At 36.2% G+C, this 144179-nt stretch overlaps 2 protein-coding genes across 11 annotated transcripts; one reads left to right on the top strand and one right to left on the bottom strand.

Moving 5' to 3' along the window:
• Positions 1–22739: 22739 nt before the first annotated feature.
• Positions 22740–42245, bottom strand: CSN8 (COP9 signalosome subunit 8). The gene is made up of 4 exons (XM_081745016.1): positions 41987–42245; positions 32997–33067; positions 27145–27320; positions 22740–23515 (listed from the first exon to the last, which is right to left on the bottom strand). Exons 1-4 carry the CDS (start codon positions 42086–42088, stop codon positions 23265–23267), a joined length of 600 nt encoding a protein of 199 aa, XP_081601142.1. The 5' UTR covers positions 42089–42245; the 3' UTR covers positions 22740–23264.
• An 842-nt stretch (positions 42246–43087) lies between these two features.
• Positions 43088–129429, top strand: LOC145674736 (MPN domain-containing protein-like). Of its 10 annotated transcripts, none has more exons than XM_081744949.1 (12): positions 43088–43207; positions 65598–65712; positions 85157–85288; positions 86741–86887; positions 88406–88499; positions 93002–93107; positions 96101–96270; positions 97130–97378; positions 104280–104440; positions 112369–112461; positions 113718–113747; positions 128347–129429. In XM_081744949.1, exons 2-12 carry the CDS (start codon positions 65614–65616, stop codon positions 128896–128898), a joined length of 1833 nt encoding a protein of 610 aa, XP_081601075.1. In that variant the 5' UTR covers positions 43088–43207; positions 65598–65613; the 3' UTR covers positions 128899–129429. The 10 variants fall into 10 exon arrangements, with proteins under 10 accessions (XP_081601075.1, XP_081601117.1, XP_081601134.1 ...); XM_081744965.1 differs by having other exon boundaries at positions 43090–43207; positions 65598–65685; XM_081744958.1 differs by lacking the exon at positions 43088–43207 and adding an exon at positions 43214–43432 and having other exon boundaries at positions 65598–65685.
• The last annotated feature ends 14750 nt before the right edge of the window (positions 129430–144179 follow it).

Here is a 144179-nt window from a genome sequence, read left to right as displayed (position 1 = left end):
GGCGGGTTAACATAAATGACAGGCGTTATAATGGTTTTTATCATATCACTTGAAAGCGAAAAAGTAAAAATTATCTAAGTAACAAAGTTTATTGCGTTCGGGGGTGACCGCAGCGAAGCGGGGCGGGTTAACATAAATGACAGGCGATATAATGTTAACATTTACTGCAATCTTCTATGGTTTTTATCATATCACTTGAAAGCGAAAAAGTAAAAATTATCTAAGTAACAAAGTTTATTGCGTTCCGGGGTGACCGCAGCGAAGCGGGGTGAACGCTGCTAGTTATGCAATATTCTCAAATTTTAAATAAAATGAATTTCACATTTTTATACAATGTTGTGCTTAAGTGTTTATGTGCATAGTTATGAGATATTATTTTTATATTTGCTGTACAGTTAATTTCAATATACATACGGAATCAATAATAGGGTAAAAGCCTTGCGTGCTTTCTATGCTAATTATAACATACATCACTACTTTACTCTAATATTGGCCCATACATACATAGAAATTTCTTGTACTATTCATATTATATAATTTACATTTTGCTACTTTTTATAATTAAACACAGGTATTATCCAACGAGAGTCTAATCAACTTCTCTCGGCCATTAAGCATGCTTCTGTGCCAGAATCAAAATAGGAAGGTAATCAAGTCTAAATATTTATGGGAATTATTTTTGTAAACACCAGCAAAGAACAATTCTAAATAAAATAAAAGTACGGTATCCATTAAACTGTACTTGTTCCATGGCTCAGTGGTAGAGCATTCACCTCCGGTGCTTGGGGTCCCTGGTTCGATCCATCTCGCGCCGTATGGACTTTGTGGTGGACAAACACCGTGCTCGTTGGTTTTCTCGGGGTTCTCCCGTTTCCCCCCACTTTCTTCATTCCACCATTTCATTCATTTCTCATCTTCGCCGTCTCCTTTAGCCTTACCGGCATATCTGTGGGACGTAAAACTTAAAGATTTCATTTCATTTTTTTTGTTCCATCGATATTTACCTGCTGTGAAGATATGTGTAATAATTTGAAGAATTTTATCATTACTGAGAGTTTTATCAATTGAAGAATTTTATTATAAGTTTGAGGTCATTGAATTAGGAAAAAATAATCCATTTTTATTCACCAAGACTCTTTCATTCTGGCAAAATATTAATAATTTAGATGTGTAGTAAAATATTGTGTAATGATCGGAAGTAATCATTTTACTCTGTGGAAGGAGGGACTAAAATAAAACTAGCGACGAATCATGTTCATTGCCTTTCCCATTCTTTCAAAATTCAACTTCTGCCTAGTAAAAGTAATTTGAACTGACATATTAAAACCTTCAAAACATTATATCTAGTTTACTTTAATTTTGAAGAATCTTTCAACCAATTCTTTCAACTTTTGCTACTGTTCAAGATTCACTAATCAACAAGCAGATGAAACAAGTTACTCTATGTCACTGATGAAATAATAGCCTGTTTGCTCATAAGTATTTAGATGTGCTTTGTTGGTGTTTCCCAGAATTTGTGGGGAAAATTTTCAGTTTCCTACTAAAATTGGCAAGCACAAGGAAAGTGCAATTTGATAGGATTATAGGTGATCTGAACAAAGGCGTCCATACTTGGCAGGGTGGGAGGAGTTAATTCTCAAATGGAGGAGACCAGTGTTCAAGGAGTCGGACAACAAGATTGGTAAAAATTGGTTCTTGAGAGACCTAAGAAACAGAAGAAAGTAATGAACACACACATTTCTAATATTTTAGGTCTATATATCAAAGAATTCCCTCGTGAGTAAGCGGTTAGTGCATGTGCTCAGTGGGAGCTCATATTGTTCGAATCCCATGTTAACCAGTTAGTTCAAGTCTCATATAGTTTCGCTGCTGAAAGGGCGCTAAACTCAAATCAAATCAAGATCTATGTCAGAGTCGCAATTGCCCAGCAAAACCTGAGATGGCGTCGCTACCAATTACCCTTGCATTTATATGTATGATATAATATATACTAATGAAAAATGTGAAGCTAGTTGACGGAGAGTCTTTGCTTTCCCCCTGCCCGCAGCAACATCTTAAATGAAGCTATTGTATCTTACAATATATTACAGACGTGCTTTCTTAAAAGATGTGGTCAGTGATGATCTCCCGAAGGCCAGTGGCCCGAGGAGATTTCTCCTCGATCAACATTTTTGCAGTACTTCTTTCATTCTCTGTACGTTGAAATTTCCCCTGCAGAAAATCTGAAATCATTAGTGGTAGTGATGCAATTTAGGTTTTGTGATTCTGTTACTCATTTTGAAAAATAGAAAGAGAGAATAGATAAATATGACTATCTAGGAAGGTTTTTCTTTCTTTCTTTCTTTCTTTTTTTTTTTTTTTTTTTTTTTAAATAGGAGCCTCAGGAATGACGATAGCAACAACAACATCATTTTGCCTATCGCACAAGTGCATAAGTGATGCCGTAAGATAACTTTGCACATCAGGGGTAACTTTGCACAAAATATGAAGAGAGTTGCACAGTCCTCCATCAGTAAAACCATAAACTGTAAAGAGAAAGTTTCAACTGCCACTGTAAGATAGAACATCTAACTGTATTTTGGCTATAATGCTGGCGGTTGACATCAATTCTAATTACCCGGAGGGTTTGTTTTTGTAGAGGTGTGAAAAGCATTTGCTGTAAAGGTCGAAAAAATTTGAAAGATATCACCTACAAGAATTTCCGTCTAAGATAAATCAGTTTCGTAGAATACTACTGTGTATAATGGGACTTTCAAGCAATAATTGAAATTGAAGTGTGAAAGATTTTAAAGTCACAGAAAAAAATAGAACTCAAAGAAAGCGGTTTCAGCCTTTAACCGGGGTTACTTTACACCGGTCCGAACTAACCCCTTAGATAGGAAATTATTACTACTGGTACCTCCTACTTTCTAATTTTAGGTAAATTTCCTTTTGAGGTAGATGCCGATATGAATTTCTAGTTGGAAAATAAATTACGAACAGTGGCGGATCCAGAAAAATAGTTTGAGAGGAATTTCGCTCAGAAAGGCTTATTTTTTTTTTTTTTTTTTTTTTTTTTAAGAAATCACTAGACTCTGAGGGGCTTGAAACTTATACGCATGGGAATGACTAATATTAGAATTTTTGAAAAGAAATCCTGCAATTTTGGTGGGTTTCATCCTGAAAGCCCCAAACTCCGTAAATTTTCCACCACTGATTACGGCTGGGATGATATTCTTGGACATAAAGAGCAATCAAAACAAATCAGTTCAGGGGGATTTTTTTTTTTCTATTCTTGAGTTGGCATTTTTGTGGGATATATGCTAAACTATCAGAATGTGGTTCCTGTGCCGGTACCAGAAAATTCATGATTTTCTTTACAAACATCGATAATTCGTTCCAAGTACTGATATCAGTACCATCATTCTAATATCAATATTTGTAAACTGCATGCAGTTTTGTGTAGGAAGTCAAATATAGAAATATTGGACGGAAAACATTGCACAGAAACAATATGTCCGTATGTTGAACGTACTTTTTTGTATGAGGTGCAAAATATCCTCACCTATGGATACTTTGCACCAAAGTTTATATTTCAATAACCATGGTCATACTGAATATTTACTAATGCACTTGCACGAATGTGTTCCTTATATACCTAGCTATTATATGTTTAAAATACAACGTTCTAAATCATTACGTTTATAAGTTACAGGTGATTTTCTTTAAAATTCTTTACATCTGGTGCAAAATAACCCTATCTTACGGTACTCTAAAAACAGTGCAACTTTCCACGCAGACAACACAACCACAATCAACGTATGTATTAAAGGACTAATTTATAAACTTTTATCTCCACGTACGGTTGTGTCGTGGTAGATGTTAATGTAAAATTATTTGTATCACGATATTACCTATCTTTACCTTATATCTTAAAAAAAAAAAAAAAAAAAAAAAAGTTGCATCCAATAATTATTCTATTATTATCTTCGCACCTCGAATCCCCGAGATTGATCTTCTACGTAAGAGTTCACGTTCGGCCTCCATGTCTCCCCACCCCCTTTCTGGCACGATGCTAATTTTTCTGTCGCCTTTTTTTTCCCTAGAGAAAAGTTTAAGCGCATGATTTCAGGCAGGGATCACAAGCCTTAATGACGTAAAAAAAATCTCTTATTGGCCAAACGTAACAACGTAAGAATAGCTCATGTTATTCTTGTGCCTGCTAACGTATTTGTCATGAGCATAAGGATCGTTCTCACATGTACCATACAACTCTATTTTTACGTTTTAGATTGTTAAGTTGTAAAGAAAGGAAAAGAAAATCAAAAACGAAAGAAAAGAAAATTGAAATGAAACTGCTTGACGCAATTTCCATTCATCAAAAATGTACGTATGACTGATTCCACGTTATGATTTCTCTATTACCGTTATTATTAGCCCCACCTACAATCGTTTTTCTCTCCACATCAGGAGATTTTGATGTTCAAGCCAACACTTTCGTAGACCTCTTCTCTCTCGCTCTCTCTCTTTTAAAAAATAAGCATTCAACACTTTTTTATACATATTGTTGGCTCCTGAGCAAATGGTTTCCTTCTCATTTCCGTAGTGCATATTTTCTTGGTGGACGATTGGTTACGTCAAAACTTGGCAAGAGCTCTTTTCTTTTCGGCAGCTAGGATACAGCCATGTAATTATTATTTATGTGCTGCACTAATGGAATGGGTCACCAACTCATTTGGATTACGACTTTTGTTCGGGTCAGGATCTCGCTTCTCAGATGACACGGACGGACTCGGGGACTCAGACAGAACCGTGACCCCAAACAGACCCGGGGACCCACAAACAGCCGAAATATCATCTCTGTAGCATTGATGCAGAGTTATATACTTGATTAACGATTTTAAGTAGTCGAGCTCGAATATTCATTTCTTTGATTCTCGGCGTGATATTTCTTAATCAAAGAGCATCTTTGTAGCTAAGCGGTTAGCTTACGTGCCTTTGGCGTGGAAGAGCCAGGGTTCGATTCCCGGCGGGAGCAGCAGGTCCACGTCTCATATAGCCTCCCTGCTGAACGGGACGTTAAAATTAACTCAACATTTCTTAATCAAGACACCATGTTTTGAACATTTCATATTTCACAAATATAGTTTCATGTATGCAAAAAAAAAAAAAAAAAAAAAAAGTGTTTGGGTTCAGTGGTATATTATCTTTCATATATACTAAACAAGTTTTACAGGTCGATTAAACGTTGACGTTTTTGCATAGGATAAACGTTTAATTTAGCTTTTCTGTGATACAAACGCTTTTATAGCCTGATAAGCCTTTCAGTTATCTTTCAGATCAATGTCTGTCACGCACAGATGCAAACAGCAACCAAGAAAGAAAATTATATTTAGGGAAAAGTAATAGGAGAGGAGAGAATCATTTCAGTTAGAACTGCATTAGTAGCCTCACACATACTCTCCATGTGTATGACGACGTTTCGTCTCTGGCTCCTACTAATGATTCTCTCTACTAATGCAGTTATGGGTCATGGGTCTGTCGGGTCACTGCGTCTGGTGGGTCTATCTCTAGGTCTTCCGGGTCACAGGTCAGAAGTTTGTGATCCATTTCATCATTGAGTGCTCTATCGCATTAGAATAGCTAACAAAGGTACAATCAATGCTCGTTAGTTTTTCAGTCACAGTGAAGGATTTTTCGGTGTTGTCCCAATATCGTCAGGCAATTCTGATATATATATATATTTTTTTTATCGATTGGTGCGATTCAAATGTCCAGTTTTTATATCCAGTGGGAAATCGACCTCTGTAACGCAGCGAATGAACGATTCAAATCACGCGTAAGACATCACGAACTTTTCCTGAAAACAGGCTGGGGTACACAATCAATCAAGTTTGTTCTTGAACAGAGTCGTGTGATTGTGCACCATGGGAAATAACAAACTAGGTAAAATTAGGACATTCTGCACATCTAGCCGCGAAAGACATCAACATGCATTTGGACCAGAAAAAGTAAATGAACGCCGCTGTTGGTTTGTGAAATTCCATGTCTGTGACACGAGATACAGAAATGAGTCCCGCAGTCACCGACGAACATCAATCTCTAATGAATGCCTCAGGAATACCATAGAACCGGGCACAGGAAAAAATATGTTCATGTAATTGCTGACGACTTAAGTGCCACACGAGTTGACAATGATCAACAAAAATTGCGATCTGGAGGAGTGTAGTTCTCTGAGTTTAATGAATAACCAGGAAGGTTTCTGTGTTAATTTTCAGTTCTGATAGAAAATGAATCGGCTACGACAATCGTAAACGATGAGAATAGCAGTTGGAGGATGATCAACGTCGAAGGCTATTTCTGAAACGATCCCTCCATCCAAAATCACTGAACATGCTTTGGACCCTTTTTAGAAATGTTCTTAGATTATTGTTTAAGATGTTAGAAAGTGTCCTGAAGTGAATCAAAATGTACCCATTTGCAATAAGACTTTGCACATTGTTAGATTAGGTATTAGGCAGATATGCACTAACTTATGTTTTTTAAAGTATTTTTTTTATATTTTCTTAGCGAGAGCTGGGATCGAAACACACAGTGGATATGAGCTGCACAGAGCCACCAAGTTGGTTATAAGTGCTATTATAGGTATATATACACAATGCATTTATTGCAGCATGATAGCAATGGAGATATCTGTTTTAATATTTTAATACTATTTTGATGTTGTACGTAGGATTGCCATGTTTCAAAAATAAAAATCCGGGACGCTACTAAATTACGAGAATCTTTGAAATGCTTAAAATAAAAAGAAGTGTTATATAGTAATTTTCTTTCTTCCATTAGATAGAGTTGTCCAAGTATTACGTAACTAAATTTTTAGTCATTTTATAGACTTTCTCCTCCCTAGTTAAGCAAACGTAAGCAGATGATTTACCCCTTCCTCTGGTAAGCACATTTTTTTTTCTATTTTTAATTTTTCAGGATCTGTTATGTTTCGTGGCTTTCAAAGTCCGTTTTACCTCATTCAATGTATGATGTTTCCTTTCACACGTTTTGTCTGTTCGTCTTGTATCCCCTCCTTTTTTATTTTTTAAAGAACAGATTAAAATATTTTAGAACTAAGATGCAGATTGAAACAGAGTACTAAAGATAGCAATAAGATTGAGCAGTAAAACCTTTTGTCCCTGGCCCAATGAAACGAATGCTTCCTTCAATGTCAAAGTAGTTAAATCGTGAATTAAATAAATCCATGTATTTATGTATTCATGTTTCTATTTTTCAACTTTTGAACTGCCATACTCAGTAATCGAAGACAATAATTATATACCTAATCCCGTGGAAAAGAAAAGCAAACTATAATATTCCTTTCTTTTCTTCGCTGAAGTCCTGGACATTTAAGGTCCCGAGAAATATTTTCGGAACACCGGGGCGCAGATCTCAATTCTGTGACGGTCCCGGATTTTCTGGGACGAATGGCAACCCTAGTTGTATGTAATATATTTACTTGTTTAGTATTTTAATATAAAGAAGACGATGAGAATGGAACGGTACTGATTAAAGTGGCTTACAATCCTTAGGGGCTCGTACTCACTACTCTCACTGAGGTTCACGCTAGCTCATACTAGCCCGAGCTAGAGCTCGCTACTCCCGATATACCACGCATTTACATTATCGTACTCGCGTTTCCCAAGGATTTGGGCTTGCTATCAATGCGGATCGCACTCGCTCATATCCTCATTGGGGCTAACGTTTGCTCCGAGTTCCTTGGCTCGCTATCGACTTATAGCACTGATGCTCCCACACGTGCTCAACCTCGGGCCGATTGAGCCCGAGTTCCTCGCGAATTTGGACATCTTCATATCAGTACATTACCATCTGCAAATTCATTTACATGATCTTATCATTATATAGCTAGAGGCCAAAATGTCACTTCCATACTATCAACTGTGTCTCAGGTATGTCTGGAAAAATTAACATAACTTTATTTTGAAAGTGTTCGACAAGAACACGTGTCATAAATACGTCTTACTGGAATAGTGAGCGCTTTTTGGATAAGTACAGACGACGTTTTGAGCACTGTTTGACCCATTTTCTCCTCAGAATCTGTTGTAAAAGTCTTTATTTACTGTTTTACTTTTTTATTTTTTACAGTGTACCAATCATTGCATTTTGACACCAAGAAATGGGCCAATAACGTAAAAGATGGAACAAAATGCAAAACTTAAAAAAAAAAAAAAAAAAAAGAGAGAGAGAGAGATTCTGACATGAAAAAGTATTACTGCATTAATATTACTGTACATGTGTTGGACATAAGGACGCAAAACTTGGTATATGAGAAGGTTTGTTTTTAAAAGTATAAGAATATGTAATTTAATTGCAAAAGTTCAAGTGTTGTAGGAAGAGGTTAGGGTCTTTTATATATTTATTTATTATTAGTTGCTAAATGTACACCTGCGAAGCTGGTACCGGGTAGATTAGGCTTATTGATAGGGTCTATTATACATAGTAGACAAGGGCGCCCATCAGGGGGGAAAGGAGGGGCGTCGCTCCCCCCTAAGAGAAAATTGTACTTGGGAATATTGAAAACCTAATATAATTTTTACATTAGTTACAGCAAAATTTGAAACTATATTTCAAACGTCGCTTATACTTGCCCCCCTTGGAAACCACAACATGGGTGCCCTTGATAGTAGATGAACAACACATCAACTTGCATGAACTTCAGAAATTTCGCCCGAAGTATGAGGATAGCAAACGATTTCATTGTGGATGTTCTGCAGGAAGAAAATGGAGATTTTTTTTTTTAAATCCCTCGTATTGTGGGTGCCTTTGCGACAAGTAAAGGACGCCCATGAATTCAAACTTGTATCAACAACTTTCCTGTCAATTTTAACAGGAAATTAAGAGTGGTTTAACTGATTGGTCAAGTACAACGTATTTACACCAGTACTTTCTTCACCATTTGTTTCTGGTGGGCTCGAAAGGAATGAGCTACAACGATTATCTTGCGTTGATTATAAATTTTACATTATATATAAGCATAACGAAAGAGAGAATTGTAATTTTTGTTTAAATTTCGGAAAGAAGGAACTCTACAGAGCAAGTGGATCGAAGATAAAGAAACGTATTTACACGGAAACAAAGTGAAACACATATCGGACTATGCTTTCTTAATTTATTTATCAGACGTATTATTTAGAACCGAAAATGTGAGTTTTGGAACCTTCCACTATTTGTCATTACGCAACCTGTGAACTCTGAGTGGTGCACTCTAGGAACAAGGATTGGTTTGTACATAACATTTGAGTATTTTTGTGTATTTAGTATTTAGAAGTACATACACACATTACACAATTAAACACTTTTATATAAAGGAAATACAGTGACACCTCTGAATAACGCACACCGATGGGACGAGAGGCTACACGAACTTAGATTATTCACAGCTTATGCTGTAATTGTATGCACTATAAAGTAAATACAATGGTTATAGTGTCGTTAAAATTCGAATGCTTGGAATCTTCGAATATTTATGATTCAAATATTCGAACAAAATTCGTTATTCGAACAATTGCGCGGATAACGAATAATTATTCGAATAATAGCTCGGATAATGAATAATTATTCGAATAATAGCTCGGATAACAAATAATTATTCGAATAAGAGCTTGGATAACGGATAATTATTCGAACAATTGCTCGGATAACGAATAATTATTCGAACAATTGCTTAAATAACGAATAAAAATTCGAACAATTGCTCGGATAACGAATAATTATTCGAACAATGGCTCGGACAACGAATAATTATTCGAACAATTGCTCGGATAGTGAATCATTATTTGAACAATTGCTCGGATAACGAATAATTATTCGAATTGCTCGAATAACGAATAATAGTTCGATTATTGACAACGGATATTTCGAAATTCGAATAACAGAAGAAAAAGTATTTGAATAATTTTAATAGTACTAATAGTTATAAACGTAAATATATAACATTGTAGTCAGCGTTTGGATTACTAGAGAGGAAAGGGGGGATTTTTGAATCAGGATGAGAGAAGAAATATAATATTCGTCGTTGAAATATTATTGTAAGGATGTAAACAACCAACGTTTGCTCCTTTACCTTTGAAGCTGCTCCTTTGCTCCTTTCCAACTCAAGAGAAAGAGAAGTGAATTTATTAGGGAAGGAAATAAATTTTCCTCGTAGAATTCTTGGTCATACGACTGCTTCTCCCCATTTGATTTTTACTCATTGGAGATGTTACAGCATTCCCACCAGAAAACAATTCTTTGTGAACAGCAGACGTGCATCCAGAAATTTTTGTTGGGATGAGTCCAAGCTTTTGGAACGGGGGACAAATACTATAAGCCATTATTCCTATGTAGTATTGAACAGGTATTATTCTGCACTCGGAAAGACGATAAGTAATTGAAAAATAATTCCAACTATATTTTCATAGAAGAAAATGATAGAACTAGATTGTTTTTATAAGAGAAAGAGTGCGGATAAAGTGTAAGATTCAATTTCCATGCTACATCAATCATTTCCTTGTTAAACAAGTATAGTTTTGAGTTGACTTTGAGTTTTACGTCCCGTTCAGCAGCGAGGCTATATGAGACGTGGGCCTACTGATTAACGTGGAATCCGAACCACATGAGCTCCCGCCGGGAATCGAACCCGGGTCTCCCACGCCAAAGGCGCAAGTATAGTTTTATTGAGAAAATGTATATACAAATGTATGTTGAGTTTGGAAGTTTTTGGGGTTTTCGGCAGGGCCGTAACTTGTGGGGGCAGGGAGCAACTGATCATCCAGGGAAGCTCCCCGCCGTTCGAGGTGGATCCCATTTTAAGACAAAATTTTATTACTCCATACACGATATGAACATAAAATTATGAATGAAGCATCAGATTCACTACATTATATAAACAAAACAGTACACAAAAGGTAAATACAACAAAAATGATTTGTGGGTCCATTTCAGTAAAAAAAAATGTCTACTATTAGGAGCCCTAGAAATAATATTTATTCGTATGGCTTTAGAATTTGTCAATATTGTCCCCCTAATTAATTAGTCATGTATGGAACGGGCCCAGAGACGTAACTACCGGTCCCTCAGACCTTGCCGTGCGGGAGGGCCCACAGGCTCCGGGGTACTCATAAAGAGTAAGAGAAAGGAGGAAAAATGGGGCCCAAGAATTAAAAGACAACTTTTTCTAGGGGGCCGAATGCGCGTATTAATTCTTGTTCCCCCTCCCCCCGAATACGCGTATTAAGGAAAGTTCAGTCTAATACAATAGATTTATGAACAATGCTTAATGGGGCATATAGGCCTACCCATCTAATATTTTTATAGTGCAGCGTATACCGTACTCATCTTAAATTTACGAAAGAATGACAGTAAATTGGGTGGATATATGCTATATATTTTTAAAACGTTCCAGCGTATCCTACAAAAATAACATAAGATTATTGGACTAATGCTGAAGATTTTAACATCATAACTGTATTTTATAGAAATTTTGCCTCGCTACTTGTTTGAAAAGACCAATATGAAAGATATTCATTCACCTGTTTCATGAATTATTCAAATCTGATGAAATAGAACAAATTTAATTTTCTTGAACTTCTTAACAATAGTAGCTCAGCAATAGTTGGTACTAGTAGAATTCCCGAACATTTTGGATGCAATTACAAATCAGTGGTGGATCCAGAAGGTAAACAAGTGGGGGAAGCCAGAAGCCAGACTATGATGAAAAAAAAATGAAATGAAATCTTTAAGTTTTACGTCCCACGGTTATGCCGGTTAGGCTAAAGGAGACGGTGATGATGAGAGATGAGTGAAATGGTGGAATGAAGAAAGTGGGAGGAAACGGGAGAACCCCGAGAAAACCCACGAGTACGGTGTTTATCCACCACAAAGTCCACACGGCGCGAGCTGGGACCGAACCAGGGGCCCCAAGCACCGGAGGTGAACGATCTACCACTGAGCCACTGCGCCCCCTCCAGACTATGATGAGTTTACGCAAATCATTTGAATTTGAAATCCATTTACGCACTTCGTTAACAGGAACATATTCGTTAAAAACTAGGAACATCTAATGTTTCAAAAACTGTCCAATAAAGAACAAAAGGCAACGCTTACTATAAAGTTTCAAAAATATAGGCCATAAATAATACTTCAATTATTTTTGTCAATCAAAAAACTGAGGGAGCTAGGCCCCCAGGCCCGGGCTTAATCCGCCACTGCTACAAATATGTAAGATTATAGAATTGAAATAACAACCAACTGTTTAGAGATTAAATGATGCATATCTCTGAGCAATGAGTTTGAGTGAAGTTTTATTGGTAAAAAAAATAACTTTCACCGTTACAGGCTAAAGGAAAAAAAGTTTTATTCAGTTTCAGAAAAATGTATGCAAGAATTAGTTTTCAGTACATCATATAAGGTTTCTTCCCTTAACTTGTAACGCTGTTTTATTATTATTATTATTATTATTATTATTATTATTATTATTATTATTATTATTATTATTATTATTATTATTATTATTATTATTATTATTATTGATTTCTTATTCTCAAGAACCCTCATTGCTTCGGAGAAGATTACTTTATGCTCAATTACAATCATTTTTGCAATAATTATACGAAGCGAAATAACATGTTCAAGAATACACTGTGTGAGTATTGGTACTCCCACAACCATACACGACAACTCTGCTACCAATTTATTCAATTCGTTTCGGATCACGTAAATTCTTGAGAACCTGAACTCTGTAAGTTCCCACAATTATATCACTTCGTCATTATTAATATTTGTCTAATTATTTCAACTTTGCTATTTATACCTTCTTTCTCTCCCCCCTTTTTTTCACTTCTCCTTGAACTATTTCAGCAGGCTACGACCACCTTTTCTCTCATTCTCCTTCGTTTTTAAAAATAAATTTCACACACTTCACGCTCAACAAAATAAGTGATTTAATAACACAAACACCATAAAAAGAAATGTCACTTTCACATACACATATACATACAAAACACGCGCGTTTTCTCCTCAATATCTAATTCACTTACGAAAGTTGATGAAGAAGAAAATAAAAGAAAAAGGATTCTTCATTTCATAACCACATATAAAGCGCAACTGTTATAGAGTTTTGAAAATAGAACTTGTTTTAAGTTGTTGAAGAAAGTAGAAAAAGGAATTTAGTTAGTACCACATACCACATTCACGATTTCTAGAACAGCACACAAACTGCGATGGTGTTCCACAACAGTACAGAACGAATTGGCGCAATTGGAGGAACCAAGGGTCACGAGAGTCAAGCCCGTGCCAAATCTCTCCTTCCAACGACGTCAATATTGGCGTCACTATAGGAACACACGAGAAATCACGAGACGCCCTCTGACGTCATACAGATGCTAGACAAAGCACATGACTTATCAGCAGCTTCCCTTGCTGGCGTCCAATACTCGGCAATCTTCCAATCGATCCCATGCTGTAGCAGCAATATGGTAGGTTTCCATTGCGTCACGGATTTAATGATGTCACAGTTATAACGTCATTATTATGATGTAATGGATTTATATGAAGTCATAACTTTCTTAGCCAATGAGGTTGCTTTGCTGTATGTTGATCGAAATCCGCATGTAGACAGATTAGTGCTACTGATCTTCCGAGATTAGACATTGATTTCAGTTTTATTCAGTTAGTTTTACTTCAAAGCACGAATGGAAAAAAACTTTTTGGGGATCTTGACCTGGAATAACGATATTACAATTAAATTCTTTGTTTTTATCCTACTAGTAAATTGACCCTATTACAAAACAATTACAAAAATAAAGACTTCTTTCATTTAAACAAAAAATAATAATAATAAACGGCATATACTTCCCGGCTTCAATCTTAGGAAATTCGCTGCTAACAGTTCCAATTCCCAAATATTTTTGGGTTCAGCTAGTCCTAAATTATTTTGATAACTATCGAGTTGTCACTTTCTTGCAGTGGCGGATCTAGAATGTAAAAACTAGGGGGGGGGGTAGCCAGAACCCAGATATGATAGATATATCATAAGATTACTATGAAGATGAACTTTCAAAAATACATAAATGATAGCTTAAATTACTTTTGCCACTCAGAAAACTGGGGGGCTAGGCCCCCGGCCCCAGGCTAGATCCGCTACTGCTTTCATGCTCTCAAAAATGATAGATTCACGCACAGATAGCCATTCCTTCAAGGGTTTAGGTGCTATCTTCCCAATTTATAATTTCCCCATAAAATTTATTATTCTTTAGCTACTTATTTATCTACCATTCACCCCCAGTGACAACACCAGCTTTATTTTTGGGGGGAGGGGAAAGTAGAGAGGCAGAGACATTTTGGGGGGAGCAGCTATTTTTTGTATACCAAAAATAATAGCTTTACATTACTTGATCTGTACAATATGAGAGGGGTGGGGCGGTCAGGAGTGCTGGTGCAGATGATGGCACTGGGAAAACCCGCCCCCTTACCTATCTAGCGTCGCCACTATTCACCTCCAAATTTACCAAACCTCCCGCCCATATTTACTATTCTCTCCTCCCCAATTTACCATTCTAGTTTAATTGTTATAATTTTCAATGAAAAATTGTCCCTCCCCCCAAGTAATGTCGTGAGCCCAGTCTGTGCCCTAAAACCAATTTGTTGGACCCCCGGATTCAAGCTCATTTTATGAAAATCAGTTGTCAAAATCGTTATCTCCTTCTGAAATGAGTTTTCCCGAATTTCGTCCCTAAATAACTTTTAACTACAATCTGATTTGAGACAATCTGATTTTTCGCACCCCACTTTATGGAAATCATTAGCACTCCTACAATTTTGCACCAAATATATGCAACGTTAAATAGCTTCACGTCAGCGACGAGCACTTGGCCCTCCAAATAAAAGGTTTTCGGTTGGTCGTGAAGCCACTTTTGCACCGCATTTTGCACGTCTAAATCTGAGGCAAATCGGCGACCACGTGTGGATGATTTGATGGGCAGAGCCATGAATGGTGTTCAAAGCAGCTGTTACCTCATCGATAGTGATTCGCCTATTCGCCAGAACCATCTCTCGAGCTTGCTGAATGCTGTCATCTGTAGTGGAGGTTGATGACCGTCCTGTTCTCTCTTCATGCGTTACACTTGTTCGACCACTTTTGCACTCCTCGAGCCACAAAAACACAGTTTTACGTGATAGTGCACTTCTCCCATATTGCGATGATAGTCTGCGATGAATATCTGACCCTTTGTCACCCTCCGATCAGAGGAATCGGATCACTGTTCGTTGTTCCTCTTTGGTGCAAACTTCTAGTGGAGCAGCCATGATATCTGCAACAGAAGGAAGAAAAGTGGAGGAATTAAGATCACACTTTCACATCATTACCACAACAGTATAACAATAAAATATGCGAGGACAGAAGACAAAGTGCGCAATGTAAGAAAAGTTATGATAAAAGTGTAGTGTTTGACTCGCCCTCGTAATTAGTATTTGATTGCCAAATAACTTGAGAGTACCTGCTTGACATATTCTTACCATCTCATCGTAATAACTGCAAATCTTTTTATTTTTTTAATTATATCATGATGTGTGTATGTGTAGAATGAACAACAGTCTGTTGCTTTAGAGTAGAATATTTAATAATGACAGTCAAGCTGTTGTCTCGAGTATTATATTCAAACATTTTACAAATCTCTTAAATCGGTGCAAGTTAAATGAAAACACAAAGAACTAGAATTAAAATTTAACTTTGCGGGCTCTTTTGGCTGCAAACGTTTTTACAATGTACTCAAAAGATACCTTTGAAGTTAACATATGCTCTATGGATATGATGCTAAGGTTGGTGTTTTCCTATTAAGTCTCTGGGGAGGGTTTTTTCTTTTTTCATGATCCTTTCCTTGCCTTAAACACAAATATGTGCTTTCTTTACATCCTTATGCTTGCTAAAACTCCTTTCCTTGCCTTATAATAGTAACAAAATGTCCAGTTTTGCGGCCCCACAATTTAGCGCCTGGGGCACAAGCCCCATTTTCCCCACCCTAGTTACGTCACTGCTTCACGCAACCAAAAACAACGTCTCGAATAACCTCGGTGCTGAAAGGGTGCTAAAGAGTAATCCAACCAAACCAATCTATTAATAATAATAATAATGTCAGTTTATTATATTAATCATAGAACCGGTTAAAAATTGATCCGAATGACATATTTGTGCCTATTACCTTAATAGAACCATATTTTAGGGAAGCATTTTTGTTACAAAACATATTCTGATTTCTATAAAACCAGTGTTGAAATATATTTTATTTTCGTAAATAAAAGTTTAGTTGATATTTTGTGTACTCCTCATTCACATAAAAACCAGATACAGATAGAGGTCTCATGAAGGGCATGCTGTACAAATAAGCCCTTACAAGCTCTGTAAAAAGTGACTCTAAATCAAGTAAAGAAATAAATAGTACATCCTTATTCATTTACTCCATAGAACTTCTTACGCCTACGCGTATACCTCATGAGATCTCTTCCTCTACGATTCTTTTTAAGGGCGAAGGGGATGAAACACACAATATCTTCCTTGAATGCTAAAATAAGTCCACGAATGCTTGAATTCAGCACACTAATACAGGTTTTCACGAAGTCAAGAAGTTTTTACGGATTTTAAATAGAGTAAATCGGCCGAATGTATGTTACCAGCCTAATGCTGAATGCTCAAGATTTTTGCAAAGTGCTGCTATCTGTTGCCAACCACTGAATTACGAGTAAGACTGTGTTTTCCAGCCAACCAGAGCTTAATTTTATGAGTTGGAACGTAGTCAAAGAGACTGTTTTTTTTTTCTTTCAGCAGGTTAATAATCCACATATATGATTATTGAATGAAAGAACTACAGCTTACTTGAGTTGATTTTGAGTTTAACGTCCCGTTCAGCAGCGAGGCTATATAAGACGTGGACCTACTAATTAACGTGGAATCTGAACCATATGAGCTCCCGGCGGGAATCGAACCCGGGTCTCCCACGCCAAGGGCGCGTACGCTAACCGTTTAGCCACGAAGGAGCTCCTAGAGCTTACTGAAATTTTATATATATGATAGGGAGAACAGAGACATTCGCGAGATTTTTTCCAAATGGGGAGAAGGACTGAGGCACAACTACAGTCGCGTATACATAATACATTACAGTAAATAAACTATAGGCTAGTACTAGCATTAAGTATCATGTATGAGCAAATTAGTAGGCTGATGCTTTGACACGTATATTCAAGAAACAACATCCTTCGAAAATCCAAGACGAGTAACTGTTTCCTTTGCTCCCTGCTGCGGGCGGCCATGGCTGTCGAGTTATATATAAAGAAGAAAGGCTGAAATATTATTGAACGGTAGTAGTCTATCGCAAAATGAATGTGTTTTGTAAGTATGGTTGGTTATATTCCCTCGTGGTAGCTACCGTTCTAATACCAGATGGTTCAGTGGTGTACGCAACGGGGATTATGAGTTTTTAACCCGTTTCAACACGATATTATAAAAATAAACTCCATTAAAAACAGTGATGATGATCACGTTAGGTTTAAATTTCGTTCGATAGATGTCAACCGCTGGAAGATGTTTGCAGCCATCTTATGGCACGATGTGTAACTTCTAGCACTTTACAACTAAACAACTTTGTTTCAATAGTAGGAAATGGGATATGCATAGTTGCAGTCAAGGGCGTACGCAGGGGCCAGGTCTTGGGGATCAGTATCTCCCAATATCCCGACTTTTCTGTAAAATTAGTCTAATTTTAGGGGTGCTTTTACAAATTATGATTTATCTCCTTATAGAATTTGTATGTCCTGAAAATAGGTTTGGGGCCTCTGAAGAAGATTGCTAGTACTTCACAGAGAACCAAAATAACCATTACAGAGCTTGATAACCTATAAGGCCGTAAGAGTCCTTGACTTGGAGTATGTATCTAATCCTAATTACGCGCCAAAATAATAATAATAATAATAATAATAATAATAATAATAATAATAATAATAATGTGTTCATAAATACTTCCCCGATAAGCACTACCCTTTACGAGCATACTTCTGTGTCGGAGGGAAAGATTACATGCTACAGTGAAATTTGGAAGTATGTTGACGGTGGTTCACTACTAGAAGGGCCACCCCTAGCAAATTGGTCTAAATGAACTAGCCAGACGAAGAGTGTTCTCGGAGAAGGCAATAGTTCTCCAGTAGCCAAGTTGACGAAAATCATAGTGGTTGGTACGGCAACTTGAATTATATTTAGGCATGGTCAGAGTGTCTTTAACGCTAGAAACATCAAAATTCCATCTATACTAGAAGCTCTATTACCAAAGTTTAATTCAGGAGTTTTGCTGTCTAATTATTTATTTATCTATTTCTATTATTTATCGATCAATTATTATTATACTTTTGTTATGTAATTATGGATATAATGTTTTCCAGTTTAGCTTTCAACAGCATGACCGTTCGATTTACAAATTTGTCATTACTCTTAATACCTTCTAAAATTAAAATTTCCACATTAAGTTTTCATCTAATATTTTTTATTATTATTATTATATATATAATGAATTCATATAACAATATTTCATTTCTCAGACACAATAAATACACCTGTAGTGACGATTTTTCTGTAGAAACTATTATAAGCTTTGAACATTACACCTTCATTTCATAAGAGAAAACAATGTCTATTCCTGATATTTTAATGTTAATATTTTTCATTCCTAAGGGATCCTGTGAAATCATCTAAATCTTCAAGCGAAATTGACAAGTTTGGGTCTTCCAAACTCACTAAAATTTGACTTCTAAGTATTCCTTTATATATATATATATCATCAGACATTCGTCTATTGTAAGTATGGAAGCACGATTCGGATAGTGTATAGAATTAGACCCAAAAACTTAATTCTGATGTTTAGCTCTTCCGCAGCCATATGCACACGAATTTCGTTCAACATAAAAACGGTAGAATGTCTTGCAGTCTCCACATTTTCTGTTTATACTTGATCATGGTTTCATTATTACTACAACAGTTAGTACATTCCTCATAACTAAGAAAAGTCTTACTTGTAAAACTAAATTCACCAGTCATTTCCCCTTATTATCTGTACTTCAACCATACATTTTTTGACGTGAATAGTATTTCAGTATCCATGTTTGACCTGAAAGTTACGGCGAAAGCACGATCAAGTAACTTGATACACTGAATTTTGAGAGTATGATGCAATGAGAAGGCACAGAACTAGTTAGGGACTAAAGTACTGCAAATTTCAAAATGTGTGTATAGTGGAAATGAAAATGATTATATTTCCAAGGGGCTAATATGACCCATTTGACACTTCTAGGTAAAATTTATAAAATCTAATTAACGAAAAGTGTTCAAGTCTACGAATAAGTGAAAAGTAACTATTCTTGAAATAAAGAAATGTCATGACATTCAGAGCCAGTAAATTCTAAACTTTCTGAAATATGGAAAATTAATTTTCGAGAGGGGTCAAAATGATCCCTGTGATGCTTCTAGTGTTAACGGCTGGAATACTGCGGGGTAGAAGGCAACGGCAAACCACCACTCTATTTTCCCTACTTTGCTGATTGCAGAAAGAGAACAGCATGGAAGTTTCTCACAGTTGTGGCAAGTGACCTGCCTATAATGGCACGAACACCTACGGTGATCGTCATCATCCATAGGGCCTCATACCTACAGGACTATAAGCACCCATATCAGAACATGACAGGTGCAAGATTAGTCCACCCAACCATCACAGAAACCACAGGAGTACGTATCTGATCCTAGATACATATCGAAAAGTGTAAGATGTTCATCGATACGATCACATACGAACATCTTAGAGAACAAATAGCGCCAAAAACCTTGTAATTTTGAATATTTGGCAATTGTTAACTATCAAAGGAACAACTCACACTCATTCAAGGAGTCATAGGAGTACGTAACTGGTTCTCAATACCGATGAAAGAGAGTAAGGTACTCCCCCACAGGACCATAAGCTCATTCACTGCTTTTCAACACACAAACTCTCCTTCAGACTACACAACATAACATTGTCAGAGGAATCACTCGTCTTAGATTGATTCCTGTATGGTTAATACATATGCGACTACAACCACCAATCAGAGCTATGAGTCATGTGACTGAATACAACGAATCAGAGCGATTTACTCATGTGCGTTCTTTTACCATAAGCACACACACACAAGCATAGGACCAAAAGCCTCCCCCTTCCCCATTTTAGAATGTCACAGAGGTACGTAACTGGTCTTCAATAACCATGAGAGTGAGATATCCATATTAGCTCTACAACAGGGTTCCTACTGATCTGGAGAACTCTATTTCCCTGACTTTTGGCAGCAAATTCCCTGACTTTCATGACAGGTTTCGGATGACGACATACACCCTCCATTCCAAAAGAAACCGAACTTTTTAAAAAAACAAAAAAGCAATGTACGTTTTGGAACAAATCATTTTTATTAATCAATGTATTCCCCTTCTGCATCGATACACATATTTGCACGCTCCAACAAGTTGTCAAACGACTTCTCCATGTCCTTTATTGGAATGGTCTTTAGGATGGCGGTCGTCGCCTTCTCAATGGCATCAATCGATGCGTGCCACTTTCCTTTCATCGCCAAATGCAGTTTCGGGAACAGATAGAAATCGCACGGAGCGAGATCTGGTGAACAGGGCGGATGATGCAACCGAATAATGTGATTTTTGACCAAAAATTCAGTTACAAGTCGCGAACGATGTGATGATGTATTATCGTCCAAAAGAGTCCAACTGCCGATTTCGCGATATTCGGGCCGAATACGACGAATTCTTGCCAGCAAAGACTTCATGACGCCCAAGTAAAAAACTCTAGTGACTGTCTGTGACGATTTTTTGTTATGTTTGATGTATTCACGCACTTTTTCGATGTTTTCTTCCGATAATCCGGTTCTGGGACGGCCTGATCTTTCGTCATCATCCAGCGTCTCTCTACCCGATTTGAATCGCCTGAACCACTCGTAAACTTGCGTACGGGATAGACACTCATCACCATATGCATTTTGTACCATTTGGTGCGTTTCACTAAAAGTTTTACCCAGTTTAATACAAAACTCAATTGCAGCTCGTTGTTTGAAACTGATTTTCCGACCGATGTACACAACACACTGACAGTTGAAACGCAATAACTTTGTTGCCGCGCATCCAAATGTCATGGCATTTATACCAGTTGTCAATGAGGGACTACGCCATCTACCGGTAAAATATTACAACAGATGGCACTAGTGGTACTATTTGTTTTCAAAAGTTCGGTTTCTTTTGGAATGGAGGGTGTATAAGTAGGAACAAATCATGGTGAATATTTACCTAAGTATATATGAGAACATTTATTACATAGAGACAAATAATAATTAACTGCTTATACGTACATTCCACTTGCCACCTATAAAAATCTGAGTAACGTTCCATACTGTGATCATTAATGGTTGGCTAAACTGAAATTGGTGTACAATTAATGTTAGAAAAAATATATTTTATAACATTTCCCTGATTTCCAGTCTTTTCCCCTGAGTTTCCCTGACTTCCCTCACCTGTAGGAACCCTGTATAAGCACCCATAAGTAAGCATAGGACTGTAAACAACCATCTTAAAATATGAGGGGTACAAAGTTGGCCCACTGGCCCACCCCACACTTATTAAAACGAAACACACGGGTACGTATATGATCCTCAATAGCCATGAAAGAGACTAATGTACCCTCTATGGATCCATAAGTACCCAGGTGTAAGCGTAGGACCACAACCACCAATCTTAAAAAGAGCATAACGGGTACAAATTACCCATCAAAGGAAACCACATTGGTAGTATGTGATACTCAATAGTCATGAATGAGAGTGAGGTATACTTTTTAAGACCAAACATACCCATCACACAAGATAAATAACGTTAAAAATTCGGAATTTTATTATATTTTGTTTTCATTTTGTTACCTATCGAAGGAAACGTGATAGGCCCCAAAACTTTCAAAGGTACCGTACATATTTTAGGACCTTCCCAAAATGATCTTGTGACGTCCAACCACAAATTTAGTTCCAAATTATGTATAAATATCGGAAGTCTTAATGACAGTCACTGTTCGTTTGTTTGCCTGTCGATAGATATCAGAGAAAACAATAATACTACGGAATCTGCGACCTAATTACACACACTCTACCTTCGCTCTTGTTCCTCTACCACGTCCAATTTCAACATGTAATACGAGGGAATGTCTATAAGTTCTTACTCTCACCATGATAAAGAGATGAGTTAGGGATCCTGCAATTTGGTCCATGAACGCGTCCACAAAAGAATACGGTGACCGAAGAGATACACGACAAATATAAATCAATCAGCACAGATTTTTTTTTGTTACTTTCCATTCATGAAAGAACATACAATTGATTCAGGACTCGGATTTATATACTCTGAATTTGCTTATGCAATTTTTCACTCCTTTTAATGTTTCATTAATGTAAACCTTTACGATCAAAATTTCTGCTAACATTACACGATAATCAATTTAAAACATATTTTCTTTCTTTAGAATGTATCTGCTCTGGTTTCAGCTACTGTACATGCAATGTCCATTAAACAAAAATTGTTGAAAATAATTCTTCGGGAAAGTCAACAAACTGAGTGAGTTTGTAATTACTGAAAACATATTTATATAAAAATAAATAAATATAATCTGTTTATAAGTATTGGTTTATTTTGTTGATCACAATTTACAGACTGTTGTTTTAAACAAGTACGGGTACATCAAAAAGATCATATTTCATGCTTTACTGAGTTTAACAGAAGTATTTATTAGCGCTAAAAATTACGTTTATCACAGTTGGAAGCAAAGCCATGGGAAGTGGAACTTCATCTTTTTTAGAGTTCGTAAATATCCACAATTCATAGGAAACTGTATGTTTAAAAATTCTACCACTGAATTTTTCTCTTTGTTCCACCTGTTTCTTTCATATGGGGAAAAAAAATATTACTTGCGATGCCATTCGTATGCTTATAATTAAAAGTGGGTGCAAAACTCAAAAACATTGCTTCTCGTCTTCTTTCACTTTTGCAGAAAATACACAGTATCTGAAAAATTTTCCGTTGTTTCCAATATGGAACACAATTCATACTTTCGTTCTTGCTTTTTACGAGATTTTTCATCCACAAGATACTTTTAAAGACTTTTTCGTTTCTGTTAATGCAATACAAACACACCAAATTAATTTTCAAGAAACGAAACGAATTCGGTTAACTTATGAAGTTGATCCTCACTAGATGTCAGCTGGTAGGTGTCCGTTGATGGCCGCTGGGGGTAGATCATTCTTCCTGCTGAATCCACCGACCATCCTTGGTCAAGGGCCGCCTGCACTGCTTGTTCTGGCTGTAGTCCGACAAACAAGGAAAAATCATCCAAACTAATTGATGAGTATGCTCTTGCGACTAAGTTAATAGCTTGTTTACGAACAGATTCTGAAAAATAACAATAAAAATAAATAAAATAAAGTACCATAATAGGCCTCTTTTAATTAGCAGCTCAAAAAACAACTGTGGTTTATGAATTTACTGCCCACTGTCTGTAAAACACTACTATTACTTAAACACAGGAATGCATCTAAATATTTATGAATGCCAATATTTTCAATGGGAACACTCAACTTCTTCAGCAGCTTATTCTAAAAACATAAACAAAATGCTACCATTATATAATGAAAAAATGTCACGTAGTTTCAAATGCACTGATATTTCTGTTCAAAACTATACCTTCAATATTACTGCAACTTCAATTATATTGTGAAATATTTATTAGTACAGTTACACTTACCGGCACGATTCTGAAAAACGTCAATAATAATAATGAAATTACCTCAGTGGATACTCTATAGCAACTACAGAAGCTTTAAATATACGTGTGATTTCTCACTTTCACTGGTAATTCGAAATAATATGTGGACCTCACTTGAAACTTTTAGACCTGAGATGATTTCTTGATGTGGTGTTTGAAAATTTCCGCTAATTAATAAATATTTAGACACATTCCTCAGTTTAAGTTAGAAGTTATAATAATAATAATAATAATAAAAAATGTTTCGTTTATTCAGTAGATTTAGTTTACTACATTTTTCGTGGTTATAAATAATAGAACTCCATAAAAATATATTGTTGGAATACTCTCGCAAAACCTTTTCATTTAATATCCCAAACAAAATGCTTCACCGAATTTTGTTTTTACATTTTTGTCCATTGATATTTTGCCCTAGAAATCTATCGACGTCTCATTCACCAAATTCTATCGAACTATTTATATTCTGCGTGGAAATAAAGGACTTTCATATATTCACACATATTACTTGTTTAATGTGTCTGTGTAACAACAAAGTTGCGAAGTAATTTTCTTGTTTACAAGTGATGTCAGTCACATGGCAAGATTACCAGAGGTACTGGTTTTACTTAAGATTTCCTTCATATTCAGTGTTTTAAAAAAATCAAAAAGGACATACTAAACCGAATCTAATTTAATTAAAGCTGTGATGTATATACTTGAAGTCATTGTGCACTGAATACGTGAGCCATTTAATATGGGATCAAATACTTAACCAAGTAGATGGCTTCTAACTTAATTTTCCAATAGAATTAACGAATAGTACACAGCAGTAGCGGAAACAGGAACGGACTGAAATGACTGCAGCATGGCCGGACAGACTTTCATGTGCTCTTGCGACATCACGTTATGTACATTATTTCAGTACACAAAGGTAAATAGAATTGCAGGGGACATAAAAAACATGCCACATTCTTTTCAGTTATACGAGTTTGAAACAGTTAACAGATAGAAAGAAGTACTGAACTCTCTGCCGCTACAATTCGTGCAGAACTATGGGTATCCAGATGTAGCACGTTCAACTGAGTGATGCGTGATCAGCGCATAAGCTATCAGGTTTTATTATTTCTGACTTTCTGGACCTGTGTTCGCTACTCCTCTCCAACTGCCTCATGATGAAAAAATGAAATTAAATTTTTGATTATAATGATGATATGATAGTGATAATGAACGAAATGGTGGGATGAAGAAAGTAGGAGGAAACGGGAGAAACCGAGAAAGAGAAATAAGGTTAGAAAGGGTACAGTTGAGATTTTGTGCCCCAGTAATACTATATATATAGTTTAGTACGAGCCCCAGTAATAGTTTAGTACGAGGATTTGACTAACTTTGCCAATACATATCTTTGGATCTCGATGGACAGTGGCAATTGAATTCAATCCGCACATCAACATCATAGGTGGGAATCATTTACCCAAGTTTTGATTCAATTGGTGCATTCACATAGTTATAGTGTATTCAATCTGGGCTCCCTGAATTGCGCAGTTTTTTCCAACTTTCAAGAGTTGTATCTACACTGAGATATGCTTAAATGGCTAATTGTTAACATATTCTGAATCAGTGTCAAAAGCTGTTCAAGTGAGTAAAAGACCAGGTCTTTACGTTTACCACAACTTTCAAAAACGTTGAGGAAACTTACCACCTTTGCACGCGGAGCAAAGGCGAGTGGCCTCTCAGGACTATATCAACAAAACCAAAGAAGATATTTAACTGAAATTTGGCACATAATCACCAGGACAATATAGAGCCTTCACATCAAATTTCATCAACTTTGGAAATGGTCGAGCTGGGACTACCTTTGGAATTGGTCCCTTTGACGGAATGATCCACATGCAAAACAAAACAGACAACTAAACGCCATTTGTGGTAAAGAATATGCTTAATAATCTGGTGTAAAAGAAATCATTGGAACAATTTCAACAATCTTTCAAAAGGTAATTTCGTTAAATTTACTTCGTCTTTTTCTAACCAAACCATTACTTACCTAAATGTGAATATCTAACTCCAGAATAACCCCTCGAAACTAACTACGCCATTCCTAGAATATTACTATAACTACGACAGCATTCATAATCTGCATACATTCTCCCAACCTTACTCGTAAAACCAAACCGTGTGCGATTCAACTTCCATTTCTGAACAAGCGTCCATTGCACGAATATCCTAGTCCCCATCTCCCATACATAACGGAAACCGAAAAAATCCTTTCATATGCACCCCCAAGAACGTCTATCACAGACCAGCCAGCTGTCTATCTCAGACCTACCAACCAAATTTACGAGAACAGAATCCATAAAATCTACATTCCCGCCCTGAACCAATGTCAAAAGTATACATGCGAAGTTTTCCTTTTTTGGATTCCAGTTTGACATTTGAACGCCTCAGAATATATATATATATATATAAAAAAAAAATCTGAGTGAGCAAGAGTGAGAGATAGAGAGAGAGAGAAATAAAATAATGAAACAAGATCACTTTGGAAGCTAATATGATATTGGATCTGCAGTCCTGTTAGATTTTTTGTCCTAGTTCTTCTTCCTGTCTGATCAAGCAAAAGCGAAAACACTTGATGACAGTTTATATTTTTGAGTTAGTGACAATGTTTCTATTCGTCTTTTAGTACGTAATTCAAGTCCATATTTATTTATTTTGAACATTTTTTTAAGTGTAAATGTTCTATAATTAAATAGACAAACTACATTTAAGCTAATAGCCCACGATAGAAATTGAAATGATTCAATTGAACGAAGAGGCAACTATAATATTTATTATGATACATGACACAAATATTTCTTTTTAGACAATGATAAGCAAGTTAATAAGGTATCTGAAGCACTAATGTATTTGTATGTGTGCATTACCACTGATGGAGTTTCTTTTGTTATGTTCTAGTTTCAAAAAATTCCTATTATCTTTGAGAAACAATTAAATTCTCAAAACTGCCTTAAATTCCCAAAATACGAACATAAATTAATTGTAAGGAATTAAAATAATTACGTCCTATGACTATGCACTGGATATTAAAAAGAAAAAAGAAAACGAATGAAAAAAAAGATAGACGCGAATTAAAAAAGATGAATACTTGGGCGAAGAATAATTAACAGAAACTTAAGTAAACCCAGAAAACTCACGCCTTTCATTACGAGCTCCATATTAAACGTATAGTATCATGTTCCTAACACCAAATCAAAGGTATTTAAAGAAAAAATATTTAACATACCTAGAAGTGCTTCCATTATATGTGACACATTATCTGACCAATCAACATGTAATGCGCCGTAAGTTCCGGGAAAATCTCGTTGCCACATCTTTTGACCAACCTGCCAAATTTGGTTAAGCTCTCCGTGTGATTTCATATTTTGCGGTATTCTCTTCCACAAGAATTTAGCATTGCATCTGAAATAAAACAAACCGCAGTTAGTTCACTCACTCAACAAAATTTCTTAGGTAGTAGGCAAATTAGAACGTAAAGTACTGTAAACCAGGTGGAGTGATTCAGGAATAGGATGACAGATTTTAGCTAATCAGAAAAAGATGCTAAAACAAAGCTGGCTGTGTTGAAAACTGCAATGAAATAATATCTCTAAATATAATACATTTTGTAAATATCCGAGCAAACACGGAAGCTTTCCATTTGCTCGGAAATAAATTTACTTTTCGCAAGTGTAAAAGTTGTTTCATTATGGTTGATATTCAGTCCACTTACTCTAAAAGTACATAATCCTCTACCAAGGGTTAAACTATTTTGATTTTGATCAAATAAATTATTTCCACTCTGTTCTCTTGGTAGCAGAAATAAAATACACTAAAACGGTAATCCCAGCATAATTACAGAATAAATTATGCTTTATTGATGGAGGATCATTACAGTTCCAACACAATATGCTTCGTTTCCATCCACTTCATGTTTTAGTAGCTATGATTGGTGAAAATCTTTAACTCAGCTCCTAAAGAAATGAATCAGTAGACCAGCACAATGCAAGTGAAACAGACGTTGCAACGCCCATCAAAAATACTTTAATGCCGAACACTACGATCATGATATGACGTACTTCTAACAAGTACAAACAAAGTTAGAAAGGATTGAAAATATGATTATTTTCAAAAGGTTTTATGTCGAAAAAAGTGCTTAGGTAAGTATCACATTCGAATACACAAATGATTTTAAATAAACGAGAAGATCATAATACCCTTTACAGTAATTTGGTATCTTAAACCGATTCGGAGATATGATGATTATTGGTAAAAGTTTGTTATATTGCTTAAAATTACATAGTTGCGGGAAACTGTAAAAATGGTTTTTGATTTCCTCTGATTCTATAACTTTACAGCAATAGTTTTCGGTAGTTGTAATTAAAACAAGTTCTCACAAATACATAATTTTAAGCAGTATTGCAAACTTTACTAATATTTATCGTATCTCTGGAATGGTCTGAGATGTTAAATTGCTATAAAGGACATTATGATCTTTATGTGTATAGTCTTTAGGTAGTATCTTGATATGCTACTTATCTATGCACTTTTTCGAAATAAAAATTTTGAAAAAAAAAAAGTTCAATTTTCCTTGTAACTTTCTTCCTACTTGTTACTATATATCATATTATGATCATAGTATTCGACACTAAGGTAATTTAGAAGTGCATTGTCATGTTTCTTACACTTGCATTCTTACTGTTGAGAAACCTCCAAAACTGGGATGTTTATGGATGTTTGAGACATTGTAACGATAACATGTATTTACTACTTTCTTTTTTATTTAATTTGTTGGACAAAAATGTTATTCTATCTGACAATAGCTACGAGTTAGAAGAAGAAATATTTAAAAATGTCATGAGTAATCTCGATTTTTGTAAATGTTTTATGTTGCTGCCGCTAGAGATCAATGTTTGTTTATACGTCGTATAATCCGGTCGCTATGATAAGTTCTCGTTGTCATGGTTTTGTTTATTAATAAGTTTAATATATAATTCAAAAAGACGCCACATAAGTTAGAAATGTGCTCCTAAGTGATTAAAATAGTGTCTAGTTATTTGAACAACTGTCGTAGTAAATAGTAACAAGTTCTAATAAGTATATACTACGATTAAAATAAGTAAAATAGTTCGAACTGGTGTGTGACGTTATAATATTGTAATGTCCTTAGTTTGCATCACTGAGCAATAACTGTGATGTAAGTTACTATTTTGCATGTAGATTTGAAATATGTAATAATCTGATTAGTGTCATTTGAAACAATACAACTTTATGTTGGGTTGGCAACACTATTAATCTGAGACATTGCAAAGGATGTCAGACAATGCCCTCCTGCCGACATCTGCATCCTACAAAATTTCAGAATTTTCTATTTGTTACCTTAATAAGTAACAAGGAGCGATTCAAGATAAATGGTTCACCCTGTACAGATAGAAGGGAATTATAAAACATGCAAAACTGAATGAATTAGTGTTTATAGACTTCTCGCAACATTTTAAGAGTTGAACTATGAGAGAATTTCATACACTACATCATTATGTAGCACCAGGTTTTCTTAGATGTGGTGAAGAAGAAGTGAGGAATGCCTCAAAACCGTTTTGTTTCTTGGATGTTTCAACGTATGAGAAATTTTATTTGTTACATTTTCAGAAACTGTTAAGGAGATAAGTGAAAACATTTACTTTGTTGATTGTGTTTGTAATACATTACATACTTAATAATCCCTAATTGTAACTTAATATTTGTACAGTCCGCAGCAAAAAACCTGCAACATGAGCATGTAAGTTTATTATGAAACTATGCCTAACAGCGAAGGAATCAACACAACGTCTAAGTGGCACGAATCACGCCAGAAGAAACCTCGGCGTCCTCTCCTGCACACTTATTTTGGAGCAAAAGACTTTGTCGTTATACAATACACTTTAATGCTCATGTTGCAGGTTTTTTGCTGCGGACTGTACACATAACTATTAACTGAATGTATAGAACACATAAATTGAAAACAATACTAACCTTGTATGTTCTAGCCCTGAAAGTAAGTACCATCTACTCTTGATTTGATCAATATTTTAGGCATAAATCTCAAATGCATTTCATCGAGATATTGCACGCTAATTTCTCACGGTGTTGGTTATTCAAATTTTATATATCGTCGTTACAATAACAAAAGACGTATCTCAGTTTTCATTATTTTCATTATCTCAACTTAGGCCTCTTGGTAAGGTATCAAAACCTGCTTTCGCCTTCTTATCAAGTCCATATCTCAGAAATGAAGCCTCTGTCGCCTGTGATACAGTGATCGGTAGCTCTTGTAAATTCATACAAGATATTGACGTTAACTCAAATTCGCAATTTTTGAGACATGCTTATTGGTTACTCCAACTACGATATAGCACTTCAGTGGCATTCATTAATTTCAAATTTAATCTATCTCACGTCTTCAAAGGTAACCAGATGATCTATGGCAATGCAATATATCTATTTCCTATTGTATTAAATTTTGCACGGATGTTTAACCCTTTTAAGATTCTCGCTTTTTGAAGTAAATTTTAGACTTTCACTCAAGCAGATACGGCTTCATTCCTATTTATCGTAGGATCATGGTTCATACCTCATTCTCTTCAGAATAAAGCAACCTTTCAAGGGGTACCACTCGCATGTCCATATCATACACCAGAAATGGAAAATTAGGGAACATCCGGGCAATTTTCCGAAAAAATCCCCTTTCTGAAACCTTTGAGCCCCTCGAGCCCGGGCCCGGGTTGATGTAGAGAACTCAAAAAAATCTAATAAATAGTTAGAGGTGTATACAATACGTATGCAACAATTCAATATCATATGTTGAAAGGTCGGGAAAAATTTCTGAAAATTGCCTCAAGAAAAAATTTGATGTCCGGCCCCACGACCCCATTTGGCGCCACCATCTGGTTCCAAAACGCATCTGGGGTGTTCTTTGGTGCATGTTTGATTTGATCAATAATATAAATAAATAAAAAAATAAAAAATACACTTAAATGCCTTTTATAAAACCTAAATAAGCAGTTGAAGACAACACTGCATTTTGGTACGAAAACGTACCCTGGATCTTATAAGGGTTAACGTTAAGTGTATAAGTTACATCAAGGAAAGAAGCAGCAGCATGTAAGAGACAATTTTAGGTTTCTACAGTCCCCAGGACTCTTACATTGTTAGTGTATACAAAATGAAACGAAACATTTCAGTTTAACATCCCACAATTATGCCCTCAGTTAGTTTATAAATCTGAAGTTCCTTCATAAGAAATGGCTGTAAAGATATTTTTTTTTTTATATAACATAAATAACCAGTTTATCAAGAAGTCTTATTTCAATTTTAGAATCTTTACACCAAATTTCATTTTATAAAGTTATTCGATCTTCATGTGAGTGATTAAACCTAGTTAACAATGCCATAGAATAAGTGAGTTGAAACCGTACAGGAAAATTCTTACAGACGCAATCAACGAACTATGTTTTTCACTTATTTCCTTAACAATTAGATTTAAAAGATAGTATTATTTATATACTATCTTTAACTAAATACATTTTAAATCTTTATATTAGAAGTTATTTTTCTTCATATATATATATATATATATATATATATATATATATATATATACCCGATGGCAGAACTTTCTTTTTGTCTTTCTGCGATTAGCTTTTATAAGTCAACAATTTTCTGCAGGAATTCTTAAAAAAAAAATTCTGCAGAAATTCTTCAAAAGTTTTCTGCAGGAATTCTGCAAAAGAAAAACTTGTGATTGTTAAAAATACGCTTTACGCGACGTAAAAAACAGTTCAAACTATATTTATGCGAGTCGTCCGTGCATTTAAGACATCTACACATAGCAGGCATGTTTTTACACTTTTCTGTTGGTTTTATATATATATATATATATATTCCTCTGGCAATTTTTTTGCACAGGCACGGCAAATTTTCTGCGATCATATCGCAGATCGCGGCATGTTCTGCTATGGGGTATATATATATAACAAAACCGGGTTTGAACTGTAGTTTAAATCTTAGTGATTAAAACCAATCAGCTCAGCAAATAGTACAACTATTTTTAGCAATAAGAGAAATTTTTTGGGCTAGTGCTAGTATGAATCCCTTAAAATTTCTTCTTTTAGCTTGGACTTCTAGGATATCATAACGTAACATTTTAATGTTATTGGAATTGATTTTAAACCATTCGGTATACCCTAATATACAAGTATATAAGATATACAAAGTATAATATTACGCAGAAGAAATATGTTAAGGTTTCTTGTTAATTAATTATTACGAACACTGATACACAAAAAGTGAAAACTGCAAGACTGGACCCAGACTTTGTCTCATTCAATTCACACCTATAGAGAGATTAGTGTGTTAAAAATCGGTTGTTTCCTCCACTCGTTAATATAATGATAATACAACCGTCAGATGTGTTTTGAATGTGGGCAGTGGATTGTCCAAGCACGACAAGAAGTGTTAGTACAAACCATGTGGTCTGAGTGAAAGAACAAACTTCAAGAGCGAGTGCATGTTCAGGGAGTGGACTGGCCAACGTAGTGATTAACGCAACTCATGGTACACTGAAGTCCCGGACTCGAGTCCCCGTCCAGTCATGCAGTTCTTTTTTTTTTTTTTAATCTCTTTGTGCATCATTTAATTCACACTTATAGAGGAATTAGTGTATTAAAAATCGGTTGTTTATTCCATTCGTTAATATATAGAGTACATGTTCACTATCTTCTGCATGACGGAAGTGTTACAATATGTTAAAAGCAGAGCTTTTGTGAGGTGAAATAAGCCTCCTTCAATATAAACAGCTAGCTAATTCTTCCTAAATTTGGGAAAATTACTCTGAAGTAATATGATCTTTTACTGTACATTTTTTTTTTCAAAATTAAAATAATCTGACAAATAAACAAACACGATTAAAAGATTAAAAACTAGAAGTAAATAATGATGCCTAGTTATGTTTCTAATATGTAAATATACAGTATAAATATGACTCTTTTGTTACTTCATCAACACTAATTCAATATTTCGAAAGAACAGTAACGCTACAACATAATAAAAATTAAAACTTACAAATCATTTTGATAGAGGTATACAGCTAATAATTGAGCGTACACTTGATGTGTTGGAATACCACCAGGAGCCTGTAAATATATAATTTAAAAAAAAAATGCTATTAAACAATTACTTTTTCGTTATATTTTTTAGTGAATAAAATTTAAGTTTTGGTTATTATTAAAGCATTCTCCACCAATTACATACAGTATTTCTACCGTCACGAATTATACAACTAGGTTGACATAAATATTTAGGGCGAGGGTTGCCTATCTTTCCAAAAATATGTAAAGACTGTTCGCCTCGAAAGAACAGCACTCAGTAATACAACAATATTAACTATTCAGAATTAACTGTTTATTTCAATAACAATGACTATGAACCCACTTAAAATAATACTATACAACAAACTAAACACAACAATACTCTGTGCAAGGCTATGTGATAAAATATACAAAAACAAATACCTAACAGTTTCAACACACTAACTGTGTCTTCATTAGACTTCCACTCCATGAAGACATAGTATGTTGAAACTGTTAAATGTTTGCGTTTTTATATATTTTTATCACATAGCCTTGCTCATTGTATTGTGTAGTTTGACAATAAGGAAACAAGGCCTGATAGAATACCATAAAACAGTATCAGCGTTAGAAGCTGAGGTATGAACCTGAATGGCCACGAAATGTTTACTCATAGTATTCTCTAGCAAGATTAAAAGTAATATTGAATTCGGTGAATTTATGAAAGAAAATTGTTTAGCACTGAATTAATGTAGATCAACATCAATGTACAGACTGATATCAAAAACAATTAAAACATCTTAACAAACTTAACAATCTTAACAAAATGCAACTTACACGATTAACACGACGTTAGATAGCTTTTAGATTGTAATATAGCTTATACTGGTGGCGGAATTAAAGGAATATAATTCCTGAATCGTTTCTAGACGAATAATGGACATTTTTCATGCAGTACAGCAGCAAGGAAGAAAACAGTCGGTATTGTACTTGCTGCTATAAAACGGACTAAAGTTTTTTTTTTTCTTTCTTTCTTTCTTTCAAATTGGAGGGTTTAGCAGCCAGAGAGGTATAGAAGCTCACCCTGATGTTCCTTAAACCACGTCTGTAACAGGTATGCTGTACGCATTGACCCACTGTCATCCTAAAAATGCGTTCTCGTAAGGAAACATCTATACCACAGAAGAAATCTGGTCATCTAAAACGACCTCATAATCACTTGCAGTATCATCACAAGAGTATTAATAGGGCCTACGGATTACCATGAATCTGTGACCCAAACCAGTACAGAGCCGCGGCCATGCTTAAAGGTAGGAAGCACGCAGTCTGGACCAGACACAAACCCGATCTGTTGTTAGAAACGAGGAGGAAGACTGAGTCATCGAGGACCATATTACTCTCTTCCTATCACTGCTAGTTAATGTTTTATGTTCTCGGTGCCATTTTATTGCGTTCTGAACTCGGAATACTTACGAGTGCATTTTGTTCTTTTGCAGGGGAAAGAGAGAGAGATGTATATGTCTAACTAGTGGAGTCTGACCAGCTCTGAATCGCTTGTGCTCAAGGACCCTAAGAGGCTTGAAATATCGTAGCGAATAATCTTATAAAGAAGACAAGTAAAACTGGGTACAAAGTAGATTTAGGTTTAAATCCTCGTTAATGTCTGGCGATCCCTCTTCACCTAGGCTTACTTTCTGTTCACTATTATTATTATTTTTCTTATGATGTCAATACCGTGCCCTCCCCCCGGGCAAGCTATTCTTCATCCAATTATAGTCAGTGACGACGTGAGAGGAGGCAAGGGGGGCGGGCACCCTTGGTGACTACGTCTGTCCTTCATACTACTGTAACGTAGGAAAAATAACAAAACCGTCTCGGTACCTCTTCGGTACCGGCATCCGGGGCACTATGAATCTGACGGCTTCTTTGAATAAACTTGGTTAATAATTTATATAAAAAAAATATTTGACTGTTTCTTGTGCATGTTTGATGTATTGGTAGACTCAGTAAAACTTTCTCTACTAGAAAAGAACAGCAAACTAGGCCCAGAAAAAAAAAAAAGTCCGAACTTCGTGTCTGCGACTTGATCTGTATGTCCTTTGCACAGATCATACTTCCGGCATCACAAAATTTTAAATTTTATTACACTCTAATTAGCTTGATCATTAATTTCGGAAAATCTTGTTATTGCTTTTCATGTAAAATTTACAGGTCAACGTATCATAATCAGTACGCTAAAACTGAGATATTACATTACAAATTTAGTATGTAGATATCATTTAAAGTCCAATCCAAGCTAATGTTGGACGCTACGTAGGCAATCGATAAATTTTGCCAATTTCTATCAATATATTTAAGCAACCTTGGCTTCTTTATAAAACTTCAGGCATGCAGAAATACATAATTTGGTTTCGTTTCGTATGTTTAGGCTTAACATCCTTACGTAATGCCGAGGTTATCAAGGTAAAAAGGAAATAAAACTAATGCAGATGGTTTGATATGTGGAAACGTCACCATGAAGTTCACACGATTCGCATTTTTCGTTCTTTTTATTTCTTTGGTTTAAACCAGTGAAAAAAAAAAAAAAATGGTGTGAACAAGCCAACCCTAAAAGTAAACACTTTTTTTTTTTAAAAAAAATATGCAAATAACTAGCAAAATTATATGTAGTATTTTTACTTCAAAATATCCCATACCCTCTTTTTGAAACAAAATAAAATTAAAATAAAACATAAGAGAAATACTTATTTATATGATACACTTAAAGGTTGCACATCTAGAACTTTTGGTTCTGTATATTCTTGAAATTCTACAGTGAAGTTTTTTATAACCACCCTCACGGTTTACCCAATCCTCAAGTTTTCTGAATTTTTAACAAGAGGGATTCAACATATCATTACGGACCCCCCCACCACCACCAAAAAAAAAAAAGTCTACGAAATATATTTAAGTTAAGCTAAATACAACTGCACAACAAACATGACTGAGTGGTTAGCTTTTGCGCTTCTATCGGGAAGTCCGGGATTCAACCCAGCATTCGACCATTCTGACAAAGCTTTTCTTCATTCCATCTGTGAATGTAGAAATAGTGCGTGTACTGTGAGTTGGCCGACTTCCTTTCTTATTGTTTTTAAATCGTTAGTATTACTAATTACCAGCAGTGACGGTTTTGCGAAAGTTAAGGGGTCGGTCTTTCCGACTGAAGCCTGTTCCCCAAAGTTGCGGAATGTCTAAAACAAACGAAATATCTATTAGTTATGCCTTTACTCATAAACTTTAAGCTTCAGTCAAATAAAAATTACGAATGTTTAGAAAAACTACACATTAGTAAGAAAAACCCCTCCCAAAATACTTTCCTAAATTCGCCACTGATTCTCAGTATAAAATGATCTTCAAAGTTGTATCAAGAAGATTATTGCTAAACATATAAACGAGACGAAATATTAGTTATGCCTATACTCACAAACTTCAAGCACCTCCCAAATAAAATTAGGAATTTTTAGAAAACGAAACAATCAGAGAAATCCCTCCCAAAGTACTTTTCTAAATCCACTACTGATTATTTGTATAAATTGGTATTCAAGATTGTATCCGGAAAATTACTGCTAAATCATTGCACAACTACAGTATAACAGAAATGTGGAAGTACGGTTTGACGGACATATTGAAAAACGTACGCTTTGACGGATATATAGATAAACATAAGTTTAACTTTTGTGCTAGAAGCTAGAGTACTAAGCTCTTAGAAATGAAACACGTATGACAAATTAAAATGATCTAGAGAATTAAAAAATGTCGATAACTCAAAAGTTAAAATAAAGTTAAATAGCCTATAAAATTGCCCTCAAATACTACATTCTTTATGTTAGCTTTAATTCGTAAAACATGTGCTCCATCCACCTTGATGGTGAATTTCGGAGCAAAATATGGCATTTAGGTCATGGAATTCTTATCTAACTATACAATATACTATAAGAAAGCTATTTAGATAGAAAAATCATGAAAATGAAAAAAGCCAAAATTTCCAAAGTTCCAGTTCTTTTTTTCAAAAAAAGACTGCTTTTTATGTGAAAAAGCCATCAATTCAAAAAAGCCAGCTTTTTTGCATTTCTAATTACATTAGACTTAACATGAGTGAATGCGTATTAAAGACGACTGTTACACGATATTAAGTGTTCGATCTACTTCATTAGTTATATTCTGAGGCGAACTGTTATGAAAGTAGTACAGTGACGTTGGTGTGTTGCCATTTTTTAATTTTTATACATAGTTAAATACTTATTACGGTATAATGATGTTATCGTTTTTTAGTTTGTGTTTAGGGTTGCGAGGACTTGCTTTATATTAAGTCTTGCCTTACCATACATATCATCGATATCTACTGTTTCACTCGCTTTCTCTACTTTTTAGTATGTGTGTTCGATGTTGAGTGAATACACACTTCGAGAGAGTAACATTTTGGTAGTTTATCTTCCATCAACTTGTTCGTGTTTTGGTGTTTATTCACTGATTTATATTGCTCCTTTCACTTCACTGAGAATGCTTTCATCGCACGTTACGACACAACTTCTGTGTTCTGTTGTGGTTGACAGAAAGTTGGCAGTGTTAGCAGTTTCTATGACGATTCATACTTTTTTAAGCATTATGATTGGTTGAGGATGTAACGTTGCTGTTATCCGATGTGTTTATGCTATCTGTGTTTGGTTGTGTGAGCTACTTCGTTACGGATACGGTCAGCACGTGGTTTTTCTTTTACGGTTACAATTCGGAGGGTAGATATTAAAATTTTGTGACTAATTTTTAATGCTTTTATAGATTTATTCGTAACGTGTATTAATTGAAACTGGTGTTTGGATATTGAAATAGTAGTGTTTTAATTACGTAGTATTTTTGGAAGGAGATCGAAAAAATGAAAGCGGGAATGATAACATCATTCTCGTGTTACAACTTTTGATTTGCGCTACTAGTTCGTTTCTTTTTATAATTTCTTTTCTTTCAACTTTTAACTTTTGCAATTTTCTTTTAGAAATGTAATTAAACAATCCTGTTTCACTCCTCAGGTTACCGTTTGAAATTTTATTTTAGCGAGCTACCAACTAACGAACTTTACCCCAAGTGTTTTATGCGCTGACGTGCCTGTTCCTAATGGGTGCATACCCCGCGGGCCTTCCTACCCTGACTCGGTAACATAGCATTCTCGTTTTTAGTGGCCACATTGGTTTCAGGTTTTTGCACTATCTTCGTTTATGTGCATACCCTCTAGGGATGCGCACGAGTCGAGACTTAAGCCTGTCTCGACTCGTCTCGAGAAAATGTCTTGACTCGAATTCGAGTCGAGACAAAATATACGAGTTAAAACATACGCACACATCACAAAGAACATTATAATTACTAACCTAATTGTCAGTATGTCCACCTTTGGCACGGATAGCAACGGCTACACGTCTTGGCATGGACGCAATGATCCTTGGTAGGTCGCTGGAGAGTTGACACCACATGTGCACATACAGGTCACCTAATTACCGTAAATTCCAGGGAGGTGGGCGATGCGCTCTGACGTCTCGTTCAATCACATCCCAGATGTGTTCGATTGGGTTCACATCCAGTTAGTTGGACGGCCAGCACATCGCTTGGAACTCGCCCCTGTGTTCCTCGAACCACTCCATGACACTCCTGAACTTGTGACATGGTGCATTATCTTGTCGAAAAATGCCATTACCGTTGGGAACCATGGTCGTCACGAAGGGGTGTACGTAGTCTGCAAGCAGTGTTCTATACGCCTCGACCGTCATGGTGCCTTGCTCGAGCTCCACTAGACACATGGATGCTCACGTGAATGTTCCCCAAAGCATAATTAAGCCGCCGCCAGTTTGGCTCCGTCCCGCAGTACAAATGTCAAGGAGCTGTTCCCTTAGAACACGACGGATTCGCACCCTCTCATCGTCATTGTGAAGAAGGTATCGGGATTTATCAGACAATGCAACTCTCTGCCAATGCGCCAAAGTCCAGTGGCGATGGTCACGTGTTTATTTCAGTCGTAGTTGTCGACGTCGTGGTGTTAACATTCGCACATGGATGGATCGTCGGCTTCGGAGGCCCATTGTTGGATGTGTTTTCCAGCATTAAAGTCTGATGTTAGTTCCGCCAAAGTTCGCTGCCTGTCCTGTTTTACCAGTCTGCCCAGGCTACGACGTCCGACATCCGTAACGAAGTTGGGGGATCCCAACCCCTCGACATTTAGACGTCGTTTCCCCTTGATTTCGTCACTTGTTGAAGACACCCACCACAGCACTCCTCGAACACCCGACAAGTCCTGCAGTTTCAGAAATTCTCGTTCCGAGTCTCCGGGCCTAGGTCAAACACAGATAGATCGCGCGCCGGCCCCATTCTACACACGGCCAGCACCTCACTAATTGAATTGAGCTGAAAATTAAATCTTGATCTCGAAAGATTAACTATTAAGTTTATGCGTTCTGTAATAAATGCTGGAATTTGTTTAAAGACTGTTTCGGAGTGAATACTTTCTTTAAAATAACATTAACAATTATAGAAAAATTTCAGGCATTCGAGTCGAGTCGAGATTTTTACGGGCAGTCTCGACTCGACTCGAAAATTCGGGTCGAGAAATGTTTGTCTCGACTCGTCTCGAATTTTATAATGTGTCTCGACTAGTGCGCATCTCTAATACCCTCCATCGCTCGAACACAAGTTACCTACGGACACATCCCTTCACCCTAAGGCACGTTACACAGTCAAGCGGAGCTCCGCGCTCCGTCTTCCGCCCTCCGCGTGTGCGCTTACAGTCATCCGGAGCTACGCACTAGGCGTCACGTAATTATATACAGGATTCTTCTCAGTCAGTGTTGCGAGTCAACATGAAAAGTTCGAAACGACAATAGTGGCATCTTAATATTTCTATTCTATCAGGCCTTGTTTCCATTTTGTACTAATACACAATAACAGATGAGCAAGGGTATGTGATAATATGTAAAAAACAGTATCACGTAACAGTTTCAACACAATAACTGTTACGTGATACTGTTTTTTACATATTATCACATACCCTTGCTCATCTGTTATTGTGTATTAATATTTCTGTAAGAAGAGAAAACGAAAAACACAGAAAAATAAATGTCTCAAGATTCATCCCTTAGTTTCTCAAAGAAGTCTGAAGGGAGCTTTTGTGTCTGTGTATATAGATTTGCGAGAAGACGAGAAGTACTTCAATAATTTCCGTACGTCAATTCAGTCGTTCGATGACCTAATTGAAAAAATTCTATCGAAATTATAAAAATGCAGTTTAAATAGGATCCATATGCACGCTCTTAAAATACAGCACTTTTCTTTAAAGAAAAGAAACCGTTTTTTCAAAAAAAAAAAAAAAAAGTATTAAAAAAAGACTTAACAGATACTGTTTTTTAACAAATGAAAATAACGAATGTTTGTACATTTGGTTAGTACTTCACATCCAATCAACTATTTAATAATAGAGATAAAATATTTGCCTCAATCTTTTTTCGTTGTCCATGCCTGTCCACGAATGTCACGCTTTTTGTGTTCCTCACAAGAGGGATCCCATGAACATGGTGTTAATTTAACCTCCGTGATAATTGAAACTGAAACTTGAAATTTGTTGAAAGAAAGTCGAAAAGTAACAATAGTCACGTACTGTTAACAGTGATACATTAGAGGCACCACATGTACAGTTCCAATTGAGCAAAGACATTAATTGGAAGTTCCAATTAAACGAAGACAATATAGCTAAATTAAAAATACCGGTAACACTAAAAAAATATGAAAATAGTATTATAGAACAGTATAAAATATTATTTAGTAACTCACTATGAAAAATAAGAAAAGAAATCTGCATCAATTTTCATTTTGCTTTTGCCACCATGCACGTTCCTTTTTAAGTTTTAAAGAGAAGTGGCTGCTCCGCGCACGGAGTTCCGCTTGACTATGTAAGCATCCATTTGCTCAATGGTCCTATCCGCCTCGCGGAGCGCGGATAGGGCCACGCGGAGGCCTCCGCGTGACTATGTATGCACCCATAAGAACCAATAGAACAACCTTGCCACGCGGGACTCCGCGTGACTGTGTAACGGACCTAACAGTTAAATAGTAGTCTCGATTTTATTAATCGGATCCTAGCACACGCTGGTTGGTGTTTCTTGCACAGTCGTTTTTGTTGAACATGTCCGGATGCACATTTATACCCATAAGGGAAACAACATCAGTTCATGCATTTTTTAACCTGTACGCAATTAACCCAATTGGTAATAGTTAAGAACAGCTACTTCTCATCTCCCGACCACAAGGATACATCTTACTGTTGAACTACCTAAACACCCTAAGTACAAGGGCAAGAACTCAGTCTATTACCTACTTTTTAACATCCTAGATAGTCAATGAATAATTCCTGAAAGTATGGCGTTTCTCGTCCTTCCCTAAATGGGAAGTACGGCTCCTTAACTATAACCAAAGGTTATTTTTTTCTTTTTAGTTATGACAAATTATTTTAAACCTATACACAAAACATTATCTTAAATACCTCTATCATCATACTTTCATTGAAGTGCGTATTCTAAGGTGGAGGAAGAAAAAAAAAGTTGAAATACTTCCATAACTGGCCCTTGTACCACAGAGTAGGTCCAGGATGTACGGCTTATGCTAGCTTACGGTAGGATTACTTTATATCACGTTGGGCTAGTTTCAATAACCCTGGCCCTAATCCGCAGCACATAAACCCATTATTTTCCTCGTGCAAAAAATGGACATTTCTGCTAGTACCCACATAAATCACAGCTCTCCTACACTGTGTAAAGTGACGGGCAAACATTTTACATATCTCGTTTGCCTTTACAATTAACTGTAAAATTACTACTTCTTACATCAGCTCGTAAATCTGTATCTTTACAACATGACACAACTAGAGGGATTACACCTACAACTACCAATAATGCTTTAGATAGTAATTACACTTACATCCAATTCTTGCTTCTCCAATTCTTCCGCAAGCTTATTTACATTCTCAATTGCTTTGAAAGACATTTTCCCACGATTATTAGAAAAAGAATCATATATCATATTAAGAGCCACTTTTTAATTATACGATAGACAGTTTTACCAGACTATTTTTACCAAGATAATTGCCTATTACTTCAAAAAAACAATGTCAACTTCCACTTCGTCTGTTCCATGCAGGCTGCCATTTTTCTTTCTTTCTTCATTTTTTTGTTAGTTTCCTCCCAGATCAAATTGCAAGAAACGATTGGAACTTGTAGATAGCTAGGGTGTTCAGTTCAAGAAAACAATTTTATTTTTCCAACTCCTTGGAAACGAAAGGGCTTGCCGTAGCCTTCTCAAAAATTGAGGAGCGAACGCAACGCAAACTGTAAAAAATTCAATTATTTACTAATTTACCTATAATCACAAATTCAAATGTCAATTTTTTTTAATCGTTTTCATGCAAATCATTGTAAAATGTGGTCCAAAGTAACTTTGGGTCACATTCATAAGCGGTTCACGACAAAGCAACAATAATTATAACTACAAATAATAATTATATTTAATTCGAGTCAGGGCAGAGTACAGATGGTGAACAGCGAGTTCAGACGCGAAATAAGAGAGAGTATATACGTAAAACGATTATTCACAAAAATAAAACAACAAGAACACGTGTTGGGTTATCACAACAATAAGCAGGACGATCGGCATTTGTATTTGTTGCTATATTAAGATACTTTTGCGCTGTTTCAACGTGTATGGCTATGAAAATATTTCCTGTAAACATTACTTAGTGTAAATACTTAGAAGTATCACAGGTACATTATTCTCAATTGTAAGGTTTCAGATCAGAACTCTAATCTTGTAAACATAAAATATAGCTTGTAAATATAAAATATGAAAAGTAATATCTAATACAACCCTCTCTCATATGCATTCAGTATCTTTTGTCGAAAAATTACCATTTTCATGACGAAAAATTGTAAACATGTAGAACATTTTAAAGTTTCTGTCATTCTATACAGGGTATTGGATTTATCTGTATATTTTTTTAAAAATGTATTGTACCTGAAATTGTCCAGCACGGAAATATTTTCGTAAGCTAAACATGGCGTCATCCCTCAAGTAGTGACTTTTCCTATTAAGGTATTTCATGATGGAGGTTAAGCGTTGGGTCTGATGCCGAAGGAAAAAAATTCGGTGAGCAAATTTGATATGACCGGTGCGAGTAGATTGTTTATAAACTAAATATAAACTGGTAATCGTAAGTCGGGTTGTGTAAAATGCAACTATAATATTTTGATTCGCGGAGAGCATATTTATACTATAATATATGTGTTTTTTTCTGTATAAAATAGATTGGAATCAATCAATATTTTTGGGCCTTGTGAGCTGAAAGGTAGCGGGTGTCGCACAGAGCAAAATGTAAGTTTTGTGAACTCTGAAAATTTATTAAGTATTGCTATATTTTGATTTACTTATATTTTTATGTGTAAAGGATTATTTACCACGAGACCTCCAAGTATTTGGTTATAAACAACTACGCGATATTGGTAGTACTGCAAAGGATGTAAGTATGAATTTCTAGTGATACAGTATTACCTCGAAGGATGGATTAATTTAAAATCGCTAAAGGGCTTAAGTTTCGAGTTGCCTCTCCACTTTCCAACCTACAAAAATGCAGTTGAAACATTAAAAATTGTCAGGATAGGTTAGTTTAAGTTAGATTTCTTTAGTTTAGGTTCGCTTAGGTTACCTGGTAAGACTTTAGTTAGACTGGAACAAGTTCTCATGTGAGCTTCAATTATTACTTAAATTCAATAATTTATCGTTTTCATAAAAATTTAATAGGTTTCCTTCATTATTCATATATAATTCTGTAAAACTCAATGCGGAAATATTATATTCAATGCACCGATTCCCCATCCTATACGACCACCATGCTGTTCAGTCATCGAAACTTTCCGCGTCTTGCAAATAGTATCCGCTTTACAAATCTTTTCTCGTATTAAACATTACTTCACTGCCCTACTTTCACACCTAAACATCACATAAGAATTCCAGATCATTATTCCTTACCCCATTTTCCTAATTTTTTAAAAAACGGAGGGGCAACTCTAAACTTAACCCCTCTAAAGTATACATTGTAATAAATTTAGTGAAAAAAAAAAAAGTTTATAAACACATTGCAGTGCAGATTTATTGTACGAATTCATTGCGTATATACTTCTTTTTCAGTAAATCGACTTTCTGAATCATAAAGAATCACTTTTAAGGTTTGGGTTTACATCTGTCTGTACAGATTCGCTTTAAGAGGACTTCATGTACGCATACGATAATTTGTGCAAATTACTAACCAACTTTTGCCGGGTTGCGACTAAAATCACGAATCACATTTAACTGAGTCAAAGGAGGGCTCGTCCGTAGGGAACAAGCGCATTAGCAACGATGCGTATACATGTTAACGAGGATAGTGCAAAATACTATATATGGCGTAAAAACACTTGCCTAACGTATTGGATGATGTATTTGTACGTTATCAATTACGTTACAGGCAATATCTCGATGTTTTCATTGCTTGCATATTTATGTTCCAAAATAACATACATATTAAGAGACTTAAGTAAATTTCACAAATATGAGGATCCTTTAACTAATGGACATTTCTGTGTTTGTGCCGCATCAGTTAGCACAACGACTACTTCACTTAACTTTAGTTTTTGTAGCTTCTGTGGTCAATAGCTGCCTTATGGGCGAATCCGTGCTTAACAGGTTAGACTTTTATTAATGTATTCCTACGTAGATTCGCATTTCACAGGTAAGAACGCAAAATATTTCGATTACTTACACACTCGTCTGTTGAAATAGTACTTGTTCTGTAAATTTTACAAATATGTGGATCCGTACAGCAAATCTGCACCCAAATTGCAATACTTAAAGATGTTAATAAAATGAGGTAAGTGCCACTGAAGTAAGCATTACAAACTTGTACTAATTTCTCGTAAGTGCTGTCGCATTATATGGATCCATAATTACGTTCATGAAATATTAACTTTAGTAGGAAATGCGCTCTTACTGCCTTAGAAAGGGTTTCTTAAAGAAGGAATGCGTTAATGGGTTCAGATTGACGTGAGGGGGTGAACATAAATACAGCATGTGTATATAGGTTATAATAATGACAGTGCTGAAAACATGAATTAAATTCTGCTAGGTGGTCACTAAAATGTGAAAATTCTGAGTCAGAGCAGGAGCGCAGCTGGTGTGCGTCCGTAGCGTGGATTCGCGTCATCGGTGTTGGACATACCCATAACGAAGATAGTGAAAAATCACTTTGTGTGGCATAAATACCGTACCTTGCGTGTGATACAGCTTTGCCGACACTTCTATCATCACTTTGTACCAGGGTTTGAAAAAAACCGGGTAATTTTGAAAAAAAAAACCCACCTGGGCCTATGTGGGTTTTTTGGGTTTAATTGTTTTTTTTCGAAATATTTCAATGTCTTTGGGGTAAAAATGTTAAAATATAACTTACATTTCAAGATTGTCATTGTCACAACTTGCAACAATTTTCTATTCACTGCCGTTTAAAAAAATGGCCGCCATTTTGAAATTTAATATTGGATCGCCGAGAAAATCTATACAGCAAATTTAGTATGTCTTGTGCTTCTACTCTCAAAATTTCAACTTAAAGAGTCCGAAAACTGCACCCTGTAGCATGGATACTTGCTATTTTGAAATATGGCCGCCATTTTGAAATTTATGCCGCCAAAATATATAGAGCTAATTTAGTCTCTCGTGCTTCTACTCCGAAAATTTCAACTTGAAAGACCGAAAATTGCGCTTTGTAGCGTGAATATAAGCTATATTTTTTTTAAAGGCATCATTTTGTAATTTTACACTAGTATGCCGGCATAATCTATACAAGTGTCTCCGGTTTGTGTCCTGAAAATTAGAAGACCGAAAGTTGAACGCTGTGTGGCACAGGCAGACAAACGAACAAATATAGATCGAGTCACATCAGAAGCCTCAGTGACGTTCGACAAATTTGAATACCAAATAGCTATATTAATTTGAAACAAAAACATAATTCATCAAAATGTCTTATATGAATAAATATTTTTCAACGTAAAATAAAATTTGTATTGTTGAAGTTCACTTTCAATGCTTTATGCGTTCAATTATGGGAATTTCGCGGACACTTGTTGCAAGACGGTTCTTTTCCGAAAATTTATTTAAAACAATTAACTAAGATAGGCCTATAATTCATATTTTATAAAGTATATGTTTCAGAATGTCTTAAATGAAATTAAATATCTTCCAGCGTAAAATAAATAGTTTTATTAATGAAGTATTCACTTCCATGCTTTGTGGGTCCAATTGCGGGAATTTCCCGAACAGTTCTTTCACGACAAGTTTTCCCTGAAAATGCAGCTTGCTTTACTGTACATCGAAACTTCCATTAATACTGAAGTGTGAATTCAGCACTTGAAATAGTAAGCGTTACGTAGTGTTCGGACCTCCGAGCATTTAGCTTCTTAATTTTGACAAGAATTTTTACACTATTGCTGGTGTTGATTCTACAGAATGCGTATTTGAAGAGTAGAACAAATGACTTAACTAAACTATTGTTGTTGAAAAACCAAATTTTACTGAATACTTTTGTTACGATCAAAAATAAGAAATAATACTAATAGTTGTACTAATGTATTTACATATTTACTGTTAGTACCGGCACCTATGACCTTAAACCCGCCAACGTATGAAGGATAACATCCCTCGGCGGCGCCGAGTCAGGGAGCACACAATTCACGGAAAGTATTTTCTAAAATATAAAATTGGATGTTTTACTTCAAATAGCTATAAGCATAATCCATACATTAATTTGTTCTATAATTATCTCAAGCTAAGATGAGTTTTTTTTTTTTATTCATTCTCTCAGTGCATTCAGAACTTCATAAAGGTCTTATGTTGAATGTTGTTGTTTACCTTAACGTGAAAGGATCTAATTCGCCCAAAGAAAGTTCAAAATCTGATAAAAATAACTTTCAATGTGATCACCTTAGTTGTACCAATAATATACTAACAAAAAGGTTAAAAAAAAGTTTTAAAGTTTTTTTCAGGTAGGTCCAGCCCGAAAAAAAAAAAACTTTATAAGGTGGGATAACACCGACTCTTATAGCCTATATAGTTAAGAGAAAGACAAAAATGTGTTTGGAGAATGAATGTAGTGAAGTACGTACAGATTAAGAATATAAGACCAGTTCATATATAAAGGTGAAATTAATTTTCGTGGCATAGCCCAGATAAATTCAAAGATGCAAGGAAAAAATCGTACCGGTACCTAGATAGTCTCTGATTTTATTGAATTTAACTGGTGTTAGAATTTTATTACAAAGTAAGAAACCCAAATTTTTTTCATGTAAAAAAAAAAAAAAAAAAAAAAAAAAAAGACAAAATATTAAAAACCTCTAGGCCTATCTCTGGAACAATTGAAAATGTTTTGATTTGAAAGATAATAATTTACTGTTAAAATGATATATCCATTTGGAAATATGTTAAAATTCTCGTGATGTAGCCTTCTATTTTATTAATCAAGAAAAAATAATTATTTTTTTTTATCAGTAATGCGACAAAGTCCTGGAGGTTAAACGTCATATGATATTTTCGTCATCTTTTTTTCCTCTAGCATCACTCCCTGTTGAGCACGAGCGCGAGTTTTAAAACATTCGATGTAGATCTATCTGCAAGATCTGTCCGGAAAGGAATGTCATAAATTTTATTGTGAAGCGACTGTACATTGCAGCGCACTCTATCCGCCGGAATCGATGGTGGTATAAATTAATCACCGAGCGAGTACTCTTGGAGGTGAAGGACGGGCGATTTCGTAAACCTGTTTCGTCTCTTGTACAAGTCACGATGCAGCACTCACGCTCACTGGAACAAAGATACGTGATAAGGTTTTGTTTGAAAATCGGCAAGTCTGCAGCGGAAACTTTTCAACTGGTTCAATAGGCCTTCGGGAATGAGTTTTTATTACAATGACAAGTCTACAGATGGCACAAGGCGTTTTTTTGTAAAGCCGTGAAGGGGTCGACAACGAAACTCGCGCTGGACGCTTGTCAACCTGCTCAGACGGCAAAAATATGACTCGTGTGAAAGAACTTTTGCAAACAGACCGTTAAATGAGTGTTCGTTTAGTGGCTGATATGTTAAATTAAATTAAAAAAAAAAAAAAAAAAAAATGGCCCACAAGATTATGATCAAGGATTTGCACATGATAAAAGTGAGCGTGAAGCTTGTCCCAAGACTTTTAACCGACTCCGAGTGGAAATTTATAATGATCCTCACTTTTTGAACTATGTTATCACGGGTGATAAAACGTGGATATTTCAGTACTACCGCGATATGAAGAGGCAAAGTGCTCAGTGGCACATCTTGGCCTTCCTTCGCGCCAAAAAGTCTCGAATGACCAAATCAAAGATCAAGACAATGCTCATTATGTATTTTGACATCAGGGTATCATACACCGTGAGTATGTACATCCAGGAACGATTGTTAACTCAAAATTTTACGTAGAAGTCCTCAAGAGACTCAGAGCAAGGATCCACGCCAGTCATCAGCGACGACTGGAAAGTTCTTTATAACAACGTATCAGCCCACACTGCCTTCGTCTTGACCAGCTACCTGGCCAGATCTAACGTGGCAACGCTGTCCCAGCCACCCTACAGTTCTGAATTCGTTCCTTCAACTTTTTTTTTTTTTTTTTTTTTTTTTCGTCGTTTGAAATTCACCCTGAAAGCGCATCGTTAAAGGACTTTTGACGACGTGAAAGCATCTTGTGAAATTGCTTTAAACGCATTTCCTGAACAGTCTTGCCAGGATGCCTTCCCAGATTGGAAATCCCGCTGGCAAAGATGCATCGAAGAAGGAGGACAATGTTTTGAAAAACTTTAATATACAGGTATTATTATTATTATTATTATTATTATTATTATTATTATTATTATTATTATGTAAATAAATGTTTTTTTATTCATACTTGTAGACTTTGTAACATTACTTTCCGGATATAACTTGGGGGTATATAATGGAACTCGTCACTTTTCCTGAAAAACCTGATAATAAGTCAATGATGTGCCAACTGAACGACAATCGTTTAATATATAATAATGTGTGTGCTGTTTTACACTATTGAGCGAAACGCATTAAACACGTATGACCCCTAAAAATTTTAATGACCTCTTTATTGCCTCCTAAAAACAATCCTGTCTACGCTACTGTTTGTAAGATTTTTTTGTGCTATATGTAATTGCGAAAATAATTTTAAAAAATGCCAGATGTAATTTAAGTTACTGGTTCGATTATCCCGTTTCGTATGTTTTCACGTGAACTATACACGGTTCACTGTAAGAGTGATCCTAACGTAACAAAGTTCAGTTGAATGCGTCTGCTCTGATCAAACTACTGAAACATCTGTCTCATTTGCATTATTACTGCTCTGGAACCCCTTCAAAATGTGGTTGTTTTTTATGTTTGTCGTACTAGAGCATCCTTAGTTTACAACACTGCGTAACAAGTGTGATATTGTATGTTTTCGTTTTACATCAAGATTTGAATGTGTGATAATCTGACGTAGTGTCGCTTGAAACAATATAACTGTATGTTGGGTTTGGCAGTGTCACAGAGTATATACGTAACAATATCCCCCTGCTAATATTTGCATGGTACAAAATTTCAGCTTTTTTTGTCCATTAGTTTAAAAATTACTAGGGCGTAAATGGTCCACTCTGTATATGTACACACTGCGTATTCATTTCGGGGCGAGAAACGCAGGAGACATGCAGTTAAACATTGAACATACTTAGTACAAGAGCAGGCCTTTAGCTTGGGTAAATTCATTGGCGTATATATTCATGGTAGCGCGGGAATCAAAAGGGTTACCAACAAGAAAGAAAAAAAATCAAATTCAGTATCATCACGTAAAAGCGACTAACACGATTTGCTTTTACCACGTGGTTCTGTTTCCATCTTAGGCACGTCTCATATCGATATATGTATATATATAAAGGCATCGATCACGGTCAGGTAAGTTTGTGGTGGACAACATTGTGTCCGTAGTTTTCTCGGGGTACTCCCGTTTCCTCCCACAGTTCATTCCATCAACTTTTCCATCATTCATTTACTTGCTTTAATCATTCGTCCTCTTTTGCCTAAAGGGCATAATCGTGGGACATTGAACTGAAATATTTCATTTTTTTACAGGAGAGCGTTTTAAAGGAAAGCTGATTCATTTGAACTTTTATCTTGCAATGCAAAATACGTGTATCTTCAAAGTTAAATACTGATATTTTTTTTTTTTTTTTTTGAAGAATCATTGTTCCTAATCTGTTTTAGAGTCCTAAAATGAAACATTCCCCCTGATATGACTGGAGAATAGATGTATGGGAAATATTTAAATTCCCCTCCCCCTTAGGATGCGCATTTCAGTGAAACTGTAATGATAAAAATTCTTAAGATATTCGGCTTTTGGCATAAATTTTGAAACATCCTATCCCATAAAATACCAACGTTAATCGAAGTGGCTTAATACTCATCTTGAAGTAGATAATATCTATATTCTAAAAGTTATTTCAAACGGATCAGCCGTGTTTCTGATCTCAAACTGAATTCGACGCTGTTCTCGTTCATTTTGAATATTTTATTTTTCATCCCTTTTCACCTGCCATACCGAAAGAAGCTGAATGTGGACTTAAATAGCATTGAGAGTGTCAATGATTTCGGACAGTAATATATTTGGTCTAGGAATTAATTCGTGCGGTTGGTACGCACACATTGAAGCTGTAGTACAAACACAAAATACATAAATACCTTAAGAAAAATATTGTCCATCGCTAGCCACCACTTTCGCCCATCTGTCAGGCAATGTACGGATTCCGTGGCGAAAGAAGTCCTCATCCTTGGAAGCGATCCAGTCAGAGACCCATGTTTCGATATCTTCTGAAGAAGTAAACCGCTGTCCAATCAAATCGTTGTTCATGTAATCGAACAAGTAGTAGTCCGAAGGAGCAACGTCTGGTGAATACGGCGGGTGGGGTAAAACTTCCCATCCGACATTTTCTAAATAGGTTTTGACCGGTTTTGCGACATGTGGGCGAGCTTTATCATGTTGAACAATAAGTTTATCATGTCTGTTCTCCCATTCTGGTCGTGTTCTGGCCAGAGCTTGCTTCAAACGCATTAATTGTCGTCGATAACGTTCTCCATTCATAGTTTCACCCGGTTGCAGCAGCTCATAGTACACCACACCTTTCATATCCCACCATATGCACAGCATAACCTTTGCACAGTGAATATCTCGTTTTGGTTGTGATGGACCTGGTTCACCTGGTTTCACCCAGGCCTTTTTTCGTTTAGGATTCTCGTAATGGATCCACTTCTCATCACCCGTAATAATTCGATGCAGAAACCCCTTTCTGCTCTGTCGTTGAAGCAGCAATTCGCAAATGGTTTTTCGTCTTTCAACGTCTCTGTCTTTCAATTCATGTGGAACCCAATGTGACATGTTTTGAATCATTCCCATGGCTTTCAAGCGTTTGGAGACTGTTGTTTGATCAACGCCTAATGCTGCTGCAAGTTGTTCCTGCGTTTGACACGAATCCTGCTCGAGCAATGCTGTCAATTCTTCGTCTTGAAATTTTTTTGGCTGTCCAGCTCGCTCTTGGTCTGCCAAGCCGAAATCACCACTTCTAAACCGTGCAAACCACTTCTGACACGTTCGCTCAGCTAGAGCATGGTCACCATACACTTCCACCAAAATACGATGACTTTCAGTCGCACTTTTCTGCATGTTAAAGTAATGCAGCAGGACACCCCGCAAAAACACTTTATCAGGCACAAATTGCGCCATGTTCACTTAACTACAAACTGGTGTTGTTGACGCTTTAATCCACTGCCCTATACTACGAACGATACGCGATGACAGGGGTTTGCAACACATGTGTGGATACACGGAACTGTGGGACGCTCCGTTCGTTGCGCCATCTCTTGTCCACCCGCACGAATTAATTCCTAGACCAAATAGATCGTTTTTCGACTTTTTTTTTTTTTTTGACTGTAGAGTGGCAAATCCCTTCCCACTCCCACCCTAGGGGTGCTAGGGTGTCTTATCCCTACTGGGGGTTAAACTTGGGGTAGCGTCGGAGCGTCAGTATTCATATATCAGTGACCCAGAAAACTGTGGATTCGATATTAATATTTTGTTATTTTCGATTATTTGTGCAGGTTATCTCTTTCTACCCCAATTACTAGTAGAGTTACCTGTGTCTTACTCCACAACATTTTTTTCCTAGATTGTAAATCATATGTGTACCAAATTTGGTTGAAATTGATCCGGCCATTTCAAAGTTAAGTGGAACATGCCTATTTATGTGTGTCTGTATCTTTATCTATCTATATCTGTATTTATATATCTACAAGTGTGTGTGCACGAGCAATACCTAAATGGAGTAGAATAAATAACGACGAACAGCGTCTTCGGCGTTGCCCCTGTAAATTCCCAAGCCAGCTGACATACCTGTTCTTGCCTAAACTTGGGCTTAAATGTCATCGGGCTTGGCACCTAACAGCCTATGCATTAACGGTACCGACAGTGTGACTATTCTCCCAGCGAATCCAAAAACTTTGAATTCAACAGAAATATTAATCGTTTTCGATTATTTTTATACGTCACCACTTCACACCCTTTATAGGTGCTAAGAGAGGCTGAACGTAGACTTAAACGGCATCTGGAGTGTCATTATTCATCTCAGTGACCTGAAAACTATGGATTCGACACTAACATAGGTAATAATCGATCATTTTTATGCCACTCCTTCCTCTCTGTCACAGAACAATTAAGGTGTATTGCGGTAGCGTTACTTACAGTAGCATGAATCGGAGACATATTTGGGTGATTCACAAGGGGACGAATCGTTGGAAAACTGGAAGAAGGACTAGCGTGATCTAGGAGTTGGATATTGGCCACTGCATTGTTTCATGTGGATGAGGAGCATTCCTAACTACAGGCAATGCTGCGCGAAGGAGAAGCGACGTTCGTCCATGGTTAACTACAGTAAGGGATGACCGCTACATTGTGGAACAGGCAAGAAGGAATCGACGTCAAACATCGGGTGCAATTGGATTGTAAGACGCCCAATCTCTGGTACATCAACTCCATGGATGGGGAGGTGCCTCTTTACTGACGGCCATTACGTTTAATTCTGTTGAAACACATACATCGGCGGCACCGTTTGTGTGGTACCAAGAACATCAGGACTGGACCGTAGAGAAGTGGGGTCACGTTCTCTTCTCCGACGAAAGCAGATTGAGTCTGGGCAGTGATTCTGGACGTACACTCATCTGGCGAGAGTTGGGAACATGCAGTGGACCCAGAAACGTGTCGAACCTGATCATTTTAGTGTTCCGGTGCTATTCTGTGGGGAGGAATAATGTTGCATGAGCATACTGACCTCCCAATTTTTGAATGTGTGTTGTACTCCGTCCCCTCCAACCCTTTTCAGAGGTTGTCTTCCTCGATTTCGTCTATATGGATGATAATATGCGACATCATCGAACAGCACAGGTGGTAGAGCTCTTGGAACGAGAGGATATTCAGTGAATGGATTGACTTGTCTATTCACCCAACTTGAATCTCATCGAGCAGTTGCCAACGGAACTGATGGAGTAATGGAATTCGATATCACAACTCATGTCCACTTTGTGAGCAGTATGGGGCAGGGTTGGCTAGTTTAAACCAGCTGGTTAAAAAAAAAAAAAAAAAAATGTTCGTAAAATCTTGATGAACACATATTTGTGGGTTATCACGTTTCACTCCCATATATTATTCGTATTATATTCAGACCTAAATTCCCCATTCATTACTCAAAGAGATTATACTACAAAAGCATCTTTTTTTTTATAAGTTTGAATGTTTCTTTTGTGATTCTTTTATAGTTTATTATTATTGTTATGCAGTTGCAATCAAAGAAAAAAATTCTAAATGTTGTTTCGTTATTTACTATAAAAAAATACACTCACCGGACAAAAAATTAGTCACCCCTCAAGATTTCGTGAACAGCAGTAATTAATAGCGTGTAACACCATCTCTGGCTTTGATAACCGCCTGGATTCGGTTTGGAAGTGAGTCCACAAGGTTTTGCAGGTATGTCACATATAGTTGAAGCCACTCGTTCAGGATTTGATCGCGCAAATCCGCCAAAATGCGTGGATGCCGATTTTACCCGCTGTTCCAACATGTCCCACAGATTCTCGATGGGGTTTAAGTCTGGTGACTTTGCAGGCCAATGTAGATGGAAGAGGGTTCGGGAGTGTTCATCATACCATGCACAAATTGTTCCAGCCCTATGAACTTTGCTGTTGTCGGCTTAAAATTAGGAGTCTCCACAGCATACTCATCATGAAGATGTTGACTGAAAGGCAACACTTGCTCATCCAGAATGTTCAAATACACATGCTGGTTCATTGTAGTGGTGACATCAATAAGTGTACCCAATTCATGATAAGAAAAACACCCCCAAAATATCACCGACCCGCCTCCGGCTTGAACATGCCCTTGCACACATTCAGGATGAAATGCTTCATGTAGCCTTCGGTGCACACGACGACGTGCGTCATTGGAATACAAGCAAAAACGTGATTCGTCAGAGCACATTACCTTCCACCAGTCGGCTACTGTCCATGTTTGGTGATTTCTGGCCCATTGAAGACACGCAGCTTTATGTGCCTGTGTGAGCAATGACCCCTTGCGAGGTGCCGAACTCCAAATGTTCAATGCATGCAGTTCCCGTCGTAATGTTCTTTCGCTAACAGGTTGGGATGGACCTGCATTCACTGTCTGCAGCAATTCCTGCCGGGTTTGGAACCGATTTTCATTCACAAGCCGAGAAACGCGTCTCCGGTCCCTTTGTCATAATCTTCTTCCGACCACAATTTTGACGCCGTGTTTCGTGGCCACGTGTATGACACCACTGCTTGTACACGCGTTGAACAGTTCGCTGCGAAACACCAACAAATCCAGAAACTTCCCTCACCGTATGGTCATGGGTAGTGTTGTAAATAGAAAAAAAACGGTTCGTATTTTTTCAGAAATTTACGTTTTTTTTAGAAAAAAACATTGCCTCTCGTTTTTTTTCTAAATTTCGTCTTTTTTCAAATAGTCATTTGTAATGCATCTTACGTCAATTTAAGTATGAAATATTTTTATGTAGGTGTAATTACCGTAAAATGCAACATAAATTATACGCTAGATACTGATACGCTACAAATATTTTACAATTTACATGAATATCATACCTATTAACAATTCGGGTTTCAGCAGTTTTCATCACTGTCAACTAAGAAATAAAAGTTGAAATTTTGTTTTTTCGTGAAAGCAGGCCTTTAATAAGTACAAAAATAATGTCACTAACAGTATCCAATAACTTGTCTAAAGGTAAAAACTAATACTAATTTGTCTAATAGTATTTTTTTAAATGTCATATATAAATAATTTGTCGACTAGATATATATGATATGCAGAGCCGATTCTACCATATATGCAACACGTGCATTTGCGTGGAGCGGCAAGCTTGGATGGTCCGGCAAAATCTATCATAAGTATATTGTAATATCCTATGTGATGTGGTAAACAAGCAATTCCACATCAATGTTTACAAACACCTCCACATAGTTCGGCAAGAGGATCTCCCACCAGAGGGACCTATAATCACATACAGACGACGGCTTCTAGCCCCTCCCACGGAGCAGAAGACGACATCGGAGCAGCAGCGCCACCGCCACCCAAAGGACCCTATAAATTGGATGGACGAAGGCAACTCGATACCAGTTTTCTGGAGACCCTCCTTTAGTCTGCTACGGGACTCTTGGAGTAACCTAACCCCAGGCCTCTAGTCTGCTATGGGACTACGCCTATCCCATCTCCTGGCTTAGCCTGCTACGGGGCTCTGTCTGGGAATCCTAACCTCAGCCGCTTAGCCTGCTACGGGGCTCTGTTGACCACTTAACCCGCCTCTGCTTGCTACGGAGCATTGGTTTCTTAAATCCACTCCTCTTAGCCTGCTACGGGGCTCTGTTGGAGATCCTGTCTGCGACCTTACGGTCAAAGACCACCTATAACTCACCTTGATTCTAGAGAGATCAATTTGTATAGTATTTTGTGAAAATACTTTTATAGAGGAAACTTTTTATAATAAAAACTGGTAGTGGAGAGTCGATTCCGGACGCTCTTTTTATTAACTCCTCTACCCAAAGATCCTATATGAGACAAAGTTTTACAATATTATTTAAATTAAATATTTCTTGTTGGAAACAGACTTCATGAGGATGGTAGTTACATTTACTAAGCTAACCTTCTATTTGAATACTACATTCATAAATTAAGTTTAGGTTGCATTAGTTTAAGGCTACATGGACAATGCTAAAGCAAATGGCCGAATAAATCCGAACACAAATTGCTTGATTGTTTCAAATGCAAGAATTCAATTCTCGAATAGTAGTGAATATCTGTTCCATGTAGTACGCTATCACAGTTTTGATATGAAACTAGTCTTGTTTTTGTCAGAAACAAGTTCCTTATCATTGAAGATAGAAACAAGTTATTTTTAAATGTTAGAAGATATAGAAGAAAAATCAAGAAATAAAGATAAAAGGGCTAGTTGCACTGGAATTGCAAACTTATACATTGAGATTGAAGCTCGATAGTGAATTCTATAAAAAGGATTACCATCTTTCCTCTGCAGGTGTGTTTGCTTTATCTTTCACTAACATAATAGATTAATATTTTTAAAAAATAAACAGCCACGACGGGATTGCATTTTTAGTAAGTATTTAAGCCTTTCTGAGTGCGACTGCACTTACCCTCCCCTTCGTTGTTCATGCTGGAGTAGCATACTTAAAATCATGACTTTTAAGATTTGTTCTTTCTGGAGAAAGGGGGAGGCGGTAAATTATGGCATTGCACGAGACGACAAATTGACTAGGACCGACCCTGATGATATGTATATAAAAGACATGAATATAGGATGACTCAATTTGAAGTAATGCAGGGTGTTTCAAAATTAATATTAGGGTTTTGAAACTTTGTAGTATCTATTACAATAACTTACAATTATAAATATTATATCAAATGAAAGAGCAACTCAAACAGTTTTGTACTCACGCATGTACATGCATTGTTTCTTCTGTCTGCCGTTAGAAAGAGCAAGTAGCAAAGACGGAGACTAGAGAGCAGAAAGCTTTTTGTGTTTTAATAAAGACTGAATCTGTAGTTACAGTGCAACCGTTTGTGTGAAGAATATTAAGGAGACGCTTCCAACTACGTCCTTATCGTTTGCAGTTGCTACAGGTCTAAAGTCTACAGACTACGGTTTACGTGCCAATTTCGCAAGTGAAATATTCCTGCATAACAATGAAGATTTTCTGGATCGTGTCGTCTTCAGTGATAAATCGACCTTTCACCTAAGAGCTAATGTGAACACTCATAATGTTTGCGAGCTCCCTCGTGGCTAATCGGTTAGCGTACGCGCCTTCGGCGTGGGAGACCCGGGTTCGATTCCCGGCGGGAGCTCATGTGGTTCGGATTCCACGTTAATCAGTAGGTCCACGTCTCATATAGCCTCGCTGCTGGACGGGACGCTAAACTAAAATCAACTCAACTCATAATGTTTGCATCTGGCCGTCAGCAAATCCTCAGGAGATAGTACAGTTGAAACGAGACTCCCCTAAATTGAATGTGTTTTGTGTCATATGGCAGAAACTTTATGGGCCTTTCTCGCCTATCGACTAGATGTGTGCCGTGTGATGAATGAATCTCACATCGAACACTTGTAGCAAAGACTGTTTGAGGTGCTTTTTTACTTAATGCATTGCTTATAATTGTACATAAAATGTAATAAGTACTACGAAGACTTAATGCCCCAAAATTTATTTTGAAACACCCTGCATTTCTCACCAACAGTGTTGGAACTAAGATGTAAAAAGGAGAGAAAATTTTCCTTAAAGTTATTATTTACAACGATTTTATTATTAGTCGAGACTATAACTACAAAACAACATGAGTTAGTAGTAAAAAAAATGTAATCAAATGTATACTCGGTGGCCCAGGTGGCCAAAGTGGCACACACGGGTGTGTCACTTGTTTAATCCGCTCCTGTGTGGACACTAATTAAGATATTGGGATATTATTCTTGCAAAATATGGCTGGACTATAGTTTATCATATTAATTTCTTTTTCTTCTGGTATCGAATTTCCTTTTCAAATTTCACCCCAGTCAAAAATTCGAGAATTTTCTAATTTCGAATTTCCTTTACTTCTTTTTCCCCTGTAGCTTCCTTAGTTGTAGAAAGACATCCTTAAGACTTGCCAGGGAGATACCTCGGATGGATACCTAACTGTTGACATCAATTGGACGGGCCTGCGCGCAGTGTTGCGAATTAGGGAAATTTAAATTATCCTATATTTGGGCAAAAATTAGAAATTTTTGGTTATAAATCGGTATTTATACGTCCGAGTGCAAGCCAACTTACGCCAATCGAAAATTTGTCTTTACTTAACAAACGCAAGTACAGATCGTTACAATGGGGCAATTAGGGGGCGTACGTAAAATTCGTATTTAGGTTCTAACCCTTGATTTTTCTAGTTTTTGCCTACTTTTCTGTTACCGTAATATATTTTTGGTAATTAGAAACTTTATTCCTCAAATATCGCCATCATACTTGTAGAATATATTAGTGGTGAACCAATGTTTAATTTAAGATAATTTGCGTCTGTCTGGTAGCAGTGTTGCCAGCTACAGAAAATTTTAATTCCAGATTTTAGGGGGAAATTTTGGAAAAATTATATGTTTTGTCTCTATTATTTACCTCTTGTTGGCTATATCGGAACAAACGTACCACTATCTGGAAGTCTCGTCTTTGCTCTACACAACGCACTATAGAAAGTTTCAATAGGATAATTAGGGGAAGTACAGTTGAGGTTTACAGTAGACCTTATTCTCTAATTGGAAAGATAACTGATTTTTTTAAAGATAGAATGAGATATTTTTTATTGACATGCTTACTTTATTAGATATCGTCACAATACTTGATGGATATATTAGAGGAATACCAAAGCTTATTTTAAGATAGTTTGTGTGTGTCTGATGGTAGTGTTGCCAGCTACAGAAAATTTTAATTCCACATTTTAGGGGCAAATTTTGGAAAAAATTCCCTTTTTATTTCTATTATTTCCTTCTTGTTGGCTACATTCGAACAAACGTACAAGTGTATAATAGCCTCATCCTTAGCCTACACAGCGCACCACAAAAAGCTTCACTAGAATAATTAGAGGAAGTACAGTTGAGGTTTATAATAAACCATTTTCTGGAAATGGTAAGAAAATGGTGAATTTGTGAGGTAGAATGAGATTTTTTTTTAATTTCATGCTTACTTTGTTATATATCGCCATGATACTTGTAGGATATATTCTTGGAGTACTACGGTTTATTTTCAGATAGTTTTCCTCTGTCTGATGGCAGTGTTTCCAGCCAAAACATTTAATTCCCACTATTAGGTGAAAAATTCGAAAAACTTCCCTTTTCCCCTCTATTATTACCCTCTTACTGGCTACATTGAAACAAACGTATCACTACCTGAAAGCTTCGTCTTTTCCCTACAGAACGCACCATAAAAAGTTTCAATAGGATAATTAGAGAAGCTGTAGCCTCGGCATATTTGATTTTTGCTTCTGAGGCCTAAAAAGTGTCAAAATTTTATGTGTATGACAGAATTTTTTCCCCTCTTTGAATGGAAGCCAGCGACTTCAGGATTTCACTGTACCTTGTCAACACACCAAAGATTTGTTTAGGTGACTTGAACTCATATAGCAGCAGTGGTGCTAGATACAAAAAATTTTGAAATTCGGTTAGGGAATTTTTTGTAAATTTTCACCCCTACATTTCCCTCAATAATTTCCCACCCGTTGGCAACAATGCAATGCAACTTACACCAAAAAATACCCACTTCTATTTTCTAAAGAACAAGACCTTAACCATATCAATCAAATGAATAGTTTTTGAGCAATAAGTCACTAACTGAAAATGTAGGAAAACGCCGAAAATGACCTGGGGCCGAAAGGAATAATCGCATAATTTTGCTCGTATAGGTACAAAGAAAGAAATGATTTGTAAGTTACGAGGGCTTCGACTCAAGTTCTGTTGATTATTTCAATAATCTGCCACATAAATCAATAAATAATAGTTGCCAGAAAAAAAACAGACTTTTGAAAAAAAACATGAAAAAGAACGATGTTTTTTATTGAAAAAAAACTTCACAGAAAAAAAACCGTTTTTTTACAACACTAGTCATGGGCACGGCCAAACACGATTGCCCCTTTTTGCTACTCTGTTACATCGTTGCTTTTACTCATTTTGACGGACCCTGTCCACTTGCAACACACTTGTCTCACTGACTGAAGCTGCCTTATGGTTCCGTAGAGACAGTGCGCGCACAGTTGTGCACGTGACTCGACTGCTGTGCCATCTGTACAGGCTTTACGATTCATCTCTCCTGCACAAGGGTGAGTAATTTTTTGTTCAGTGGGTGTACATCGAAATGCCGTACTTTTGGGGGGGAAAGGGTCATACAGTGGATGCAAGAGGTTAATCATCAACGGAGACGGTCTGTGAATGTGTGGTGTGGAATCATCGGCGGAAGAATAATTGGACCTCATTTTTTTGAAGCGAGTCTTAAGGGTGCTATTTACCGTATATTTCTGCAAGAACGATTGCCCAGTCTTCTCGAAGACGCCCCCTTACACATCAGGACACACATGTGGCTACAACAAGATGGTTGCCAGCACATTTCGAACTGACAACGAGGAATCAGGTGAATGCAATGTTTCGTGGTCGCTGGGTAGGTAGGGTGGACCTGTCCCTGGCCTCCTAGGTCACCAGACTTAACATGTTTAGATTATTATCTATGGGGACGACTTAAAGAAATCGTTTATCAACATCTCCCCCACAACAAGGGACAACATGATAGAGCGCATAGTTGCTGCATGCAAACAGATTAGTAAGGAGGAAATTATTGCAGCACAGAATAATTTCAGTTACCGCCCTAGAAATGCATTGAGGCACAGGGCAGGCATTTCGAACATCTACTGTAAGTTGGTAAATGTGCATCGAAGTCAGTGTTTTTACCTATTCTTTTCGCTTTCGTTCATCATTCGTTTCTCGTTGTATTTCGTTTTTCTTTTTATTTCACTTAAGACTAATGTACTATCCTTTGTCAAGCAACGTTGTGGCAGTCATTTTCTGTCAAGGACCTTTTCAGTTGGCGAAGCAGCCGTTAAGCACACCAACGAATTCCTTATTGTGAGTGGAAATCGTTGCCAGCCCTAAGCCTGGAGAAAGTGTGAAGGGCGGTCCAAGTTATATTATTTCTTCATGACGAACCAGAAATTCAGGGTTTCGATATTGTTATAGTAGCCATGTTGAAAGTGGTTAGTGGATTCCAAAATTGTGTTCGAATTCTTTTAACATTTGCAGAGACCTTTACAATGAGGTATTACTCTACCCCACTTTCCATTTGAAATTTTCGAGTTCTGACCTTACTTTGGACCCCCTTTTTTGGGCCACGCAGTTTCTTCTTTTTCTAGACCCTGAGTCACCATGTGGCATATCATTGGAAAGCGTGTCTTGCACTTCCCGAAACTGTGACGGTGCTTACATTATCTTAATTAGTAAACTCCGTATACTCTATTTCGCGCACCTTACAACGGTTTATCGTTGTTGTCAATCTGTACCTGTTTCATAAAAAGGATCAGAGGCGTCATAGCGGAGCAGCTATGCGAAAAGGAAGATAAAAAGAAATGTCTTGAGGTTGCTAGGTAATAATAATAATAATAGATGTGTGTGAAAAGAAGTAAGAAGTAGGTATCGATTATTGAATGTAATGTGGTGAGACTTCTTTTGGAAATAAAAAGGTAAAAACCAGTTACCCTCGAAAAGGATTGATTTAATTGTCGGATCATATCTAAGATCTGCTTAGTATTTACTGTTTCAGACATAGATTCTTCTGAATTACCAATTACGGGCATATCTTCACTGTGTATATTAGGCATAGTTGACTGATGTATAATTTTTCTCCCACTACGCAAAAAAGTACATTCAATATTCATACGTCCCTTTTTATAAAAATTAAGACCCTATCTTTACTTTACTTCAAGATGTGTACAGGGTCCCGGGTTCCGGCACCAAAAAGATATAATGACATATACTTATAAACATTATAAGACACATCAATAAGTATGGATAAATAGTAATCTTTTCACACACATCTATTATTATTATTATTACCTAGCAACCTCAAGACATTTCTTTTTATCTTCCTTTTCGCATAGCTGCTCCGCTATGACGCCTCTGATCCTTTTTATGAAACAGGTACAGATTGACAACAACGATAAACCGTTGTAACCTTCATTTTTCTGAAAAAATAATTGGTACACGGAAAACGGTAGATAGTACGGACAAATGTTTCGTAGGGCATTTTTTTTCCCCCACCTTTTCGAATGTGCATTCGAAACATATCGTTCCCATTTGAAAATTGCAAGAACGGGGCATGTGCTCCCCCATTACACCACGAAGGGGGGCTTTCGGGATTTGTAAATAATTTCTACAGATTCGTTGGACCCACATTTGTGATGTAATTTTTTTATTTCAATTTGATAGCATGTACCGTTCTCGAGAGAAAGGTAGTGGAACACCCTATATATATATATATATATATATATATATATATATATATATATATATATATATATCAAAATGCTACAATAGCAATTAAGAGCGACTGAACTCCAACCTATAACTTTAGCTTTCAAACCTTTGATTTACGGTTATTTGTGATTTCACGTTTATAACAAAGACAAATATTTTTAAAAAGATGTACCTTTAAATAAATTACTTAAAGAGATATGTTTTCACAAAGTTTATCCTTTTAAATTATTGTTCAAAGCCTTTGCACTTTCCTAAGCCTTCTTCGAAATAAATGCAAATGCATTGTGCTGCCATCTCTGGAGTTTTTTAAACCATACGTTTGTGGACGTTTATATGTTTGTCCTTTCGACAGTGAGATCTCGGATACTACAGGCTCTAGAAAGATGATGTTTTCACTGATCGATTGCAAATTTTGCGTAGATTGTCCAGTTCTAACTCAGTATTTAAAAAACATGGCCATTATTTATTTATTACATTTTTCCAGGTACACTGGAAGGGTTGAAATTAAAAAAAAAAAAAAAACTAAAGCATCATATCCTACCTATTATAAGTTACATTCCAACACTATATAATTGTATATAGGGGCTGCATATTTCTCAGGTGTTTGTTTCATGGCCAAATTATAATGAAAAACGAAGGATAACTATTTCTCCAGTCTAAGTTGAATCTTTATTGTTTGGAGTGTTTTGCCCAATGAACACCATATATCACTGACATTACAATTGATTGTATGTGTAATGTATTAGCTTATTTTAAAATGTATAAAACGATAATCATGCCTGTTGTTCTGTATGGTTGCGAAATATGGTATCTTACTTGGAACGAAGAACATAGATTGAAAGTATTTGAGAACAAGATCCTGAGACGAATATTCGGACCCAAGAGAAACTGCAATAGGGAATTGCGGAATCTTCATAACGAAGAACTACATAATTTAGGAACACTTTCAAAATCTTAACTAGAAAACCAGCCGGAAAACGACCATTAGGAAGAGTAGGCGCAGATGGGAGAACAATATTAAGATGGATCTCGCAGAGATGGGAATACAAAGTAGAAACTGGATCCAATTGGCTAAGGATAGAAGTCAGTGGAGAGCTTTTGTGAACGCGGCATTGAACCTCCGGGTTCCATAGGCCATAGAGTTATTTAGTTTACGTATTTGCTTATTACTTACTACATGCAAGAAGAAAGAAAACACAGATCATACATGAATTAAAAACTCCAACCGGAAGTAGGCTCAAATCTTGCAAACGGTACGAGATATTGAAAAAGTAATCGAAAAAATCTCCCCTTTACGGTATCTCTTGCCGATTTTTACCAAGACTTCTTTCACTTGTGTCTGCAAAGGGACATGTAGAGATGTGGGGAATAACAAGGAGATTCATGCTCATATATGAATGATGCGCTGTGTAAAGAGCGCAGGTTCAGCTAGTATATATATAAGATGAAACACGTCTATAATTATTTTAAATGAAAAGTCCATATACCAAATTTCATGCCTCTAACATTCAGAGATTCTTAAATACGAACATTTTAAGTTAATATTTGTAACCCCTTCTTTCCCCATACCTTTCAAATTTGCTATATATATATATATATATATATATATATATATATATATATATATATATATATATATATAAAACTTAAGTCGGACCTTACATCATAAATCTTTTGCCTGTCCAAATTTGAAGTTTCTAGCTTAAGCGGTTTGTCCTTGGCATTGATAAGTCAGGGCTTCTTCTTTAACCCTTTAATGGGCAAGAATTGATAGCATTACCATTTAAATATTTAGTTCGTTTTTATGGTTGAACCATGTCTTCCTGATCATAATTTCGTAATTTTTAAAGTATTTTTGTACTTTGGCTACAAAATACAGGGTATTTATTTCAAAGTAGCATTGCCATAAAATAGGCCTTATGTGTAGCTACTGAGCAGCATTGCTCTATTATGGTAAAATATCATAAGAATACTCTCAGTAATTACCTACAGTTTCGTTGAAATATTTTCCTACAGAGCAAGAAACCACAAATAAAAAAAAAAGGAAAGAAAAGAAAAGAAAAGAAAAGAAACTTTTGCGGAACGTAGGAGATAAAGTTTCTACATCACTAAATTTGACTGTCTCCTGTTGACGAAGATTAGAAGTATCTAAAAAGCGACGCGCAAATCATGTATAAGAATATTGTATGAAAGCAATAATGCGAATTAAATGATCATTGAAGTTATAATTCGTGTGGATAACGCAATAGAATGCGATGTTGCTTGAGAGCAACACTGCCCTCTAAAGGGTTAATATATAGAGATTACGTATAAAAATAGAAAAGAAATATATAATCGTGAATTGGAAAGTGTAACGTTTTTGAAATTTAAACTTTTAAGGGGAAGGGGAGCATGGTGTTTTAGTGGTAGAGCGCTCTCTTCTGTTGTGAAGGGTCCCTGGTTCAATGTCAGACCATGCGAGTTTGTGGTGGACAATATCATATACGTTAATTTTGTCGGACTTCTCCCTTTCCTCCCACATTCTCATTCCACTAATATTTACATGGTCATACACTTTCAGTAATCATCCAGCTTTAGCCTAAAGAATATAACCTTGTAACTAGAAATTCCATTTTAAAACATTTTTACTGCCTTATATATTGTTCCGTCTTTCTATATTTTTATAAAATTCTCTTTTTTCTCGTTATTTGTTTTCCATGTCTACTCTTGGTTTCTTTGTTCCAGCCATATAAATTTTGATTTTTTTTCAAAGTTCTTAAAGATTTTGCTTGCTCTCATAGGTGGGGTTGAGCTACGATGCAGCAGGCTGATGATAGCGAAGACAAAGAAGAATTAGATGAAGATTTGGAAGATGAAGAATTTGATGAGGTGCATTCACAACCTTTGGTGCATGGAGTATGTCATCTTAAAACAGTTGCATGTTGCAGAGGGAGTTCTTTTCGGTTGGAATGGCGTATATAGTATTGTATTGTGTAACTGCTGTAGCATTGCTTTCTTGGGGAATGGTTTGTTATGTGATCTGAGTGTATTTCATTGGTTTGAAGAAGCTTTTACTTAACGCTTTCTAGATGAGTATTAATGTAAGGTTGCATTAACATAGTTTTCTTATTAAAATTACAAAATAATGATTTTTCCTTTTTTAACAGTTGTTGATTGCTAGTCGTCTCTTAAACGACTTTCACCGAAATAGGAGTTTTCCTAGAGCGTCTTTTGTATATATATGTATATTTTATAGATATATGTCATACTGCTTGGCATGTAGTAGAGCAAATAATATTCTTCGAAAGTACAAACTGCGTGCTTATCGAATTTTATCACTTTACTTCGCCAGTGTCGTGCTATGAAAACATAGTATAAGACACTTTTTCATAAAAATAAAAGCTCGCACGTATTAGAAACGTTGATTACATTTTCGTTTTGAACTCAGTGTCTCGTGTTAAAAATTATTGTAAGCACTCGTACATTTCACATTCTTAAATAACGTGTATTAGATTGATAAACTTCTGTTGATCTAATGGATATCACTTTTATTATTTCAGATTTATGATGTATACTCACGTTAATTTGTTATTATATTTTACTGTTTTTACGGATGAGTTTAACGATATGTACATATAAATACATGTAGGAGTGATCCGCGAGTATTTAGCAGGCGTAACAGAAAAATTATCTGCATCAGAATATAATTATCGCGTATTTTCCGAGAAATGAAAAGAAGAGATTCCACATTAATAAAATGGAGGAAATAATGCAAACAACCGATTAGTTATAATAGTGTGCTTGAATGAATAGGTTTCTGTCCCAGAAATAGAGGTAGCTCTGAAAAAAATTACATCCAATTCAATAGGGGCTGATGACATCCCACTACAATTCCTTAAGAAGATCACGAGATACATTCTGTTCCCTTTAATGGACATATGCAATTCCTCCCTACTTTCGGGTTGTTTTCCTAGCCAGTGGAAATTTTCTCTCATTCATCCCCTCAAGAAAATTGCACAACCAATAACGGCGAACGATTATAGACCAATAAATGTGACGTCGTGTATTTCGAAAGTTTTGGAGCATATTGTATTAAATCAAATGTCAGATTTTATAACTTCCAATGATCTCTTATGTCCATATCAGTCTGGTTTTAAAAAAGGACACTCCACACATACGGCTCTTATAAAAATTACAGATGACATTAGAGAAAGCATAGACAAGAAACAACTCACAATACTTTTACTTTTAGATTTCACTAAAGCATTCCAGTCGGTCGATCACGAAATTCTTTTAACAAAACTTAAGTCATTCTTTCATTTCACAGATACGTCGGTTAAATGGTTTCGTTCGTACATTCAAAATAGATATCAGCGTGTTTCTGTTCTGGACAATCAAAGTTCATGGACAACAGTGCACTGTGGAGTCAGTCAAGGAACAGTCTTAGCACCGATCCTGTTCTCTATATACATAAATGACTTGTCTCAACAAATTCGTCACCTTAAATATCACTTATATGCAGATGATGTACAAGTATATACCTCGACAGATCTTGGAGACATAAATGACACTATCTCACTCATAAATTTAGACCTGGAACGCATAAGTGCCTGGGCCCAATCTAATAATTTATATCTAAATCCCAATAAATCTAAATGTATCATAATTGGTTCGAGAAATATCCTTTCCAGACTGCAGAGCACTGAGCTTCCTAAAATTACATTAAATGGCACACATATAGCGTTTGATGAAAAAGTGAAAAATCTTGGCCTCATATTTGATCAGAATCTTCTATGGGTGGATCATATAAATCATGTATGCAAAAAGGCGTTTGGTGCACTGCATTCTCTATACCGTTTGAAAAATATGTTGCCTTATCCAATTAAGGCATCTATAGTACAAAGCCTCGTACTATCACATATTGATTATTGCATTGGAGCTTATGGCAATGTAAATAAAGAAGCGCTAAGAAAGTTACAGAGGGTTCAGAATGCATGCGTTCGGTTTGTTTTTAATCTCAAACGTTCTGATCACTTGACGCATTTTTTTAATGAATTGGGCTGGTTAAACATCCAAGCTCGCTACATATACCAATCAATGACAATTTTATTTAAAGTTTTGAAATTTGGTGTGCCTATATATCTTTACAATAAACTGCAGTATGTTAGAGATAGCCACAATCGTGATACTCGCTCTAGCAGATCAACACTGTTGTCGATACCTCGTCATAATACGAATCAAATGGCTAATTCATTCACAATCTCTGGTATTAGAGAATGGAACAGACTTCCACCAGATGTAAGGAATTCACCCTCAATTGCGACATTCAAAAGAAATTTGAAGCAATATCTGATAGCCTTAGCCAATGTACACCAATCTCGGGAATGATGTTCTTTTTTCTTTTCTTTCTTTCTTTCTTTCTTTCTTCACAAAGATGAGCAGTAGCAATAAAATGTAAACAGAAACTTGAGGTATGTATCTATAATACTAGGTTTGTGGGAAGGTATGGGGGAGGGGGGAATGTAAGGTAATATACTTTTAAGAATATATATATCGTTCTGTGTATGCTGTATGTATAGTTTTCTTGTTTTTATGATAAATAGTATGAGGATATGGGGGGATGGGGTATGTAAGGGAGTATATTCGTGTGTAGGGGTATATATGTGTGTATATACATATGCATTAATGTAGTAATTGTAATCTTTATGGATTAGATGATAATGGTAGTATGTATATCTTGTATACATTTTAGTTGGTTGAGTGTAAGAAAAGGCAAATATAGCCTTAACTCTGCCGTTAAATAAATAAATAAATAAATAAATAAATAAATAAATAAATGATACAATAAGATTCTAAGGGTGAAATTGTGTAGCTAGGTCAGGAATTGAATCAGTATCTCGGCTTGTGTTGCCACGTGGCATTGTGGCTAAGGCGTATACTTTCTGTGCGCGTGGTCCAGGGCTAGTATCCTGGTGAGGTTACTTGCCTTAGATACAAAGTGGAAGAGTGGCTCTGATTCCAGCTTAGCATTAACTTTGGTTTCAGATAAGGCCGGTGCTGCACAGGAACGTTACATTCCAATCATCCAAGTAACAACAGTTTTTTTGGCTTACCTTGCCAATCCCTTAGCGGAGTTGAATACATACGCCACTTTTGATTTGTATGGGAAATTATTTTTCTGTTTTCATGGAAATGATTTAGAATTTTAGTGATGTGATTTTACTTATTTCTTCTTCAAGTCCAGTTAAGTGTCTCTTGCTTTTTCTAATAATAAAAAAAATCGTGTTAAATTTTATATATAAAAAATTAATTTTCTCGAAGTAAAGAACATTCCAATAAATTTGAAGAAGAAATCAGTACAATCAAACCATTAAAATTACAATTCATTTTAAAGAAAACATATAATCCATTGGGCTAAAAGAAGAAAGACAAAGATGGTGCAGGTATTGCATAACGTTAAGTCTCTTCACTAATCTGACTTTAAAAAAATACTGGATAACAAAGACAATGAAGAATACATAAAAAATATAGAAAGTGAGCCACATGGTATCTACAAAATTCTGTTAAATATATTAATAACTATTTTCATTTCATTATTTTAATAGTCCAGAAATTTGAGACTAGTTTATGACGTCATAGCTGTTGATTTCCCAAATGTACACGTTATACGAAAGATCTTGAAAACACTTTGCAGGTACTATCTGACTTATTTTCTAAACTTCTTAAGTTCTTTATTGCTCTTAAGTTATTCATTTTTTTTTTTTAAGGGGAGGGGGCTCAGCTTAGCGAAGAGCCTTAAATGACATTCTCAGACCAACTACACACCCTCACTTTTGAGGTCTGTGATCACTCAGCTTAGATTACTTGGACTCTGCCACAAATTGCTTTCATTGTGCTTGGATAAAATAAGTAGTAACAGTATGGAAATAGGGAGAAATAGAAGAAACAGTCGATTTGAATTATACTGCTTTTCCATAGGCAGAGATGTGCAACTACCGGTGTGTTAACAGATCAGTGAAGTCGGGTGTGTGGCCGTCCTTAGAGAGATTGGAAAGCTTAGAAGTTAATGCACTGTTGGACTAAGCAAAAGACCTGGTTGTGATCCTCTGAATCTTAATTTCGTCAGTAAAATCTGTTAACGTTGGTCATCTTATATCTAGGACATCTGCTTACAGACGTGTTCAAATTATTAGACTAAACATTTAGTTTTTGAATATTTTACTGCCCTTACAATATTACATGAGAAAGTACGTTCGAACTTAGTCCAGATTACTACTTTGTAACTCTGTCCTAATTTCTAATGGGTGTTGCATATGCTTTTCAATATCAATAAAACAAATGCGTACGTGATATTCAAATATAATTACTATAAATTGTATATATCCTAATTGGAAACAAATAATGAAATGGAATACTTAGAAGAAAATAATCTCTCACACAAAGATTAATATTTCGTATGAAATCCGTTATTCTTTATTAAGTGTTTTATCCTTTCTGCCGTGCTATGTACGATTTTAGCACATTTTGCCTTCAATTCAGCATCACGATACCACAAATTGTTATCTCCTCGATCAATTGATGTTTGGTTGTAATGTGCTTCTCTAGCTTTTCCTTCATGAAGCTCCAAAGGTTTTCAATCGGTTCATATCAGGACTAGTGCCTGGCCACAGAAGAACACTAATTTCGTTGTCCTCGAAGCATTTTGTCACAGCTTTGGCCCGGTGGCATGGGGCTCCAGCATGCATAAAATGAATTGTACGTCATCAAACAAGAGTACAGTCTGGGAAAGCAGTTCTTCTTGATGATCTTGTAGGTATTGGTCGTGTTTCATTGTCCTCTCTACTATATACAGTCTTCCAGGCCCGAAGACAGAGACCACACCCCAGACCATGACTGAAGTGCGTTGCTTCACGGTTTATTAAAGATATTCCAACTTGAATACCTCCCAGGTCGACGTCGCATATATTGTGAACATTCATCAGGAACGAAGGCACATGATTCATCACTGAAACACATTATTCTCCAATCGTCAGCAGTCCAATATTCCAGGCCTCGTGCCCATTCGAGGCGCTTCTTTGCCATGATTGGAGTAGACTCTAATTTTTGTTTTCTTTCTTTACCGCGTGCTTTTATTACCTCGGCACAAAAAATTCTTCGAACACTTTCTGGCCAGTTGTCTGCGCCATACTCAGCCATTTTTATGCTTAAGTCCATTAGAAGTTGCACTTCTGTTTCCCAGAGCCAATATTTTTAGTTTTCTGATACCCCTCAGCGATAGCTTTGGTTTTCGGCCACACTTCCCAACCCTATTTTGTTCGGCTCTTGTTCATTTCAACAGAGATTCTACTCACAGATTTTTGTTTTATTCCAGGTCTACTAGCAATATGTCGCCGTGTATATCTTATTTCCACCAGAAGTATTTTGTTAACTTACACTTTACGTGGGGAAAGGTATTTTGCTTTTCCCATTATGCTGCAATTACAGGATTTTACAGAATAGAAGATTTCACGTCACGATCACTTTAAACTGGGCCATTCGCATTGTCAGACGTTTTGAATGTCGTTAACTTCTTACGACAGCAACCACAACACTTCAGACTGTAACTTATTGATAGGAACCACAAAAACTATCTACAACTGAAACTCCACTTTCAGAATTTCCCCCCTCATTAATGGCATCTGCTGTTTAACGGTGATATCACCACTTCAACTGTACAGTAAACAAATGAAGGATCCTATATTAGTGATTTAACCATTAAATTAAATGTTCTAGAAATCAGAAATTAGGACTCCTACATCAACTTTGCATTTTTCGAGCGTGAGTCTAGTAATTTAAAAATGTCTGTAATGCTTAATCATATCTATGAAACCAAATGTGATCAGGTTTTACTGTATATGTCTTCAATATTTTATGTGAAATTTAAATGACCTGAAATTAGCTTTTAAATATGACTTTCTCACCTGACATCCGCAGAAGATTGCTTAACTCGATCACCGTGAGTGCAGTTTGTCGTGGGTTAGATTTTTTGAAAGAGTAAGTTTCCTCTAGAAGACAGGGCAGGAACATAAGGAGCATTAAATAAAAACAAACTTGTAATATAAGAAAACAACTTAAAAACCCGTAATATGGTGCTGTTTTATTATATGAAATGACCGTAATATTTTGAATTTGTCGAGCTATAGACTTGAATATGTTTAGAAAGAAATCTTGAAGAATTGAACATTTTAACAAATCAACGTAGCATGTAATAAACGTTTCAAAATTATACATGTTATAAGAATACTTTTTTTTTTTCTTGCTATAGAGGAATTACGTTTTATTCTTGAACTATTTGCATTAAAAACAAAGTGTGTGCATTGGTAACTTGTATCCAGTTCTTATCCAAATAATTACCTAAATCTGTACTTACGTCAAATTTTGGTTTTTATGTTTCAAGATTCTATGCCACTTTGCCAGCGCAAAAGAACAAAATGTTATTGGATGTAATGTTTTCATACTGAGCGTCATTAGATTGTTTACTTGTATTTTGGTGTATTGATTCTTTGCGTGCTACTCGAAAATGAAACTAAACATATTGAAATCTTAATCTGACGTATCCTACCTCTGTTGCTTAGACATTAAGAAAGTTGAGTAAAATATACTACAACCCTCTCCCTTTGTCCATTTCTTAGTACAGAATTATATTAACCTTTGTGCTAATTTGATATAAGTTGTTTTCAAAGAGAACTTTCGAAAATGCATTGTCACACATACTGTAGGTCTGTATCATTAGTATCAGAGTATACGAGGGCGGTGTGAAAAGTTCTCCGCCTGACCCAGAGATGGCACTCCAATCAGCAAAATTTTATTGTTCTTGCCTAGGGGCGCTTTTCAGTTGTTCGTATAACAAGTGCCAACTTGTTCTCTCAAGTAGTTTGTGTGCAGGTATTGTTGCAGTTAGACGTCTTGCGTGTTAGTTGTGAAAATTTATAAAATTGAATATCGAGAGGTAATGAAATTTTTCGTTTTGGATGGAGTAACCCCTACTGAAATTCATCCGAAGTTGGAAAAAGTTTACGGGGAATCTGCCCCTTCCATGTCAACTGTTAAAAAGTGTGCAGTTGAATTTAAACGTGGTCGCACATCCCTCGAAGATGACCCACGTGAAGGAAGACCAAAAACCGCAACCACACCGGAAACAATCGAAAAAGTGCATGATATCGTGTTGGACAACAGGCGTGTGAAGGTGAGTGAGATAGCTGAGAGTGTGGGAATATCGGAGGAACAGGTGCGAAACATCTTGCACAAAGAATTAGGGATGCGATAGCTCTGCGCAAGATGGGTGTCGCATTTACTGACTGGCGACCAAAAGCAAATGCGAAAACGATTTTCGCAGCAATCTTTGGACCGATTCAAAAGGGATTCGATCGATTTTGTGCGGCGATTTGTGACAACGGATGAGACATGGGTTCACCACTACACTCCAGAAATGAAACAGCAGTACAAGCAGTGAGTGGAAGCCGATGGTGCAGCGCCGAAGAAAGCGAAGACGATCGTACCGGTCGGAAAGGTCATGGCCAGTGTGTTTTGGGATGCGAAAGGGATCCTATTAATTGATTACCTTGCGGAAGGGAGAACAGTTACAGGCATATATTACTCCAACCTTCTTAACCAACTGGATGCCAAAATTCAAATTGAAGAAGAAGAAAATCATCTTTCACCAGGACAACGCACTTGTGTATTGGCGATGGGAAAACTGCGGGATTTGGGGTACGAGTTGCTCAACCATCCCCCATATTCTCCTGATTTGGCATCATCAGACTTCTATCTGTTCCCAAACTTGAAGAAATTTCTTTCTGGGAAGCGCTTCACATCGAATGAAGTTGAGAGGGTCGTGGATGACAATTTTCACAACTTTCCAGATCTCACTTCCGGGAAGGAATACTGATGATGGAGAAACGCTGGATCAAGTGTATTGAAGTTAAGGGATATTATGTGGAAAAATAAAATCATTTTTGAACTGAAATTTGCAGTCTTTCATTGTCAGGCCGAGAACTTTTCACCTCGCCCTCGTATTGAATGATAGGTATAAAATAACGTAGTAAATACAGAAAGTTGATTGGTTTATATCCGACTGATTTAGAACGCTGCTATCACCTGTGTAGCTGAGTCAGAACCATGAAACTGGCTTCGTTATCTGTGTAGTGTTTCAGGAGTCAGATTATTGTGTTGGTACTAGTGAAATGTCGCCAAAAGTGAACGACCGTTATTTGGAAGAAAATATCATGGCCCTTTTCCACGCACATTTTTCGTACAACAGAAAAATCAAAAGTGACTGGGAAAATGGTTTAACCTATGAATGACCACAGTTAAAGCTTCCGTGGCCAGCAAATAGAAATGGGGCCCTTGCAGAAACATGCCTGTAAAAGAGGGCCCCATACAAGGCTACCAGTGAACGTGTTCCCTGAGGTGGTTCATAGAATTCGTCGAGTGGCACTCAGGAGAATTCACGATCCCAATGTTAGATGGGCCAGAATTAACTCTGCTGTGTTGACTGTCAGTCGTGTCACTCGTCGCCTGGGCCTGCGGAGCGTACGTACACCCTTCTCCCGCACCATATTGTTGGATGACAGACAAACTGTCGCGATCTATACGAAAGATACTTGGCGTGCTCAAAATGGACGCGACCTTGTCATAATGCATGAAGCCTACGTTTATCTCACGCATAGTGGTATATTCTGTCAGTACGTACCGTGACACCTCTGGCTGGGGACGTGCAGAGTTTCACCTCCAGTGCCGAGAAATTTTCCACAAGGAATTATGATTGTTGCCGTATACGGTTACGCGAGAAAGTTGAAAGTACGTAAGGTGGACAGAAATGTGAAGCTGAATGCTGCCTACTTTCAGGAATCCATCATGACTGCAATCTGTTGGAAATGCGTTCCCTTGTTTGTATGAAACCAACTACAACAGGTACGACTGCCCATGGTAAGAGCATCCAGCCATACCACCAGATCATCCCTCTTGTTTTATCATAACATGGGAATAAAGGGAAACTAGAATTAAAGTCCTGATGCCATTCCAATGATTTCTGCTCATTTGCACTGTTAAAATTACATCTACCGATGGTGTGCTCATGTCATCTATTTTTATAGCAGAGATAGTGTGGTTAGGAACGACCTTTACTATGAAGGTTGATCTTACATGATGGTTTGAGCACCCACCAACTGCTCCAAATTCAAGCCTCGATCGTGATCCGGATTCCACATTAATAGTAGATTCTTCAGTCTCGATGTTGCATAAGGATATAATTAAAAAAAAAAATCATCATTGAACCATTGTTGCTATCAACCACAAAAGTATTAGTACAAGTATTTAAGGTGTATATTGTGAAGCCTTAAAAAAATTAGTGGATACATTGGGACAATCGATGGCGTGTGTGTAGCTGAAAGAACGAAAGCTGTGACGCGACGTTGCGTGTGGTAATGAGGCGTAGCTAAACGACGCACTTTAGCACAATCATGTGAGGAGTGACGTATAGTGATGTGAATTTGCACTAAGTTGTGGCAACTCCACATCCCTATCATTTACCAATTGCGTTTGAAAGGAACTCGGAGCGCAGCCTTTAAACACTATAAACTCTGTCCCTAAATATAGTGTAAATTTGTAAAGTATTTTTAAAATTTCCATTTAGTTAGCTAGCAGTCCTATTTCCAGTAGAACATTTTCTCTTAACTATGTCTTGACCATTGTGACAGCTCTCAGTGAAAATTCGATGTTGAGTATCTTTTGAATTTGTTGATGAAGTTGTTCTTCAAGTCATCTACATTATGATCAGATTAAAGTGGTTTACATGTAAATTTACGTAAAATATACAAATTCTTAGAAAAGTACTAAGAGCAATTTTGGCACTTTGAAGACTGTTCTTGAGGAAACATTGCCTGGTAACTATGACAATCTATTCTCATATTTCTTTACATGGTTGGCTAAAGTTGTCATCGTATGTGCTCTTTTTCAATTTTACATTATAGTTGATTACTCGATTTTTCATTGACATGTAAAAAGAATTGTGTTACGTTTATCAATCCTATGCTTGCTTTTCGTATTCACTCTGTGAACTCTGTGAATAGTGGCAATGAGCCACCCCACCAAATACACATTCGTTTGGGAGATCCCTTGAAAGTATTTGTTAGCTTTTATACTGACGTGTTATTTCTATACACTTCGTACCATTTGTGTTTGTGTGATTCTACTTTATGATCCATAGAACTGAATGATTAAATTCCATTTAAGAGACTTAATTTATTAGTTTTCGTATTGCCTCCGGTAAAGTACTATGTATTAGTAGACTTTTTCACAGAGTTCTTTGAACATTGATGAAAGCTCAAATGGCTTAATTTCCTGATGATAAATCCATTATGCTGTAATTAAATGCATGGTGCCGCTATTATTTACTATTATTTTATCTCTTCGGCATATAAAATTTTTGTTTTTGCTACCTTTAACAGTTAGAGTTGAAACTTAAACGTTCGGGAACATTGTTTGCGACCTGTAAGGTTATAATTTATATTATGTCTCAAATATATATGGGAAAAAAGATAGAATTTATAAAGGTAAATAAGAAAGTTCTGTCGCTTTTTGTGGAGTTCTCTGTTCCATCGGCCGTGAGTTGAATGCGAATGGAGGTAAGACGAAGGTCAGCTGTTGGTGTGGGTATATCCAACATACTACCTGGTTGTGACAGTTCAGTTACACCGTGAACTTGCGTAAGAACAGAGTGAACATGAGACCTCCACAGAGCATCATAAGGGCGTATGCTGTACGAGTTCAAACTGGGGTCAAACGCCGCTGCAGCGGGGCGGAAGATATGCCAAGCTTTTGGTGAGGATGTTGTGACTACGCAGACATTGCAGCGGTGGTTTAACAAGTTTAAGGACGGTGAAGAAACACTCGAAGACGCACAACGTGCCGGAAGACCAGCACATGTACAAAATGAAGATCTTCAGTCAGCAGTTGAGGCGAACAGTGGCCAGACATGTGAGGAATTGGGACTACAATTCAGTGTGAGTGGGGAAACCATTCGGCAGCACCTCCATCAACTTGAAGGCAGTACAAGTTGGGTCGATGGGTCCCACATCATTTGACTCCGGACCGGAAGGCAACGCGAGCAGACACCTGTGTTTCTTTGCTGACTCGTCTGAGGAAGCAGCCATTTCTGGATAGGGTGTTGACATGTGATGAGAAGTGGGTCCTGTACGAAGCTTCACGGCGTCTGGTTAACATCCCATGAACCGGTTCCAAAACGAGCATTGCACCAGAAGAAGGTCCTCCTGTGTGTTTAGTGGACTGCTCGCGGCATCGTACATTGGGAACTGCTACCAGCTGATCAGAGCATCAATGCAACTGTGTACTGTCAGGCGTATTCAAGAAAAACTTAAAACTCTGGAGTCAGAACTTCTGAATCATAAAGGGGTCCTCCTGTTACAGGACAATGCTAAGCCCCACGTGGCTAGGATGACCTGGGACACCATTCTGTGCTTTGGATGTGAAAAACACGATTGCTTCCGCCATACTCTCAGGACGTTGCACTGTTCGATTATCACCTGTTTCATTCCTCGGACCTTAGAGGACACCAGTTCAAATCCCTAGTAGAGGCAAAATGCACTTGATACCTTCTTTTCTTCACGGCCTACCAAGTTCTATCGCGATGAAATCCAGGGCCTTCCAGAACGTTGGCAGAAGTTCGTCGATGCTGATGGGGATTATTTTTGATCTTCCAAGTACGTCTTAGGTGATATATCGATGTTCGAAGGTGGTGGGTAAAAAAGCGACAGAACTTTCTTGGTTGACCTAAAAGGAAGACTTCGCAAAACGTTGTTTGTTTAATACGATTCGCAATCGTAATAATTGTTTTTGGCTGCTGATACTAAGGAGAAAAGATGCATGTTTTATTTTTAATGTTTAATTTATTCTTTTTCACTTGTCTCGTAAAGCACTTGCAATGGTACTGAAACTCATTTAGTAATATATATAATAATAGTTTATTTATTTATATTAATATACATTGTTTTGTTCGTAATGTGATTTCTCTGTGGTAGTATCTAGTAATTGCATGGTAGACGATGTAATAGACATTAGTACGACTTGAAGCGCGATAATTAATTGAATTGTGAATTGACTGATTACAATGATTTAATTGATGAAATTACTAAAGATCATAATAAGTATAACCTCAAGGAGTGCCAGGACACTTGATATGATAATTTCTTTACTGTAATAAAAATATAGATGTATTGTAATAGAGTGTTAAAGCATTATTTTGTCTACAGATTTTTTTTTTTTCTAAGTTACAGCTAGTACCGACAAATAACGAGTTCATGAGATATAGTAACAGGGAGTTGTGGAATCGGAGAGTAGAATTTCTCACCGTATGTTTATTAACAGTTAGGTTGTGCTTACACTTTGCATTTTGTTGCACTATCATTCACTGGATTGTAATATAGATCAAGAAACCAAAAGCAATGCTTTTGATTGTGTGATTTATCTAAAACTGAATTTTATATTGTATAACTTTAAGCGAGTGTAAAATGTATTTTACAGATGCACACTACATTAATTTCGAACTTATTGAAAATACGTATCTGTAAACAGTTGCCAGTCGATAATATTGAATGGCGGAATGAATGTTGAAATTTATTGCTCAATATACAGAATTATTTGTAAAACATGATCACCAATTTTAAGAGCTGATGACATCGTGATTTCTCGGTTGAAGAACAGATTTATTTTATGTATATGTTTAAATTATTATTTGAACAAGGTCTGCGAAAAATATATAGGCATTCGATATTATGGTTGCGAATTCACAAGTTCAAGTAATTTGTAGAACAAACAGTTACTAGGAATTTCTGAAGTCACTGGAAAATTATTAATCTGGAATCTGTATAACAAGGTATACGTATTTTGGTCTACATTGTGTGAAACATTAATGATTTTGTGAAAAAAAAAAGTCGTAATTTTAAGAGGTCTTGCCAACTGTAGAAACTGCACATATCACATTTAATATATATACAGAATACATATTAAAACAGTATATAATATAAAAGTGAAGTAAATACATTTCTATTGACAGCAATTTAATTGGAAATGGGTCAGGGGATGGCATGTTTCTGTAGTATTAAGGGAATTAGTTTAGCAATTCTGGTATCTAGTTTTCTATGTCGTGAACTAACGAGCAGAAAGTTAATCACCCCTTGGATATATTATTGTAATACCTAGTAAACAATTCTGGCCCTAACAACTGCCTCGATTCGGCGAGGAAGGGAATTCTGCAGGTATTCCACATCCACTTGCAACTACTTGCTGATCAGAAGATCACATGCGGCCACAAATTGCTAGGGTGGTGATATCGGCATTTCACCCGCTGTTCCAAAGTGTCCCACAAATTTTCAATGGAGTTAAGATCATGTAATTTAGGGGGTCAGGCGAGGTATGGTAGGATGCCTGCATGTTCATCAAACCATTCAAAGACGTGCAGCCGTGTGACTATGACAGTTGTCTTGGAAAATTGGACTTTCGACAATGTTGTCATCATAAAGTTCTAGACTGAATTGCAGCACTACCGCGAATATTCAAATAAACATGCTGGTTCATGTTCACGGTCATCTGAACAAAAACGGCCCAATGCATTGACGCCCTCTACATACTACAGATGAAATGCCTATAAGTGAAAAAGTTTGTAAACAGAACGCTGCAGCCTAGTTGTTGCGCATCTAATCCTACATTTCCCCCACTCCCTTCTCCGCGACGATGATGTTTTGCAGTGTTGCAATCTGGAGGGAGCGGAATGGTCTGAGGATTTTCTACGACATTTGAGTGTAAATGCTGTATATTGATTGCACTAAATTTTTAATGCATTTTAATATTTTCTCTTTGAATATTAAATGAATTAAGTAGGATTAGGGGTATTCCTTACCAACGTAATATATGAATTAAAAGGTGGAAAAGTTCGCAATGAATCTTAATGAAAAATAAATAAATAAATGATAACAGAAATCACCTTCTAAATATTTTCCATTTCTCCTTCAGTTTCACTCTCCCACTCATCTGAATCTGTATCGGCTGATGAATCTGAGTCTGAATCGGTTTCACCAAATCTAGTTATCAGTTCATCTACACGATCATCCATAAGTCCGTCTCTTTCAAAGTAAGAATCTTCAATTTTTTTCACGTGTTCAGAACATTTTACTCATTTCTGTGGTGAATATTCATTAAATAACTTTCCCAGTAATTCTTTCTTTTCATCCAGTGAATCGGAAATGCATTGCCTTGCTTTGCTCTTTATTCCCCCTTCCCCCCCCCACACACACACAAGTTCAATAGGATTTAAGTCTGCGTGGTAAGGTGGAAGTCTTATTATAGTGTGCCTCGCGTTTATAAATTTCTTGTCAATCGCGTATTGTTTCACATAAGGTACATTTTGAATTCTTAAGAAAAATTGTCTTTTGTTCATTCTCCACAATGTATTTACTCTATTCTCCGCTTCAATTTCGGTTTCGTTTATAGGTTTGTCTGTCGCTGATAGCCACTGTATCATGTCGCTTTTAAGTGAAGACATAGATAGTCTTTTATTGATTTGAACCTTGTGATAACTGGCATTATCAAAGACAACAACGCTGTTTTCGGGAAGATTAGGAAGTAGTTTTTCATCGATCCATTTTGAAAAATTTCTACTGTTCATCTCATCATGATAATCTCCACTTTTTCTGCTTAGATTTGGACAATAATAGAGCATTATCAACAAACCCAAATTCCCCTCCTGCATGGACCATAATAAGACGTGGCCCTTTTCCAACAGTTTCTGTTGCACCTATTTCACTCTTACTTTGCCAACACGCCAGTACTGAATGTGATGCGTGAATGTAGGTTTCATCTCAGGCCGGGCCCGTGAATTAATAATGTGAGGCCGACGCGAGTTAGCATTTAGGCCCGACCCAAGGGCGTCGATTTCTCTGTAAAGTTGGGGGCATTCAGATGCAGAAGGTATATACATGAGGATTTTAAAGCAAATTGCATTCAAATTATGCCAAATAATGTATATTCATAAATACAATAGGGGGCCTACATGACCTTTGGGACCTCGAACATATAACTAGGGTGATAATTAAATCAAATATTTTAATTGCAACTATACCAAATATTTTGATCCGCACTTCTGGAAGAGGAACTAGCTGAAATAAAAGAAATCGTTGAACGAAGTTTTCTCTACTAGTTATAAGTTGTTATAGTTTTTTTTTTTTTTTTTTTTTTTATACACAAGTTGTATCTTCGGCCTTGGAAGTTGAATAATTATTCATTCTTACTCAGAAGGATGGGGGGGGGGGGGCGCAAAATATTAAACATTATAACACTTGAGACATAGTTTGTACTAACAATAGACTGAAATCAGCTTATTTGTTGTCTTATATTGACAAAAATACTTTTGTCAACTCGTCTCATTGAAGTAAGACAGAAATATTTCCCTTTCAGAAAGGTGCGGCCTCCGTTCTGTATTCGCCCCTGGTTCAGTATCGTAATGTTCTAGTAGGCTCGGCTGTCAGTTCAGTCTTTAATGTGGAATCCAGAAAATTAAGCCATTCGCCTTTTGGTTTCTCTTTGTTTTAAAGCTTAATAACGAACATACGCAGAATATACTACCGTAGAATACGAAGAGCTACCACCGCAACGCATTTTCGAAAGCGGGATTAAATGAAATGGACCACTGATATGAGAATTACGAGTCGATACTGTAGGTATAACGCTACACGGTAATATTTGTCATTTATTTTAGCAGGTGATATTTGTTGTAGCATAAGTTTGCTGAGTTAGTATCACTGGTACTTTCAAGGCCAGATCAGTGGATGAAAGAGTAGTGGGGAGGGTGGTGGAATACGAAGTGCTCCGCGGCGATCTGCGCATCTTGGTTTGAAACTTGTCGAGTTATATATTGGTCGTCGGTGCATTCGATGCCTTACGTCATTGGAAACCGCCATTCATCAGACCATACTACATGCTTCCAGTCCGCCACAGTTCAAATATGGTGTTACCTGGCCCATTGAAGACTGGAAATTTTTGTGTCGCTGTGAGCAAAGACTTTTTTCGAAGTGCTTGATTCCATATGTCCATAGCATTAAGTTCTCGGCGCAATGTTTGCTTGGATGTGACTTGGGATGGGGCATTCAGTATCTGCATCAATTCCTACCTGCCATGAAACCAATTCTCGTGAAGACGTGACACTCATCTCTGGTCTTTTCTTGGGAGGATATATTTCCGACCACAGTTCTTACGCTGTGTTTCATTGCCACCATTCCTTATAAACATATTGGATAGTGCGGATCGATACATCTACAAATCCGTTAGCGTCACTTACTATAAAATCCACTAAACACAAGTTTCATTATATTGTTATTTTGTCTCTGTGTATATGGAAATATGCAGTGCAATTAGTATTTCTAATTGTATTTATTTTTTTTTTATGCTTTATAAAAAGATTCATTTCACATGGCTTTCGAGAAAAAATAACAATTATGAATCATCTCAATATTGTTTTTGGTATAGCAGCAATAGCATGCTGAACATTAAGTGCGGCCTTTTGCTCCGCTTTACTCTACTAGAGAAGAAATATCTCCTCCAGTTCCCTTCCCGGCGGCAACGTACCAAGGACTGACGAAACGTTGCCACGTTGGACCGCAATGGATATACATTGTATTAGGAAGGACGCTGAACGAACATCTCCAGAAACGATAGAAATGCACCTGCCAACCTCTCTGATAAAATCAAGGCTTCTAGAACCCCATGCACCACTGGTCTCGATGGCTATTGGAGCAAAAATAAATTTGTCGAGGAGATTGTTGTATTTCCTTTCCTTTTCTGCCTCTACGTCTAGCAACTTCTCCAGCATTCATAACAGTCAATGGGAGGCTTGAATGGGCAAATGTGTCCGAACATGTAAAATCCCAAACTACATTTATTTACTTATTTTATTATTATTTTAACTAACAGTGAGGTTTCAGTAAAATCTGTGGATGCAAATGTGAGAAGAATGCCGTCTAGGGAAAGGAAACAGGATATCTCGATGTGTAAGATATGATTGCAGTAACTGCAAATACTGGAAATCATTTAGGAGAAGCGACTTGAACATTATTTGAACAGATGAGACCAATTTTGCATAACGACCATAGCTACTAGGCCTTACATATTTATATGTTTTAATTATCATTGTGCAAATAATTTAAACTTCTTCCTGTCCTCCTGTAAATGAAACTGTGTAGTTTCAGATATACAAAAATGATTTATAAAGAGCTGAATTGAAAATATAAGTAACAGTTAACATAGCAGTATTAAATACTCATAGAATTTTTAACTTCTTTTTGATGTTTGTCTGTTATTAGTGCAATAATTTTAGGCTTAAAAATGAAAGTTTAGAAGAAAAATTATATAAGCAAGGGATTTTGTAGGAACATTCTATATAACTTTCCAATTCAAATTATATAAATTCCCCAAAAATAAAGGTTGTATTCAAATTGTCATATTGGAAAATGACTGAACGTTTTTGAAGGAAGTCGCAAGTATGGATTTAAACGAATATAGCAGGCACACTTATTGGTCAATTAATACAAATTATACCTCTGTGACATCAGAATAAAATAGGCTTTTATACGATTTATAGCAGTTGTTTGTAGTACCTAGTAAAGGGAAGTAATGGCGGGATTTTTTTTTTTTTTTTATAAAGATTTAACGCCCAAAACTTTAACACTGCGTGGAGACCAAACCCAAAAAAATGTGAAAGTACATTAATAGACGTATGTTAAAGATATTCTGTAACACATTATTCCAACGAAAACTAAGAGAATAATAATTTGTAGTTCTTATCATTGTATGTATTGTCATTGTGTATCCAAACTGCTTAACAACTCTACAAAACCATTTTGCAAAGAAAATTGTTTTAAGCATTTCGCTTTTAGCTGAAATATGTGTTGTACATCCTTTGATTTACAATAAAACAAGCATTGAATTGGTGTACACTCATTGTTTATAATGTTTAATAAAGGGAAGTAATGAAGGGAGTTTTCGAAAACTTCACCCTAAAAATTCCATCTTTTTGAAGTATTGCTGCTGTAGTAAAGTAAATCGGCTGCTGTCAACTACAACGATAACATCATGTATACTTGGGTAGAACGAGCTTTAATGTATACACTCTCCAGGAAAAATAAATAACACACTGAGCAAAGCTATGTGATAATATGTTTAAAAAAAATCACGTAAGAGTTTCAACACAATAACTGTCTCTTCATCAGACTTCCACTCATTTTCTGATTTTTTTTTATACATATTATCACACAGCCTTGCTCAGTGTGTTATTGTGTTTTAGTACAATATGGAAACAAGGCTTGATAAGATAGTTATAGAAAAATAAATGTGGTACTTACTCGTTTATATACGTATACTTGAAAGGAAAGCTGATGTAAAGATAAAATAAATAAGTTCCCTGTTTAAAATGAGGTTTGATTAACATAAGTAACTTACGAAACAGGTTATAAAAATGAATACTACACAATAGTTCTCGTTTTTCAACTACGTTATCATATCAGCTTTTCGCCGTAAATCATTTCTATGTCCCCTCCAGATAGGATTAGCAGTGCGTCTTCACTATAAGTATGAATCGCGACATCTTTTCGATGTTCTACACTCTTGTAGTTGTTCTGTGTTACAGTTCTTTTATTTCATTCCACTCGCCTCGTTCCTTTTTTTTTTCTTTCTTAACCCTTTTCTCTGACCTGGCTGTGAACGTAAGAGCTCCCTCCTACGTCACACATCGGTCAGTTGAAAATAACTGACATAAGCTTTGAAGTGTAGGCTACATACTTAATACATAACACAATAACATTTAAGAATTCATCCTACCTGCTAGTCCAATATCTAGCGCAGGTGCTCGTGGTCCCGGGTTCTAATCCCGGTGGAAAAACATGAGGTTTGAACGCATTACAATGGTTCGGATCCTACTTTAAACTGTAGGTTTCCGCCTCATGTAGCCTTGGTACTGCAAAGAGACGCTAAACTTCAATAAAAATCGTTTAAGAATTCATATAATTTAATTGTGCACGATATGTGATAGAGAGAGATTTGCAGAAATATCAAATATCACATATAGAAGGCCAAATTAAGGATTGTAACAAATAATACTGATGTAGTGATACAAAGAGACTTCCAAATATAACGCGAAAAAGTGGAAACCTGTTTATCAATTGATAGTTCATTTATGAGCAGTGGTGGAAAATGAAAGGAGAATGGCGTCAGTTTCTGAACTTTATAACCCGTTCACATGACAATTTAATCTCCTTAGGATTTTGATGATTGTCCAGAACGAAGAAGCCGGGTGGGTGGTGTCGGAATCACACGAAGTTGTACTCTTCAGATGCTGCTCTCCGAAGGCATTCTTCAGCCAGGGGATGGAGCCATGTCAATTGAATACCTGGTGAGCATTTCTTGTCTGACAGCCATGTTTCTCGTAAAATTAAAATAGCAAATTTTGGATAGAAAGTTAAATATTATTATATAATGTTTTGTTTGTATAGTTTTAGAAGCATATATCGCAATGTGATCTTATTTTAAAAATACGTAAATTGGTCTTACGTGTCCTTTTGCTGGGACATATAATCAATTAATTGCTGTCTGCAAAGCAAATAGCGATTAGTATTAGTAAAATGAAATGATTTACTGAATATTTCTACTACCAACTTACCTTTTTAATTATAATAAGTTCCTTTGAGTTTAGATTTAGATACTGACAACAAGTACTAGTGTGTTTTATAAATTATGACAATAAAACTCGTATCCAAAATTCGAAGTTATTTGTTACAAGTACCTTCTGTTTGTACGTACTTTGTCCATCAATACCCTTTTGCATTTGCCTTACTTATTTAGTGTATAAAAGTTCGAGAACTTTATAGCCTTTCCATTTATTTCTATCCACAGTGATTGCATCAAGTGGCATAAGCGAAATTTTTAGTACTGATAAATATCTTGTAATATATAACAGACATATTTGGATGCATATGCCTTCAAATTATGTTTCAGAAACCATTAAATATACATACAAAGTAATATTAGTTGACTTTCTTATTATACAGCCTTTTACTTTAGGAAATTATGTGTATTTTTAAAGCTGAAAAACAACTTATTGACATACGTAAAAATTTTGAACGAATTATATAAGTATTGTGAAATTGAAGTTTAATTACATTTCACAGAGATGTTTTGGATTTTTCTATTTAGTAGTATTTAGACAGTTATCAAAGTATGCTTTTACTTACTATAGTAATCTTGATTCTTTAGTAATTTTGGGTTAGTTACAAATTGGAAATGTTATGGGTTTGGACAATTCCGTAGCATACAGCAATCTTGCTGCTTCTGTGCGTGCTCTTCTGCGCCCCCTTCTCTCCTAGCTTGCAGATAGCTGACCTAATCTTAATACATTAGATCTTTTCATGCATGGAAAACTAACGGTGGGACTTGGCTGAAATGCGTCTGTTTGAAATTTTTTTTTAAAATAATGATTTTGTATTTGCATTTTTTTACAGCTGCAATCAGTTAATACGTTGCGGTAAAAGATGTTGGAAATATTTGCAAGAAATGCTTTTTCAATATGATTTCGATAGAATATAAAATAAGCCAGAATTATTTATTTAATTATCATTCGCCTGCCTGTAAAAGATTTGTTTTATTTGCAGCTGTTAATTTTTATTGTGGCTTTGAAATACAGTGTGTTAGTGCGTGTTCGAGTGATACACGTGCATCCATTTTTGCTTTTGATTTCATTTTGACAGATTTTATTATCATCATCACTGATACTTTTTAATAGACCAAAAATACCTTTTATTTTTGATTTTAATGATTAAATAGTAATGATGATATTTTTGTATTCTAGGGCCAAAAGTTCACAGGTGACTTGCTTCCCAGTGGAAAAATAAAATCTCAAGAAACAAATCAAATTTTCGGATCTCCTAGTGCTTGGGCAATCCACTGTAAGAAAATAGTAAATCCTGACAAGAAATCGGGCTGTGGTTGGGCATCAGTAAGTGTTGAACAAAGTGTATGTAATGTGCTGTAAAAAATAATAATAATAAAACAAGTTAGTTAAAAATTTGAACACAAAACTTCCTTTTAAAATTAGGTTTCCTTTCATGTAGCCAAAGTAACTTTACAATTGGTGAGCGATTAATGTTCTGACTCACGAGTTGCTTTTTGTAAATCACAAGGATTATGATCTAACTTCCACTTTCTTTCACATTGTTATTGCTGCTGATTATTAATGATTCTAGTGTAAATTTGTTCCGCTGACTATACCTGGAAGTTTGTGAATTAAATACAGAGTCTATAACATCTGTGGACTTTTTTTCGAAGTTGAATCGGTAGCAACATGTAGTATGATTTCCTCTTAGCAGATGTTGTTGTTCACATGACTGTAAAAAGGACATGTGATGTAATAAATAATTCAAAATAGTCAGCTCACGGTTTCATTTTAGAAGTATAAGCGGTATATTAAATTGGAGAATGTAGCCGAAGTTCGTGAATTAAATACAGAGTCCATCACACATAACATCTGTGGACTTTTTTCGAAGTTGAATCGGTAGCAACATGTAGTATGATTTCCTCTTAACAGATGTTATTCACATGACTGTAAAAAGGACATGTGATGTAATAAATAATTCAAATTAGTCAGCTCACGGTTTCATTTTAGAAGTATAAGCGGTATATTAAATTGGAGAATGTTGCCGAAGTTCAACATAAAATGGAGTCCTGAGTTTACAATAGAGCCTCTAAAGGATTGGAAGTTACACGTCTTTGTAGAACTGAAACACATCGTACTGTTTATAACCATATATTTGCTCACACAGTTCGTTATATCAACTCTTGCAATAATTAATATGCACTATTCAATGTATAAATAATGACACATTAGTTGGAGTATCTTAAATATTCAATACATTATCAATATTTGCCATAAACACCACAGCAAACTCACATAGGTCTTCGTAGTTTGTCGTTCAAAATCGTTATATCTTCCTTATTATAATTAAACGAGTCCCTAGATACCATTCGTTGCCATAACAACGAGTAAAATACAGAAGTCAATATACAAACTTGGAGCTATCAAATCGATATACATCAGTACCTTTTAAATTAACTTCTTCTTCTAGCTAGTGCGATATATAAAGGCACTTTCGCCCTAAAGCTGGTTATACACAAACTTTATACAAACGTTATCATTGCACGTATCTGAGTACAATTCATGTTTTCTAGTTTTTTCTTTCTTCTTCGCGCCGGCCATTTTGATTCCACATATTCATTTTAGTTGTTAGTAACTGGACTGTAGTTAGTAGACCATTGAGAAGAAACTGTAGTACACATTCGTATCATCATTCGATCCAACTTCAAAGTTCTCTGATGTTAGTGTGTATATATATTTTTTGACAGACTCTGTGTATAATGTAGTTAACAGCACAAAAATGTTGAATTCCAATAAGTGTGTTGTTACAATGATTAACTTGAGTTGTGAATATGTTAACATAGTCTTACTTTTGTTGCGTAGGTGAAATACAGGGGTAAAAAGTTGGATGCTTATAAAAATATCTATTTCAAGAAGAAAATACTTGATCAAAACAAGGAGAACGAGGGATCAGAGGGTGAGTACTTGATTTTTCACATTCGAGAACCGTTTTCAGTTCATTACTTAAAAAGGATTTTCTGATTTTTATAATCTTTAAATAAAGCTTGTTAAATTCAGTGGATAACATTAAAACTACTTCATTATAGATGAGCAGAAATAATTGAAAATTTGAGAGTCAAAGTAAGCCATTTTTTATGTAGACCGTCAAATCCGGAAGTTCTCAGTTTGATATTTTATGTCTTAGTATTTCAATAGAAAACATTCCTTGAAATATGTGATTTACACAGATGATGAATATATCAGACTATAGAAGCAGTATGAAATCACGTCCATTCCGTTTCACGGATGGAAATTATCCATTCGTAGATCTTAGCCTTTCAATTAGTGTGTATGGTAGTCATGGTTTCGGCATATCAAGTATTGCTATGTCTGAATCAGCTGGTAGATATTAGGTTACGGAAATTCTTAAAAGGTATTATTTTATACATTACTACAATGAAGACTTGTCTTTCTGTAAGCGAAGAAATTTTGTGAAAAGTATTATTTTTTTTTTTAATGGAATGTTCAGATTCAGTTAAATGTTCTGATAATCCTGAAACCGCTTAATTTCTGTCTTTAGAGTTTCTAATATATTCTTCTATTCTAGTTCAGTGTTTCTCTTTGTCATACCTTGTACTATGAAAAAGAAAAGTTTTTTACTTTCTTCCTATTGCTTTCAGCAGACCTCTGACTCGATACGTCTAAGGATGAGACGCGTATAATCACTTCATAAAAAATGTAACGGCTACCTTTTCTACCTACGATCACATTTTCTTGGCTTGTCCGTATACGATAATACGTCTGTTCCTATTCTGAAAATATTTACGGCTGCCAGGCTAAAAATTAAAAGACAAAAAATTCTATCCTCTACGTGCAATGTACAAAAGATGCGTTATTGTAACTTCTAGGAATTAAATAGAAGTCATTTTTAAGCTCAGTGAGATATGTATTGAAAGTAATTATGTGTTAATATGAAAATGATTTTTATTGCCTACGGAGTCAACAAACATGGATCTTCAGAAGTAAACTAACTCCGTTCAACTTCGGATTAAAAACTACTAGTCTGAGAAGCATCATTTGGCTTTCAGAGCAGCTATCAACAGTTGCAAGGTAGTGACTGGTTCATTATTTCGAACCGAGACCCCTAGTCTTTGCTCTCGATCAGAAAATCTCCCTATAAGCCCTTCTTCCCGGCAAATAAGATATTTTCTCCGGTGACTGTTCATCCCGAAGAAGGTTATTTACTAAATCTAAAGATAGATTGTCGTCCTAGTCTGTTAGGCCTGCCCTGTTAGTTCTCATCTTAGCTAGTTAAAAAAAAAGATATTAAAACTGCTTAAGGCAGTTCTGACAGTTCTTCAACTCGAAATGAAATCCGTTGTGTGCAAATTCGTACTAGTCATTATTCAGACTTGAAAAAAGTACCTGGAAAATCACTTATTCCCACTAGCCAGCATTTAGGCTAGTTCAGAAAAAAGCTAAACTGTTTCAAGAAACCAACTTCCTACGATCATCACTCTGACCAAGAGGAATCACTTGTTCTTTTCAACAAGACCAGCATTCAGGCTAGTAACCTAACTAATGGTAGAAAAAATGGAGTTTTACGGCCATTACGCAGTCCAAATAATAGAAATCACTTATTCCCTTGGCTCAAACGACCAGTATTTAGGTCACGCCTGCTCTAAGAAGAAAAGACAAGAGAGTTTATTGACCCACATGCCAATATCGGTCCCTTCTCCACCTACTTTTGACGAGAAAGAAGCAGCTTTGATCTTTATAGTCCGCTTTTTCAAATTTATATATATATATATATATATTCTCATCGCGAAAAATTAGGAAGTTGGTGGTGGAAAGGTTCTTAATCAAATTGGGAAATTTCCGCTCATGTCATACAACTTAAAAGTAAAACTATAAGATACCGGTATATGAAGCATGTAGCTGAGAAAAAAATGATAAGGTTAAACATATATAATATATGATCATAATTATGTACAAATAAAAAAAAGTATGTATTAGCTTAGCTACTGTTAAATAGTTATACGTCTGGCCACATTTACATTTTTTGTAGCATTATTTTTAATATCATAATCGCAAATAATTGCATTGAGCATACGATATAATAAGGGCATTACAACAGATTTCAGATGAGAAGCGGCATGGCCTTGAGTTGGCTTTACGCGGCGTCCAATTGGCTTTGAGCGGTGTTGACAATTCGCGACAAGCAGTTCTGCACGCTGACTTCTCGCGCTACTGCGAATCTTGACAATAGCAGAGGTGCTTATTAGAAATATTGTATTAGCACATTAACTGCTCACTTTACGAAGTAGAGAAAAGAATTACGAACACATACGTGAAAACTACATCTTTTTATGATCACTGGTTGTCATGATACACGCTTTGAAAGGTTTCCATATAAAACAATTAGTAAAACGAGCGTTGAGTCCCGTCTAATTTCCAGTGGATTTTTCTTCGATTTGGAAATGGAACTCAACTTTTATTAAAGGATAATCAGGGGTGTAACCAACAGGTTGTTCTAGGGGAACATTACTTTCAGGGGGAGGAAAGCTTTTCACACATTAAAAACAGAACAAATGACCTCTTTCAGAATATGAAAGCATTTTAACTCACCATGTATACTATACACATATTATGTTTCCTCGATGCTACCTTAACAAAAGACGGATCTTAACAGTACTGAAGTTGAAAAGCGGATTGTAAGAGATAAATCAATAAGCTATTCATAAGAAAACAAATGCTGTTTCTAGCAGTCTGTTTATCCGACTTTGTGTTTATGTAGGTTAAAATACTAAAAGGAAAAAACTCGAAAAAATATCAACTCAGATATTATTATGCAATAATATAGTAGTGAGAGATCCTGGGGGGACTGAGGGAGCCAGGGCCCCTCATTTTATTTGTAAATGTGCAATATTAGGCATAATTTGAATGCAATTTGTCTTAAAATCATCATATATGCTTTCTGCATCTGAATGCACCCCCCCCCCCAATTTACAGAGAAATCAGCGTCCTTGTAATTAGGTACAGAAACTGTATTGATGATGTTTTCTTTTTTTCTTTTTTTAAAAATCTTATTTTATTATAAACGTTCCTAATTTGCATTAATTATTAAATAAGTTTACTAAACATATACTAGGTGAACCTCATTTCGGGGCTGGAAATAGTTTGGAAAGTCAAGGCCCGCTTTTCCCCCGTTTCTACACCCTTGAGAATAGTAAGCGATCGAATTAAATAACAAGCCTCTGCAATTTGATTCATATATATATATATATATATATATATATATATATATATATATATATATATATATATATATATATATATATATATATATATATTCGATTCCCGGCGGGAGCTCATGTGGAAGAACAGAAGGTATGGGACATTCGTAATATTGTTTTGAAATTGCCTTCATGCAAGATTCTTCCTTATTCGACAGAAGAAACGCAGTATGATTTTTTTTTCTTCGTTTCAATACCTTACGTATGTGTGGCCAATTACGTACTCCTTCTTTACTCCTCTAGCAGGGACGCAAAAGCACCAGGCGTCTGAGTGGTGTCATAAATTATTGTAACCCAAAACAAACTCGACCATATCGTGTTGCTTACGAATCAGATGGATTGTTGTTGTGAGACCTACATCAAGTATAAGAGTATGTTATTACATGGAAGCAAAGGAGCTGATTGTGTGTGTAGGAACGCAACTTCTCTTCTTCTAGCATAAACAGAATTCATCAGTGTCTAGGTTGCTTTCTTTCGTGGTAGTTCATTTGTTCTCCAAAATTATAGTTGACAATGTCTTTAAGGAAACCGAGTACAAGTGCGGAATTTTCTTTAAAAAAAAAAAAAAAAAGTGCTACGAAGTGAAGCTCGAAGAATTATTTTTTGTGTTTACAATTTTTGGAACTCATAATAAAAAATTTACAAGAGTCAGATTCAGACAATGGCGAAATATTAATTGACATAGACGATAGTGAAAGTAGTGTTGAAGACGAACGTTTAGCAGTTCCACTGGAATAAGTTAATAGGTAGGTTATTCAGTTGCTATATATACTTCTAGGATACACAGCCAAAATCTTTGAGTTTGCTGGAGTAGTATATTTACATTGTGAATAATGTTGCCAATGTATGTGTAATAATCTCAACTAGAGGAAGAGCGAGAAGGGAAAGGGGAGTCCGAAATCCGGCAACACCGCGCGGAATATCGCACAGCATTGGCTACTGCCCGTGATGCTTTACATCTGAAAAACACGATAATTCGTCCTTACAATCTATAAAGGTTTGGTTACAAGTACATACCACGTTGCAAATACCAGAGCTTATAAAGCCATAAAAGAAAGTTATTCAGAAGTGCTTACATATTTCTCTATGAAATAAGAATGGTTCATTCTGTGTGGTAAGGGAAATCAAGGGATGGGTAATACAATATTTATATTTTTACTATTGCTTCATAATAAATTTGCAGGTCTTCTTTCATTTATAGATGAAGAAATGGAGTCTGAAAAAGCAGTTACACCAACACCACGAGTTGTAGTGAAACATAATGTTTTGGGAAGTAGGCAGATGAACCAGTAAGTATTAAAGAATACCATTATTTGTGTGTGGAATTTTCTTTTGTGGAAATTTAGTTTCCAGTTTATCTTGTATTTTAATAAGAACTATAATTAGCTATTATACGCAAGGAATGTATTTTAATCCATAATTATTACTGTTTTTCTGTTCCTAATTTGGAGTTTTACATTTACTTCATTAACGAAGCTTGATGAGAAGATTTTTTTAAAAAAAGAATAATACTTACTTAATTATGAAGCTTGTTTCAAAGGATACACAAAGAAAAAAGGAGCTAATTCTGTTAGAAATGTTTATATATACACAAACTGAAAGTCACTTGTAGGTATACTCATTAATATAAATGTAGCCATGTATGTTGCAATTTCTGCCTGCAGATTTTTCAGTATTAATAAATCTTATGAAAGGAATACTGGGACATATGTTCGATTTTTTGTTGTTGTTGTTGTTGAAAAACTGCACAGATGGTGAAAATATTCTGGTTTTCGATTAAATTTTATCTTTGAGATCAAAATAGTTTGTTCCGAAATATACTTTCAAAATTTGTGACAAATAAACTGCTAAATTTAAAGGTATAGAGTCGTACATATCTACTACATAAATAGATCATTTTAAAAATTTTATCTGCATTAACCAGGAAGCAGTTTTTTTTTTTTTTTTTTTTTTTTTTGTGCTAACGTAATAACCTTTGTCGATGGTATATAATAAATTCGTTAGCAAACGTTCTCATGTGCCATTTCGAAACAAAAATTCTACAGAAAGAAGAGCTAAAATTCGTTTTCTGATATGCAAATAACTTGTTATTACTTACTGGGTGAAAAACAATTGCACTTTCTTCGTGTAAAGTTAAATGAATTAATTGGAAAATTCAATTAATGGTAGTGGTAGAAAATAAAAATTCATTGAATTATTTGGATGTAATTTTTCATAAGTAAAACGCGTTAACTTCAGTTGTTTACAGAAAACCTATTTATAGTTGTTCTTCAATTGTAATACCATTTAATTTACGAGCACAAGAGTGAACACATTGTGACTTACATTAGTATCGAACTTTAGACATTCATAATTTAATAAAGTAATAAATTGTTGATAGTTTTAAGTATATGTCTGTGTTAAGAATAGTAGTCATAATGTGTTACTTTTAAATAGATCGGGTGAAGTATACGTTCATTTGTATACTGATGCAAATTTAGTTATAGTAAATTGAGCGTTGATACTTAGAAATGCCCTGGACACTCTTCCTTCGTCAAAGCATTCAAAATGGCGTGCATTGGCGTATGATCAGAAGCCTTTGATTCTCATTAGTATTATTTGTGTTTGCTGTTCCAGACTCCGACGATGATTTGTTCGTGACTTCAAAGCTAAATATTTCTGTGTAATGCCTTCTGTGTGTGTGTTTTCAGACGTCACGTAATTATCTTTAATTTTTATTTGTATGTCCCGATGCTGGGTTTATTTGTTGTAACTGTATATATACCGAGCTGTTCAAAAAGTATACATATTTTTAAAACGTGTTATACATGTGATACTCTTCTATTCACGTTGGCTGTGGGTTCAACGTGTAGTACTATCGATTAGCAACACCAGCAGATGGGGTTAATATTAACCAAAGCTATGCGGTGCAATCACTTAAGAAAATACAACGATGGCGCAAATACAGCTGTCATTTAAGCAGTGAAAAACATTCTGAAATGGTATTGAAACTTCGGGAATTTCTTTGAAGTGCGACGATAATGGTGGTAGGAATATAGAATTAAAGCACCAACACGCCTAACCATTGTTCTCTTGCGCGATAAGTGGGAAAGGAAAGGATCAGTAGCCGCCTGGACACCCATATGGAAAGCGTTATCTATTTGAAAACAGATTTGAGTAGGAGAAGCGTAAGTCATATTTCGCACAAAGTAAAATGGAAAGCTTACATCTGTAGATGAGAATGATCCAGAGAAAAGAATTCAGTTTTGTGAATGGTTTCTTGCGCAGGTGGAAGAGTGTGCTAATCTTGTTTGCAAAGTGCTGTGGTGCGATGAAGTACACTTTAAATTAAATGGTACGATTAACAAACAACGTGTGTACTGAGCTCCTGAAAATCATATGCCCATATCGAGCAGTCAGTTCTACAGCACTCATTGTCTGGTGTAAGTATCATAAAGGGGATTAGTTGGAGTGTTCTTTTTAGAGAATACTGACTAGACTTACTTAAAGATGCTAGACATTAATTTTACCATCCATTAGTGCTTTGGTGACGATCCGTTTCTTATTCAGGACAAATAGGCTTGCTGCTACGTCCTCATTCAACCATAATCATTCATTTTTATTGAACAAGGTGGCGCCCCGCCTCATTTCATGCAGGTGTGAGCTCCTACCTGGATAACACTGTACCTGGTCATTGGATAGTACAAAGGGGCCCGATTGAGTATTCTCCAAGTTCGTCTGATTTAACCCCCTAGATTTTTAGTTGTAGAGGACCGACAAGAAATTAATGTACAGAAAGAAGCCACAATCAGTAGTGAAACTGCGCCATGAAATGGTAATGGCTTGTAAACCTATCCCTGTGGCTACTCTGGAAAATGCCATCAAGAATGCATGCTAGAAGTATTTGGAGGTTGATAATATGCAGTTTGAACACTTACAAGTATTGTAGTTGCACGAAGAAACTGTCTATGTTGTAACTTTTCTCTGTGTATTGTTGCAATATTCACAGTAATATAACAGCTATTGTACATCAAAATGTATACATTTCTTTGAACAACCCGGTATTATTATTATTATTATTATTATTATTATTATTATTATTATTATTATTATTATTATTATTATTATTATTATTATTATTATTATCATTTATTTATTTATTTTAACAGTATTCGATGCTTTATGCATTTTTGATTACTTTGTAATTTAAGAAACACCACTTATATATAGGTTAGTATAGGTTAATATATTTCGGTTAATATATTTCGTATAATTTAGGTTAATATATAATTTATCTGTTTAGTGATGTCAATACGCTTGTTGAGAGCACACCGTTCTCAGCAATGGGCAAGATACAGCCTTTCATGGTTTCCATGGCAACAAATGCAGTTCTTGTAATGGATTTCCATTGTCATCTCTCTACATCAGAAGTGGTTGGTTATTTGGCAGGACACTGGGACGTTAATGCACATAGTAAGTATCGTTTTTGAACTTTGTTATGGATTTCTTTAGTATTGTATAATAAATGGAGTGAAAGTAGTACGAGTTGCTTGCTTTGAAGCATGTAAAATTAATTTATTCTACAGAATTTATTAAAGAAGAGAAAATGTGACGGTTTGTAAATGTTCTTAGAGAACATAATTTGGTTTAAGATGTCCATTTCAGATACAAATATAAATTAAATCTGATTGCAAAATGTCCCTAAATGTTCCATATACTAGTGGTGCCATGGATTATTGAAGGGAGTAATCCTCCTCCTCACCAACATCAGCACCAAATTATACGAATATGTTTCTGATCCGACAAAACAGTGTTCTATAGAAATCTAGGGAGAATGTGCTCCCGCATTATTTGCCCATTTCAGCTGTAAGTAATTGGCAAATTGGAAATTCTAAGAATTAATTAAACCATATATGGATTTTTTTTTTTTTTTTTTTTTTTTAAACGGAAGTTATCCAGGTTCCATGAGGCGGAATCATGTGGTTTGGATTCTACGTTAAGTTATAGGTCAACGTGTCGTATGGAGTTGCTGCTGAAAGGGGCGCTAATTTCTAATCAACCAAACAACCAATCGAATCTACTACGTATAGTAAAGTTAGTTAGATGTCAGGCAGAGTTGATAACATGTAAGTTTCATCTAGGGATCAGACTCAATTTTGTTTTATTTTCTGTTTCAAGAAGTTTTATCGTACATAGTTTCACAAAATAAATATATCATCTTACGTTTATCTTGTCATTTTACAGGCGTTTAAAAGTCGAAAACCTATAAATAAATATTTTTTGTGTATTCTAAAATCGCTTTTCCATCATGCCTCTTCTCTTATTGTTTCAGATCTAGCAATTACCCACGCTTTCCCTTGTCGTTCTCGTTTGGGAGACAAAGAAATGGCGTCTTGTGTGGAAGTGGACATTCAACGAGCAATAGAACAGCGACGCCTCACTTTGGTTGGATGGTATCATAGTCATCCATTTACAGCAGCTACTCCGACATTACGAGATATAGATGCACAGATGGATTATCAAATCAAAATGAAAGGCAATAGTGATGCCAGTTACACTCCATGTGTTGGAGTTATATGCTGTAAGTTGTTATCTTAAGAGGTGGTATGTGCTAATTACTCCATGGTTTACCTTTATGCATAAAATGAGAAAACAAAGAAAAGTATTAATTGTAGCTTTGCAACGCCCGAATAGTATGAGGTAAGCGATTAGTGTTTTCAAAGCTTAATATATTTTGAATGACGAGTTCAGGTGGTCAAGAAAAGGGTATGCTACAGTTTAACACATGCTATTTTCAGCTGAAAAATATGTCGTGATCATGTAATGACGTAATAAACCTACCATATCATATTTCTCTACTGCTTATCAAAGTTGGATGGGAACTTTCCTGTTGATGATATCATTCCACACCTTAAATCCAAATTGGTCGACCCCGTTCGAAGGTGAAAAGATGCAGTAAAATAAATGGTAGGTAGACCAAAGATAAAAATTGAAAATGTCCCATAATCAACCAAATCAACCAAATTTTCAGGAAAGAAAAAAACCCTTGTCGTCTCAGAATGTGATGAAACTTGGTGTACATGTAGGCCCCTACGAGAGATGATCATGCACTAAATTTTAGCCGTGTACCCCCTGTAGTTACAGAGTACAGGGTGTAAAAAATAGACAAACATAATGTTTTTTGTAGAATCTTGTTAGCTTCAATTGGTCATATCTCCTGTAAATATTGAGGTAGAGGGAAAAATAATATCCATTTTGAAGAGGAAAGGGTAGGCTACAAGATATGTCAGGAACATCTATTTGAAAATCAAGTATCATTTTCTGGGAAAATTTTGGATCAGTGATATCTTAGAAAGTGACCATTTGATTTCTTTGAAATTGGGTACCAAGATAGTCCCACATGTCCGCCATAAGTGTGCCAAATGTCAACTTGGGCCAAGAGTGGGCCTGGAGTCTACAATGTTTTTCGTGTGATCATGTCGTGTGAAGTAAGTACTGGTGAAGTAAGGTGTAACTGACCTAGCAGTAGAGATGCAAAAAAGTCGGCTTTTTTGAATCGATGGTTTTTTGCACATAAAAAGCCGGCTTTTTTGGGAAAAAACGAGAATTTTGGAAATTTTGGCGTTTTTCATTTTCATGATTTTTCTATTTGAATAGCTTTCTTATAGTATACTTTAAAGTTAAATAAGATTTCATGACCTCAATACCATATTTCGTTCTGGAATTCACCATCATAATGGATGGAGCATATGTTTTATGAATTAAAGTAAACATACAGTACGTAGTATTTGAAGGCAGTTGTAGAGGATAATTAACTTTATTTTAACTTCTGAGTTATCGATATTTTTTTTTTCTTCTCTACGTCACTTCTTTTTAGTCATCCGTGTTTCATTTCTTGGAGATCAGTAGGCCTACTCTAGCTTCTAGCACATAAGTTAAACTTACGTTTTTCAATATATCCGTCAGAGCGTACGTTTGTCAGTATATCTGTCGGAGTGTACTTCCACATTTTTGTTATACTGTAGCTGTGCAATGCTTTTGCAATAATCTTCCGGATACAACCTTGAATACAGTTTTATAGAAATAATCAGTAGCGGATTCAGAAAAGTATTTTGAGAGGTGTTTCTTTGCTTAATATTTGGGTTTTCTAAAATTTCCTAATTTTTATTTGGAAGGAGCTTGAAGTTTATGAGTATAGAATAACTAATATTTCGTTTTGTTTGTATTCAGCAATAATGACCGGATTCAAGCTTGAAGACCACTTTATACTGATAATCAGTGGCGGATTTAAAAAGTATTTTGGGAGGGTTTTTCCATATTAATGTTTAGTTTTTCTGAAAATACATATTTTTTATTTGAGGAGAGCTTGAAGTTTATGAGTAACAAATATTTCGATTGTTTTAGAAATTCCGTAATTTCGGGGTACAGGCTTCAATCTGTAAGACATCCCCACCCTAACCCCCTTCGCAAATCCGTCACTGCTGGTAATTAGTAATAACAACGATTTAAAAACGATAAAGGAAGTCTGCCAGGATTCACAGTACACGCACTATCTCTACATTCACAGATGGATTTAAGAAAAACTTTTGTCAAAATGCTCGAATTCGGGGTTGAATCCCGGACTTCCCGATAGAAGTGCAAAAAATAACCACTCACTCATGGTTGTTGGGCAGTTGTGCTTAACTTAAATATATTCTCTCTCTCTCTCTATGGCTTATGGAATCCGAAGGTTCAATGCCGCGTTCACAAAAGCTCACCACTGACTTCTATCCTTAGCCAACTGGATCCAGTTTTTACTTTGTATTCCTATTTCTGCGAGATCCATCTTAATATTGTCCTCCCATCTGCCCCTAGGTTTTCCTAATGGACGTTTTCCGATTGGATTTCCAGTTAAAACTTTGAAAGCGTTCCTACATTCTTCCATTCTGGCTGCATGACCTGCCCACTTGAGCCTCCTAGACTCGATGACCGTAACGATGTTTAGTAAACCGTATAAATTATGCAGTTCTTCGTTATGAAGTTTCCCCCATTCCCCTTCCTCTTGTGTCCGAATATTCGTCTCAGGATTTTATTTTCAATGGTTGTGGTCTGGTAATATTGATCCGAGATATTTGAAAGTATTCACTTTGTCGAAAGTATTATTTGATATTTTAACGCATCCACAATTTGCCGTATTACGATCCCGATGAACTCCCATGTATTTACTTCTAAACCAATGTCGCTGCAAGCGTTTAGTAAGGTATATGCATTTCTTTCTATTGTTTTCCTATCATTCCCTATTAAATTTACATAATCAGCATCCGCCATAACCTGGTGAATAACATTCATCTCTAGGGCCTGGTTGTTATCTTTAATTTTCCTTATAGCATACTCCGGAATAATGCTGAATAATAATGGCGATAACGCATCTCCTTGTTTTATACCATTCTCGACGTTGAAGCTCATGGACAAGAATTTTTCTACTCGAACTTTACTCTGGGATTCATTTAAACACATTTTAATTAGTCTAACTAGCTTTTTCGTTATTCCGAATTCTGTAAGAATTGTATAATACTGCTTTCCTATCCGAGTCGTAAACCTTTTTAAAATCAATAAACAGCTGATGTACTGGATAATATAATCCCATTTTTTTTCGAGTATTTATCGAATAGTAAATATCTGGTCGATAGTTGATCGATTTTCCTAAATTGACACTGATAATCTCCAATAACTTCATCTGCGTATGGAATCAATCTTGTTAGTATAATGTTAAGAGAAATGCCTCGTTAATTGTTGCAATAAATTTTGTCGCCTTTCTTGTGAATTGAAAGAGTGATTGATTCTTTCCACTCTTCTTAAATGTATTCCGTATTTTTTTTAACAAAAAATTTAATTCCTGTCGTTAAAAATTCAGAAACCTTCAGGACTGGGTAAACTGTGATGGTGGTTATAAGCTTAGGAAACCACACGATCAGATGAACGGTCTACTACGCATATGATCCATGAACAGAAAATTCGGTACTTGCCCGATTCTAAACAAGCTTAAGGAACAGTCAGTGCATTATAGAATTCGAACTTTTACCGATTTTTCAGATCCGAAGCACCTGATAGGTGGTAACGGATTATTACGTATGTGATCAATGAATGAAAAATTTGTTCGAAATATCCATACAATGTATATGAAAGTTAAAACTTAAAAGTTTCAAGAATGTGCAGAACCACCCGAAATCAAGCTCTTGATGTGCAGCCTTTAAGATTATCCATATAAATGTATTTCTCTCATGTTTTATTTTATTTTGTTTCAACAAGAGGGTGTGTGATATTTTGAAGTAAAAATACTACATGCAATTTTGCTAGTTATTTGTGTATCACTTTTTTTAAACAAAAGTACTTACTTTTGTGTATAAGAGGTTATAAAATTATTACATCTAGTAAATATGTTAAGAATTTTTAAAAAAATCTTTTCGAAATTTATGGTTTATTTTAGGTTTTATATTATTACCCACATCAATCACTAATTAAATGAGCTTTTGTGTTGTAGAGAAGCGAAACAAAGCCTGCTTTATCAACTTAAAGCAAAATTTTCAAAAAAGCCCAAAATTTTCCAAGCAAAAAAGCGAAGCAGAAAAAACCGAGTTTTTTTCCAAAAAAAGCCGTTTTTTTTTTTCGAACCCTTGCATCTCTACCTAGCAGTAATGTTTTTCTGGTGCAATCTGTAATTCAGTAATCCTGTAATGATCTTTAGAACATTCCATTATCAATCGTACTACATTGCATTGACCTAAATATATGAACATTCTAGGAGATCCTAGAACGGTCTGGATCATTCTAGAAAGTTTTAGAATCATCTGGAACATTCTGGAAGGTTCCCGAATCATCTGGAACATTCTAGAAGGTTCGAAGATCGAAGAGGTGACCTACAAACAGTAGGTTTCAGTTGATCGAACCATGCTGGAGACAGTGACTAAATATGCTGACGAGTTTGTAGATGATCTCTGCGACAAGCTGGAGGTACTTCAGAAACGTTCATTTATTGCAAAGCAACAATCTGCATACCTTACTCAACAGAAAGAGAACTTGAAACCAGGAGAGTTTGTTGTGGTGTATGACTTCTCTGTTTGTACTACAGGATGAGGCACAGGGATACCACTGGAATAATGTCCAAGCAATTGTGCATCCATTTGTAGCCTACTATCGTGATGAGGGTGCACTGCAGCACATAAGCGTGGTGATCGTATCTAAATGCTCAGACATGACACTGTTGCTGTTCATCCGTGCGCAAATTTTGAAAGATAAGTTTCCTAATGTGTCAAAAATGTATTACTTCTCTGCACCTTAGTCAAGAACCGGAAAAACTTCATTAACATCTGTATTCATTCCCACGACTACGGTGAATGGCATTTCTTTGCAATCTCACATGGCAAGGGAGTGTGTGATGGTATTGGAGGTGCACTGAAAAGGAATGCTGCAAAAGCAAGGCTTCAAAGACTGTACACAAATCGGATCATGACTCCACGCTAATTGTACAACTAGGCCACGAATGAGAGCAAGGATTCTAAAATGGTGTATGTGTACTGCACAGAGGGGAGCATGAAGAGGAAGCCACCTTCCTAAAGAACAGATTTGATGCAGCTCGACAGACTTCTGGAACTCGATGGTTCAAAGGTCGCAATGAGGCAATATTTTTCCAAACTGAACTTTGAGCGAGAGTTGGTAACTACAGCATATGGCTCACAAGCTGGCATTACCATTGATAGAATCAGGGGCTTTGTTACTTTCGCCTATGGTGGCTTCTGGTGGCTTGCTTGTGTTCTGCAAGTCGACGATACACATGAAACAGCAAAGTTGTGTTTTCTGATACCTCATGGACCAGCACCTTCCTTTGTATACCCAGATATACCAGATGTGCTCTCACTGCCTGCTTGTGACATCATTTCTCTTGTTTGTCCATAACTGCAACTGGCCGTACTACACGCCCAGCAACAAAGAAATGAAAGAAGCCAGTCCACTGCTTCAACACAGGCACCACCGACATTGACAAATTGGCAATTTGCCACAATGGCACCCCAGGTGTCTCTCCCGACATGGTCACACGAAAACCATTGTAGAATTCATACTCATTCTTGGCCCAAGTTGACTTTTGGCACACTTATGCCGGACTATGGGACTATCTTGGTACCGAATTTCAAGGAAATCAAATGGGCACTTCCTGAGATATCACTGATCCAACATTTTCCCGGAAAATGACATTTGATTTTCAAATAAATGCTCCTGACATATCTTGTAGCCTATTCTTTCGTCTTCAAAATGGTATATTACTTTTCTCTCTAGCTCAATATTTACGGGAGATATGACCAATTAAAGCTAACAAGATTCTACATAAAACATTATCCATTTTTTACCACCCTGTACTCTGAAACTACAGGGGGTACAGAACTACAATTTGGTGCACGATCATCCCTCATAGGGGCCTACATGTGCACCAAGTTTCATCGAAATCTGACACCGTGAGGTTTTGGGCTTCGTTGATTTGCTGCCCCTCCCGCTTCTTCTTGATGGGGTTAACCCGATTTGAGCATAAATTATAAACAGTGCCTGCCAGCATGGTGCAGCGGTCCTAACTATTATGCAGGCAATCAATCACAATCATTGTCTGTCATAGTTCCAAGTCCTATGCAGGACATGGGTATTATGTATTGTCCTTTCACAGTTCACTTCCTATAGTCTCCCCAGGGACATATAACAAGTGTAAGACGTAGAACTCAGAAATAAATAAATATTTTCTTTTTTCCTACTTTTTCTTCCTGTTTAATGAAGCGTTTAGTGAAAGGCGTATAATGTATGTTTTTTAGTGTTGTATAATAAGGTTTTTACTCTTAATCTATAAAGAGGAAACCGCGTCTCTTTAAGAGGCCATTCGAAGCAAAAAGTTCTAATGATTGTGTGCCCTATTCTCAACGGTCTTAGAGCTCCAGGTTGTTAACTATTTTTGACCTTAATGTTCAATAAAAGTATTTACTGGTCATCCTGCAGTTATTTTACAGAGGTGAGCCAAGACATAAGTGCATTTGAATGGTGTCCTATGGCATATGGCAATAGTTCCAGTTTCTCTCAACAACTTCTCTTCCAAACACACCACTGGCCGTGTTGCATATCATTGAAAATGCCATTCCGCTTTGACATTCAAATTAAAATGACTACAGTGTGTTCAACACTTTCATTGAACATAAGGTCAAAAATGATTAACAACTGTGGCTCTCAAACCGTTGAGAATGGGACATATGGTCATAGAAACTTTTTTCTTAGAATGATATTTCCTATTATCTCCCAAGTGGACTCGATTTTCTTCCAGGACATCCTGTACATAAATAAGTCTATGCTGCTGATAGTGTATGTTTAGATATTGAGTGTGAAGTGTATTTTTAGTTAATGAATGTAATTATTGGTTGTTGCATGTTTATTTTTTATAAAATTAAATTGTATTTCTTTTCTTTAATCGATAGCACCCTATAACCAAGATTGTCCGTCTCTCGAGTCTTCAATTATCAGTTACTGGGTAATGCCTCCACCAGAAAGCAAACCAAATGAATACGGGAAGCCAATGCTTATGAACTACAGTGTTGTACAAGATCAATTTCTGTCTCAGGATTCGTTGAATGAAATGGTAAGATTATATTTTGTATAATTGGCATATATATATATATGCATCGAACTTCTATCATAGCTTAATTAACCCGTGAGTGATAATTTGCGCGTGTCCAACTACTTGTGTAGTATGTAGTTTTCTCAGGCACATACCGCACCAACGCGCGGAAGTGCTTTATAATGTGTTGTAAGCTACAAATAAAAACTGAATGGAGACGATAAAGTTTGACTGTTTGTAGCCATGGCAGGAAAATTACGACGCGTGATAGATGCGAGCAAATCACTGCTGTTGCCGGGAACTTGCAACTACTGTAGGATTAATTAACAGGAAGCACTCAGATGTGGAAAACGCAAGAGTTAAACAAAGTGCGCTCAGTAGATGTTTCAACGTGTAACCATTGGCTCGAGAAACTTCTAATTAACATAACTGTGGATATCACGAGCTTGTAACTCGTCATACTTACGATCTACAGATCATAGAGTTTCGCGGACGAATATACCCTTCGTACTCAGTATAAACAAAAAGTAGACAAAATGGACATATTCGTCATGCCCATTTAAGGAGTTGATACATTAGATCTTCGCTAGAATTCTGTTCTTTTGAGGGTTAAACGTGTTGATGGGGCGGCGGTGACGCAGAGGTAGTGCTTACCTCTGGCGCATGGGATCCTTGATTTGATCCCAGCTCCCGCAAAGTGAGTGTTGCAGTGGACAAGCATCGTGCTCGTGGGTTTTCTGATGTTCTTCCGTTTCCTCCTATTTTGATATTCCACCATTATAATCGATATTATTATCACTGTCCCTTAGTCTTGGTGCTTACTCGTGGGACGTTAAACTAAAAAAATGGTAAGAGAGAGGTCATGATGAAGAAAAAGGATTGATATTCTATTCTTGATATAGATATGATTTGCAAGCTCCTGTTCGACTTAAATAGCGCCTGGCACTATGTGCAACCACCCTTTTCCACTATGACCTTCCAGCCCTTGGAGTACTAAGAGCAAATAAGGTAAATATGTCAGTTTTTACTCGGGAGACTTTTTTCTTTACAATTCTTCGGAGAGCCTTTTCATTATCTACCATATATTAACCCATCATTTCCGGAAATGGCAGACAGTAACCTCTAAAACAAATTTAAAACGTGTATTGTTCACATAGTGATGGTAAATATAAATTTCTTTCCGGCATAACTAATCCCCTTCCCATGAAAGCAATTGGTAGTTGGAAGTTTGGGAGAGGAAGGAGGGATAAGCCGATGGCGTATATTCTTCTATAATGAAGTACACTCCTGTCTGCACTGTGGCTACGCATGGAGCTAAGACTATCACTTGTCGCGACGCTCTCGCTGTTAATAAAGAGTACCTGCTTATACGAGGGTCACTACGAAACTTTTGAGATGTGAAATAACTTACATACTTAAAATTAATTTAACACTTACATTTTCTCAAAGTATTCACCATTACACTGTACACACTTTTGCATCCTCAAAAACCAATTTTGAAAGCAGTGTTGCCAGTCTTTTTCTTCAAGTGTTGAAAGTTCATTCTCGTAAGCCACTGCAGCTTCTTCAGGGCTGCAAAATTTCTTCCCACGCATGCGATCTTTGATCTTGGGGAACAGAAAAAAATAACACGGGACCAGGTCAGGGCTATGCGGCGGATGAGTCATAAGTTTGATCTCCGTAGATTCTAAAAACTGAATTGTGATGTTGGCCGTGTGTGCGGACGCGTTGCCATGATGAAACAGGATCCCACGCAATCCAGTTCTTGAACGCCGTTCCCGAAGCTTCTGGAACACTTTTGTTAGGCAAACAGTGGTGTACCATTAAGCAGTAACAGTCTTTTGTTCTTCAAGTGGAACAGTTGCAACATGGCCAGATTTGGAGAAGAAAGTTGCGACCATCTTCTTCCCCACACTTCGCGGTCGCTTCACTTTAGTGGGTGGATTTTCGTCTGGAAAGATCCAAACTGTATACTGGCGTTTATTTTCAGGGTCAAATTGATAGATCCAAGTCTCATCACCAGTAACAATGTCAGAGACGCGTCGAGAATTGCCTCCATCAAATCTTGCAAGCATTTCTTCACACCATTCCATACGCATGCGCTTCTGCTGTTCAGTCAAAGTGTGAGGCACCCAACGAGATGAAATCTTCCTGAGCCGAAGATGATCATGAAGAATTTTTGTTACTGCTGGCGATCCAATGTTCACTGTAGATTCAATGTCCTTGAAAGTTGTTCGAGGATTCTCTCGAATCATTTGTTCCACAGCGGCAATGTTTTCATCTGACACAACTGTTGCCGGATGTCCAGTTCTCTCTTCATCTTTAAGCGATGTCCGGCCTCTTCTTAATTCACCAAACCACCTAAAAATTGTAGCACGGGAAGGAGCAAGATCCCCAAATGCCCCCTGCAAACGGTCAAGGCTTTGTGTCTCGTTCAAACCACTTTTGAAATCGTAAAGGATCGTTGCCCGAAAATGTTCCCTTTCTAGCTCCATTCTAGACAGCCGAATACTGCTCACATCAACAAACATGTGAAGGCGATACGGCCACGCCGATAAGTGAGGCGAGTTGAAACTTGCTTCGCTTCTTCGCTCTGGATACCACTACCGAACGCAATTGTTGGAATTCAAATACTGTGCCACAACAATGCGTATATCAAAATTTTCGTAGTGACCCTCGTAATGCAGAGACATATACATTTCATAATAAGGAACGCGTCTCACATCTTTATTCTAGTTTTAGTTGCTTTTAACGGTTCTTTTGAAGAATAAAACTGTTTTCTAATTATTTTATTTTTAAATTGCACGGATGTTGCGTACCTGAGCACATGCTCAATGTGTCCATTTATGGAAGCGGGCCTGCAGCTTTGTATGGAGTTAAGACAAGTGTAAATATTAAGCTGAGAACAGGATCCTGAGAAGAATATTCGGACCCAAGAAGAACGAGAATGGGGAATGGCGGAAGCTTCATAACGAGGAACTACATAGTTTATACGGTTTACCCAACATTGTTAGGGTCGTCAAGTCTAGGAGGCTTAGGTGGGCAGGTCATGTAGCTAGAATAGAAGAAAGTAGAAACGCTTTCAAAGTCTTGACTGGTAGACCCAGCCCTGGCCACGGCGAGCAGATAGTGGAAACTCTCCTCGTGAACGCTCACGAGCATTCTACGAGCAAATACCGTTGTTCGTGCTTCGTGAATCTTCGGGTTTTGTCCTTAGAGGAGCGGAAGTGTTGTCAACCTTGGCGGTAATCACTAGCTTACCAAAAAAAAAAAAAAAGTATGTATAGTAACTGATTGCCATTTAGTGTATAGTGTTTTTTACAATGTGGTAATCGTTAACTATAGACAACACAAACTGGTAACAGCAATCAAATGATAAACTATGTACGTTCCTTTTCTTCTTTTTTCTTTCCTTTTGTTAAAGAAGGATGTGGTGGAACCAAACCATCGCTTACATTTATAAAAATTTGCCAGTTTGCCCAATGGAAAACCAGTTTTCAATATATATATATTATCAAGTTCTTAATCCGAGTGTGGGTATGTTGTTTCGCTTTTTAGGAAAACAGATAATCTGTTGATACGAAAAAAAAATACTCTAGCACTTGTTTGTAATTATCTAAGTATTATCTCCAGAAAATTAGCTTATGCATGTATGTGTGTACGAATAGGCTTAGCAAGGGGTTGGTTGTGGAGATTAGAAGCCACTATCAATAGGAAGAATAGTATTTCTTACTCCACTTTTAAAGTGGGGCCGCGGTGGCTCAGTGGTAGAACGTTCACATCTGGTGCTTGGGGTCCCGGGTTCGATCCCAGCCCCCGCCAAGTGAGCTTTGCGGTGGACAAACACCCTGTGCGTGGGTTTTCTCGGGGTTCTCCCATTTCCTCCCACTTTCTTCATTCTATCATTTCATTCATTACTCATCATCACCGTCTCCTTTAGCCTAACCGGTATAACCGTGGGACGTAAAACCCAAAGATTTCATTTCATTTTTTCCACTTTTAATGTTACTTTGATCGCAAAGAATCAAACAAAATATTAAGAGAGCCAAAGAGATTTTCCATTTTTAAGAGTGACCATTAGTGGGTACCATTAGTTTTTTTTTTTTTTTTTTTTTTTTTTTTTTTTTAACAAAAAGTGTCTTTTTAATAAGGAAAAGTATATTGTCCCTGGCTGGTTGCTTGCCGGTAGCTTGTTAAAAGTGAAAAAGAATGTTAAATCATATCAACGACTGAAGCTACACGCTTGTCTTTCTTCGATAGTTACTGACTGGTTTTGAAAGTCACGATGTTGTAGGCCTACTGTAACAGCGTAAACTTGGAAGGGAACGTTCCAACTGAATGATACGAACAATTATTCCCAATGTCTTGAACATGAAACGTGGATTGCACGGATAACGCTTAAAGTGGGCTGGACTGCACTGGAATTTCCTTCCGGCAAATTAGTGTTTGGTCGGAATTCAGTTCTTCTGTGTAATTGTCTCTTAACAACATTTGAACATTTCTTTTAGATAATAATATCTAACTAACTCTATGGCCTATGGAACCCGAAGGTTCTATGCGGCGTTTACAACATATTTCTACTAACTTCTGTCCTTAGCCAACTGGATCCAGTTTCTACTCTGTACTCCTATTTCTGCAAGATCCATCTTAATATTGTCTTCCCATCTACGTCTAGGTCTTCCTAGTGGTCTTCTTCCAATTGGGTTTTCAGTTAAAATTATGAAAGCGTTTCTAATTTCTTCCATTCTGGCTACACGGAATGGCCACCTGAGCCTTCTACACTTAATGACCCTAACAATGTTAAGTGAGCGGTATAAACTATGCAATTCCTCGTTATGAATTTCCTCCAATCCCCATTTTCATCCGTCTTTGGTCCGAATACTACTACTACTACTACTACTAATAATAATAATAATAATACGCATTATTATTATTATTATTATTATTATTATTATTATTATTATTATTATTATTATTATTATTATTATTATTATTATTATTATTATTATTATTTTCAACCTCCCGTCGTTCTGCTATCAATCTAGCAACGAAAGGCGTTCACAATTTAGCAAACGTGAAGCGAGTGACAAGTTACAGACCGAGTGCTAATGTAATACAATGTCACGAATTGTGTAAACAAGCTAAAAAAGGCCTGAAACAATTCATTTTCGATTTTTGCAGTCGTTTTTACGTCTGTAAGCTGACATGTTTAATATTAGTTTCTTTCTTTCTTTTTCATTTGTTAGTTACTTCAACGCTAACTGTAACCTCAATCATGCGTCTTCCTGAATCAAAAAACGTACCAATTTTATTTCCTGCAGTGTTTTCGCGTCACTGCTTTCGAAATGGGGAGGGGGAGAGCACACCTGCACATTTCACGCTTGCGTCTGCTCAATGCTTCAACATCGTGCGAATTTGTGACCAGGCTTGGCCGTAGGTTTTTTACCATCATGTGTGGTTGGCAACACTTATCGGATGCAGTGGAAGGGGCGGAGCTACCAACACCTGTGCTCACCTGTTCTTATCTCCGCGCGTTGTCGCTCACGCTTCGGCTCCGGGAGCCAATTCATGGGCAGGCCTGGGTAGACCCATAGGAAAACGACCATTAGGAAGACCTAGGCGCAGATGGGAGGACAATATTAAGATGGATCTCGCAGAGATAGGAATACAAAGTAGAAACTGGTTGCAATTAGCTAAGGATAGAAGTCAGTGGAGAGCTTTTGTGAACGCGGCACTGAACCTCCGGGTTCCATAGGCCATAGAGTTAGTTTTAGTTAGTTAGTAAATATTAAGCTGCTTGATGTTACAGCCCATGAAGGGCTATGACCGGGCAGATGGTTTTCAGCTAGGTGAGTATGTTGTCAGACATATCGCTAGTTTCGACTTTTTAGGCTAAACTGTGATACGTTTCGATTAAAGCAGCTCCCCAATCTTCTCATGATGCTGAGTCAATACCCAGAATTCTGTGCCACACTGGACATGGAACCCGTGAGCTATACGATAGGTATATGAATTACCCATTCAGCTACGCAATAGAACCTATAAATCTCTCTATATAAAAGAAGAAATCTGAGTGAGTGACTGATCAACAACCAGGCCAAACGGCTTAAGTTAGAAAGTTGAAATTTTGATAATGCATAGGATTTGTAACATAAGGTACCACTAAGAAAGAATAAATTCGTTAGGGAAGCGGGGAAATGAGGATGGCAATTATTATAGTAAAATATTCATATTTCCGAATCTCTGAAGGGTAGAGACATGAAATCGGGTATATGGACTTCCCATTTAGAATAATTAGACATGTGTTTCAACGTTTATATATATATATATCCACTGGAAAGGAAGAAATAGAGGTCAGAAAAAAAGGGTGGGGTTACAATTGTTATAACAAGATGGCCATATATCGAAATCCGTTAAGATTAGAGAAATGAAATTTAGTAATTAGTCTAACTAAATTTAAAATAACTTAAAATGTGTTCCTGCTTTTTTTTTAAAAAAAACGTTACCTTTAGAAGGGGAGAAGAAAATAGGTGGGGGTTCCAGTTGACATAACAAAATGGCCATATCTCGAAATCCCTTAAAATTAGGAACATGTTAGCACAACTCATAGCGAGTCACTTTTTTAACTAAAAGTTACTTTTTTTTTTCAAATTTGTCACTAAAAGTTACTTTTTTGGGAGGTAAAGTGACTTTATCATGTGATTTATGTTTTGCATTGGCAGTTTTCTAAGAAAAATATTAAAAATAAATGGAAAAAGGCAGAAACTTGTTACTCATTACTCTTCTGAAAGCTTCAATACTTGCTGCCACATGTGAAACAGTCAGCTTTATTCTCACTTCAGCTTTTATTCTTTCTAAAGCACAGTGGATGGTTGGTGGATGCTTAAGCTCTTATGGTGGGGTTGAGAACCCTTCTATGTCTATTCTTTCTTCTATCATAATAGTCTTTAAGTTTTCTTTCGTAATAATTAACGCTCCGCTCAACGTTGTGTGTGTGTGTGTTTGTGTGGTTCATCATGTTCGTCTTGTGTTATGCTTTTTGTATGTTCTTCTTAAGAGTAGGTGATGAATTTGAATATTTCATGACTTCGAGACCTCTCAATGCTAAGTTAAATATAATGTCTGGGATGAAGAAATTCGAAAATAGGCCAGAACTGGTTCCACTTAGAAGCTTCTTACATCTGCTAAGTCTGCTTACCGTAACTACAAAGCATACTTTGAAAACCTAAGGAAGGAGGAAGCTCAAAAAGAAGAAGTAAAGAAGAAAAGATGAAGCAAAACAACAAAGAGAGAGGTGATGGAGAAATTGACAAGGAAAAAGGGGCATGATGAAATTTTAGTCACTTTTTCGTGTGCTTTTGGTCACTTTTTTGTCTTTTTTCATGTACTTTTGGTCACTTTTCAACTATTTACAAGAGACCACTGTGAGCCCTGTGTTAGGGATATGAAACTTGGTACCTAAACAACTCCTTACTCAAAACAAGTGGGAATATGGAAGCGTTTCCCGAAATTCCGCTTTTCACGAGAGAAAAGGGGCATTTTCTATTTCTTTACAAATATATTTAACAATGACTTCGAGATTGTCAGTCTCATCATTAGGGAAAAAGAAGAGGTAAACCATTTGAAATGCAATTTTGAACACAGCACTTGGATCGATACGAGTTCTTATCATTTCACTTTGATTGAAATGCGTATTCTAAGGAGAAAAAGGATTAACATTTTTCGTAAAGATTAATGCCATAAAGTATTCTTGTCATGCAAAGAATGGAAAGAAAGGCTAACCTATGAGGTATGACACTGTAGACCGAACGAATTTGAGGTCTGAGGGCGAACTCCCCAGCTAGCCGAAGGCTAATATTAAAATGTTCAATCTTCATAATGCTTGAAAGTAAAAATATTTCAAGGTTTAAGTTTATTATGGTAATATATTTTGTAATTTACTTTTTCAGAAAAAATGCGCAGAATTCTACAAAGGAGAAAAGGATTTTGTTCGATTTCTTGACAAGTACAAAGGTGATGTGACTTACTTGGACAAATTGAAGGTAAAAAATAAATTATTTAATAATATTTCTAAGTATCGAAAATAAATTTTATGTAATAAATAACATAACATACAAAAAGCTTTTCGAAATATATTTTGTGGGAGAACTTAAGATTGAAAGCCTAGTAATGTGAGTAAGTAGGTTGAAATGTTTTAGTTCGTCATATATACAGGGTGAACCATTTATCTTGAAACGTCCTTGTATTAAGTAATAGATAAGAAAGGAGAAAGAAAAAAAAACTGAAATTATGCCTGATATCCAATATCGACAACGGGAGATTATTTGATATGCAGTACCGTCAGATTATTACATACTCCAAATTTACATGTTAAAGGAAAACTTACGATATATTTATTATTTAGTATTACGAACCAAGAATGCTGTAGTATCATAACCATCCAAATTTAGAGGCTTCCATAAAAGCATTAATAAGATACCAGATGTTAGGCAAAATGTCTGTTGCTTGATGCTCTAAATATGATAAATATGAACGCGTTTTGAAGCTTATTTGGGGGATAGCTGCGTCAATTTCAGCAAATATATTTTGCCATTTCGCTCTATATTACGTATATTATTGCTTAAATACCGAATGTTGCCTATTCTTTACATTTTCTTCAAAATCAAGGCTTGTTTTAGACAACTGCATTGATCTCTCGTCTGAATAAAAGGTTTCTATTGATTCCAAGAAGTATAAATTTATAGGAACTAACTAACGTCAAGGTCAAGCTTCACTGATACGTGGAATGAATACCAACACAAGAATTGTGAGCCACATAATGGTGCCATTAAAGACAATTGTGCAAGTACTGAAATGTGAAAATGTACCAAGTGAGTCTGATCCATACGTCGTTGCGTGCTTTAAATACGCCCTGTTTACGCCAGTGAAAGAAAAAAAATCATTTCCGATTTTAATACTTTTTTTTTTTTTTTTTTTTTTTGTACTATCGGAACATAATTTATAAGTTGACGTATCTTTCTATCACGTGGAACCGCAATTAATGATACCTTGTGACCGACTGCCAAAATTGATTAAATTCAAAATGTATATTTTATAGTTTATATATTCATTCAAGAATTACCAAGAGTTTCTTTTTTTCGGACTGCTGTGTGTGTGTGTGTGCAGTGTTTTAAAACTGGATTGCTGTTTGTAGTGATAAAGCACAGACAAACTTTGGAGGAATATAGTAATAATAATGTGCTGTGAATAACTTATGTATTAGATATACATGTAAATCATTTCATTCTTCTTTCTTTAGAATATGATACTCTCTACAAACACCACTCAGGTATGTTTCCTGATTATTTGAACACTATGCATGGCTTACTTTCAATTTCTGTATGCTATTAAATGTTTACTATTTAAAGTTACCGTACCGTATATTTTATTGTGTATATTTTTAATTATACGTGCCTGTTTTCCATGTTTTTAATGCCTAAATATCCGATCTCAGTAATGGAACTGAGACCGACAGGGCAGTTATATCTAAATTACCTTGATGTTGACTAATTATGATCATATGACGTACCTCGAATAAGAACAAAAAAGGGGGGAAGGGATTGAAAATTCGACTCTTTTCAGAAATCTTAATTTCGAAAAACCATTTTGATAAGTATTACATTGTAACCACACCAGTTCGTTATTTCCACTCTTGCCATAATTAATATGCACTATTCAATATATAAATAATGATAGATTAATTGGAGTATCTTAAATATCATAGCAAACTTACATAGGTCCTTGTAGTTCGTCGTTCTCATTTGTTATATCGTCACTATAATACATAAACAAGTACCTAGATACCGTAACACTTCTTAGCAACCAAAAACAATCGAGAATCGCCGTCATAACATCGAGTAAAATACAGAAATCAACATACAAACATGAAATAATCAACGAACAAATAGATATTAATCAGTACATTTTAAATTAACTTTCTTTTTCTTTTCTTCTCACTAGTGCGATATTTAAAAGCACTTTCGCCCTAAGGCTGGTTATACACAAACGTTATCGTTGCAACATCCAGTCACTTAGATGGTTTTCAATAGAGTAAAGATCATAAATCCGTTTACAGCAATTTGATATCTCAAAGCGTTTCGGAGATAACGAAAAATATGAGTAGAGTTAGATATTACTATACCACCTAAAATGCCGTAATTTTGGGAAATATTATAAATGATGATGTTTTCATTTGCTTGTACAACATTATAGCAATAGTTTTTGGTAGTTACAATTATAATAAGTTCTTGCATTTACATAATTTTAAGGAATATTTTGATAAACTCTGCTTAAACTTACGTAATTACAAGAACGTGTAATTATAACTATTTAAAAGTATTGTTATAATGTTCTAGCAAATGAAGGTAACAATCATTTTTAAAATTTCCCACAAATACGTCATTTTAAGCAGTATGACAATCTGTACCCGCGTTTTTCATATCTGCGGAACCTTTTGAGATATCAAATTGCTGCCAACGGATTATGATTTTTACATCTGTTGTAAACCACGGAACTGTGTGTGATACTTATCTAAACAGTTTCTGGGAAAAAAAATTAATCCCTTATAATTTAGTTAATTTTTATTCGAAATGGTCACAGCATGGTCATAGTAGTCGATGTGAAGATGCTTTGGATATACATTGACTCGTTCGTCTTACTTTCGTTATTACTATTGTAGAGACCTCTTCCAAAATTTGTATGTTTGTGATGCCGAGCGTTCTTAGTTTGTAACATTGTATAAAGGCCATTCCATATGAAATCACCAAATTTGAAACTAAAATGTGTCTCATATGTTTTAGATTTTCATCAAATTTTATACAAATGTTGTAGTACCCAAACACAACACACGTGTAAAATTTTATAGCTCCTGTAGAAGCCATTCGACATTTAGGGATTTTATACAAAAAAAGCGTAGGTCCGTCCTCGACTTAAATTGTGTAATATTTTTTTCCTTGAACATACCAGAAAACCCACTCCTAATTCTTCTATATGATAAAGAGGGACACCAGAACTACTTAATTTTGAAAATTTGAGGTTAATGTTAGGCGGGCCTTTTTAGAAATAATTGTCAAATTTTGACATAATTTTTTCCTCTCTTTTTTTTTCCTTCGTTTGATGCTGAAATTCGTATGCTTAACCTCACCTGGGCAGTTCATTGCTACAATGTTTTAAATGTTACAAATTCTAAGATTATTTTAGTGAAAAGCATTTTCAAAGAGTTTCAATATAATCAGAGATATTGCGGTTTCAATAATCTAAGTCTAAGACGAAGTTAGGCTTTTTTTATTTATTTTTTATTTTATTCATAAAACCCCATTTCGAATGGCTCCTGCAGGAGCTCCGTTTGAGGAAGAGCTGTAAAATTTTACAAGTTTGTTATGTTCGGGTACCACAACATTTGTATAAAATTTGAAGAAAATCTAAAACATATGAGCCGCCTTGATGTATTGATTTCATATGGAATGGCTCATAATAAATGTATATTGTAAGTTTTCGTAGATTTGAAATATGTAATAGTCTGACATTGTATTTGGGTTGGCAGCACTGTTAATCTGGTGGTGTTGCAGAGTATATCAAACAACGTTCCTCTGTCGATGTTTGCATCATACAAAATTTTAGCTTTTTTTTTCTTTCTTTCTTTAATCTATTAGTTTATGAAGTTACATGGGCGTTTCAAGATAAGTCATCCACTTTGTATAAAATTTGTATTTCATTTACTGATATAATACACATTACTATGCTGGAGATTGTAGCTGGTACTGGAGATTAAATTACATGTTACGTCGTCTAAACAAGTGTTCTGATATAAATTTACACACCCCCATAGTTTGCTGTGTAATTGTCTGCAGGTAATACGGTTATAGGAAGCATTTGTTATTATCACATTGTGTTAACCTCTCAACTGAAAACCAAGTGAAACTCAACTGAAACAAACCTCTAAAAACGGCGTTTCAGAGTTTATTACATTTAGTAGCTGGTAACTTGAGCTTGTGTTCTTTGGTTACATTCTGTGATCCAAGTTGAAGGCTAAAGTCGACAGTGACTCCATTACATTACTTCCATCGATATAGTAGGGGCAGAGTTTTATTATGCAGAAAGTTGATCCAGTTAAATTTGACCGATTTGCAACGTGTACTTTCCATCTGAAAATCTGTGTTGCCACCATTAGGTGTGTTCAGTCAATCCACTAGCATTATGGATGTTCTCCCGAAATTACAATTTCTACTGCAACAAACCACGTTGAGGTACAAGAATTTCATCCCATTCCTCTGTGAGGGTTTTCCAAAGGTCAGTAGGGATCACAGTAGCATAGTGGTAGAGCATTTACATGTGGTGATACATTTCTCTGCTTCAATCCTATGCCAGGTTAGTTTATGTTAAGCACCATGATGTTTGTGAATTTTCTTATGGTTCTCCCGTTTCCTCCCACATTATCATTCCGTTAGTTTTATCATGATCGTTCACTTTCATGAATGATCCATCTATAGCCTAAACAGCATAACCTTGGGACGTTAATTTTTATATATATGTTTTGTGGTAAATGTCGTTTTAAGAACTCAAATGTGCAGGAATCCATTGAGCTGGTCAGGGCTTTTTTTGCAAGAATATCACAGCAACCTGCTGTCATAATAAGAGATGATTTGGCGATAAAGTTTCGACTCGAATTTCTTGCATTAAAAGAGCTAATTCACTTTCAAATATTAAGAAGCAGTATAAAATTCTGGCAGAGGAGAAACTAGAAAATATAAATTATAGAAATACTAGGTAAATTACTAACCACAGATGAAAAACTAGAAGACATCGTCAAAAACAAATTACAGTAAAATGGACAAATATAGAAAGCGAAACAGGTTATAGAGAACATACCAACAATAAAAATAAGAAATCAAGTAGCAGAACTAACTAAGGAAAGGATGGAATACTTTCCCGAAGTAGTCTATACAAACAACACCTTAAAAGAAGGCAAGTAACAGATAAGTGCGAATGTGGAAAAATATAAAATACAGAACATGTATGGAATTGCAATAACTAAATAACAAACAACAACATAAAAGAAATAAGAGATAGGCTTAAAAGTAAAAGTATACGTGACATAATTAAGGGAAAAATTAAATTCGACGACTTCCAAAAGTTAGCAAAACATGTTTTGCAAAATTTATGGGAGAAAAGGAAAAAAGAAACGGATTGAATAGAAAGCAAAGAGAAAACTTAACTATAGGGAAATTAGGAAAAGCATTAACATTCGAGAGTGACAAACAGAAAAGTTCTGAAGGAAATATCCAAAACTGATATACACCCTGTTTCAAAAAGAATATTATTACGAAGAATTATTTTGTCCAAACTATTGAACGCTGCGCCTCGGCTCGGCTATTGGAAAAACGAATACGTAGTCTAGTTTATATTAATAGCCGCAAGATGTCAATTGTCTTCTGTTTTGCTTGGTAACCGTCATATGTTTAAAATGGCTACTCCGCAGCAGAAATCATTTTGTGTTCTCGAGTTTGCGAAGTGCAGTTCCGTGATTACAGTGCAAAAACGTTTCAGGTTGAGGTATCAAATTGATCCTCCGAATGGGTGGAACATTCGCAGATGGTATCGACAGTTTGTAGATACAGGATGTGTATGTAAAGGAAAGAGTCCTGGCCTCCCTCGTGTTCCTGAAGAAAATGTTACACGAATTCAAACTGCTTTCCAACGTAGTCCTTCAAAATCAACTCGTCGTGCCAGTCAGGAATTACAAGTACCGACAACAACAATTTGGCGTGTTTTCAGACGTCGGTTGGTTATGAAGCCGTACAAATTACAGCTGTTACAAGCTCTGCGTCCTGATGACAAATGCAAACGTGTGGCATTTTGCAACGAGATTCTGGATGCTATTGACAATGATAACACTTTTGGTCATCGCATCGTGTTCAGTGATAAAGCGACTTTCCGTGTTAGTGGTCAGGTAAACAAACAAAATGTTCGAATTTGGGCCTACAGAACCCACATGCAGTCATTGAACATGTACGAGATTCGCCCAAAGTCAGTGTGTTTTGTGCGATATCCCGATCATATGTTTACGGCCCATTCTTCTTTAATGGAAACACGGTTAACAGTCAGCAGTATCTCGCTATGTTACAAAACTGATTTTTCCGAGGCTGCACGAAGATAACTTCATTTTTCAACAAGACGGGGCATCCCCTCACTGGAGTCGCCAAATGCATGAATATCTGAATGAAACTCTACCGAACCGTTGGATTGGTCGTCAAGGAGCTGGCGACTTAGCATGTCTCAGCTGGCCTCCACTGTCACCGGATTTGCCACCTTGTGACTTCTTCCTGTGGGGTTTCGTTAAAGACAACGTTTATGTACCACCACTCCCACAGAACCTGGAAGAGTTGAAGAACCGGATCCGTACTGCCATAACATCAGTGACGCAGGACATGCTTGCCCGAGTATGGGAGGAATTTGAGTATCGATGTGATATTGTTCGTGTCGCTGATGGAGGACATATTGAACATCTGTAATTTGAACTTGAGAGGTTCGTAAATATGTGTGTAAAATTTCATATTCGTATGTCTTAAAGTTTAATAAATATATGCATTCGAAACACGTATATTCTTTTTGAAACAGGGTGTATATTCTCTACATGTTTAATTAAATATGTGTTGTATAGTGGTGGCGGTAGATACAGACACACAAAATCAAAGGAAATTAAGAAATATTAACTCAACAGAAAAGAGAAGCCGTATATGTAAAGCAAAATATATGTCTGTATATATGTTTTCGAGTAGAGTTATGGGTAGAGTAGCTTTTTATGTATTTTTGTAAAAATAATAATAAATAAATTACAAAAATGGGGATAAAAAGCATAGTTTAAAATATTAAGGGATAGTGTCAGGAGAAATTAGCTCTGTTTTTCTGCAAAGAGGCTAAAAGGTCAGAAAAGAGTATAAATAAATATGAAAGAATGAAGTAATTAGAGATAGAACAAAGAGGCAAGAGACGGTCCCTTATCCATAAAAGAAGTTCATAACAATTGGCCACAGCAGGGAAAAGTGGAGACTGAAAAAAAAAAGAAGAAAGAAGGCGCTTTGTTTGTGAAGGTCCAAATCTGGTTCTTATTGGCTTCGTACAAATAAGGAATATCTTTCAAATAGATTTGGATTATAATAGATTTCCTGCGGAAACCTTTCTCGGCACTGGCTGTAAAATGCTGTGCGTCTCTTGTAAGAGGTATTACGGTACGTAATTGTCCAGATGTTACCATTACCAGGGTGTCTACTGACCTGGAAAACCTTGAAAACCTGGAATTAGCCTGGAATTTACTTTTGGACCTGGAAAACCTGGAAATAGCCTGGAATTGGACGAGGAACCTGGAAGTTTTAAAATTGTTTTTAAAATATTGTTTTTGGGATGGGTATGGAATAAGTATATTTTTGTAAAATGCAAGAAAGTTATATACTACAGCATAAGTTAAAAGCCAATAATAACTTATTCAGTGGAGACGTAGTTGAGAAAGACAGACAGACGTGAGCAGAGTGCAGGCGCTGAATGTTTTTGGAAAGTATGTTGAGGGTACAAGAAGAGACTGAATAAGATTTTATTTGTTTGGCATGGTCGTTGTGAATAACAGTGACTACAAAAAGAGATAAATTAGTCCCCGATGATGAGAGTAAGGTAATTGAAAAAGTAAAATTTCATGATCTATTAAGTTTGTGTCTTACACTGAGGGAATACTGGCATACAAGCTAGAAGCTTTCTCTGTAGTTGCTGCTTATTTGCATAGTATGAATCAAGCTTATTTGCTGCTTTGTGAAGACATTGGTTTACATGTTTCTATAGCAAGAGTAGTAGACAGGTCTGGAACAACATTCTGCTTATACTCCTGTGCCGAAGCTTTTTAACAGGAGTCCAAGCCCGCGGATGTCGCAGTGAACACCATTCCCGGTGGCCGAAAGGTGTATGACCGGAAAAAAGTAAAATTGCCCACATCTTAACGGAATCACTTTTTGTATTTAGGTTAACATTTTACTAGTCTTGCAATAAATCCTGTTACACACTAACAATTAACATCTTATTTTTCAGCCATTAAAATGGCGAAAAGTAAAACTAAATTTCAGGACTCGTGGAAAGGCCAGTGGAAATGGGTTATTAGGTCCAACGATCCATTTAAAGCAGGTTGTAAACTCTGCAGAACTGTTTTGATATTTCAAATATGGGAGCTGGATCATTGAAATCTCATGAAAAAGGAAAGAAACATCAAATAGCTGTTAAAGCTCTTAATGCACAATGTTTGATCGCAAAGTTCTCAAGCATTGTTAACAAGGAGCCTTCCTGTACAAAAAAATTCTACAGCGTCTTCCAGTTCAGTGACTGGCACATCATCTATTGCAGTTGTTCAGGAGAAAAATGAAAGCCCAGCAAAAACTAGTAGTGTAATAAAGAGTTAACTTATCAAAGATCAAGTGACGACAGCAGAAATAATCTGGACATTACACAAAGTTACAAGTCATGCATCGGCCAGAAGTCAAACGAGTGCAACGGATTTGTTTCCTTTAATGTTTCATGAGTGTAAAGTCGCTAAAAATATGCAGTTATACAAAGACAAAATAGGTTATGTCATCACTTTTGGATTGGGTCCATATTTCCAACAGACGTTACTTCGTGAACTACAAAATTGTGAATTTTTTGCAGTATCGTTCGGCGAAAGCCTAAACACTCTCTCACAGAAAAATGAAATGGACTTAGTAGTTCGTTTCTGGCACAGTGACGAAAATAAAGTTTTAACACGTTATTTAACATCAGTATTCCTCGGACATGCTACTGCCCAGGATTTGTTAAGTACATTTATAAATACTTTCAAGGACAAGAGTCTCGCTCGATTTTTATAAGTTACTTCAGATTTCTCTTGATGGCCCCAAAGTTAATTTGAAATTTCTGAGTGATTTGAAGGCCTATCTGAGTGAAGAAAATGGTGAAGATCTACAGCTTTTGGAAACAGGAACGTGCTCTTTACATATTGCTAACGGGGCTTTTAAGACTGCGCATACCAAAGCTGGTGGAATGTGACAGAGTTTTTGAGAGCGTTGTACTATTTATTCAAGGACTTCCCTTCAAGAAGAACAGATTTCATGGCAGCATCTGGAACAGCAGTTTCCCCTCTTAAATTTTGTTCTATTAGGTGGGTGGAGAATTCTAAGTTATCAACCGTGCCATAACTATGATTCCTGCCTTAAAAGTTTATGTTGATGCAGTGAAAACAAAACCTCCTGAAACATCAAACTTCTCTAAAGTAAAAGTCCACATCTCTGATGTACTGTTGCCTGCTAGATTAGGGTTCCTTCAGTCCGTATCTGTAGAACAAGAAGAATTCCTCAATAAGTACCAGACAGACAGTCCATTACTACCGTTTCTATGGAACGACCTAAACACGTTGATTCGTAGTTTGTTAAGCCGCTTCGTGAAAGATGATGTCTTAAAAGTAGCTAAAACTTCAAGAAAACTGACCTCAATAGATGTTTTTGATAAGGACATCTTAAAACCACTTAATCTAGTTGATGTTGGATTTTCTGCGGTTACATCGCTTAAAGGAGTGAAGGATGTTAATATATATAGAACTTTAAGAAAGAATGCAGAAGATTCTTCCAAGAACTGTGTAAAAAACTTATGATAAAGTGTCCTTTAAAATAGTGTAACAAGAGCCGCAAATTGCTTGTCTCCAGAAACTATGACCAGCGAAACCCTTCGTGAATCACGTATCACACTCGCCCTGGAGACATTTGTTGAGAAGGAGCAAATAACACCTGTAAATGCTGATATGGTGAATTTGGAATATTTAAAATTTTGTTCAGACCAAGACACAGCACAAAAACTGTCAAATTTCCGTTACAAAAATGACAGATTAGACGTTTTTCTCCATGATCTTTTAAGCAAAGAAGGTGTCTCCAATGCGTTTAAAACATTCATGCATAAAATATATGTACTTTTCCATAGCAACGCAGCAGTGGAAAGGAGTTTCTCCATTAACAAAGAGTGCATTGTTGAAAATCTCCAAGAGGAGTGCTTGATTGTCCAGCGAAGTGTGTTGGTTGCTGTGCGTGTTGCTGGTGACATGCGTAATATGAATATCACAAAGAGTATGGTTCAGTATGTGAGGAATGCATCAAGCAGAAGAAATGAATATCTGAAAGACCGCGGTGAAAAAGAAGACAGAGCAGCTCGAGAAAAGAAAGATATTAAGAAGAAAATAAGAGTTGGAATTAAAGAAGAAAAGAATACTAACTGACGCCGAAGCAGAAGTAGAAGCGTTGGAAGAACAGGCGAAAAAGTTAAAAGAGACGTTGAACTCTAGAAGTTAAATGTCAAAAACTGCTCACGGTGAAAGTTGTTTTCTTTATTTGTTCTTATAATGTGCGTGATTCCATAACATTTTCAGTTTTTTAAACTTCCATGTTACAATACATTTTGAAATAAAATATAACTGATGGCCAATCCCCATCCAAGAAGAAGGTGCAGTAACGTTTAACAATATGGACTACTTTGCGTTAAGAATTTGTATTATATATGATCATTTTCCTTTTACTTCTAAACTAATACTAGTTTGACAAAAATGGCGAGAAAATAGCTTACTCACCGCTAAGTCCTACCAGTACTTAGCATAAAATACCACAAGAGTACTTTAAAGGGGAGTGCATGTAGTAAAATACTCTTGTGGTATTTTATCCCATAACTTAGCGGTGAGTAAGCTATTTTCCCGCCATTTTTGTCATGGTTTATCAACACTCACATGCTACTACTATAATATTAGTTTATTTGAAGTAATGTTTTTGACGGAAATTTACTATTATACAGGGTGAACCTTAACTAAACCGATAAACTTCGGGAGGTGATTCTCGAGCCCGAAACAAGAAGAAAATTCCTCTAACTTTTCTCCACAGTACATAATTTTGGAGCTACAAGGTGCCGAAAGTGTGAAAAAATGAACTTCCGAGTCCTATATTTCCAAACCTATCCAACGTAGAGAGTGCAGCTTAATATCTCTTTATGGGAGTCTTATCTGCTCTGAACATATAATTTCCTTTGTGAGATTTTAAGCAGCACTCTCTACTTTGGATAATTTTGGAAATATAGGCGTCGGAAGTTCATTTTTCCACACTTTCGGCACCTTTTAGCTCGGAAACTATGCGTCCTGGAGAAGAGTTCTTGTTTGAGTGCCGAGAATCATTTCCCGAAGTTTGTCGGTTTAATTAAGGTTCATCCCTGTATAGTATTAATACATTAGGATATTTAAAACTACTGCACACTTTTCTCAACCGACCTTCTGGTAGGGGATATTTTAATTAAACATTTTCTTGTGTAAAATGTTTTGAGAACCTACATTTCATTCAGTTTTTTCTTTTCATCTTGTCACTTAAAAAAACTATCACTTGTCATATGCATTCTCTAATTATAACCAGTTTTTGTTAAGAACTATATAAAATTTCATTAAGTTATACGTGTTACAATAAACGTCACTCTACTGAATAGACCTGGAAAAAAAGGAAAAATAAACCTTGAAAACCTTGATAAAACCTGGAATTTGAAAATGAACATTTAGTAGACCCTGATTACGCTTGAGATAAATATAAGGTTCATCCGTTATAACTCCGCCAAATGTCTTTCGTACAGTTTGCGGCAGTTTATCTGATGGTGAGCAGCAAGGCACGGGAGGAGATTGTGAACCCAACCTTTATGTACGCATCACAGGTGAGTCGGCAATCAATGATGTAACTGACAGAAGACTACGCCAAATTTAACCTCTGGACCACGTCACATTGGAGTGGTAGATTCTTGTGGCCTGCAAATAAATTAATTCCACAAAACACCTGGGGCGACAATTTTCATTGATAACCTCGAACGGGCCCCTTATGTTGGCGAATGTTTCCGCTGAACAATGGTTAAATCATTTTCCCGACATTATTTCACCTTTTGGTTGTATGAAAACTTGTGTGGAAAAGAGCGTGATGTATCCATCCCATTAAGACTTCACTTTCGACAGAATTTCACTAGCAAAAATACACCGTCACCTGCAAGTTGAGACACCACACTAATTACGACTCCTGTTTTTTGGTTCTTCCTTAATTACAAGAGTGACAGCAGCGTTGCTAAATTGATCACATATAAACTGATCAACGATATCCGATACGGATAGTATTCGTATTGACAAGTCTCTAGCTCATGCAGACTCTTGTAGCGTCACGAATTTAGGATTTTGTATGCCGTGTGCGCTCGCGTAATTTTGTTTTTAACTAAAATTGCGCCACTAAAATAGGCAGTAGACTTTCGCGGGTTGTTCGAAACCTTGCATTTTGGCACCGATATTATAACTGAAAGACACCTGGACGAGAACGTAAGGACCGGCACCAACTGGAGACAAAACTTTTTTTTTTTTTATATATATATACATAAAATAACCCTTCCTCATACTTAAAGAAAATTAAAAGTGATGTTGTATAACAAGAATAAAGGTGCAAATACCGTAACTTATATTTTCAAGTAGAGGAAATCAAAAATGTTTACAATATCTGTTTTTTTGCGTGAACAACCCAGTATCTACATTACAGTCGAGTATTTTTCAACTCTTTGCATATGGTTCAATTAGTGCAATATAAAATTTGTCGTTTCCTTCAGTCTAATCCAAATGATCTAATTAATTACATTTCACGTAAATTCGAAAACAAGGATGAAAATAGAAATTACTTGGTTAGACATACAGTTTCGAAGACATTTAAGTATTTCAGAATTGCACTGCCTTTTGTGAATAATTTATTAGGTCGGTTGAAGTTCTCTAACTCTTCTTATTAAATGTTCTTACAAGTACAGTACAAGTAGCCGAAATTGTTAGAAAACCGAACACTAGTCGACGAGTAGACATACATAATGAGTAATATGTATTCTTTGGGTACGATTTCATCGTTCTAGTTGAATTTTTTCTACAATGGATGGTGAAACTGTGAAAACTATAACTTCCAGTAAATGTATTATGTGAAGACTATAGTCGTCCTATCGTAGACCTTGATAGAGGGTACGGGAGTATGATAGAGCGTTCACCTCTAATTGATGTCCCCTTTGGCCGATTTCAGACCCTATTGGTTGTGGTAGACAATATAATTTCTGTTTTCTCATGGTCCTTCTGTTCCTTCGTAATCTTTTCATTTTGCCAGGTGTTGCATTATCATTCATTTGCAGCTAACCCCTCCTTCTCTAGCGTGTAAATCAAAAACATGGGATAGTAAACTTTTTTTTTCTTTCTTTCTTTTTTCCGAATAGCAACATAAGCATTTAGTGTTGACATTCTTTGACTCGCTTCCCACACCATACGTTACTCTCCAATTTTCGACTCCAGTAAGTAATCTAGCATTAACAAGTTGTCCTGAGAAACAGGTGTTTTGTAATTCAGGATTGCCAAATTTCACCTCTCCCGCGTGCTTTGGTGTTAGATAATCATGTAATATGCCTTATTGAACTGACAGTTCTATTTATTTTTAATCTCTACCATCTCAAAATAACTTTTTAGGTGCAACTTCGTAAGAGCGTTATAAGTGTATTTAATTTCCTTTTCTTCCTTTTAAATTTTAAATTGCTGATTTTGAGAAATTAAAATCGGAACTTTTTATTGATGGATCAGCCAGTGTGGTGCAAATCCTGTTGAGTAGTATATTGGAAAGAGAGTCTATAAAATGACTTTTCGATCAACATCAGTCTCAGCATTAAAGTTTAATTATAAACGCAGACTAACAGCTTTATTTTATATATATATATATATATAGTAACGAAATTTTTAAATGGTCGAAACAGAAAATATCTTACAAGAGCACTTACAAGTAAGCAGAAAGAAAAAAAAATGTAAGAAATTATCGAAAGCTGGGTAGTCAGTTCTAATAAATGTATTAAATTCGTATGTAGTGTCTCGTACATTACCATGATAATAACTGTTTTCATTATCTGAACAAATATTGAGTTCGTATTAACTATATACCTGCTCACAAAAGGCAATTAAGTAGTAATATTCCCTGTATCTTTTTCGTCTGATATTTTAAAAATCTCGACCAACATATTCGATACTGGTTACCTTATGGAATTTTATAAGAAAGCAAAATCACAAATTGAAAAGAATACTTTATACGCTTATTTCATAAGAAGTACACCCTGTTTCAAGAAGAATATACGTATTTCGAATGCATATATTTATTAACCTTTAAGACATACTAATATGAAATTTTACACACATATTTACGAACCTCTCAAGTTCAAATTACAGTTCAAAGTTCAAATTACAGATGTTCAATATGTCCTCCATCAGCGACACGAACAATATCACATCGATACTCAAATTCCTCCCATACTCGGGCAAGCATGTCCTGCGTCACTGATGTTATGGCAGTACGGATCCGGTTCTTCAACTCTTCCAGGTTCTGTGGGAGTGGTGGTACATAAACGTTGTCTTTAACGAAACCCCACAGGAAGAAGTCACAGGGTGGCAAATCCGGTGACAGTGGAGGCCAGTTGAGACATGCTAAGTCGCCAGTTCCTTGACGACCAATCCAACGGTTCGGTACAGTTTCATTCAGATATTCACGCACTTGGCGACTCCAGTGAGGGGGTGCCCCGTCTTGTTGAAAAATGAAGTTGTCTTCGTGCAGCCTCGGAAACAACCAGTTTTGTAACATAGCGAGATACTGCTGACTGTTAACCGTGTTTCCATTAAAGAAGAATGGGCCGTAAACAGATGATCGGGATATCGCACAAAACACATTGACTTTGGGCGAATCTCGTACATGTTCAATGACTGTATCTGGGTTCTGTCTGTAGGTCCCAAATTTGAACATTTTGTTTGTTTACCTGACCACTAACACGGAAAGTCGCTTCATCACTGAACACGATGCGTTGTGCAAAAGTGTTATCATTGTCAATAGCATCCAGAATCTCGTTACAAAATGCCACACGTTTGTGTTTGTCATCAGGACGCAGAGTTTGTAACAGCTGTAACTTGTACTGCTTCATAACCAACCGACGTCTCAGAAACACGCCAAATTGTTGTTGTCGGCACTTGTAACTCCTGACTGACACGACGAGTTGATTTTGAAGGACTATGTTGGAAAGCAGTTTGAATTCGTGCAACATTTTCTTCAGGAACACGAGGGCGGCCAAGACTCTTTCCTTTACATACACATCCTGTATCTACAAACTGTCGATACCATCTGCGAATGTTCCACCCATTCGGAGGATCAATTTGGTACCTCAACCTGAAACGTCTTTGCACTGTAATCACGGAATTGCACTTCGCAAACTCGAGAACACAAAATGATTTCTGCTGCGGAGTAGCCATTTTAAACATATGACAGTTACCAAGCAAAACAGAAGACAACTGACATCTAGTGGCTATTAATATAAACTAGACTATGTATTCGTTTCTCCAATAGCCGAGCCGAGGCACAGCGATCGATAGTTTGGACAAAATAATTCTTCGTAATACGTATATTCTTTTTGAAACAGGGTGTAAAAGAAGATGGCATGACATAATAAGTAATAATTCATAAAATCTGACCATATTGCTTTGTACATTTTAAATATACACCCTAATTTACAACGCGTTGTCATACAGTTTTGGTTGATAATCCTTACCGAATTTTAGCCTAAAATAACCTTTCTTAGCGTACTGATCGCAGAGAGAATAAGTTTGTCGAGTATGTGAATTGAAGAAATTATATCCAAAGTGATAAAAGAGCAGTATTATGTTCAGTTGGTATTTGAAGTCAGATTATTCGCATAATAATTGAAGTTAATTAAAGTTTTAAATTTTGCAAGTAATGTCGTAGCTTAGTAAACTTTCTGTATTGACACAAATAAAAATTGTGTTTCAGAGAACGCTGACATCGAAGTTCCCAAGAGACCAAAGTGATGGAATCCTTTGGGCATTCATCAGGGATTTGGTGTGCTCGTTAGGTTTTGATGGTAAATCTGATTTCGACGATACAACTGCAAGTTCTGACAGAAACAGTGTAGTGAATGCGTTTGTGAAATTCGGAGCAAGTGTTAGTGATGCTACTTGCACAGGAGATGAATCAAGATTGACTGCTACGTGGGAAGACGAGCAGTCTTCTTCAGGAAAGAGTACAAAACCTGAAATCAGTATTAGCATCATTACCGATTCAACTACAAAACCAACTGACCCATCTGTCACAGCTAAGAAACCAATGGACAAGAAGCCCGTCAGTGAAGGAATGTTCGTATCGCCTTTGGGGTTAAACTTTGATCAAGTTAGCATCTTCAAATTAAACGGTAATCCTTCTCCAAGCACTTCCAAGTTTACAGGAATATCGCCTGATATTTCAGTCACCAAAGATATTATGCCTGAAATATCCGTTACAACTGAACCCCAGGAGAAACCGAAAACGAGTGATGCGTCTACATGAATCAATAGGAAGTAGTAGTGTTTTGTCTCAGGGTAATTTTATTTTCATTGAAATGAAGTGATATAGTATTAATGCATTGAAACATTCAATTTCATTTACATATAAACATTTTATTACTTTTAACGACCCAACTATTCCCAGTGAATTGTATTTTGTTGATGTGTCAAGAGGATGGAACTAGTAGTATTTTAAAAGTGAAACATTACATGTAGATAACAGGAACCTTTTATTATTTTCGCAGGGATGTAGTTTGGAGTATTTTAACCATAAATTCAGCAGACTCGGTAACTTTGATATGTGCAGATCGTTTCCAAAACGTACGTACAGCTTACATCTGTATGTACCTCAGTGTATGATAATCTTGCATAAGTTAATTTCATATAAGACTGATTACGTTTTGTGGCAAAGCTCAGCGAAAAACGAAAGAGCATCATTCCGTGTGGACTATGGCGTGGTTTCGTATTAATCATGTACACTGGATGTATTTTTTATGTTTTTTGTTTCGTTACATAAATATTTGTAATATATAAATGAACTGTTTTACATTCAATATTCCCTGTATATTGTGAAAGTAAGATAAGAACGTACTTTGATAAATGGAGAAATACCTGTTGGGTTAAGAAAGAAAAGAAGTTCAGTTCAGTATAAAATGTTAATGACTTCATTTTAACGCAACTTACACTATAGTGAAAGCTGTCAATAACGGATAGTGATAGATTTATTTGTCCGTAAATGAGAGGGTCCTTTACAGAGAGATTACACAAAATTAAATTACACCTCATGTGGTAAGATCTAATTGTATGCAGTAAATCCATTAGCTATAAATGTAAATATAGTCTAATATTGGAGTCCTATACACAATGTTCAAAGTGCTGAGGGATTGAAGAGGAACCCCTCGGTAAAGAAACAAAGAATTCTTGGAGGATGCAACGTTATTATTAAACACTGAACATGTAGACGGAACTAATCAATCATGATGTTTCATTCCTTGGGGAAAAGTCTGCAATGGTTGTCTGCCGTATAATCCTGGGGACAGTTTCTGATCGGAAATTGCTTGTAATTACTGGATCAATTTAAGATTTACTTTCAGATTACTAAAAGTATTTTCTGTGCTAAATAAGTATGAACTGAGAATAACTTCTCTCCGTTATGAAAAGGTTACTAAAACGTTGGGAGTAAAAGAAGACTGTCCATTAGGGTGGGTCGATTTTTTTTTTTTTTTTTTTTTTTTTTTTCAGATATTCAGGATTGAGTAGTTATCAAAAGTTGTGCATGGGTACGAAATGAAGCCATGTCAAATATGTTGATTTTAAAACAATATTTAACCGGGCCCCCGTGGCCCTAAAGTGCCTAATTTTTTTGTTCATAATAAGAACATTTTACCAGACAATACTATTAATACAGAAAACATGAAATATATGGTTTCAATATATGTAAATAACTATTAAGAGCTTAACTAACTTTCATAACTATCATATTAACATACGAAAAACCTTCGTGTTGAGCCCAACTCAGAGCTCTCAGACTTTAAGAGAATATCACTTTCTCGCATCTGGATACAAAATGCACAACACTGGCTTTCCGAAGGCGGCGCTTACATTGCTGAATTCAAATAAACTAAAAACGATATGGCTGCGAGCCTCTCTTCCTGTATTGTCTTGCTTTCGAATTAAGCATATGATTTTGAATTACAACTCAAAATGCAAGACGATCATTAACCCCATTAAGAAACGAGATATCCCCAATTAAGAGCCAAATTAAAGAAATTTAAGAACGGTGCTCAGAAGTTATGTGATATTTTCTCTTGCAAATGCTGCAATAGATTAACCTGTAAGTGTGATAAATCAACTTAAATACCGCTTTTGGAGTGGGAGCTCATATTAGATCAGAGAAATCAGAGACAAATGACGAGTTGCGATGTAGATCAAGCAGAAACTCATAGGCACAAAAGAAAGCATGACACACAGATCGATTATGATTCCGTGGTACCAATTACAAGAGAGTTACAATCGTTAGCCTCAATCCCGCACTTGGAACATACATTAAGCGCTTCCACCCCGAATTCAGACGATGAAGAGTTCGCATGGAGCTATCGTTTAGAGAATAAAATCTAAAGTAAACCTAAATAAACAATAGTGAGCCCTAAACAAATGAGTACCGCAAAAGATTTAACAGGTGTCTCGAATAGGTCGGCTGCTAAAATTGTATCCGTTGTTTTAGAAGATATGAATTTACTGAACAAAACTAACCAAGACAAGGTAGTAGATAAAAACAAAATCCGTAGAAAACTAGCAAAAAAAGAAAAAGAAAAAAAGCAACCGTCTACAGTATAAAACTACTAATTTTAAGGGTCTCTATTTTGATGGCCGAAAATACCAAACTATAGTTCTAATTGACAATTTCAGTAGGCAAAGCACTGAAGAATATGCGGATTATATCGATTTGATCGATTGGTCAGAAGTAATAGTAACGAAACCTCCAATTTCGGCTAACATATTAACAGAGGAACTAACCGAAATGATTGTGGAAAAGTGGAGGTTCCACAGTTTGTCACGTTCCTCTTCCACACACAGGCTTTGGAAAGGTGTGTAAAGGTAGTAACAGAATCTTCAGAAGTATGCGGTAGTGTTGCACGAGACGGCTATATTCGCGCAAAACTGGAAACACGAAAGTATCTACCAAGCTTCGGACATAAATCTCAATATTTTGTTCCAAGATTCAAGAAGGAGCTTTAAGTAAGAGGAGGGTGGGTGGAAGAACTCGCTGTGTAGCCACCTCCACGTGGTGAGTTCTGGGCTGGTTTGGTATTTGTTGGTCAATTTTTCAACCTTACCTTATGTATTTGTGTCCGTACTATTATATCTACAAAACACCAATCAGACGAAGAGCTGCACATCAAATCAGGACATTTAAAATTCTGGGGTCAAGTTAAAATATTAGGAATCTTAACCAATTTTCTATACATACTTAAAATAATGGTATATATTTTTTAAAAAACAAAATAACACTTTCTGGACCCGCAAGGTCTGGTGAAATATTTTTATCTGCCTCTGTTTTGGGGAAGAAACATAGTATTATACAACTTTTGCACGGTACTCAAACTTAATTTTCTGAAAACAAATATTTCAATAATAATTTCACTACTCACAACCATATTTTTTCAGCATTAACGTTCTTTCGGGCTCTCGGGGCCCGGTTAAATATCTTTTTATCCGGCTCTGTTTTGGCGAGGAAACATGACATTATAAATTTTGCACGGTACTCAAACTTAACTTTCTAAAAAATATATTTTAATAATATTTTCATTGCTCGCTACATTTTTTAAAAAAAAAAAAAATTGGCGTTCTTTCGGGCCCTCGGGGCCCGGTTAAATATCTTTTTACCGGCTCTATTTTGGTGAAGAAACATAACATAATATTATACAACTTTTGCATGGTACTCCAACTTAACTTTCTAAAAAAAAAAATTCACTAATATTTTCACTACTCGCAACTATTTTTTTTTTTTCAAAATTAACGTTCTTTGGGGCCCCCGGGGCCCGGTTAAATATCTTTTAATCCGGCTCTGTTTTGGTGAGGAAACATAATATAACATTTTACAACTTTTGCACGGTACTCAATCTTAATTTTCTAAAAAAAAAAAAAAAAAAAAAAATCGGCCGTTTTTGGCCCACCCTACTGTCCATATCCGTATAAAGGAGGGTTTTCTCCCATAATAACATACATATTTTAACAGAGATAAAAGAAGTTTATCCATGTTACGAAGATGTTCGCCGTTGAGAAATGTTTCACTGTGTTATGTTGCTTATATTTAGATTCAAATATTTGTCCGAATAGGACATCAAGTGTAACAAGTTTATTTTCACTTTAACATAATATTGCTTAAGAGGTCATCTTAGTTAATTCTCTATTTGTGTTAGTTCTTAAAGCAACGAAAGAGGTATAATTTTAGTTTAATAGCGTTCTATGAAGTACAAATCGTCCGTCCAATGCCAAAACCTCGAATATGCAAATTTTGCTATTTTCACGGAAGTGCAGTTTCATGTTATTTGGGCCCCACAGATTCCAATACCAAAGTCCCATTTGTGAAATATGAATATATTAGAAGTTACCGGCAATTCCTAAAACATGTACCTAAGTCTATATGCTGATTTTTCGGGGTAAGTTGAATATTAAAATGCTTACAACTCAAAGTCAAATTTAGCACATTCGCGGTTTTGGCATTGGATTGACGAAATGATAAGTCATCTGAAGAGCAATCATATCAATAAACTCAAATGATACTCTCTTTGCTCTTGTGTAACGTATTTAATTTTAAGCAGACGCGTTAAACGTCGATTTTTTTCTGACAGCTGTTAACATTGTCAAGACATTGGTAAGAAAAGATTTTATTTGGATATAGTCTATGATGAGAGGGCTGTCTTGAAAGTAAGGAGACTGAGTATGGAAAATACGCTTTATTCGACAAAATCTTTCAATATACCTAATATTCTGCAATAGAAGAACCTTGGACATCGATACAGCGAACCCATTGATTTTCTCCACTGTTTGTAGGCGTCTCGGAAGCCTTTGTCTGAAATTTCGTGGACCACCTTCGGTGTGGCCCTTTGCACGTCTTCCACAGTGTAGTATCAGTGTCCTTTCTACTCACTTTTCATTTTCAGAAACAGGAAGAAGTCACATAGGGTGAGGGCGTGGTTGTGTGGTGGCTGGGGAAGTGTGGTTATGCCTTTTCCCGTCAAAAACTTCCTGGCAGCGAGCGACGTCAGTTCAATTTCAGTCAAATATTTCGGTTACAATTTCATGAACTTGCATTTTCGAAATCCCTAACTCTTCTGCAGTCATGCGGACGCTTGAACCCCGATCAATGTTCAATGAAGCACGCATAAAATTAACATCTGTAACCGTCGTCGAAGGGCGCCCAGACCGTTCTTCGTCGTGTATGCCTTTCCGGCCGTCTGTAAAGGTTTTGTAGTGAGCACTCGCGACCTACACAATGTATCATTGCCAAATGTTGCCTTGGTCATATCGAAATTCTCGGTAGGGGATTTCCTCAGTTTATCGCAAAACTTCACCGCGTAGCGCTGCTCCAATGTTCGCTCCAGTGTTGCCGTAACACAGCGACGAAACAAGGGTACACTTTCGAGCTTGTCTTCTCGCTTCGACTGTTAGAAGCAAACTGAGCTCCTTCGCGTTGTGTGAAGATCCCCGCCACCAGTTTCCCGATCAAAAATGAAATCTTTTAAGTTTTACGTCCCACAGTTATGCCGGTTATGCTAAAGGAGACGGTAGTTTCCCGATCAAGCACTTGTGGGCATGACGCCTCGATTTGTATCTTTACTTTCAGAGCAGACCTTTATGAAATGCAAAGTAATGTACATATTTTCAAATTTTTAATTTCATATGTACTTAATCCCATTGCTCAAAAGTTACAACTATGAAACTTTTGAAACCCTTTTTGCACATTCATCTTAACACGTGTCTGGTATGGTTAAAAAATAAAGAAGGTATTTTTGGTATTTTTGTAATTATTATTTTTTATGTCTGAAATATACAGTTTTAAGTTTTGTTACAAATTATATCATTGCTCGTAAGTTACACCTATGAAACTTTTCAAATAGAATCATCTTAGCACATACATGATATAGTTTAAAAATAAAAAGGGTGCTTTTGGTATTTTTGCAGTTATTATTATTATTTTTTGTGTTTTAAATGTACGGAAATATGCAGATTTACTGTTGTTAACAGATATTGCCTTTCCTCTGAAGTAGTGATGGCCAATTCCGGTATTTTTACTTTCCGGATTCCGGAAAGTAAATCGGAAAAAATTCAGAATTCGGAAAAATTCCTGAAAGTGAAATTTCGGATTTCGGAAAATTTTAGCCATCCCTACTCTGAAGTGACAACTGCCACACTTTAAAAATTTTTCAAAGAATCATCTTAGTAAATATTAGGTATGCTTAAAAATAGAACCGATGTAATGTGCCGTTTTGGTATTATCATAATATATATTTTTGTGCTTTTACTATGACTTTCAACTTTTTTCCCCAATTGTACCATTGCTTACAACTATCAAACTTTTGTAACTTTTTATAGGATTAGTTTGGATTTACTAGGTATGATTAAATAACGAAAAGGGATACCTTTTTTGTAATAATCTTGCCGTTTTGTAAATAGAAAATATATGCCTAGCAATGTAAGGGGTTGAGTGATTAGTACAAACCCTATCAACAGAAATAAGAAATAATAGACTAATGTACTAGATGAAAACAATAAAAATAGATACCAGTAATACTTCTTAGAATTACATAGATTTACATACAAAATGTTGTGTCCTGTATTTCACAGCTCATTCTTTTAATTGATGATATGATGTCTTCTTTTAATTTTGCTTTCAGTTGCGTAAGTCCGGGCTGATTGGCTTGTAAGAGTGGAACAGGAACTTCCCAGATGATATTTTGAAAAGGTATCCAACAAAAGTCTTCCTTTTCTGGCCAGTAGAATATAGAAGGCCAGAGAGATTCATGAATTGCACTCGGATGTACAAAAGTAATAATTACAAAAATAAAAAAGCACCCTTTTTATTTTTTAACCACATCAAGTATGTGATAAAATGATCCTATAAAAAAGGTTTCAAGAGCTTCACAGTTGTAATTTACGAGCAATGACACAATTTGTAACAAAACTTAAAACTGTATATTTCCATACATGTAAAATACCAAAATAAATAAATAAAATAAAATAAAAAAATAATAAATAAATAAATAAAATAAAAAATAATAAATAAATAAATAAATAATAATTACAAAAGTACCAAAAGCACCCTTTTTATTTTTTAACCATATCATGTATGTGCTAAGATGATTCTATTTGAAAAGTTTCGTAGTTGTAACTTACGAGCAATGACACAATTTATAACAAAACTGAAAACTGTATATTTCCGTACATAAAAAATAGTAATTACAAAAATACCAAAAACACCCTCTTTATTTTTTAACCATACCATGTACGTGTTAAGGTGAATGTAAAAAAAAAGTTTCAAAAGTTTCATAGTTGTAAGTTTTGAGCAATGGCACAGTTAGTAAAAACCTTAAAATTTGCTTTGTATGCCCATTAATGTTTGACAGTGTAACCTTTTGCAAGGTTGCTTACGATCTACTGAAAGAGCAAAAATTAAGCTTTCATTTGACCCCTGGATGAGCCCAATAGCTTTAAAAATAAGGAAGTTATGGTAATTTTATTCCATGATGTTAAGTGCCAAAAAGTGAAATTGAAGCAAAGTTCACATTTTTCAAAAATTTCTCCCCGGCCCATTTCTCATCCAAAAAATCGGAAAAAATTAATTTAGCATAATTACATTGGTATTTATATATGAAAAAAAAAATGAAGAGAATCTGAGACATTGAAGCACAGTGCTCTAGGTGATTTGACATGGAATGACCCAACTAAGAAATACAGCGTTTGGAATAAACTACCTACGTGCTAACGACCACTCCCAGTAGTGAAGATGATGAAGTATTTCTGAATTGAACCCGATTGTGATATTTCCAGGTTCTTGAGGGTGTGGACAGGCCCGTTGCTCTCGAGTTTGAACCTTGTTCACTCTATCTTAACTTCACGAGTTACTTAATAAGCATGATGTCAAAATAATGAAATGAGCGTGATGTTAAACGTGATGAGATCGAGAGAGCGTGACCTCTAATGTGTGAGGTAAGCTTGTCGTCGAGACGATATGAATTTGAAGTCATTATCATCTGTTTCAGGCAACCTGATAGGTAACCCCTTCCTCCCACCACTTTCCACTACAGAAGGGGAAAGCAAGCCATTGACCTTCACAGGGAGGGAAGCTTTTCTAATAAACAGAATTGTGTAAACTAAATTCGTACGTCAATTCGCTCGCACCTGATGTTGAGAAAGCACTGCTGTTCCTTGAGCTATTAACCCCAATTAGCAAACAATTACTGTTTTTGTCTTTAAGAAAAGTATTGCTTATTATTTATGTACGAAAGTTTTGGCTTTAGTCGTATTTATTAAATTGCATTCCTAGAAATAAGAACTAATTTGTTATAATTTCCATTATTATTTCATTTAAGAATCTTGAGAGGTTATGAAGCGGACCAATTCTGTCTTTGTTTACAATTTCAAGGAAGGTAATCTTCTGGCTGTCTGGTTATCGAGTACGCAGACTATCGACCTGTGCAAATGTTGTATGAATTTAGCGCATGTGGCAACTATATTACATATAGTGTCATGTGTAATTAATGCATATATTTATCCATAATACACCCTCCATTCCAAAAGAAACCGAAGTTTTGAAAACAAATAGTACCACTAGTGCCATCTGTTGTAATATTTTACCGGTAGATGGCGTTGTCCCTCATTGACAACTGGTATAAATGTCATGACATTTGGATGCACGGCAACAAAGTTATTGCGTTTCAACTGTCAGTGTGTTGTGTACATCGGTCGGAAAATGAGTTTCAAACAACGAGCTGCAATTGAGTTTTGTGTTAAACTGGGTAAAACTTTTAGTGAAACGCACCAAATGCTACAAAATTCATATGGTGATGAGTGTCTATCCCGTACGCAAGTTTACGAGTGGTTCAGGCGATTCAAATCGGGTAGAGAGACGCTGGATGATGATGAAAGATCAGGCCGTCCCAGAACCGGATTATCGGAAGAAAACATCGAAAAAGTGCGTGAATTCATCAAACATAACAAAAAATCGTCGGTGAAAGTTATTGAAATGGAATTAGGCATTCCTCAAACAACCGCATACCGCATTTTGACCGAAGTTTTGAGCCTTAAGAAGGTTAATTCGCGGTTTGTACCACACAAACTCACCGAAGACCAAAAAGTTGATCGAATTGCGCATTGCAAAGACATCGTTAAAAGTGCTCGGCAGGATCGAAACTTCTTGAAATCGATTGTAACTGGTGACGAGACGTGTTTTGAATATGAGCCCGAAACAAAGCGGCAAAGTGCTGAATGGAGAGCGCCGGATGAAGAAACACCCAAAAAAAAAGTTGCTTGGTGAAGTCAAAAGTTAAGGTGATGCTGATTTGTTTTTACGATTCAAAAGGAATTATCCACAAAGAATTTGTTCAGCCCGGCCAGACAGTCACTGGAGAGTTTTACTTGGGCGTCATGAAGAGTTTGCTGGCAAGAATTCGTCGTATTCGGCCCGAATATCGCGAAATCGGCAGTTGGACTCTTTTGGACGATAATGCACCATCACATCATTCGCGACTTGTAACTGAATTTTTGGTCAAAAATCACATTATTCGGTTGCATCATCCGCCCTATTCACCAGATCTCGCTCCGCGCGATTTCTATCTGTTCCCGAAACTGCATTTGGCGATGAAAGGAAAGTGGCACGCATCGATTGATGCCATTGAGCAGGCGACGACCGCCGTCCTAAAGACCATTCCAATAAAGGACATGGAGAAGTCGTTTGACAACTTGTTGGAGCGTGCAAATATGTGTATCGATGCAGAAGGGGAATACATTGATTAATAAAAATGATTTGTTCCAAAATGTACATTGCTTTTTTGTTTTTTAAAAACGTTCGGTTTCTTTTGGAATGGAGGGTGTATTTTGTAGGGTTTATATTATCTTAAAAAAATTTTAGCGCATATTAAATTGTAGATAATATGTATTGAGTGCTTTGTGAAACGACAATTCATGATGGCTTGCAGTAGTTCTGTGATAAAACATGAGCCCGGGAAAGCGTTTACGAAGTAGTGTGAAGCGTTGCAGTTTGAATGTCTCCCATACTTTAAGAGAACAACATCCTAATTTAACTGTTGAAGAATTAGCCGACATGACTGTGAAACACAGGTGTAGGAAAGGCAGCTGTTTAAAGAATTAGGCGGAAGACTAAATTTGATGAAAATAAATTTAAAAAGCCCGAATAATACGCGTATAAATAAGGATTTTCCTCTCGAAAAAATATGACGACTTCACGAAATCGGCAATTTGATCTAAGGTACATCAGTTCTTTTTCCGTAATAAATTCCCAACGTTAAATAAAATTTTGGCAGCTGTAAATACAGATGATGTATTTCCCTCCTTTTCTCACACAACTCTCCCTAGGCTGTTGAAAATAATGAAATTCAAGTATATATCGCACAATAAAAAGTCTGTTGTAGTTGATAGGGAAGACATAGTATTATGGAGGAGAAAACATTTCCGTTTAATTAAGAAGTACAGAGCAGAGGGTAGGAAAATCTACTATTTTGATGAGACAAGGGTAAATGCTTCTCATATCGTGTTAAGGATAATGCATAGGCGTGCCCACCAAAAATTTTCTGGGGGGGGACAATACCCTTCACTCAACATTGTGGGCCAAATTTAAAGATAGGCTTATGTCATTGCACCCCCCTCTTAATTTTCAAAATGTCACATAACATGAATTAAAGTGCCGCAATTTAGGATAGATAAATCTTATTAATAGTGATAACAGATTCTATTCCAGCGACACAAAAAATCCTATTTATGGTACTGTTGACAATATTTATTATAATTAATGAGATTTCCAGGGCGATGATATTAATTTGTAGGTTTCATGACAGTATAATGAACTTATGATCAGTGACTAAGCATATTATTCAAGTTCATGTTTTCATTTATGATTTTGTATTGTTTCCCAATTTGACACTGAAACTGGGTCTTTAAGTGCCCTGTTAAAAAGCTCCAACCTCTGATAATATCTATAGCCATATGAGACCAAGAACCGTAGATCCTTCTTCAAAAAGCCGCAAAAGCCCAGCTGCTGATCCTGAAGATGTGTTGACAATTCCGTCAGTCTTCATCTTTTTCAACGTAGAGAGAATTTCTTCATAATATCAAACAACTCCCGTTATTAGACTAAGTCTACAAATTCACCTAGTGGGACGCAAGGATTTAATGTTTACAATGTTTAAGGCGAGATCACCAGCATTAGCCTCGGTTAGAGGAGAAAATCGTGACCTCACTGAAAGTGACTGCGAAAACAGTACTCATAGTTCGTGCACCCACTGCAAAGAGTTTCTCACTACTTCTGACGCACTACAGGCACCCTTAATCACAAGATTAGTACTGTGAGCTCCACAACGTAGTACAAGGCAAGAAGTTGCTGTTTACAGATGGAACACTAATTCCAGAGCCATCATAAACTTGTTCACTGAGTTGAGCAATGGAAAGATAGTCTCTCACCATCTCATCCAGAATAACTGTAGCTATAAACTCACCAGGAGTTTTTTGATATACTGTAGAACACAAGAAAACTTTCATGAGAACAGAGATCTTCATCAACTCACCTGGCACAAATACTTAATTGTTCTTCGCCATTCACATCACGGGAACCATCAGACACGATGGAGAACAGAGGAGGGTTTTGAGATTTGATTTTGTTACATATATGAAAAGCAATTTCTTGCCCCATGGTTTCGAGATTTCGTTCTGGATTTTAACATCCATGAAATTACATCTCTTCATCTTTCCCTTTATCCGGCTTTTCAATTGTGGAAAATCTTCAGAACAAATGTTCATTAACTGAAATAAATTCCTGAACCGGGAGTCATGTCCTCCAAATGCGAGTCCTTGTCTTGCAAGATACTTGAGATTACATTTATTCCAGGAATTTCCTGGCTTTCAGTTGTTCTAAAATTTGTCTGTTTAGTTTGTTTTCTATTGGATTTTTTCTCTGCTTGTAGCGCAGTACAGCTAGTTTATGGCATTCTAAAGTTTTGTGTATACTTAATTTCTCTTTAGCCTTCTTCTAGTTGTAAAATCCTACAGCAGAGAAAGCGTCTTTCCATGGTTTTAGTAAGAACTTTTTTAAAAAATTGTTTTTCAAGATGTCCATACAGTAAAAACAGAAAATGACGTTAATTTTGTTTGGATCGACATCAAGCCACGGAAGGTACCAAGTTGGCACAAATTTCAATGTTCGACCTTTCAGAGACTGTTGTGGAAAATTTGTAGGTAACACTAAAGTCTAATTGGGCTTTGAAAGGTTCAAAGGGTGGGGAGAATCTGAACCACTTGCTAGACGTGTAGATTGAGAGGTTTCTTCTATAGACACTGATGGTGATGGTGATTGATACAAGATCTGAATTTCCATTGTCAGTTTCAGGTTGTAGACTAATCCATCAGCTGAACTTCATTTGAATTAATTTTTCTCTTCTTTTCTTTAACAATGGCACTGCTTTGGCCCACTTGCTGTCTTCGTTTCTTTTTCTTATGACAAATTGATTCATTTCAAACAATAAAACAATACTAAACAGAAACAAGAGGTGAAAAACTTCATATCAACGTTATATTCACAGTAACACTTATAAACACAATTGTCTAAATAACGTTACTGTTGGAGAAAACACGCTGCAAAACATGTCCTTTCAAAAACAGTGACGCACTTGCACACAGCCCAGTTGACGAAATTCAACAATACATTAGAAAGAACACGCAAAGAGACTTACGTTATCTGCACACGAAGGAAAAGGTCTTTTTAGGCAGGTTTTGAGTTATATTTCCGAAGTTAAACAGTCGTAAGTCTTCCATCGATTGTCCAGGTTGGCGCAATAATGGTGGTATTTTTACACGAAGCCGATACACCAAGAGTCGGTATAAAAATGAAGTGAAATCTGAGTTTTATGTCCCACGGTTATGCCGGTTAGGCTAAAGGAGACGGTGATGATGAGTAATGAATGAAATGGTGGAATGAAGAAAGTGGGAGGAAACGGGAGAACCCGAGAAAACCCACGCACACGGTGTTTGTCCTCCACAAAGTTCACGTGGCGGGGGCTGGGATTGAACCCGGACCCCAAGCACCAGAAGTGAACGCTCTACCACTGAGCCACCGCGGCCCCCAAGAGTCGGTATATTAAATAAATAAAAAATCATTCCACATTTTCTCTTTTCTCTTTGTAATGCTATAAGTGTAGAGGGAAAGGAATCTTTTTAGATACTTAGAAAGCGATATTTTTTTTCTTGTAGCTACCGCTTTCTTGGAAGATTAAAGATAAAATCTCAAGGCAGAAATATTTGAAACTGAGCATGAAACTTTTGATAAGTACTAATATTTTTGCCTTGGAACCAAGTTGTAAATCTTTCACAAAGCGGTAGCTGTTCAAAATGAAAAGATACAATGAGAATTGCGTACTTTCAATTAGAATCTACTATTTTCATAAAGATACTAGCTCACACACAATTAATTATAATATCAGTGATAGGTTATATGGTGTTCATTGGGCCAAACACTCCAAACAATAAAGATTCATCTTACACTGGAGAAATAGTTATGCTTCGTTTTTCATTATTATTTGACCATGAAACAAATGCCGGAAAGATATACTAACCTCGTATACAAATGGAATAATGGGTGCGGTGATGGAATGCATAACTCGCTGAGATATGATGCTTTACTTTTTAAATTTTCAATACTTCCGCGTACTCCTAAAAAATGTAATAAAGAAATAACGTCCATTTTTTTAAAAAAAATATTCAATTATAACTCAACAAGCTTCACAAAACTTGCAATCGATCAGTGAAACCGGCATCTTTTCAGAGCTTGTAGTTTTCGAGATATCATTGTTAAAATAATTTGCCACAAACATATAAACTTTTATGGACCACAAACGTATAAACGTAGCATTCTAATATATAGACATTTCAAAATTTTATTTTGCTGCAAATGAATGTGTGCACGCTTTATGGTAGTTTTCGACGTAGCTAATACAGTGTCGCTACTTACTGTACTTCATTTATATACCCTGGTGATTGTTACAGAATTTTCTTCAATGAAATTGTAATTCCTTTCAATTTTAGAATTATTAATTGACAATCGACGTTCCCATTCCAGAATTTCGTCATTTTTGCCGAGATATTTGGGGGAGAATTCCTGCTATACAATTTTCTGGGGGGGACAATCCCTTCCTAGGAAATTTCTGGGGGGACGCGTCCCCCTCATCCCCCCCGGCTGGCACGCCCATGGATAATGGTAGATGAAACTGGATTCTAGTAAATAAGCCTTTCTTTCTGGACTCTCCATTGGACTTAAGAACCCTACCGGCAAAGATAAAAGGTTAATTATTGTGCACATCGGAAGTAATGACGGATCTGTCACCTAGGGGAAAGTACATATTCGAATCAAAATCCATCATGAAATGGATGGTTCAAAATTTGAAACTTGGTTTCAGAACATACTTCCGCATCTAGAAGAGAATTGCGTGATAGTCATAGACAACGCATCTTATTACAGTGTGAAGGTAGATCGGGTGACCACTACGTCTTCGAAAAAAAAATGGCTGCAAAGTAAAAGCGTTTCTTATGACGACTCGTTTGTTAAAACTAAATTAATTAGTCTTATACCTCCTGCAGTCAAATGTGAATGCTGTAAGTCGAAAAGTGGACGAAAGGCGGTCACTTCATTAAGGGAAGTTCTCAGAATACCCCTCTACCACCGTACACTTAATCCAATTGAAGTGATTTGCAATCAAGGAAAGAGACATGTGGCATGAAACAATAAAAGTTTTACACTTAATGAAGTGAAAACTGTTTTGGAGGAAGGGTTAGAAATGGTAACAGGTGAAAAGTGGAAAAATTGTGTGCAACATGTATTGGGGAAGGAAGAAACGAAATACTGGGAACTTGATAGGCTAACTGACGAAGTAATAGAAAGATTCGTTATTAACCTTGGAGACAACAGTGACGAGAGTAACCAAAGTGTGAATACACAATCTCTGGAAAGCAGCGACTGATACAGTAAATACGTAATACTTTGTACTCAGTATTGTCTTTTTTTTGTGTGTATATATACTAGTGGTGGGCACAAAAACCGGTTTCGGTTTTCTTCAAAACCGGTTCGGTTTTTCACCGAAACCGGTTATCGGTTTTCTCCAAAACCGGTTCGGTTTTCTATCAGGTCCGGTTTCGGTTTTCTTCAAAACCGATTACGGTTTTTTTCCAAAATTTGTTCTATTTCTGACCAGAATGGTGTTTCGTTGTTCTCCGGAAACCGAATCCATTTCCACAGTAATAGTTTTGTGTTTTCGAAAAGTTTTAACCGAAAACAGTTTCGGTGAAAACCGAACCGGTTTTGGAGAAAACCGAAATGTCGGTTTTCGGTTTTTATAAAAACCGGTTTTGCCCATCACTAGTATATACACATATGTATGTTGATTTTACAGTGGATTTGAAGTCAGTGCAAGTAAGCACCCATTAATTACATTACCCTCCAAGTTTGCTGTGAGAACTCCAAACTTTTGTTCGTGCCGCGGTGGCTCAGTGGTAGAGAGTTCA

Source organism: Thermobia domestica, chromosome 2 (assembly GCF_964235325.1).
Source record: "Thermobia domestica chromosome 2, izTheDome1.hap1.1, whole genome shotgun sequence".
Taxonomy (NCBI): Eukaryota; Metazoa; Arthropoda; class Insecta; order Zygentoma; family Lepismatidae; genus Thermobia; species Thermobia domestica.
This window is presented reverse-complemented; position numbering and strand designations above follow the sequence as displayed.

Excerpts from the sequence above, each read along its gene's own strand:
- CSN8 (XM_081745016.1), bottom strand. The coding sequence starts at position 42,088 with ATGATATATGATTCTTTTTCTAATAATCGTGGGAAAATGTCTTTCAAA. Across the intron at positions 27,321-32,996 it reads TACCTCTATCAAAATGATTT|ATGCAATGCTAAATTCTTGT; the intron begins GTAAGTTTTAAT and ends GTTTTATTTCAG. Across the intron at positions 23,516-27,144 it reads TATAATGGAAGCACTTCTAG|AATCTGTTCGTAAACAAGCT; the intron begins GTATGTTAAATA and ends GTTATTTTTCAG.
- LOC145674736 (XM_081744949.1), top strand. The coding sequence starts at position 65,614 with ATGCAGCAGGCTGATGATAGCGAAGACAAAGAAGAATTAGATGAAGAT. Across the intron at positions 96,271-97,129 it reads CTGGGACGTTAATGCACATA|ATCTAGCAATTACCCACGCT; the intron begins GTAAGTATCGTT and ends TTATTGTTTCAG. Across the intron at positions 97,379-104,279 it reads ATGTGTTGGAGTTATATGCT|CACCCTATAACCAAGATTGT; the intron begins GTAAGTTGTTAT and ends TTTAATCGATAG.